General features: G+C 44.8%; 1 protein-coding gene across 1 annotated transcript; it reads right to left on the bottom strand.

Annotated features, from left to right (window-relative positions):
- Positions 1-31,483: 31,483 nt before the first annotated feature.
- On the bottom strand, positions 31,484-117,399 carry USP38 (ubiquitin specific peptidase 38). Its single transcript, XM_069744004.1, has 11 exons — positions 117,223-117,399; positions 106,180-106,887; positions 99,704-99,839; positions 93,121-93,250; positions 77,837-77,938; positions 75,313-75,471; positions 62,772-62,965; positions 53,701-53,794; positions 39,876-39,982; positions 37,987-39,319; positions 31,484-32,396 (listed from the first exon to the last, which is right to left on the bottom strand). The coding sequence occupies exons 1-11, from the start codon at positions 117,254-117,256 to the stop codon at positions 32,235-32,237; spliced, it is 3,159 nt and encodes a 1,052-aa protein (XP_069600105.1). The 5' UTR covers positions 117,257-117,399; the 3' UTR covers positions 31,484-32,234.
- Positions 117,400-144,179: the final 26,780 nt, after the last annotated feature.

The following is a 144,179-nucleotide window of genomic DNA, read 5'->3' as shown; positions in this document are numbered from 1 at the left end:
AAGTACCAATTCCTGGTTTAAAAACAACAGTATCACTGTGCTTGATTTGCGAGCTAACCAGTCTGACCTTAACCCCACAGAGAATCTATGGGGTATTGTCAAGAAGAAGATGAGAGACACTAGACCTAACAATGCAGACGAACTGAAGGCTGCTATCAAAGCAACCTGGGGGGCTTCCATAGCACCTAAGCAGTGCCTCTGACTGATCGCCTTCATGCCACGCCGCACCGATGCAGTAATTGATGCCAAAGGAGCCCCGACCAAGTATTGAGTGCATTTACTGAACATACATTTCCGCAGGCCAACATTTCAGATTTTAAAATAATTTTTTCAACCTGGTGTTATAAAGTAATCTAATTTACTGAGATAATGACTTTGGGGTTTTCATTGGCTGTAAGCCAAAATCATCAACATTAACAGAAATAAACATTTGAAACAGATCACTCTGTTTGTAATGACTCATATAATATGAGTTTCACGTTTTGTATTGAAGAACTGAAATAAATTAACTTTTTGATGATATTCTAATTCCATACAGAATAATTGACCCCATATAATGCTCCATACAGAATAATGAGCCCCATATATTGCCCCATACAGTATTATGGGCACTACATAATGCTCCATACAGAATAATAAGCCCCATATACTGTATTGCTCCATATAATATAATGAGTCCCATATAATGATCCATACAGTATAATGAGCCCCATATAATGCTCCATACAGTAAATGATGGGCCTCATATATTCCTCCACACATAATGGAGCCCATATAATACTCCATATTGAATAGGCCCCATATAATGCGTACAATATATTATGAGCACCATATAATTCTCCAGTATATGATGGGTCCCATATGTTGCTCCAAACAGAATGGGCCCCATATAATGCTCCATATATAATTGACACTATAAGATGCTCCATATGTAATTGGCCTTATAAGATGCTTCATATGTAATTGGCCCCATAATATGCTAGATATATAATTGGCCCAATATACTGTTCCATATGTAATTGGCCCCATATATTGCTCCAAGCATTAAAAAAATGAACTACTCACCTCTCTTCACTGGCCGCTGCTCTGATCTGGACTCCTCAGCGTCGCCGCCTTCCTGCTCTCTGCACTGTGACTGCATAGGCAGAGGGCGCACACTAATCATGTCAACATGCCCTCTGACCTGAATGTCAGTCAGAGGACAGAAGGTGCTGCAGCATTGGAACAAGGGGAAGTGAGTATCGCAAGAGCCGGGGCCCGGAGCTGGCGGGGGCCCACTCGCGAGTGCCGGCTCTGGCACAGGCACCGGGCCTCCAAAGTGTGCCTGTGGCCCCAACAGTGAGTGGGCCCCCTACCTCCACAGGGCCCCCACACTTGCCCATGTGTGGCGGGTGCAGACGCCGGCCCTGACAAGTATAATGCTTCTTTCATTTAAGAGACGATCACAGATGTGAAATCATCTTATTTAGCTATCTCTGACCTGCATTCCCATATGGAATGTTTGGGAGAGTTGATCCTATTGAGAGATTTCTTTTAAGCCAAAATATTCATCTCCCTGCTTTCGCAAGCTCATAGCAACATTTTCTATGCCCTCCTACAAAAGGCCTTATTCAAAATTCAAAGTTCTTTGATCTACTGGTTCCTCAGATTGTTCTGTTGCCACATCTCTGGGGGCACTGTCTCGATCCAGAAACCACCGGAGACTAGACGGAGGTGGACATGACTTGGGGATGGGTGGACTGAGAACTCCTGCAGTGTAGATTTTAAACAAGAGAGTTGTTGCTTTAAGAGGAAGTTTAGATGTTTGTGCCTGGTATATTACTGTGAGGAGGGTGGGGCTTATATAGGGGAGGTAACTCTGGCTCTCCCTCTTTCTCTCACAGGATGGACAGGAAGAAACATTACCCGCCCTCTCGCCCTGTTTATAATCTCTGTCCTTAAACTTTTTAATTATTGCTTGTATAATGATAAATGCTTTATTGTATTTTTGAATTTGTCATTGTATATCTTGTACCAGGTTCAATGGTATATTGGCTATAAAGAGTTATTATTTGCGGTAACCTAAGCCCAAGGGAAGGGCAATCTTTCAGCCATGGTTCCCTGGAGGTTTCCTCTACAGGGATTTTTTCCTCTCCAGAGCGCTGTAGGATGACTCTTTGTGAGTCGGGGGTTTGCCAAGTTTAGTTCCATTAGTGCTTTTGCAGGGACTCCTAGTTTTTAAGTTTACAAAAAATATTTAGTCATTAAAAAAAAAAAGGTGTCAAATGAGACTTGGAATTTATAACCCGTCACGGCTTTGCGGTTTAGGAGTCAGGTGGAAGTTGCAGACAAGTTAAGGTGGACTCATTTTAACTAATAGAGGATGTAAAACCTCATGGTGGTGAGCAGGCTCGACTTTGGTGGCCAGCCTCAAGGACGTTGTAATGGTAACATCAATCAGGGGCGGGCACAGTGGTTAAGCGCAGGAGTGAGGATAATAGGGTCATTGGTGCCCTGAAAGTTTACTGGCTCTGCTTGAATGGCAAGCCAGTGCGTGCCGCCCCTTTATGGCTGTCTGTCCTGGTGCTGTATGTCAGACAGCTGGGGATATCGCAGTACTTGTGAATCCCAATGTACTAGCACTCCACCTGACTCCTACTGTGATTATTTAATCCTGTGATTTGAATAAAAGCTGTGGCCATTTTGACAACCAAAATAATGTGTTTTGTGTATTTATTTTAGTACCTAGGTTTACAGTAGTTATGGTGGTTTTAAGAAGGAGTGGGGTCCATCCCATATCCAAAAGTCATTCACAAAGCTATCTGGAACAAAATCTCTGAGGAAATACCTGTGACGAAAAAGTCTCCTGTAACACCTGTTGATTTGGGATTGAATCATTTTCTTGCAGAAAGGGTATTTTAGTAGTTTGCTGGTTTTACATTCCAAAAACCCAGTTCAGTTTGTCCTCTGTGATGTGCATGGCACCCCAGAGCATGGTGGCTTGGTGGTTGGCATTGTTGTTACTTTTCAAGCCTGAGGTCCTGGGTTTGGGACCCATCAAGGACAGCATCTGCAGGGAATTTCTGTACTCTACTCTTCCTGTGGTTTAGTGGGTTTCCTCTGGGTTTTCCGGTTTCCTCACATGCTCCTGGGACATGCTGGTGGGGAGTTTGGATTGTGAGCCTCCATGGGGACAGTAATAATAATTAGTGATGAGCGAGTATACTCGTTGCTCGGGTGATCTCCGAGTATTTGTTAGTGTTCGGAGATTAAGTTTTCATCACCACAGCTGAATGATTTACAGCTATTAGCCAGCTTGATTACATGTGGGGGTTCCCTAGCAACCAGGCAACCCCCACATGTACTCAGCCTGGCTAATAGCTGTAAATCATTCAGCTGCGGTGATGAAAACGTAATCTCCGAACACTAACTAAATACTTGGAGATCCGAGCAACAAGTACACTCGCTCATCACTAATAATGTCTGCAAAGCGCTGCAGAATATTATGGCACTATATAAGAAATGCATAATAATAATAAAAGAGTTGTCTGGTAATTTTATATTGCTGGCCTATCCTCTTCACAACATCTGCCGTCCATGTACGACGCTGCGGCAGGGGCGTTCCTGCAAACCATGTACAGTGGGACAATTGTGTCAGCTAAATATTATAGCTGACACCTTGCTTGCACAGATTGTGGGGGTTTAACACCTCTGATGCATTTGTCAATAGTGACAGCAGCATGGATTGGCATAGCATAGTAAGGCAGCTTCCTCTCGATTGCGATGTGCCTATCATTTTTATGATGACCCCGAGCAGAAAGATGAGTCCAGTTTCACAGAGGTATGGTAGCCTGTAAGTTCCTGCTCAGAACAGAAACTGACATGACTACTCCCTGTGTCTAAGACGTTGATCTAATGCCCTGCAATGCAAAAGCATTGCAGAGTATTAGATCAGCAATAAGGGCAGGGAAATTTTCAATAAAGTTTTAAAATTTTTTAAAAATATTTAAAAAAAATCACTAAATAAAAAGCAAAAAAAAAAAGATACCAATAAATACATATATTAATGTAAAAACAAAAATAAGCAAAGTGGACATACTTGGTATCACCTAGTAAAGAATGACACGATGTGTAAAAGTGTCCAACTAGTTACCGGTAATCCCTTCAGTGAACACTGTAAAAAAAAAAACAAAAAAAAAAAAAAACCTATGGATTTTCATCATAACGTCAAACAAAATGTAGAACGTAAATAAAAATGGTACAGTAGAAAACGTCATTTTGTCCCTCAAAAAAAAACAAACCACCATACAGCTATATGGCAATGCAAAAACAAATCTTTTTTTTATAAAATTGTTTTTACTGTGTAAAAGCAACAATACATAAAAGCAAGTTTTTTGTTTACTTCGTCTCCCAAAATCAGAATAGAAAACGATCAAAAACTGTTACAGTATGTTTCCAGGAAAATGGTACCAATAAAAACGTCAACTCATCCAGCAAAAAACAAGCCCTTGCATGACTCTGTCTCGAGAAATATAGAAAAATTATAGCCTCAAAATATGGCGATGCAAAAAAAAACAAAACACATTTTTACTGTGTGATCGTAGCCTAACAAAAATAACAAGTTTGTATCGCTGTAATTGCACCGACCCAAAAAATAAAGTTGTGTAATCCCTTACACCGCACAAGAAACAACATAAAAATAAATAAAAACAATTCTTGCTGTTGATTTACAGTGGGTACGAAAGTATTCAGACCCTTTTAAATTATTCACTCTGTTTTATTGCAGCCATTTGGTAAATTCAAAAAAGTTCATTTTTTCACATTAAGTACACTCTGCACCCCATCTTGACTGAAAAAAACAGAAATGTAGAAATGTTTGCAAATGTAATAAAAAAAAAAACTGAAATATCACATGGTCATAAGTATTCAGACCCTTTCCTCAGACACTCATATTTAAGTCACTTGCTGTCCATTTCTTTGTGATCCTCCTGCAAATGATTCTACTCATTCATTGGAGTCCAGTTGTGTTTCATTAATCTGATAGGACTTGATTTGGAAAGACACACACCTGTCTATATAAGACCTCACAGCTCACAATGCATGTCAGACCAAATGAGAATCATGAGGTCAAAGGAACTGGCTAAGGAGCTCAGAGACAGAATTGTGGCAAGGCACAGATCTGGCCAAGGTTACAAAAGAATTTCTGCAGTACTCATGGTTCCTAAGAGCACAGTGGCCTCCATAATTTTCAAATGGAATACGTTTGGGACCACCAGAAGTCTTCCTAGACCTGGCTGTGCAGCCAAACTGAGCAATCGTGGGAGAAGAGCCTTGGTGAGAGAGGTAAAGAAGAACCCCAAGATCACTGTGGCTGAGCTCCAGAGATGCAGTAGGGAGATGGGAGAAAGTTCCACAAAGTCAACTATAACTGCAGCCCTCCACAAGTCAGGCCTCTATGGCAGAGTAGCCCGACGGAAGCCTCTCCTCAGTGCAAGACATATGAAAGCCTGCATAGAGTTTGTTAAAAAACACATGAAGACTCACAAACTATGAGAAATAAGATTCTCTGGTCTGATGAAATGAAGATAGACCTTTTTGGTGACAATTCTAAGCGGAATGTGTGGAGAAAACAAGGCACTGCTCACCACCTGCACAATACAATCCCAACAGTGAAACATGGTGGTGGCAGCATCATGCTATGGGGGTGTTTTTCAGCTGCAGGGACAGGACGACTGGTTGCCATTGAAGGAAACATGAATGCGGCCACGTACAGAGATATCCTGGATGAAAACCTCGTGCTCTGGACCTCAGACTTGGCTGAAGGCTCACCTTCCAACAAGACAATGACCGTAAGCACACAGCTTAAATAGCAAAGGAGTGGAGTGGCTTCAGAACAACTCTGTGACCATTCTGGACTGGCCCAGCCAGAGCCCTGACCTAAACCCAATTAAGCATGTCTGGAGAGACCAGAAAATGGCTGTCCACCAATGTTTGCCATCCAACCTGATGGAAATGGAGAGGATCTGCAAGGAAGAATGGCAGAGGATCCCCAAATCCAGGTGTGAAAAACTTGTTGCATCATTCCCAAGAAGACTCATGGCTGTACTAGCTCAAAAGGGTGCTTCTACTCAATACTGAGCAAAGGGTCTGAATACTTATGACCATGTGATATTTCAGTTTTTCTTTTTTAATAGATTTGCAAAAAGTACTACATTCCTGTTTTTTTCAGTCAGGATGGGGTGCAGAGTGTAAATTAATGAGAAAAAAAATGAACTTTTTTTGAATTTAACAAATGGCTGCAAAGAAACAAAAAGTGAAAATTTAAAGGGGTCTGAATACTTTCCGTACCCACTGATATATATATATACACAACTTCCGATAAATCTGGTCCAGTAGCAACTCCCAACAGATATCCCTAGCTGCAACACACTAGTCCAGGGATATGGTATTAATACCTGTAACAGAAATCACTATTCCCCACTAGTGTCTTCCTACCAAAGAGGACATTACCACTAACCAGCCTCTGAACCAGACCTATCCCCCGCCAGAGACCTGGTTACTAACACCTTACGAGGTCTGGTCCCGCCAACCAAGACTAAGACTTGTTCGATCTACTCTCTCAGGGTATGTGCACACGTTGCGGATTTGGCTGCGGATCTGCAGAGGATTTGGCCCTACGGATCCGCAGCAGTTTAGGTTAGGTTCACACTGCGCTATGATGGTCCGTTAAACGGAATACGTTACACTGCGGCATAACGCAGTGTAACGTAGTCCGTTAATGCCGCCATTGAAAGCAATGTCGGATGCATCGCTAGCGCACGCCCACAATTGGCGTGCGCTAGGTATATGCCGTCACTGAGTGACGGACCCTGAGACGCGGGCAACAGCATTTCCGGGTCCATCACTGCTAGCGCAGATAGAGCTAGCAGATGTTCCATCTGCGCTAGCGCGATGCAAACGTCGGCACTTGCGTTACAGCAGCCCATTAGCGTATGTGCTGAACGGGCTGCTGCTAACGCAGTGTGAACCTAGCCTTACCATGCGGTGTACAGTACCATGTAAACCTATGGAAAACCAAATCCGTTGTGCACATTCTGCAGAAAATTCCACGCAGAAACGCAGCGGTTTATTTTCCGCAGCATGTCAATTCTTTGTGCGGAATCCAAAATGTTTTTACACCTATTCCATTATAGGAATCCGCAGGTGTAAAAACGCAGGCAAAATCCGCAGGGAATCAGCAGGTAAAACCGCAATGGAATCCGCAACGTGTGCACATACCCTTAAACCTAACATACATAAATCCATCCCGATTGCATTGAGATGAACTCCATCTACCTCATGTTCCATTGAAAGCACTTCCAAATCCTTGTGCCTCACCACTATACCACCATTCCGTGTCATTGAACGAGCCACTGTGTGGTTGGCTTTGATCCTGGTCTTATTGATCCGCTTCAGACAATTTTGCTCAATATCTCCAGCCCATCCTAGCCAAAATGTCCAAAAATACCATAATCCATGCATAGGATGACCATAACCTTAAAAGATTAAACTTAATATCCTTGAAAACCCTTCCCCACGTCATACCACGAATTCTGAGCCATTTGATCAGTGCCACTGATATAGCCTGTCCGAGCTGCTGACTATCCAGACGAACATCGGCCTGCAATGACCCCCAGAAATATTTCAGAAAGATACATGTCTAAAAGGAAAGAAGAGGTGAGCTCAGCAATACCGAAATGGACTGGCAGAGCATAGAAGACAACAAAAGTGGCCACAGACATCGTTAATTGGTAAAGAAAAACGTCTTTGCAACGAGTCAAGTGAATGACTCAAGGAGGTTGGCTTATTTTTGTCAGTCTACATTTTGGAGACTTCTTAATGAATGTAAAACCTGAGGGTTTATCTAAAGATGCTAGAAACTAGAAAATAGAGGACAAATTAGACTACTGGAAGCATAGAAAAGCCACCCAGCTCTGGAATAAGATAGAACAGTATAAAGAAGGAAAAGAAGGGCTCATGATCTGAAGCACGTCATCTGTTAAATGTGCTGGAAGTACTTTTATTCCATTGGCATTTATGGAACTCGGTTACTGGTGTTTACGGATGATGACATCTACTGATGTGACTTGAGAGAAGAAGCAGGATGAATTCTGGAGTGCATAGAGCTATGTATTGGACTCATAGTTAATTAAATGCTACACACAATTGGAGGATGGAACTTCAAGGTACAGGGAAAACAACTTACTATATTTGTAAGGTAAATTAATAAAATATTCTTCAATGGCTGTCAGTCACCTGACCTTATAGAGGGTTTGTCCAATACGGGGCAATTCATTATGAATAGCCCCACTGTGCAAAACAAAAACAATGTACACCATATAAACAGCATTTGTGCCCTATAACACTCACATAAGGCCACATTCAAAAGGATGACGTCACATTTAGCTCTGCGAGGGCCTCTAGTGGCTGCAAAATGGTAGTACTCTAACGCATGTCAAAAAAACAGTTTTCTTCATCAAGGAATGACTCTTCTCTTAAGTCCTCCATATACAACAATCTTTTGCGCATGTGCCTTCTTAGCGAATCAGTGCAACAGAAATCCCTTCAATGCTACAAAATGTCAAATTGTCTATATATTGTTTGTAATTTGAGTAAATTAAAAAAATGTTTTATTATTACTAATGACGTCACCGCTGTGCTCTGCTTTACGGCCGGCGCTGACAGTCAGTGCAGGGAAGCTGACGGCGGGGGACGTGACAGACATTGGAATGTGAGTATGTAGTGTTTTTTTTTTTTTAACTTTTACAATGGTAACCAGGGTAAATATCGGGTAACTAAGTTCGGCCCTGCGCTTAGTAACCCGATATTTACCCTGGTTATAAGTGAACACATCGCTGGATCAGCGTCACACACGCCGATCCAGCGATGACAGCGGGGTGATCAGCGACCAAAAAAAGGTCCTGATCATTCCCCAACGACCAACGATCTCCCAGCAGGGGCCTGATCGTTGGTCGCTGTCACACATAATGAGATCGTTAGCGGGATCGTTGCTACGTCACAAAAAGCGTGACGTTGCAACGATATCGTTAACGATCTCGTTATGTGTGAAGGTACCTTTAGTAATAAAATGAAAAAAGTCAAATATAGTTTGTAAAAATGTGAAAAAATAAAAGGGAAAGTAGGGAAAACAAAGAAAAATGTTTTGCAAGTAAAAACGCTGTTTTTCTGCAAAAAGAAAGTAACAAAACAAAAAGTACACATAATTAGTATTGCCGCATTAATCTGTAAAGTGTTATATTATTTAACCCATTAAGTGAACACTGTAAAAAAAAAACTTGCCAAAAATAAAGCATTTTCTTCATACGGACACACAAAGCAAAATAAAAAGTGCTAAAAAAATAATATACCAAAAAAATTGTATCAATAAAAACATCATAACTTGCAAAAATAAGCCCTTATATAGCGCTCTCGGGGAAAAAAAAATAAAAAAAATGTGATGACGGAGAAGCAAATTGTTATTTGTAAAAAAATGATTTTAGTGTGCAAAAGAAGCAAAACAAACTATATAAATATGGTATCTCTATGATCGTACCGATCCAAACGGTAAAGTTTTCTTATCCATTTTACCGCACAGTGAATGGCATGAAAAAAAAAAAAAGAGAATAAAAACTATTTACAGAATTGCTTTTTTGTTCAATCTGCCACCCAACATAAAAACAAGGAATCAAAAGAAGTTCATTGTGGATCTGAATGATGCAATGTTGTCCTAAATGTCTAATGATGATAAATATGATCCACCTGTGTGTAATCAAGTCTCCATATAAATGCACCTGCTCTGTGATAGTCTCAGAGTTCTGTTTGAAGCACAGAGAGCATCATGAAGACCAAGGAACACAACAGGCAGGTCCGTGATACTGTTGTGGAGAATTTTAAAGCTGGATTTGGATACAAAATGATTTCCAAAACTTTAAAAATCCCAAGGGGCACTGTGTAAGTGATCATATTGAAATGGAAGGAGTATCATACCACTGCAAATCTACCAAGACCCGGCCGTCCCTCAAAACTTTCATCTCAAACAAGGAGAAGACTGATCAGAGATGCAGCCAAGAGGCCCATGATCACTCTAGATCAGAGGTCCCCAACTCCAGTCCTTAAGGCCCACCAACAGGTCATGTTTTCAGGATTTCCTTAGTCTTGCCCAGGTAATAATTGCATCACCTGTGCAATGCAAAGGAAATCCTGAAAACATGACCTGTTGGTGGGCCTTGAGGACTGGAGTTGGGGACCTCTGCTCTAGATGAACTGCAGAGATCTACAGCTGAGGTGGAACAGTCTGTCCATAGGATAACAATCAGTCGTACACTGCACGAATATGGCCTTTATGGAAGAGTGGCAAGAAGAAAGCCATTTCTAAAAGATATCCATAAAAAGTGTGGTTTAAAGTTTCCAACAAGCCACCTGGGAGACACACTAAACATGTGGAAGAAGGTGCTTTGGTCAGATGAAACCAAAATCAAACTTTTTGGCAACAATGGCAAACGATTTGTTTGGCGTAAAGGCAACACAGCTCATCACACTGAACGCACAATCCCCACTGTCAAACATGGTGGTGGCAGCATCATGGTTTGGGCCTGCTTTTCTTTAGCAGGGACAGGGAAGATGGTTAAAACTGATGGGAAGAAGTATGGAGCCAAATACAGGACCATTCTTGAAGAAAACCTGTTGGAGTCTGCAAAAGACTTGAGACTGGGGCGGAGATTTGTCTTCCAACAAGACAATGATCCCAAACATGAAGCAAATCTACAATGGAACGGTTCACAAATAAACGTATCCAGGTGTTAGAATGGCCAAGTCAAAGTCCAGATCTCAATACAATCGATAATCTGTGGAAAGAGCTGAAAACTGCTGTTCACAAACGATCTCCATCAAACCTCACTGAGCTCAAGCTGTTCGCCAAGGAAGAATGGGCAAGAATTTCACTCTCTCGATGTACAAAACTGATAGAGATATATCACAATCGACTTGCAGCTGTAATCGCAGCAAAAGGTGGCGAAATAAAGTATTAAGTTAAAGGGGCTGAACAATATTGCACGCCCCACTTTTCAGTTTTTGAATTTCCATAAAAAGTTAAAATAACCAATAAATTTCATTAAACTTCACAATTGTGTTCCACTTGTTGATACTTCACCAAAAATTTACATTTGGTATCTTTATGTTTGAAGCATGATATGTGGGAAAAGGTTGAAAAGTTCCAGGGGGCCAAATACTTTCGCAAGGCACTGTATCTTGTTGTCAAATTCAAAGTAATTGCGGATGAGGATGAATTTTATGAGTTTCACCACAGAATTAGCATCAGTCTCTGTGCTTTCCAGGAAGAATTTGCAGGTATTTAATCCATCCTGGTGTGGGATATTAGAGTACAAATATTCCACATCCATGGTGGCCAGAATCTATGAACTGTTCCAATATTTATGCACATAACTGTTTATCACTCATATAATGGTAATTCTGCTTCACGTCACCTGTCTTATCTATGGCATTTTTCTGCGCTGTGTTGTGCATAAATATGTGATTCTTCAGAATTTTTATTAGACTATGCCTAATGAAGAGACTGGAGTAGTCTCGAAAGCTTGCAATTTGTTATTATCTTTTCAGTTAGCCATTAAAAGGTATCAACCACTGAGGACTCTCAATTCTAAATATCTTGTTAAATTTCATGAAATTCAAGGTTTGATGTGAATTCAAACAAACATTTTGAGATTTAATTTGTGGTTCAAAAAAGAAACAAAACTTGCAGGTCACCATTCACACACTGCTGAAGCATTAGGGTATGTTTCCATGGGGCGTATTGGCAGCGCTTTGGACACATTCATAGACTGTGTTCTTTATCTTGCGGAGATGCAGCATATCCGCAAGATAAATTGACCTGCTGCGGTCTATAATGACACGCCGCATGTCCGGTTACGCAGAGCCGCCAGATGCTGCCCAGCACACATAGTGGAGACGGAATTTCATAAAATCCCCTCCACTATAGAGGAAACATCTGGACGCTGCGCATGGACGCTGAGGCTGTACGCAGCGTCCAATCCACAGAAAATCCTGAAGGTTTCCAAAACGTGGAAACATACCCTCAGAGAGCAGGGTGATGTCATTTTGCATTGCTGCATGACCTTTCCCATAATGCACTGCAGTTAAGACATCTTATGGATTATCCTACCTTGTATAAGAGGGGGTCAGTACCTGGGACATCAGATATTAGCAGTTACCAGTGAGTGCAGTTTGTACAGCAGAATGATTTTCTATATCCATGGTCATTGGGCAAATCTGTCTTAATCTGCAGAGTTTAAAGAGATTGTCCAGTCCAAACCGATAAGTTTGCAGTCACTGTGCTCTGCGGGGATTTGCCGGTTTCTAAGTTAAGACCGCAGGATATATAGGAGTTATACATACTCCTGGCCAGTGTGCTTAGCCTCACTCCATACACTTGTATGGAGCAAGCCTGTGCCCCGTCTAGCGATGCGACCGACCAGTGGGTGTGGCCGACTAGAGGGTGCAGTCTCGCTCATTACAAGTGTATGTAGAAGGAGGCTGCGCCCACTGGCTGGGAGTGTGTACAACTCATACAAACCCTCCGGTCCAGAGTCAGAAATCGGCAAATCCCTGCAGCGCACAGTGCATGAGCTACTGGGGGGATTCATAAGTCTGCAGCGACTGCAGACTTATCGGTTTGGACCAGACAACCACTTTAACCCTTACACCCCAAAACCTGTTTTCACCTTCCTGACCAGTCCAATTTTTTCAATTCTGACCAATGTCACTTTATGAGATAACGCTGGAACGCTTCAATGGAGCCCACCAATTCTGAAGTTGTTTTCTCGTGATATATTGTACTTCAGGTTTGCGGTAAAATTTGTTTGTTACGATTTGCATTTAGTTGTGAAAATATTGGAAATTTGGTGAAAATGTTTAAAATTTTGCAATTTTCAAACTTTTCATTTTTATGTCCTTAAACCAGAGAGTTGTCACACAAAATAGATAATTAAAAACATTTCCAACATGTCTACTTTACAACAGCAACATTTTTTAAACAATTTTGTTTTGTTAGAAAGTGAGAAGGGTTAAAAGTTTACAAGCGATTTTTCCAACAAAATTAACAAAACCATTTTTTTTAGGGACCACGTCGCATTTGAAATGACCTTGAGGGGTCTAGATGACAGAAAATACCCAAAAGTGACACCATACTAAAAACTGCTTGCCTCAAGGTACTCAAAACCACATTCAAGAAGTGTATTAACCCTTAAGGTGCACCAAAGGAACTGAAGCAATGTGGAAGGAAAAAATGAACATTTAATTTTTTTTTCTTTACCAAAAATTTTCTTTAGACTCATTTTTTTTCCTTTTCACAAGGGTAAAAGGAGAAAATGGACCCGAAAAGGGGTTTAGTCATTTCTCCTAAGTACGTGAATATCTCATATGTGGGGGAAAACCATTGGGTGCACAGCGGGGCTCGGAAGGAATGGAGCACTGTTTGACTTTTTGAGCACAAAAGTGGATGGAATCGAGAGCAGACACAATGTTGCGTGTGGAGAGCCCCTGATGTACCTAAACAGTAGAAACCCCCAAGTGACCGCATTTTGGAAACTAGACCTCTCAAGGAACTTATCTAGAGGTGTTTGATCACCTTAAACCCCCAGGTGCTACACAGAAGTTTATAACGTAGAGCTGTGAAAATAAAAAAATCTAATTTTTTTCACAAACATGATCTTCTAGCCCCATTTTTTTTATTTTCACAAATTTTCACAAGGATAACAGGAGAAAATGGTCCCTAAAAATTGCTGTGTAATTTCTCCAGAGAGCACGGATACCAGATATGTGGGAGAAAACCACTGTTTAGGCACACTGCAAGGCTCGGAAGAGAAGGAGCACCGTTTTGACTTTTTGAGAGCCCCTGATGTGCTTAAACAGTGGAAACCCCATATTTGACCCTATTTTGAAAAATAGACCCCACAAGGAATAAATCTAGATGTGTGGGGAGCACTTTGAAACCCCAGGTGCTTCACAGAAATTTATGAGCTGTGAAAATAATTAAAACAAAATTAAATAAATAAATAAATAAATCACATTTTCCACAAAAATGTTCTTTAAGCCCCAACTTTTTTTTAATTTTCCCAAGGGTAACAGGAGAAATTGGACACTCAAAAAATTGCTGTGCAATTTCGCCTGAGTATGCCGCTACCCCATATGTGGTGGAAAACTGTTTGGACGCATGGCAGGGCTCAGAAAGGAAGGAGTGAAGATTTGCAGAGCAGACTTTGATGGAATAGTCTGCTTCCAACATGTCGCGTTTGAAGAGCCCCTGATGTGCCTAAACAGTGGAAACCCTCCATAAGTGACCCCATTTTAGAAACTACACCACTCAAGGAACTTATCTAGAGGTGTCATGAGCACCTTGAACCCACAAGTGCTTCACAGAATTTTAGAACGTTGAGTCATGAAATGAAGAAATATATTTCTCCTGGAAAAATATTGCTTTAGCATCAGGTTTTTCCTTTTCATAAGGAAAACAGGAGAAAATGAAACCCAAAAATATGTTTTGGGATTTTTCCTGAGTAAACAGATACCCTGTATGTGGTGGAAAACTTCCCACGAAAGGGAAGGTGTGCAATTTTGGTAGGAAGAGATTGCGGATGCCATGTCACATTTGAAGAGGCCCTGACATTCGAAAACAGCAGAAACTCTTGCAAGTGACCCCATTTTGGAAAGTAAGCAACTTGAGGAATTTATCTAGGAGTGCATTGAGCAATTTTAACCGTCAGGAGACTCACAGAAATGTATAACATTGGGCTGATTCAATGGAAAATTACCATTTTTTCCACTAAAATGTTGCTTTAGCACTAAGTTTTTAATTTCCAAAGGGGTGTGACGTAGCGATCAATAAGCGGATAAGGGTACACTCACTTGGCAGCAATATTTGAAGATGCAGAAACAGTTTCTTCATTTAAATAAGTCTATTTCTAGTTTATTACACAACCATAAACCATGGTAGGCCATGTAAACATCACATAACCAACATACAGTCCCTTCTCTTTAGTAGAGACATCTGCTCACTTTGCAGAAACGTATCTTAACTGACACCCGTCAGTACACACAATTCCCCATGCTCTGGGTTACCTGCTTCACAGACTGGCTTTATATTGGTCCTGTCACTAATCCAGACCCTCAGTAGCTTCCTGGACTTTCAGGAAGCTCCAGACTCACACATGGCCTTTTCTTTTCCCCTTTTTCCCCATGTGGTCTGACCAGTAAGCATATAGGACCTTTCTGACATCACAGGGACACCCCTGAGAGATATGTGGTTAAGAAGCCAAACCCATCACTTTCTGGTTAATCCTTAAATCCAGACCTATTCAAATATACAGGTTTGTGGGACAATACCCAGCAAACTGTCCTAGATTTAGATAGCAGCAAACCTCTGATACATACCTGTCTCTCACAACTAGTTGGTACATGTCATGGTTCATGGGGAGAATACCTTTGTTATCCCCACCACTCACACCAATTTGTCATGAACTGGGGTTGTTTGGTTGCCTCTGGCTCTTTCTGAAGGGGATTTATCTATATTCCACTTCCCAGTTCCGGTTTCGAACTTGCAGCTCTCTGGCACCCCCCTTACCCTCAGGTCAGACAGGGTACTGCACCTAGGATAATTAGTCGCCAGAAAGGCTGCCTTACTTTGTACTGGCTAATGGGCACACTGCAGCGAGGGCGATATAACTACTCCCACTCAGGCGGGAACAATAATTATCAACGCCGCCAGTCGCTACAAAGCCTCCCAAACGCACAGGACAAATCCGCTGCCACCAGCTCCAATTTCTTAATTATTAACAGGTCCGGAGCCAACCCAAATTAGTAGCATAATTCACTTCAGAGGACATGAGTCACCACAGTGAAGGCGCAACCGTACAGGTAGGGCTGCAAACGGTGCTGTGCCCAGACTATGGCCAGGCACTCCTTATCGATGGTGGAATAGGCCACTTCCCTCGGCAGAAGCTTCAGGCTCAGGTACAACACGAGGTGCTCTTGGTTCCCCGAGTCGACCTTGCTGAGCACAGCACCGAGGCCAAACTTGCTGGCGTTGTGCTGCACCAGGAACGGTCTACTGCTGTCAACTGCTTTTAACACAGGAGAGCTGCACAAGGCTGTTTTCAATGCCTAGAAGGCTGTTATGACCTGGTGGTTAGGAGCACCCGACCTGATAGTTAAACTCATACAGGACGAGCTCTGGGATGTGGGAGCTCTGCTGACCGCAAGCCCTAATCCTATCACACACACTAAAAATAGCCGTGGAGCGCTCCTGACGCTCCCTAGGCGCCTCGTCACAGCCTCAGAGCTAGCTAGCCCTAGAGATAGAAAATAAAGCCTACCTTGCCTCAGAGAAATTCCCCAAAGGAATAGGCAGCCCCCCACATATAATGACTGTGAGAAAAGATGAAAGTCACAAACGCAGAAATGAAATAGGTTTCAGCAAAGAGAGGCCAGACTTCCTAAATAGACAGGATAGGAAAGGAATCTTTGCGGTCAGCACAAAAACCTACAAAAGACCACGCAGAGTGTGCAAAAAAGACCTCCGCACCGACTCACGGTGCGGGGGGGGGGGGGGCACTCTGCATCCCAGAGCTTCCAGCTAGCAAGACAAAATCAGGATAACCAGCTGGACAAAGAAACAATGAGCAAAAATAACAATAAGGAACTTAGCTTCTGCAGGAGAAGACAGGTCACCAGGCAGATCCAGGAGTGAACTGAACCAATGCTAAAACATTGACAGCTGGCATGGAGTAACAATCTGAGTGGAGTTAAATAGAGAAGCCAACCAAAGGATAAACCACGTCACCTGTGTAAGGAACCTCAGAAGCAGCAGCTTCACTCATAGCCACCAGAGGGAACCCATAGACAGAACTCGCCGAAGTACCATTCACGACCACAGGAGGGAGTTCGACAACAGAATTCACAACAGAAGGCCCCCTCACAGCCGACGGTGCAGTCGACTATTTGGGGTAGCTTTTTCCTGGTGAGGTCGGTCAAGGGCTTTGCCAGGCTACTATAGATCTGTACGAAGCGCTTATAGTGCCCTGCAGTGCCCAGGAAGGACATCACTTGCTTCTTGGTCATGGGGGTGGGCCACTTTCCCAGGCTCTGGCCGTATGGCGTTCCCGCCTACCCGATGCCCTAGGTAGTGGACCTCTCTCATGCCCATCTGGCACTTTCCTGGCTTGATGGTCAGACGTGCTTGGTGAATTCGCCGGAGCCCCTACTGAAGATGCTGCAGGTGTTCATCCCAGGAGGAACTGAAGATGGCAATGTCATCCAAGTACGCCACCGATTACTTCTCCAGTCCCTAAAGCAGGTGGTTCACCATCCGCTGGAAAGTGGCATGGGCATTCGTCATGCCGAAGGGCATGACCGTGGACTTGTACAGTCCGAAGGGTGTGATAAAGGTTGACTTCTCCTGCGCCTTGGGGCTCAGGGGAATCTGCCAGTGTCCTCGACTCAGATCCATTATGGTCAGATATTCTGCACCAGCTAACCACTCAAGCAGCTCCTCAATGCGCAGCATTGGGTGCGCGTCAGAGTCTGTGATGGCATTGTGCCCCCTGTAGTCCACGCAGAACCAGATGGTCTGATCCTTCTTTGGCACGAGAACTACAGGTGAGGCCCACACGCTCTTTGACCGTTGAATCACCCCCAGCTGCAACAGCTCATTGATTCCGGGCGTATAACCTCCTGCACCTTGTCAGAGATCCGATAGGGTGTTTGCCATAGTGGGACATGATGCCTGGTGTCCACCTCGTGGACCGCTAGCGCAGTCCTTCCAGGTTAGTTGGAGAACATGGCCCGGAAAGGTTCCAGCGTGGTCCGCAACTGCAACCGCTGGGGTTCAGTTAACAAGGCGCTTACATCCACGTTCTCGATGGACCCACCGGCCTTGGCTTGGGCCAGCATGTCCAGGAGGGGGTCTTCCTCCCCATCTTCGGGTAGGTTGCAGACCGGTAGGATGTAGGCTTCATGTTCGTGATGAGCCTTCATCATATTAACGTGAAAGGCCTTTCACCTACCCCGAGCATGGTCAAGTGTGACCGCGTAGGTGACAGGGTTGAGCTGTTGGTGGATGATGTATGGGCCTTCCCAGGCTGCCTGAAGTTTATCCTTTGGTATGGGGACCAGCACCCACAACTTTTGAACCACCTGGTAGGTCTGTACCCGGGCATTCTGGTCGTACCAGTGCTTCCGATCAACCTGAGCCTGCATCATGTTGTCATGCGTCAACTGCGTCAAGGTCTGCATTTTGCCACGGAAGACATGATATACTCCACTATGGACACTTCAGAAGGGTTCGGCTCCTCTTGCCAGGATTCCCTTACCAACCCAAGGGGTCCCCGGACTCGCCTGCCATACAGGAGCTCGAAGGGGGAGAACCCCGTTGAGGCCTGCAGAACCTCTCAGTAAGCGAATAGCAGGTGTGGGAGGTACCCATATTAGTAGCACACCTGTTATGAACAGGTAATTCAGAACCACAATGGACCTTGAAGTTCAGAGCACACAAAGTGACCTGACATTTACCAAAAACATAGGACGAGCTCTGAGACGTGGAAACTCTGCTGACCGCAATCCCTAATCCTATCACACCACACTAGAGGTAGCCGTGGATTGCGCCTAACGCTCCCTATGCAACTCGGCACAGCCTGAGAAACTAACTAGCCCTGAAGATAGAAAAATAAGCCTACCTTGCCTCAGAGAAATTCCCTAAAGGAAAAGGCAGCCCCCCACATATAATGACTGTGAGTAAAGATGAAATACAAACACAGAGATGAAATAGATTTAGCAAAGTGAGGCCCGACTTACTGAATAGACCGAGGATAGGAAAGATAGCTTTGCGGTCAACACAAAAACCTACAAACAACCACGCAGAGGGGCAAAAAGACCCTCCGCACCGACTAACGGTACGGAGGTGCTTCCTCTGCGTCTCAGAGCTTCCAGCAAGCAAGAAAAACCAATATAGCAAGCTGGACAGAAAATATAGCAAACAAAAGTAACACAAGCAGAACTTAGCTTATGCAGGATAGACAGGCCACAGGAACGATCCAGGAGGAAGCAAGACCAATACTAGAACATTGCTTGGAGGCCAGGATCAAAGCACCAGGTGGAGTTAAATAGAGCAGCACCTAACAACTTAACCTCATCACCTGAGGAAGGAAACTCAGAAGCTGCAGTACCACTCTCATCCACCAAAGGAAGCTCATAGACAGAACCAGCCGAAGTACCACTCACGACCACAGGAGGGAGCTTGGCCACAGAATTCACAACACACACCCTCTCCTTATCAGTCACGGAGGTGGGCGTCTTAAATTCTCCAGGCTCGCATGGGGCAGTTACCTTCCTCTGTGGCACTGGTCAGTTGCACGGCCTCACCTCCCTCACGGTTTCCATTCATCTTCACCATTTCCCTTAGCACCATCAGTTGCTCCTGTTAAGGGTTCCTCAGTCATCCCACCCTGCAGAGTGACGTGGCTGAGCCCTCCTGCACCTGTGAACACATCACCCTTAGGAAATAAATGGTTGGCATGTTTTCATCATCAGCATCATCAGTATTACCTTCGGCATTTTCAGAAAAATGATTATCAGGTACATCATTAATCGGTAAAGCATTGTCAGGTAACATGCAATTTCCCATCGCCATCATCAGCGTTCCATCGGGGAGTCAGGGATATAATATGCAACCATCCTCCCCAAATCAGTCCCCAATAAAACATCAGTGGGCAAGTTATCGGACAGCCCCACTTGCTGCACCCAGCTCTCGCCACCTCAATCTATATACACCCAGGCCATTGGCAGGGGACAGCGGATGCCCCCAATCCCGGTGACAGTCAGGGTTTTCTCCAGAATAATATCTTCAGGGGCTGCCAGTTCAGGTCTTATGAGGGCTTGTTCAGCCCTGGTGTCTTTAAGGTCTTGAGCGACATAGCCCCCCACGGTGACATGCTGCACGTTGTCATACACCCTCCCAACCCACCAAAAGAACTGCTGCATTAGGCCTTGGCTGGGGGGTTCTTCTGCTGCTCTGGACAGTGGGTGCTGATATGACCAGTCCGTTTGCAGACAAAACACTGGCGAAGGTCAGTGGTAGGTCTGGTGCTGATGGCAACAGGTACAGGGCCTCTGGTGTGTTGGCTGGCAGGGGCACTGGGATTGGCTGCAGGCTTACCTCTCCAGCTGGCGGTGACTAGCTTCCGCACTTTCAGTTTACTGTTGGCCTCATAGACGTCAGCAATCTGCGCTGTTTTATCCACGTCTTTGGGCTCTCGGTCCATCACGAACTGTCGCACCTCAGCTGGGCACAGATGTAGAAATTGGTCTTTGATCATCAGGTCTCCCAGCTGCTTAAAGGTGGTCCTTGGATCCACTGGTAAAAGTGGGTCCTGAGTCCATGCACCACATCGCTATGTCTGTCGTGTGGGCCACATTAGTGGTCCCGGAACGTTTTAAGGTAAACCTCAGGAGATAGCTGGTGCTTCTTTATTAGGGCCTGCTTGATGGCCTCATAGCCTTCATCTTGGTCTGGTGGGAGAGAAGCAAATGCCTCCAGAGCTTTGCCTTTTAGCCCTGGGGTCAGGTATCGGGCCCGTTGGTTATCCGGCAGCCGGTAGTGTTGGCAGGCTTTCTCAAAGGCCCGCAGAAAAGTGTCCAAGTCCCCGTCCTTTTCCATCACAGGAAAGTGCTCAGGCCAGGGTTTTGGGGACTGCGCGTTGCTGGACTCACTGCTCTGCGTGGTATATGGTACGGCTCTGAGTTGAGCCAGTCGAAGTTTATGGTCCCTCTGAGCTTGTGCCTCTCGCTCAGCTCTCTTCACTTCCCGCTGGGCTCTCTCCACCTCTTGCTTTTCCGTTTTCTCTTGGTATTGCTTGATCAGCTGCAGACGTCCATCACGGTTGTCAGCGGGGAGTTGTTCCAAGGCCGCCAGTAGGTGGGGGTCCAATCCACTCCGGTTACTAGTAGGGCCCGCATTCAGTGGTTGGACCTCTGCTGCAGCACCATTTTCACTGGTGCTGGCTTCTGCTTCCACTGGGCCCTAAGGCCCGGGCTTGGTCTGTTTCAAATTGCACCAGTTCCGTGACCAATTGAGCTTTAGTTTTGCCACGGGGTCCAGACCGTGGTACGTGCATAATCCAACAAGAGTAGTAGAGTAAATGTTCAGCACAGCCCAGGGTGGAGGTGCGTGAAAGTAGGTGCCCAGACCTTTAACATAACAGAATATACTCAGCACACTCCAAAATGTCTGATGCAAAAAGGGGGTGTTTAATACATAAAGTATTCACATTCACAAACGTTTCGGTCTGCAAAGACCTTCATCAGTGTGCTCTATTGTTTTAAGACAAAGGGTGTACGGTATATTGTACACCCGTATTTTTTTTTAGAGAATTTTGCATCAGGTATTGGAGTTGAACAGGGTAAGCTGCTTACAAGTTGAGGGCTGACGCTAGCCGGTCGAGCACAGGAGATGACTCAGGGAGAGCTCATTACTAGAGAGCTAAACTAGCCGATCACGCCAATAGGAGATCCAGGAGTAGAGGACGCGGTGTTCACCGCAAGTCCACGGCGTCTTTGCAGACCGAAACGTTTGTGAATGTGAATACTGTATGTATTAAACACCCCCTTTTTGCATCATTTTGGAGTGTGCTGACTATATTCTATATTACTCCAACAAGAGTGCCCTTCTTCTGCTGGGTGTAACAGCCTTCTCCTTTTGCGGCCATCATTGCCAAATAAAAGATAGGATAGAAAAACAGAGAAAGGGAGGGGGTAATTGCTATACACACAATTGTCTCAGGACTAAACACGGAGCTTGTTCTCCAAAACTTTTTTGCTTCAAGTCCTCACAAGAACTGTACAAGTTATTAGTGAGAGGAATGATTGCTCAAACCCAATCACTAATGCTCTATTATCCCACCGCGCTGCCACCAATATGTCACGGTTCACGGGGAAGAGATCTTTATCATCCCCACCACTCACATCAATTTGTCATGAACCAGGGTTGTTTGGTTGCCCCTGGTTCTTTCTGAAGGGGATTTATCTATATCCCACTTCCCAGTTCCGAACTTGCAGCTTTCTGGCACCCCCTTACCCGGTCAGATGGGTACTGCACCTAGGATAATTAGTCACCAGAAAGGCTGCCTTACTTTGTACTGGCTAATGGGCACACTGCAGCGAGGGCGATATAACTACTCCCACTCAAGAGGGAACAATAATCAACGCCGCCAGTCGCTTCAAAGCCTCCCAAACGCACAGGACAAATCCGCTGCCACCAGCTCCGATTTCTTAATTATTAACGGGTCCAGAGCCAACCCAGATTAGTAGCATAATTCACTTCATAGGACGTGACCGTACGTTATAGAACAAGGAGAGAAAAAGCTAGTAATTTTATATTTCACTCCAAAAAGGTATGCAGTGTTTACAGAAGTATAAAAATATATTATAAAGAAGCCAATATCTTATGTATAGTACAAATACAAATAAAATTGGATTAAAGTTGAAGAGAACACTTCCATTGCGTTCAGATCATTTCATCTCATGGCTGACCGTGTGCTGTGGGGGATGGGCGACACATCTAGATGCATATCACACATCTGTATCGCAGCTAGACCTCAGACCTAAGACACTGGAAGACTGATGTCCCACTTAGTTATCTCCCAGCCCCAAACCAAGGCACTCCCCCTGTGGTGACCTCACTCAGGGGCTGAATCCTCCCCTTTCTTAGAGGTATGACAAACCATTTCTGTACATAGCTCGCTGTATGAACCTCATATACGAACAACACAATGATCAGGAGGTGCACCACATCGGGGGGATTCTTTGAAGTGTTAACACGGCATAGTTACACTACCTGCTTACGGAGAAACCCACTCCTTGCACTCGTTGGGTTTAGCTCCTAGCGATTTCAGTGAGCTATAGATCTCTCGATGGACATCCGGAATAAATAATCCTCATATCTCTAGCCTGGATTGGTGCCAATATATAAACCTTAAAAGAACAATAAAGTTTCATGCAGTTTCTGTACCAGTTTTAGCCAGTGTCAGGTGGGAGGGGGATGAGGGGTTTTACACAGAGTCTGGCTTTCACAGCACCAAGCCACAAAAACTCCTAAAGGAGGGGGAAATGAGGGGTTTAGGATGACACACGTAGGCAGAAGAAAAGCTGTTTTTTCCTATCGCCACGACAGCACCCACAACGAGAGAGGGGATCCGCCCACCTTCCGGACAGGAACCTACAGGTTAAAAAGGGGTGGTCCCCCTCGCCCTCCAGTTTGGGTTCCTGTCCAGATGGCGGGAGCCTTCAGGATTTCGTCTTACCCGGGTCTGCCAAGCCTCTGTGCGGTGTCCGGGGGGAACGGCAGAGTCGGGGGCCCGGAAGTAGCGTCGGGGGAAGTCCTGTGTTCAGCTTCCCCCCTCGTCTGGCAAGGATCAGTAGCGTTCCTGGGGGAAGGCATGCCGCCCTGGGTCGTCCACACGCGCGCGATGCTGCTGGAGCAGGTCGGCGCTTATGACCCGGAAGTAAAACTTTCGACTTCCGGAGGAGACCGGGAGGAGGAGTGCGGGACTTTTAAAAGAAAGGCAGCGCTTGGTGAGTGTGTGCGGCAGCATGTCTTCTACAGGAGACGCCGAACACCGACAGCTAGGAGAGCAGCAGAGGAGCAGCAGATCTCGTAGTGGTGATGTGGTACGCGGGCAGCAGGACTCTGGCAACCCGACGTCACGTCGCACCTCACCCCGTCAGAAACCGGTACTCTATATTTTTCAGCAGTGGTGAGTGTTATATCCGAGCCGGTGGCTGATACAACTGTTTTCTGTACTATGCTTTGTTATAGGGGAAGAAGGTCTCTAAATCTAAGCATAAACAGTGTGCTTTATGCACGGAGCCACTACCTGACACCTATTTAAAGAAGTTATGTCAGACGTGTATATGCCGTACGTTAGAAGAAAAGGCCCCGCTCCGGGTATCAGATTTGAGGGAAGTAATTAGGGAAGAAATAAAATCATCCCTTAAATCTAGACGGCATGAAAAGATCAGTATGGAGATGGTGTCCGATTCTAGCGCTTCGTTACAGGAGGGCGAATGCTCGGAAAGTTCTTCACCATCCTCCTCGGATGAAGAGGGAAGGCCTTGCTTTTCCATTGACAATATGGAAACTTTAATTAAGGCAGTCCGTGCGACTATGGGGGTTGCAGAAAGTAAAGAAGCGAAAACAACCCAGAGAAGTCGTAAAGCTTTACCGGTGGTAGATTCCATTAAAGATCTGGTCAAACGGGAGTGGGACAAGCTGGATAAAGGGTTCTTACCTTCGGCCGCAAAAAGAAGGTACCCCTTTGAGGATGACGCCTTATCTCAGTGGATGAAGATTCCGAAAGTAGATGCGGCAGTGGCCTCTACTTCAAAAACAGCCTCGCTACCACTAGAGGATGTAGGACTCCTTAAGGATCCTTCAGATAGGAAGGCTGACATGCTCCTTAAGAAGCTGTGGGAGTCATCATCTGGAGCCTTTAAGCCCGCAATCGCAGGCACCTGTACTGCTAGATCAATTATGGTCTGGGTGACTCAGCTGGAGGAACAGCTTAAAGCAAAAGTACCCAGGGATAAATTGTTGAATTCCCTGTCTCAGGTCAGAGAAGGAGTGGCTTATCTAGCTGATGCTTCGATTGATTCCCTGAAATTGGCCGCAAGATCGGCGGGTCTTTCAAATGCAGCCCGATGGGCACTATGGCTAAAGACCTGGAAAGGGGGATGCTCAGGCTAAAGCCAAGTTGTGCTCCATTCCGTGTAGGGGTGAGTACCTATTCGGCCCGGTGCTGGATGACATCCTTGCAAAGGCAGAAGATAGAAAGAAGTGATTTCCTAAAACATTTAATCCCACTTTTAGGAACGCCTTCCGGAGACGCATGCCCTTCAGAAGATTCCAGTCAGACCAGCAGGGATATAATCGTGACTGGGAAACATCGGATCAAAAGAAGAAAGGTGGATACTATAAGAACCCTTCATCTTTCTCAAGACGTAGACGTAACTACAGATAGAACAGATCTACCAGTAGGGGGAAGATTGAGGTTCTTTTCAGATGAATGGAAAAAAATAACTTCTAGTGCCTGGATAATGGGGGTAGTTGAGTCAGGGTTAAAATTAGAATTTTTAAGAATCCCCCCAGATCACTTTATAACAACATCGCTGGATTCTCCGGCCCAACAACAGGCCTTAGAATTAGAGATTCAACAATTGCTTACAAAGCGAGTTATTGAAGAGGTTCCAAAACATCAGGAGAAGTCGGGTTTTTATTATCCGCTATTTTTGATTTCCAAACCTGATGGGTCCTTTAGGACTATTATAAATGTGCGTAAATTAAATAAATATCTTCAGTACCACGCTTTTAAGATGGAATCCATTAAATCAACAACTAAGCTTTTGTTTCCTAGGTGCTACATGTCGGTCTTGGATCTAAAAGATGCGTACTACCATCTTCCAGTTCACAGAAATCACCAGCAATTTCTCAGGATGGCAGTATGGGTAAACCATCAGATTAAACATTTCCAATTTCTGGCAATGCCCTTTGGCCTGTCCATGGCACCTAGAGTTTTTACAAAGGTTATTTCGGAAGTAATGGCCCATATCAGGGAAAGGGAAACCCTTGTAGTGCCTTATCTAGATGATTTTTTAATAGTCGGGAATTCAATCGCTCAGTGTTCGAATAGGGTAAATGCCATAATATCATCCCTACAGGAACTCGGATGGATAATCAACAGGGAAAAGTCAAAACTAGAACCTACAAGATGTCAAATGTTCCTAGGAGTTCTTCTAGACTCAGAAAATCAGTCATCCTTCCTACCAGAAGAAAAGAAGCAGAAGATCATTCGGAAGATCACGGCCGTAAGGAAAGTTCCAAACTTAAGTTTAAGAGACGCAATGTCTCTACTGGGATCATTGACTGCGTGTATACCGGCGGTGAGATGGGCTCAGGCTCATACTCGAATGCTTCAGTACGAAGTTATTCAAGCAGAAAGAGATCTTCGGGGTTCTCTAAGCAGAAAGTTCAGTTTATCACCCGCCACTCTTCACGATCTGAGATGGTGGCTCAATCTAGCACATTTAGCAAAGGGAGTTCTCTGGACCATCACTCCGGACAACGTAATTACAACAGATGCCAGTCCGTTCGGTTGAGGAGCCCATATGGGAGACATTCTAACCCAAGGGCGATGGTCGATCCAAGAATCCCAGAATTCCTCAAATCTAAGAGAGCTTGCTGCGGTCAATCAAGCTCTTCTTCACTTACTACTATCCCTGAAAAATTCGCATGTACAGATACAAACCGACAATATGACTGTGGTGGCCTACATCAATCATCAGGGGGGGATAAGGTCACGATCCCTTATGACCACTACAGCACAGATATTGTCCCTGGCCGAGAATCACTAGCATTCCCTGTTGGCAGTTCATATAAAAGGGGAACTCAATATAGAGGCGGACTATCTCAGTCGCCATTCCCTTCGTCAGGGGGAATGGTCTCTAAACAAACAAATATTCGATCAGATAGTCAGTCTATTGGGGTTTACCGGTAATAGATCTATTTGCTACGAGGGAGAACAGGAAGGTCAGGAAGTTTGCATCTTTACACATAGCAGACCGACCGTTCATAGTGGATTCCCTTCGTGTCCATTGGGACTTCCAGCTGGCATATGCCTTTCCCCCAATGTGTCTGATTCCGATAGTTCTCAGAAAGATCATGGAGGAAAGAGCCAGAGTGATCTTAATCGCCCCCTTCTGGCCCAGGAGACCTTGGTTCTCTCTCCTCAGGACAATGTCTGTGACCGATCCCTGGGTGTTGCCAGTGGTTCCGGAACTCCTTTCTCAAGGTCCATTTCGTCATCCAAATTTGGAGACTCTTCACTTAACGGCTTGGAACTCGAGAGGGAGCTTCTGAGGGAGAGGGGGTTCTCCAATGCTTTAATAGCTACCTTATTGAAAAGCAGGAAGGAGGTCACTACAAAGATTTACACAAAAATTTTGAAAAAATTCCTTATGTTTTATCAGCAACCATTAGGAGATAAAGCTCCTATTTCGGCTATTTTAGAATTCCTTCAGAAAGGCTGGGAATTGGGTTTAGCAGTCAACACTCTAAGAGTTCATGTTTCAGCCTTAGGGGCTCTGTATAACTGTGATATAGCTGGTAATAGATGGGTTGCTAGGTTTATTAAGGCATGTCAGCGTTCTAACCCAATCCATATTGTAAGAATACCCCCTTGCGATCTAAATTTGGTGCTTGAGGCGTTGACTGAACCTCCTTTCGAGCCATTGGATTCTATTTCGATAAAAAATTTAACCTTAAAAACAGCTCTACTTTTAGCGTTAACATCTGCCAGGAGGGTCAGTGATATACATGCGTTGTCAGTAGATCCTCCCTATCTAATAATTCTCCAGGATAAGATTGTCTTAAAACCTGATCCTGCATACTTGCCAAAAGTAGCAACTAAATTTCATAGAAGTCAGGAGATTTATTTACCATCTTTTTATGAAAATCCAGGTTCAGAAGAGTAGAAAAAATATCATACTCTAGATGTAAAGAGGGCGATATTAGAATACTTGAATAGGACACAAAGCTGGAGACAGAGTAGGGCTTTGTTTGTTTCTTTCCAGAATCGGAAAAAGGGTTCAAGTATCACGAAGAATTCTATCGCTAGATGCATTAGAGAAGCGATATGTCTTGCTTACTCTGCCAGGGGAGTAACACCACCAGAAGGCATCAGGGCGCATTCCACTCGGGCTATGGCATCATCTTGGGCGGAGAAGGCAGATGTCCCCATTGAAATGATATGTAAGGCGGCAACTTGGTCATCACCTTCCACCTTTTATAAGCACTATCACCTTGATCTATCTGCCAATTCCAGCTTACAGTTTGGCCGTTCAGTACTTAGTGCTGTGGTCCCTCCCAAATAGATAATCTTTGAAAGTCTCTCGTTGTGGGTGCTGTCGTGGCGATAGGAAAACCGGTTTTTACGTACAGGTAATAGGATTTTACAGAGTCCACGACAGCACCCATACATTCCCCCCCGTATTTAGTTACTTATTCTTGCACTCTGTTGGAAGGTGTGCCTTTAGGGATCACTCTATAGAGGTGGTGGTATTTAGTAGTGTCTAAGATAATATTGTCATGTACTGATTCATTGGCGGTATCCCTTGTACTCTGGAACACAAATTGGAGGGCGAGGGGGACCGCCCCTTTTTAACCTGTAGGTTCCTGTCCGGAAGGTGGGCGGACCCCCTCTCTCGTTGTGGGTGCTGTCGTGGACTCTGTAAAATCCTATTACCGGTACGTAAAAACCGGTTTTCCTCAGGCGAAGGGGGGCTGTCATCACCTACATGCATGTGTCCGATAAACCATGGACCTTTTATGTATATATTAAAAACATGGCATATTCATATTATTGTGACAGTATATCACATACCCTCCCCCTCTGTTCAAACCAGTGGAGATGAACACATAACTACGAGATGACTTACATCTTTGGCAGTGATGCTGTCTCGATTCTCGCTCTTTCCAGCCTTAACTGCTGTACTTCTTTGAGGTGAGCCACCCTATACGTGAGAAGAATCCGTATATTGCCAAGATTCTCCCTGTCCCCACCATGAGGAACAGAATCATACCCACTTTTTTGGGCACCTTGGCTCCGCTATTATGAATTATTACTCTCGTCACTCCAGACTTATCCACTATTTCCTGCATGAGTCGTCCTTTTGTCCCGATGACTTGTCTCAACAGAGCACTAGACACCTGGACAACATCTTCCAGTAGATTTCGAGCTTTCTTCATGAGCCCCAGCCACCTAGCAGCTTCTTCGTTCTTCCACAGGATCAACCGCTTCATGCGAACACACCAAGTGCATGTCCCTCAGGATACCCGACCCAGTGACTTCAGATGTGGACAGAACCACCAGCTGTTTAGCTTCTGGTGACAAGTACACCTTATAGCCTTCCACGGCTTTCTTAAAGTCGTCATGCACAGACTCTCTGGCACACTCTTCCCCCATGTCTTCAGGAACCTCGACAAGGCACTTAAACAAGGGAGTCTCACCCTTCTCTACTGAAAAGAGATGGGCCCCTTGCTCAGTTTTCGGAATCGGCTCTCTCCAGACTTCCACCTCTTCGAGACGGTTTATCAGAACAGACTTCTGCCGCTCCATCTTCTCCAAGGCTGCCATTGACTGGCTTTCTGCCAGGCGATCTCTGAGCTCAGACATTTCTCTCTCCAACACACCTGCTCCATCCTCTGCATTGGTTGAGCTTCTATCACTCAAAGCATCTGCTTCCGGCCTCACTTCTGTGGCTTCTTCCACTTCTGCACCCTTGGTCTTCACCTGGGTTTCAGCAATGGCAGCTTCAGCCTTCTCTTGGGTCTCAGCTCTGTCACCTTCAAAGGTTTTCGCTCCCTCCAACTCTTCACCCATGGCGCTGTTTTGTTTCCAGCCGTCCTAGAGGTGGATCCATTATTGGCCTGGTCTCCCTGTGCCTTGTGCACTCCTGTTCCACCAGCACTTTCCAGGATTTCTTAAACCAGAGAGGACACCCACACCATCTTCTTGGCTGGCTCCATCTTCCTGACTTCATCTTGTGGAACATTGGTGTTAAGGTACCGTCACACTAAGCAACGCTGCAGCGATACCGACAACGATCCGGATCGCTGCAGCGACCAACGATCCCGAGGTCCCCGGTAACCAGGGTAAACATCGGGTTACTAAGCGCAGGGTCGCGCTTAGTAACCCGATGTTTACCCTGGTTACCATCCTAAAAGTAAAAAAACAAACGCTACATACTTACCGACCGCTGTCTGTCCTCGGCGCTCTGCTTCTCTGGTCTGGCTGTGAGCGCCGGGCAGCCGGAAAGCAGAGCGGTGACGTCACCGCTCTGCTTTCCGGCCGCTGTGCTCACAGCCAGACCAGAGAAGCAGAGCGCCGAGGACAGACAGCGGTAAGTATGTAGCGGTTGTTTTTTTTACTTTAACGATGGTAACCAGGGTAAACATCGGGTTACTAAGCGCGGCCCTGCGCTTAGTAACCCGATGTTTACCCTGGTTACCAGCGAAGACATCGCTGAATCGGTGTCACACACGCTGATTCAGCGATGTCTACGGGGAGTCCAGCGACGAAATAAAGTTCTGGACTTTCTTCCCCGACCAGCGACAGCACAGCAGGGGCCTGATCGCTGCTGCCTGTCACACTGGACGATATCGCTAGCCAGGACGCTGCAACGTCACGGATCGCTAGCGATATCGTCTAGTGTGACGGTACCTTAAGACTGTGTCGGTTCCTCTGACAGCACAATACCTGTCTCAGCCCCAGCGGTTGCTACTGGCAATGACACTTCACATTCCTTTCTGATCTCCTCAGGGTCTGGAAGAGAACTCACATATGGAATAGAAGCACAACATTCTATTACTTGGGCAGCTCCTATTTGGCACTTGCTCCTTCAGCGATAGGAGGACTTGCAGTCCTTGTTGGGCCCTTCTTTAGTGTACTCCCTTTCTTTCGTAGAGTCAGTCACCCTTGGAATCTGTGTCACACCCCACAGTATGGTGAATCCCCAAGTCGCTCTCTAACTTGGTGTCAGCTCCACTCTTTTTAGCTACCATATCACTACCAGTGGTACGCTTCAGGTGAAGTCAGGTCACGAAGTTGGGCAAACGCATACCATCCTCTGGTCACCCCTACATCTGAACTGTCAATTTTGGGAGGTGTTACTGTCTTTACACAACCCCACAAGCAAAGAGCCCTTCATCCTCCTGCTGTAGAGAAGCTCCCTTCTCCCACAAGTCTGAGAACAGCTTAGAGTAATTTCTGTCCGGAGATGCTGAGGGCTGCAGTTGAAAGAAGACATGCTGGTAGTAAATGAGCAGCTAGATTGCCGAAGTGATCAATCATGAGGTGAGGTTTTTTTTGCCGTTTTTATTCTAACTCTAACCCAAATTTGGGTTACTGAACCCATCTAGATTGATACCTGGGGGCTGGCTCTATTATAATAAAATCAGGGGTACACTTTAAATTTAAGCTGCTTCTCTACAAAAATTTTGAGAGTAACCCTAATCCAAGGGTACATCAACACTAGGAATTTAATTCAAACAACATTGTGGCTGCACAATTAAAGCCTCCATATAAAAATTCTTACATGGGATAAAAGGTTCTGGCATAATTGTAGTTAAAGAAGTTGTACCAACTTTGGAAGTTATCCCTATCCATATGATCGGGATGACTTTCCAAAAGCTGGGGGCCCAACCCGTCGGAACACCACCAATCCAGAACTCGAAAGAACAAATGCACTATACACAGATGCATGCACACGGATACACACTCACATATATACTTATGTACACATTTTGAATTATTATTTTTTTGTTAGAAATAACAGCAAGACCATAAGAACATTTATGGAACCACTGTTTTACTTCAGCAATAAAGTAACTTTAAGCCGCAATTCTTCATATTAACAATATTGAATACTTATCACACGAGACAATCCAGAGGAATCTCATTTTGATTTACAGTACTGCAAGGCACATACAGAACTTTCCCTCATTTAACACAGCAGATGTACTCCCTGAAATAGAATTTTAAAAAATTCTGAAAACAATTTAGAAATACTATAAAGTTAGCATTTTGTTTTCTAGTTTAAAAAGAAAAAAAGTTTTTAAAGTTTGTAGAAGACCATGCATTTTCATAAAAAGTGACTTCATGGATCTATACACATATTCTTTCTGGTGCTTTATATTTTAGTGGAAAATACCCTGAACTGGATCAGAATGCAAACCATTATTGCTTTCGGCATAGGATGCACCATAAAGCTTTCACTATTTCAGGAAAATGTAACAAAACAATGTAGTGAAAAAGAACAAAAAAGTACCGGTTTCACAGATCGCTACACTCTTATAATTGTATTTATAGAAGAACTGTATATATATAGGCAGCATTTTTTTTTAAGGAGGAACACACTGATGCATATCCATTCAAGTTTACATAAATCTTGTAAATATAGAAGCTGCCCGTCAATTAAATGGATTGGTTTATGTTCAGTGAAATGCGATATGTCACAGTCAGAAATTGAGTTACACAGTCTCATCGGCCAGTGTGGTTTTGTCATCAGTGCATACTGGACAATATATTGACATTTAGTCTTATTCAAAAGACAAGTCTGCCAATGGTGCTGAACCCTCCTTCTCCACCGCCGCCGGTGGGACCGCAGCTCCCAGGTGGGTCATTGTCATCAAAACCATTAGGTCGAAAAGAGCAGGAAGCAGATGCTGCTTGTAGGGCTCGTGTGCGTGCATTCAGTTCTTGCTCCTAAAGAAGGTAAAAAAATACATTCTTGTTACTTGAAAGAAAACATACACATTTACCGCATTTTTCGGACTATAAGACGCACCCAGGTTTTAGAGGTGGAAAATAGGGAAAAAATAATATTTTAAGCCAAAAAAAAAAAAAAATTCTGGTAAAATACCATACTATTATATGTGGTGTTATTATATATAATAGTATGTTGGAAGCTGTGGGTAGAAGATGGTGCTGCAGGACCAGTGTGGTGTCTGTAAAGTACTATATGAAGGCGCTGGAGGGTGAGTATAAGAATGGGGGCACAGGGCTTATATTTAAAGCACCACTCCAGAACTGAAAAATAACACTGGAGTGCTGCTTTAAGATCCCATTGGGAGAACTATAACTCCCAGCATGTCCTGAAGATCCTATGGCATGCTGGGAGTTATAGTTCACCACAGGAGTGGCAGAGTGCTTTATTGTGTGTTGCAAAGACTAACCTTTTAATTGTGCCAGCCACTGTGGTGAGGTGAAAAGCTGGAGTATCCCATAACTGCACACACAGAGTCCTCCCTGCCTTTCCACAGCACAGGTCATAAGAGGAAGCTTGCAGATTCCAGTGGGGAGTCTGAAGGACCTGTGATGACATCAGAAGAGGTAGGGCTCTGTGCCATCATGTGATGCTCCAGCCCGCCCTCTTCATGACATCACAGAGGTCCTTATGCCTCATCATCCAGCACAGCCAGGCATGCGGCGATCTTCTCTCCTCTGCCACTCTGCTGCTGCCCCCTCCTCAAACGGACACACAGATCTCCCCAGCTGCTACAGGAATCTGGCGCTGGGGAAACCATGTGTGTCCCTGTTTAAGTGAAGGACTATTCATTCATTGCTCAGCTGACAGGTGGGCGGGGAAGCGGCTAATGAATATTCACTGCACTTTAATCATGGGGACCACGTGGTTTCCCCAGCACTGGATTCCCGGCAGTGGGGACATTTTTCTGCCTCCTGAAGTGGGATCACAGTGCAATCCCACTGCTGCTGCCCCTCCCCACATGCTATATTCCGACGCACCCACACTTTCCTCCCAAATTGGAGGAAAAAAAGTGCGTCTTCTGGTCGGAAAAATACGGTATATATACTACTTAGTAAAACCAATTGGTCCACATGAATTTTTGCAGCATATCATTACGGTAATTCTTGTCCTTATATATAATAGCCTCTACCCAACATTCGCCGTACATGTAAGGCACAAGTCGTAAGCGGAAGTATGGAGTGGGCCAACAGGGTGATCTTGCTCCATAAAAAAAAAAAAAAAAAATCAGGTAATGGCCGTGTTTCAGCTAGGACCTGCATCCAACAATAACAGGTGGCTGGAAGCACTGCCCTTGATTGTTAACATGCTATATGCCAGTGTCCAATTCTGAAAATGGAATCAATGACACACTGACATGGGGGCTTGTCATTCTATGTGCTCGTGACATGATCGTGGGTCGCCGATGGGTTGTAATGACAGTCGCAGGTCTGGTGAAGAACTACAATCTTGTCATTATGGAGCTGATCAAGACAACATAAGAGTTAAAATCACCACCCTTTATCAACATTAAAAATAATGATGATTAAAAAAAACAAAAAAAAAACCCTGTGGTATCACCGCATTCAGAAAAGTCTGATCTACCAAAATATAAAAATAATTAACCCAATCGGTAAACATAGGGGACAGTACATAGTAATTTTCACATCCACTCATTGTCTCTTTGTCTGTATGAGTTTAATAGATTACTAATAATTTCTTTTTTTAATAAAATTCTCAAATACTTGCTACATTAACCGATCAGTAAAAAATTAAAGAATGTCAAAATTATGTTATGATCATTGCTACAATACTACAAAAAATGTTGTAACAAGCGATAAAACATCATATCTATCCATAAATGGTATCAATTAAACCATTTTCTCGCTCCACATAAAATAAGCCATCACACAAGCTCCATCAACTGAAAAATGAAAACATTACAGGTCTCAGAAAATGGAGACACAGCCCAATTTTTTTTAAACTTTTTTCACCACTAAAATAAAAAAACCTTGAGTTTATTTTGCCGTTATCGTACAGATGAGGAGAATCATATATTACGAAGTCATTTTTACCACACAATGCATGCCATAAAACCATTTCTGAAAATCAATGTCAGAATTGTGCTTTTTTTTTTTTTTTCACAATTTCTCCACTTTTCAGCACACTATGTGGTAAAATGAATGGTGTCATTATTATTATTATACATTTTTATAGTGCCATTTATTCCATGGCGCTTTACATGTGAACGGGGCAAATATAGACAAGTACAATAAACATGAGTAAAACAAGGCACACACAAGTACAGGAGGAGAGAGGACCTTGCCCGTGAGGGTTCACAGTCTACAGGGGATGGGTGAGGATACACAGAGAGGGTAGAGCTGGTCATGCCGTGGTTCAGTAGACTGGCGATCACTGCAGGTTGTAGGCTTGTCAGAGGAGATGGGTGTTCAGGTTCCTCTTGAAGGTTTCCGTGGTAGGCGAGAGCATAATGTGTTGGAGTAGAGAGTTCCAGAGTATAGGGGAAGCACGGGAGAAGTCTTGGATGAGGTTGTGGGAGGAAGAGACGAGAGAGGAGTAGAGAAGGACATCATGAGACGATCGAAGGTTGCGTGTAGGTAGGTAACGGGAGACCATGTCACAGATGTATGGAGGAGTCAGGTTGTGAATGGCTTTGTATGTCATTGTTAGTGTTTTGAACTGTAGCCTCTGGGCAATAGGAAGCCAGTGAAGGGCCTAGCAGAGAGGAGAGGCTGGGGAGTAACGGGGAGACTGGTGGATTAGTCGGGCAGCAGAGTTTAGGATGGATTGGAGTGGTGCCAGAGTGCTAGAGGGGCGGCCAGAGAGTAGGAGGTTGCAGTAGTCGAGGCGGGAGATGATAAGGGCATGTACTAGTGTTTTTGTGGTTTCATGGTCAAGGAACGCATGGATCCGGGAAATGTTTTTGCGTTGGAATCGGCAAGAGGAGGCAACGGCTTGGATATGTGGCTTGAAAGAGAGGGTAGACTCAAGGATCACCCTGAGGCACCGAGCGTGCGGGACCGGGGAAAGTGAGCAGCCATTTGCATTGATGGATAGGTCGGGTGGAGGGGTAGAGTGAGGTGAGGGAAAGATGATGAATTATGCTTTGTCCATATTCAGTTTTAGAAAACGAGCAGAAAAGGATGAAATAGCAGACAGACATTGTGGGATTTTGGTCAGTAAGGATCTGTGTAGAAATGATATTGTAAACAGTGAGATTCTATGAGCTGTCCCAGGCTGAAGGTGTTGATGGAGAAGAGTAGGGGTCCTACAACTGAGCCTTGGGGAATACCGACAGACAGGGGGCGAGGTGAGGAGATGGTGTGGGAGAGGGAGACACTAATGTCCGGTCTGTTAGATATGATGAGATCAAGGATAGGGCCAAGTCTGTGATGCCAAGAGATGAGAGAATCTGTAACAGGAGGGAGTGGTCCACAATGTCGAAGGCAGAAGACAGGTCCAGGAGGAGGACAGTAGTGTCGCTTGCTCTTGGCGGTTAGTAGGTCATTGGTCACTTTAGTTAGAGCAGTTTCAATTGAGTGATGTGGTCGGAAGCCAGATTGTGACCAGTCAAAGAGTGAGCAGGAGAGGTGGGAGGACAGTTCAAGATGGACATGCTGTTCCAGTAGTTTTGAGGCATAAGGGAGAAGGGATATCGGGCGATAGCTGGACACAGAGGATGGTCGAGGGAGGGTTTTTTGAGGATAGGTGTGATTGATGCTTGTTTGAAGGATGAGGGGAAGACACCGTTTGTAAGTGAAAGGTTGAAGAGTTGTGTTAGGGTTGGGATGAAGACTTTTGCGAGGTTTGGGATGAGGTGGGACGGGAGCGAGTCAAGCGTGCAAGTGGTGAGATGTGATTTTGACAGAAGGATGGCCCATTCAAAAGGCCCACAAAAAATAAGCTCTCATATGTCCATGCAGACAGAAAAATACAAAAGTTACGGCTCTGGGAAGAGGAGGAAAAAATGAAAACGCAAATTGGCCACATCGTGAAGGTGTCAACTATCTGTCAAGCAGCTCAGCATATGGACAATATTCTATTTTTGTGCTATATACAGATTTTTTTTTTTTTTAACTCCTTTACCCCCCAAGGGTGGTTTGCATGTTAATGACCAGGCCAATTTTTAAAATTCTGACCACTGTCCCTTTATGAGGTTATAACTCTGGAACGCTTCAACGGATCCTTTTGATTCTGCCCATGTTTTTGCGTGACATATTGTACTTCATGACAGTGGTAAAATTTCTTTGATATGACTTGTGTTGGTGAAAAAAATGGAAATTTGGCCAAAGTTTTGAAAATTTCGCAATTTTCCAACTTTGAATTTTCATGCCCTTAAATCACACAGATATGTCATACAATATCCTTAATAAGTAATATTTCCCACATGTCTACTTTACATCAGCACAATTTTGTAACCAAAAATTTGTTAGGGAGTTATAAGGGTTAAAAGTTGACCAGCGATTTCCCATTTTTATACCATTCTTTTTTTTTTTAGGGACCACATCACATTTGAAGTCACTTTGAGGGGTCTATATGCTATAAAATACCCAAAAGTGACACCATTCTAAAAACTGCACACCTCAAGGTACAGTTTATTAACCCTTTTGGTGCTTCACAGGAATTTAAGGAATTTTTTTTAAATGAACATTTTATTTTTTTTTTTCACAAAAAAATTACTTCAGAATCAAATTTTTGTTATTTTTCCAAGGACAACAGGAGAAATTGGACACCAAAAGTTGTTGTACAATTTGTCCTGAGTATGCTGATACCCCATATGTAGGGGTAAACCCCTGTTTGGGCGCATGGCAGAGATCAGAAGGGAAGGAGCACCGTTTGACTTTTTCAACGCAAAATTGGCTGGAATTGAGATCGGATGCCATGTCGCGTTTGGTGAGCTCCTGATGTGCCTAAACAGTGGAAACCCCCCACAAAAAACACCATTTTGGAAACTAGACCCCCAAGGAACTTATTTAGATGTGTGGTGAGAACTTTGAACCCCCATAGAAGCGGTCAGAGCTGCAGCTTCTGTGCACTGACCTTAGAGACTTCCTGACATGCACTGTGCATGACAGGAAGTCTCTCAGCTCTGGAGACCTGGATGTCATCATGACATCGGGTCTCCATGGCAGCGGAGTCTGTCAGCCTCTGTGCCGACTCCAAAACACTGCGATCATGTTTGATCACAGCGTTCCGGGGGTTAAAGTGCCGGGAGCGGTCTGCACACCACCCGTATGCGCAACCGATCGGCTATGACGTACCATCCCATCCATGGTAAGATGGGCCCAGCCCACATAGACAGGATAGTATGTTGGATGTCAGAAAAGGGTTAATACACTTCACCCTTTTTCTTTCAAAAAATATTTTGCAAATGCTTCTACACATTACATAGCCCTAGTTGCAGGAGTAGGAGCATCAATGCAGACTTGGGATCTGCATCACCAGGTGACAAAAGACAGTGGGTAGTCATTAACAGATTAATGTAGTTTATCAGTTAATAAAATCCACAGCATAGTTGTTAGCCCATACCTGTAAATAGAGTTTGTTATCCTTTGTAATAGCATCCATGAGCTCCTTCTGAAGTGGGGGCTCTCCATTGACCCATAGTCCATGAGCAGAACTAGACTGAACATTCTCTAGATCACCAGAGCTGTGTTTTTTATAGATCAGCACATAGGCAGTATCCTTTGGAAATCGACTTGTAATATTTAAAACGGACTCAAAAGATGTAAAAGTCACCCTGCTGTCATTAAACAGAAACCATTCTTTTGACAGATCATTGCACGGTTTGTCATTTCCAACAACCACATTGCAAGTCTCCTTGCCTACTATCTGACTTTGATGAGAAATGGATTTCTCTGGTTGGATACATCTTGTTGAATTGGAGATATTCCTAGCGTATGAGTAATAATGACCACTTTCTGAAGAGGTGCCAGAATGGACGACAATGGAACTTAAAACGTAAGGTATAAGTTGTGTGCAGCTCATATCTTCAGTACCAGATGGTTTTAGCTTCTTGGCCAAATTTTCTCCAACATCAGGAATGTCAACATCTCTATTCCAATCCCCAGGAGAAGCCACTGAGGTAGTTCTCTCTACTGGCAGCTCAAGTACCAGTGGAATGGACACATTATCCAGAATTTTACGCCTCACATGACATTTTGGATCATATGAAAATCTTAATAAAGTTAATATGAGGTATTCTGGCTCTTCCAGGATTTGCATAGTCTTTTCAGCATTCTGGAGGGAAGAACACTTTTCGCAATGATAACGATTTTCTCCATCAAGGATCTCAGGAGCTAAGAAATAATTTAACAAGTCTGTTACAGACAATGGTTTATCTCGTCCACTGTTTCTACAAGAGTCAATAGCACACTCTACTATACTTTCACATGTAGGGGTGTTTATTGCACAAGAACTATTGGCCTGAACGTCACTCCCTGCAGATTTCGGCTTGGTGGAGTCATTGTCACATTCAGAAGATGGAAGAGTCTCAGTTTTCAATTCAGTTTCCGGTACAACATCAATTTCTATACAATCATCATCTTTTTTTACAGGTAAGCAGATCATGTTCTGTGCAGGTTTATCAGCTGCTGAAGGACAAAATGCTAAAGAAAGGTCTGAGAAGGCTTCTATTTTCTGTGAAGTACTCCTGCAGTTCAGGCAGCAAATGTTAGTTTGGAGCTTTCCTCCAAACATACTTTCTATCAGGGTCTTATCATCACTTCTCCAGCTTGTGTTCTGTAGATTGGGAATGACATCTGCCGCTGAAGGGGAGCATGGCTGCACATTACCATCAGTGATCATAGTATCTGGACTCCTGGAGGACAAAGCTTTGAGGGTTTTCTCCTCTTCATGTAATCTAACATAGACAAATTATAATTTATTAACAACATGGAAAGACAAATAAAAATTAGATGGTTAAGTGATCAATTAGATCCACCAAAATAATCTCCACACTCTATGATCTGCAAAGTACACCACCCTGATGGACGTAAGTGGCTATTTTTCTTAATCAATTGTTACCATTATCAGGGGTTTTACTTTACCATACATAAGAGAAAAAAAGACTTACTTCGCCTCCTCTCTTTCTTAAATATTAATAAAACAACTTTTATAGAAATTGTCCAATATATATTAATTATAAAAAAAAAATATGGATGGATTTAAATTCTTGTAAATTCTTGAGGCTGCTTATCTCCCACAGCCTGAAGACACTGTCAGCTGACACCTGTAATTGGCTAAGGGGCCTCCTATTACTACTACAACTTCTTGTAAAGTACATACTTGAGCAAAATCAGTTTGTGAGGCCCATTCTATGACAATGTAGGATCTGCTTTAATTACTTTTTAACAAGGAAATGGGTTATTTAGATTCAGGGCAAGAAAAATGAGTCAATTAATACAATTCTTCTATACCTGTCTAAGAGAAATCGGAGATACTCAGAACAATCTTGCTGAGATCGTGGTGTGAACCAAGGTGGTCTAGATGCCTCGAAGAAAACCTGGGGTGCATATGCTTCTCTCTATGAAAAAAAAAAACAAAAACAAACAAACAAGAACTTCAAGCAACAATATTATTATTCATTATTATTATTTATTTATATAGCACCATTAATTCCATGGTGCTGTACATGAGACAGGGTTACATACAAATTACAGATATCACTTACAGTAAGCAAACTAACAATGACAGACTGGTACAGAGGGCAGAGGACCCTGACCTTGCGGGCTTACACAGGACAATCTCCGGCATCTTCTAGGGTGATTAACCCACAATATAATGATGTTTCACAATGCATTATATGCATCATCATAGTGTATTGTCACGTCATAGTAATACGCCATAGGCAATGGAAATTACTAACGTTGACCAAGTGGAGAGCATACAGGATGAAGAAGATGAAGAGTCAGGTGAGGGTTAGGAGAGTATCATTTGTCTTTCCAGCATATATTTTATTATGCTCTGGGGTCTGGAGAAACTTGTGACTTGTGTTAAATTAATTCAATGTGAATCAAATTTCTGCACCAAATTTGAGAAAACGTACAAATTCAAATTTTGGCAGATTTGCTCATCAGTAAGTAAAAGTAAATGTACCAGATACAATATGTTTACAGATACACGCCTCATAAGATATCTGGTGGCTGTGTGTTCCTAATAATGAAAAGTAAATTCTGGTGCAAATTATAGTAAATATGTTGGGCCATATGCAGCCCTGTCTCCTTCTGCAAAGCTACTGCCGTCTTTTAAAAAAAAAAATAAAATAAAAAAAAATAAGTTCTACATTATAGATTTACTGTAGATATGCTGTGTAAACAAAATGATAAAAATCTCTAAATCATCTAAATCAACCAATAAATCTATAATAATATTTATCACCTTTAACTATGTTTTCGTTTAAGTTTGTGTATCCATTATTAACCCCTTAACGACCGCCGATACGCCTTTTAACGGCGGCAGTTAAGGGTACTTAAACCACAGCGCCGTTAATTAACGGCGCTGTGGAAAAAGTAAATAGCGGCCCCCAGAGTCCGATTTTCTCCGGGGTCTCGGCTGCTGGGGGTAGCCGAGACCCTAGAGAACATGATTCGGGGGGGGTTTTTTACCGACCCCACTTTTGCAATCGCCGGTAATTAACCGTTTACCGGCGATCGCAAAAAACAAAACAAAATGCAATTTCCCTTTTAATTTCTCTGTCCTCCGATGTGATCGCACATCAGAGGACAGAGAAAAGGGGTCCCAGATAGCCCCCCGATACTCACCTGTCTCCCCTGGTGCTCCTCTTGGCTCCGCCATCTTTTTCCGGCAAAAAAATGGCGGGCGCATGCGTAGTGCGCCCGCCGGCCGGCACCGGGAGAATCTTTGGGGTCTCGGCTGCCGGGGGTAGCCGAGACCCCAAAGAACATGATCGGGGTCGGTTTTACCGACCCCTGTTTTGCGATCGCCGGTAATTAACTGTTTACCGGCAACCGCAAAAAAAAAAAAAAGCAATGTGTACTTCTCTGTCCTCTGATGTGATTGCACATCAGAGGACAGAGAAATAGGGGGATTCGGGGACCCCATCATACTTACCGGTGTCCCTGGGTGCTCCTGCGTCCTCTCCTGCCCGCCGGCGTCTTCATGGGGAAGGAAAATGGCGGGCGCATGCGCAGTGCGCCCGCCATCTGTCGGGCCGGCAGGAGAAAGCAGTTGGGGCTAAAATTAGGGTTAGGGCTATGGTTAGGGTTGGGGCTAAATTTAGGGTTAGGGTTGGGGCTAAATTTAGGGTTAGGCTTCTTTCACACTTACGTCGGTACGGGGCCGTCGCAATGCGTCGGCCCGACATACCGACGCACGTTGTGAAAATTGTGCACAACGTGGGCAGCAGATGTAGTTTTTCAACGCATCCGCTGCCCAATCTATGTCTTGGGGAGGAGGGGGCGGAGTTACAGCCACACATGCGCGGTCAGAAATTGTGGACGCGACGTACAAAAAAAAAGTTACATTGAATGTTTTTTGTACCGACGGTCCGCCAAAACACAACTGATCTAGTGCACGACGGACGCGACGTGTGGCCATTCGTCGTGATCCGTCGGCAATAGAAGTCTATAGGCAAAAAACGCATCCTGCGGGCACATTTTCAGGACCCGTTTTTTGTCCAAAACGACCGACTGCGACGGATACCAAACGACGCAAGTGTGAAAGTAGCCTTAGGGCTAGGGTTAGGGTTGGGGCTAAAGTTAGGGCTAGGGTTGGGGCTAAAGTTAGGGTTATAAAAGGCACAGATTGGCCTCGGGGAGACCAAAACATCCAACACCGCGGAGACACCATCACGTGTTTCTCAACGCAGTGATTCCAGAACACTGCCCCCATCCCTTATGGGAAATATGCAGATGCATGTAAAGAAGCTGCGGAGACACCATCACGTGTTTCTCGACGCAAGCAGTGAATAGCCAGGCCTTTCCCCGGGAAGGAACAACCACGGGAAGGGCAGCATCCTATGAAGGAAAGCCACCTATGCCAAGCATGGTATCCATCCACAGACAGCTGTTTCGGGGTTTTTGCCCCTCATCAGTGTGGAGTAGGAATCTGGCTATTAGGAGCAGTGCCTAGTAAAAAGGCTATAAAGGCACAGATGATTGGCCTCGGGGAGACCAAAACATCCAACACCGCGGAGACACCATCACGTGTTTCTCAACGCAGTGATTCCAGAACACTGCCCCCATCCCTTATGGGAAATATGCAGATGCATGTAAAGAAGCTGCGGAGACACCATCACGTGTTTCTCCCCGAAACAGCTGTCTGTGGATGGATACCATGCTTGGCATAGGTGGCTTTCCTTCATAGGATGCTGCCCTTCCCATGGTTGTTCCTTCCCGGGGAAAGGCCTGGCTATTCAGTGCTATTAAGCAGCTTCTTTACATGCATCTAAAGTTAGGGTTAGAGTTGGGATTATGGTTAGGGTTTGGATTAGGGTTGGTATTAGGGTTAGGGTTGTGTTATGAAAGGCAATTCAGTACCACAATGGACATAGCGGTCAGAGCACATACAGTGATCTGACAATAACCCAAAATCATAGAACGAGCTCTGAGACGTGGGAACTCTGCAGACCGCAATCCCTAATCCTCTCCAAACAACACTAGAGGCAGCCGTGGATTGCGGCACAGCCCGAGAAATTAACTAGCCTGAAGATAGAAAATAAGCCTACCTTGCCTCAGAGAAATACCCCAAAGGAAAAGGCAGCCCCCCACATATAATGACTGTGAGTAAGATGAAAAGACAAACGTAGAGATGAAATAGATTCAGCAAAGTGAGGCCCGACTTTCTTAACAGAGCGAGGACAGAAAAGGTAACTTTGCGGTCTACACAAAACCCTAAAGAAAACCACGCAAAGGGGGCAAAAAGACCCTCCGTACCGAACTAACGGCACGGAGGTACACCCTTTGCGTCCCAGAGCTTCCAGCAAAAAATTAGACAAGCTGGACAGAAAAAATAGCAAACAAATAGCAAAGAAGAACTTAGCTATGCAGAGCAGCAGGCCACAGGAATGATCCAGGGAAAAGCAAGTCCAACACTGGAACATTGACAGGAAGCCAGGATCAAAGCATTAGGTGGAGTTAAGTAGAGCAGTACCTAACGACCTCACCAGATCACCTGAGGGAGGAAACTCAGAAGCCGCAGTACCACTTCCCTCCACCAACAGAAGCTCACAGAGAGAATCAGCCGAAGTACCACTTGTGACCACAGGAAGGAGCTCTGCCACAGAATTCACAACAGTACCCCCCCCTTGAGGAGGGGTCACCGAACCCTCACCAGAGCCCCCAGGCCGACCAGGATGAGCCACATGAAAGCCACGAACAAGATCGGGAGCATGGACATCAGAGGCAAAAACCCAGGAATTATCTTCCTGAGCATAACCCTTCCATTTAACCAGATACTGGAGTTTCCGTCTAGAAACACGAGAATCCAAAATCTTCTCCACAATATACTCCAATTCCCCCTCCACCAAAACCGGGGCAGGAGGATCAACAGATGGAACCATAGGTGCCACGTATCTCCGCAACAATGATCTATGGAATACGTTATGTATGGAAAAAGAATCTGGAAGGGTCAGACGAAAAAACACAGGATTAAGAACCTCAGAAATCCTATACGGACCAATGAAACGAGGTTTAAACTTAGGAGAGGAAACCTTCATAGGAATATGACGAGAAGATAACCAAACCAGATCCCCAACACGAAGTCGGGGACCCACACGGCGTCTGCGATTAGCGAAACGTTGAGCCTTCTCCTGGGACAAGGTCAAATTGTCCACTACATGAGTCCAAATCTGCCGCAACCTGTCCACCACAGTATCCACACCAGGACAGTCTGAAGACTCAACCTGTCCTGAAGAGAAACGAGGATGGAACCCAGAATTGCAGAAAAATGGCGAAACCAAGGTAGCCGAGCTGGCCCGATTATTAAGGGCGAACTCAGCCAAAGGCAAAAAGGACACCCAGTCATCCTGATCGGCAGAAACAAAGCATCTCAGATATGTTTCCAAGGTCTGATTGGTTCGTTCGGTCTGGCCATTAGTCTGAGGATGGAAAGCCGAGGAAAAAGACAAGTCAATGCCCATCCTACCACAAAAGGCTCGCCAAAACCTTGAAACAAACTGGGAACCTCTGTCAGAAACGATATTCTCTGGAATGCCATGTAAACGAACCACATGCTGGAAGAACAATGGCACCAAATCAGAGGAGGAAGGCAATTTAGACAAGGGTACCAAATGGACCATCTTAGAAAAGCGATCACAGACCACCCAAATGACTGACATCTTTTGAGAAACGGGAAGATCAGAAATAAAATCCATAGAGATATGTGTCCAAGGCCTCTTCGGGACCGGCAAGGGCAAAAGCAACCCACTGGCACGAGAACAGCAGGGCTTAGCCCGAGCACAAATCCCACAGGACTGCACAAAAGTACGCACATCCCGCGACAGAGACGGCCACCAAAAGGATCTAGCCACTAACTCTCTGGTACCAAAGAATCTAGGATGACCAGCCAACACCGAACAATGAACCTCAGAGACAACTTTATTGGTCCACTTATCAGGGACAAACAGTCTCTCCGCTGGACAACGATCAGGTTTATTAGCCTGAAATTTTTGCAGCACACGCCGCAAATCAGGGGAGATGGCAGACACAATTACTCCTTCCTTGAGGATACCCGCCGGCTCAGACAAACCCGGAGAGTCGGGCACAAAACTCCTAGACAGAGCATCCGCCTTCACATTTTTAGAGCCCGGAAGGTACGAAATCACAAAGTCAAAACGGGCAAAAAACAGCGACCAACGAGCCTGTCTAGGATTCAACCGCTTAGCAGACTCAAGATAAGTCAAGTTCTTATGATCAGTCAATACCACCACGCGATGCTTAGCTCCTTCAAGCCAATGACGCCACTCCTCGAATGCCCACTTCATGGCCAGCAACTCTCGGTTGCCCACATCATAATTTCGCTCAGCAGGCGAAAACTTCCTGGAAAAAAAAGCGCATGGTTTCATCACTGAGCAATCAGAACCTCTCTGCGACAAAACAGCCCCTGCTCCAATCTCAGAAGCATCAACCTCGACCTGGAACGGAAGAGAAACATCTGGTTGACACAACACAGGGGCAGAAGAAAAACGACGCTTCAACTCTTGAAAAGCTTCCACAGCAGCAGAAGACCAATTGACCAAATCAGCACCCTTCTTGGTCAAATCGGTCAATGGTTTGGCAATACTAGAAAAATTGCAGATGAAGCGACAATAAAAATTAGCAAAGCCCAGGAACTTTTGAAGACTTTTCAGAGATGCCGGCTGAGTCCAATCATGGATGGCTTAGACCTTAACAGGATCCATCTCGATAGTAGAAGGGGAAAAGATGAACCCCAAAAATGAAACCTTCTGCACACCAAAGAGACACTTTGATCCCTTCACAAACAAAGAATTAGCATGCAGGACCTGAAAAACTGTTCTGACCTGCTTCACATGAGACTCCCAATCATCCGAGAAGATCAAAATGTCATCCAAGTACACAATCAGGAATTTATCCAGGTACTCTCGGAAGATGTCATGCATAAAAGACTGAAACACTGATGGAGCATTGGCAAGTCCGAATGGCATCACTAGATACTCAAAATGACCCTCGGGCGTATTAAATGCAGTTTTCCATTCATCTCCTCGCCTGATTCGCACCAGATTATACGCACTATGAAGATCTATCTTGGTGAACCAACTAGCCCCCTTAATCCGAGCAAACAAATCAGATAATGGCAAGGGGTACTGAAATTTAACCGTGATCTTATTTAGAAGGCGGTAATCTATACAAGGTCTCAGCGAACCATCCTTCTTGGCTACAAAAAAGAACCCTGCTCCTAATGGTGACGATGACGGGCGAATATGCCCCTTCTCCAGGGATTCCTTCACATAACTGCGCATAGCGGCGTGCTCAGGCACGGATAAATTAAACAGTCGACCTTTTGGGAATTTACTACCAGGAATCAAATTGATAGCACAATCACAATCCCTATGCGGAGGTAGGGCATCGGACTTGGGCTCATCAAATACATCCCGGTAATCAGACAAGAACTCTGGAACCTCAGAAGGGGTGGATGACGAAATTGACAGAAATGGAACATCACCATGTACCCCCTGACAACCCCAGCTGGACACAGACATGGATTTCCAATCTAATACTGGATTATGGGCTTGTAGCCATGGCAACCCCAACACGACCACATCATGCAGATTATGCAACACCAGAAAGCGAATAACCTCCTGATGTGCAGGAGCCATGCACATGGTCAGCTGGGTCCAGTATTGAGGCTTATTCTTGGCCAAAGGCGTGGCATCAATTCCTCTCAATGGAATAGGACACTGCAAGGGCTCTAAGAGAAACCCACAACGCTTAGCATACTCCAAGTCCATCAAATTCAGGGCAGCGCCTGAATCCACAAATGCCATGACAGAATACGATGACAAAGAGCAGATCAAGGTAACAGACAGAAGAAATTTTGACTGTACCGTACCAATGGTGGCAGACCTAGCGAACCGCGTAGTGCGCTTAGGACAATCAGAGATAGCATGAGTGGAATCACCACAGTAGAAACACAGCCCATTCAGACGTCTGTGTTCTTGCCGTTCAACTCTGGTCAAAGTCCTATCGCACTGCATAGGCTCAGGTTTAAGCTCAGGTAATACCGCCAAATGGTGCACAGATTTACGCTCACGCAAGCGTCGACCGATCTGAATGGCCAAAGACAGACTCATTCAAACCAGCAGGCATAGGAAATCCCACCATGACATCCTTAAGGGCTTCAGAGAGACCCTTTCTGAACATAGCTGCCAGCGCAGATTCATTCCATTGAGTGAGCACAGACCACTTTCTAAATTTCTGACAATATACCTCTATCTCATCCTGACCCTGACAAAGAGCCAGCAAATTTTTCTCTGCCTGATCCACTGAATTAGGTTCATCGTACAGCAATCCGAGCGCCAGGAAAAACGCATCGATATTACTCAATGCAGGATCTCCTGGCGCAAGAGAAAATGCCCAGTCCTGAGGGTCGCCGCGCAAAAAAGAAATAACAATCAAAACCTGTTGAACTGGATCACCAGAGGAGCGAGGTTTCAAGGCCAGAAATAATTTACAATTATTTTTGAAACTCAGAAACTTAGTTCTATCTCCAAAAAACAAATCAGGAATAGGAATTCTTGGTTCTAACATAGATTTCTGATCAATAGTGTCTTGAATCTTTTGTACTCTTGCCGAGAGCTGATCCACAGATGAAGACAGACTTCTAATGTCCATCGCTACACCTGTGTACTGAACCACCCAAATGTCTAGGGGGAAAAAAAGGCAAAACACAGTGCAAAGAAAAAAAAATGGTCTCAGAACTTCTTTTTTCCCTCTATTGAGAATCATTAGTACTTTTGGGCTTCCTGTACTGTTCTGAAAGGCAATTCAGTACTACAATGGACATAGAATTCAGAGCACATACAGTGATCTGACAATAACCCAAAATCATAGAACGAGCTCTGAGACGTGGGAACTCTGCAGACCGCAATCCCTAATCCTCTCCAAACAACACTAGAGGCAGCCGTGGATTGCGCCTAACTCTGCCTATGCAACTCGGCAAAGCCTGAGAAACTAACTAGCCTGAAGATAGAAAATAAGCCTACCTTGCCTCAGAGAAATACCCCAAAGGAAAAGGCAGCCCCCCACATATAATGACTGTGAGTTAAGATGAAAAGACAAACGTAGAGATGAAATAGATTCAGCAAAGTGAGGCCCGACTTTCTTAACAGAGCGAGGACAGAAAAGGTAACTTTGCGGTCTACACAAAACCCTAAAGAAAACCACGCAAAGGGGGCAAAAAGACCCTCCGTACCGAACTAACGGCACGGAGGTACACCCTTTGCGTCCCAGAGCTTCTAGCAAAAAATTAGACAAGCTGGACAGAAAAAATAGCAAACAAATAGCAAAGAAGAACTTCGCTATGCAGAGCAGCAGGCCACAGGAATGATCCAGGGAAAAGCAAGTCCAACACTGGAACATTGACAGGAAGCCAGGATCAAAGCATTAGGTGGAGTTAAGTAGAGAAGCACCTAACGACCTCACCAGATCACCTGAGGGAGGAAACTCAGAAGCCGCAGTACCACTTCCCTCCACCAACAGAAGCTCACAGAGAGAATCAGCCGAAGTACCACTTGTGACCACAGGAGGGAGCTCTGCCACAGAATTCACAACAGGGTTGGCATTAGGGTTACGCTTGGGATTAGGGTTAAGGTTAGGGTTGTGATTAGGGGTGTATTGGGATTAGGGTTAGGTTTGAGGTTAGGGTTGAGATTAGGATTAGGGGTGTGTTCGATTTAGGGTTTTGATTAGGGTTATGGTTGACATTAGGGTTGTTTTGGGGTAAGGGTTGTGATTATCGTTAGGGTTGGTGATTAGGATTATGGATCGGGTTGGGATTAGGGTTAGGGGTGTGTTGGGGTTAGGGTTGGAGCTAGAATTGGGGGGTTTCCACTGTTTAGGTACATCAGGGGGTCTCCAAACACGACAGCCAATTTTGCGCTCAAAAAGTCAAATGGTGCCCCCTCCCTTCTGAGCTCTGCCGTGCGCCCAAACAGTGGGTTACCCCCACATATGGGGTACCAGCATACTCAGGACAAATTGGACAACTTTTGGGGTCCAATTTCTCTTGTTACCCTTGTGAAAATAAAAACTTGGGGGTTAAAAAATCTTTTTTGTGGAAAAAAAAAACATTTTTTATTTTCACGACTCTACATTCTAAACTTCTGTGAAGCACTTGGGCATTCAAAGTTCCCACCACACATCTAGATAAGTTCCATGGGGGGTCTAGTTTCCAAAATGGGGTCACTTGTGGGGGTTTCTACTGTTTAGGCACATCAGGGGCTTTCCAAACGCGACATGGCGTCCGATCTCAATTCCAGCCAATTCTACATTGAAAAAGTAAAACGGTACTCCTTCTCTTCCAAGCTCTGCGGTGCACCCAAACAGTGGTTTACCCCCACATATGGGGTATTGAAGTACTCAGGAGAAATTGCACAACAACTTTTGTGGTCTAATTTCTCCTGTTACCCTTGTGAAAATAAGAATTTGTGGGCGAAAAGGTCATTTTTGTAGAAAAAATGCGATTTTTTATTTTCACGGCTCTACGTTATAAACTTCTGTGAAGCTCTTGGGGGTTCAAAGTGCTCACAACACATCTAGATAAGTTCCTTAAGGGGTCTAGTTTCCAAAGTGGTGTCACTTGTGGGGGATTTCCACTGTTTAGGCACATCAGGGGCCCTCTAAACGTGACATGGCGTCCAATCTCAATTCCAGCCAATTCTGCATTGAAAAAGTCAAACGGCGCTCCTTCACTTCCAAGTTCTGCGGTGCACCCAAAAAGTGGTTTACCCCAACATATGGGGTATTGGCGTACTCAGGAGAAATTGCATAACAAAATTTATGGTTACATTTCTGTTTTTACACTTGTGAAAATAAAAAAAATGGTTCTGAATTAAAATGTTTGCAAAAAAAAGTTAAATGTTCATTTTTTCCTTCCACATTGTTTCAGTTCCTGTGAAGCACGTAAAGGGTTAATAAACTTCTTGAATGTGGTTTTGAGAACCTTGAGGGGTGTAGTTTTTAGAATGGTGTCACACTTCATTATTTTCTATCATATAGACCCCTCAAAATGACTTCAAATGTGATGTGGTCCCTAAAAAAAATGGTGTTGTAAAAATGAGAATTTGCTGGTCAACTTTTAACCCTTATAACTCCCTAACAAAAAAAAAATTTTTTTCCAAAATTGTGCTGATGTAAAGTAGACATGTGGGAAATGTTATTTATTCACTATTTTTCGCGACATATCTCTCTGATTTAAGGGTATACAAATACAATGTTTGAAAATTGCAAAATTGTAAAATTTTTCGCTATATTTCCGTTTTTTTCATAAATAATCGCAAGTAATATCGAAGAAATGTTACCACTAACATGAAGTACAATATGTCACGAAAAAACAATCTCAGAATCAGCGGGATCCGTTGAAGCGTTCCAGAGTTATAACCTCATAAAGGGACAGTGGTCAGAATTGTAAAAATTGGCTCGGTCATTAAGTACCAGATTGGCTCTGTCACTAAGGGGTTAAAGATAATACAAATGTAACTCGAGAACTTACAACAATTTCATATTCATTTTATTAAAAATGTTCTTTAATGGGAATATATCTATAATTTGTAAAGCGCTGCGGAATATGTTGGCGCTATATAAATAAAAATTATTATTATTATTATTATAATATATCACCCCCTGGGACATATATAACCTATTACTATGGGCAAACAGGTGATAGAATTGTTAAAACAACAATAAACCTTTTATGGCCATGCTATCTTAGGAATTAAGGACAAAGCATTTTTTGCCATTTCATTGTTGCATTCAAAGAAATATGGGGCCAATTCATTAGGACAGGCGTTGTGCAGACCAGTCTTAATAAAAGGCCCGTTAGAGTATGAGGTGCCATATTGATTATATGGCACATACTACATATGAATTCAGCTCCTCTCCCCCTGCATGAGATTGACCACTCATACGAGGCAGCGTCATGCAGGGGAGAAAAGAACATGTCCCCCTCTGCTGACTGATTTCTGCAGCTACTGTGAAAAGATACAGCAGAGTTGTGTGTCATTACAAACCTTTAGGATCAGAGCTTTCATGTCAGTTTGAAGCAGCTCCTTGGTGTTTTTACAGCCTCTGATTGGAGTAAAGGTACCGTCACACTTAGCGACGCTGCAGCGATACCGACAACGATCCGGATCGCTGCAGCGTCGCTGTTTGGTCGCTGGAGAGCTGTCACACAGACCGCTCTCCAGCGACCAACGATGCCGGTAACCAGGGTAAACATCGGGTAACTAAGCGCAGGGCCGCGCTTAGTAACCCGATGTTTACCCTGGTTACTATCCTAAAAGTAAAAAAAACAAACACTACATACTTCCCTACAGCCGTCTGTCCTCCAGCGCTGTGCTCTGCACTCCTCCTGTACTGTCTGTGTGAGCACAGCGGCCGGAAAGCAGAGCGGTGACGTCACCGCTCTGCTTTCCGGCTGCCCGGCGCTCACAGCCAGAGCAGAGAAGCAAAGCGCCGGGGACAGACAGCGGTAGGTAAGTATGTAGTGTTTTTTTTTTTTTACTTTAACGATGGTAACCAGGGTAAACATCGGGTTACTAAGCGCGGCCCTGCGCTTAGTTACCCGATGTTTACCCTGGTTACCAGTGAAGACATCGCTGAATCGGTGTCACACACGCCGATTCAGCGATGTCTGCGGGGAGTCCAGCGACGAAATAAAGTTCTGGACTTTCTTCCCCGACCAGCGACAGCACAGCAGGGGCCTGATCGCTGCTGCCTGTCACACTGGACGATATCGCTAGCGAGGACGCAGAAACGTCACGGATCGCTAGCGATATCGTCTAGTGTGACGGTACCTTAAGATTTCTGGGGAGATAAACGTTGAGGAGGGAGTGTTTTTTTCGCCTTGTGTTGCTGCCTGCTTACGATTGGTTTACATCATAGAGAAGACGACGTACACGCCCACAGAGACAAATCTCTGGTAATGCTTGGTTAAGAAATTATAACCTAAACTTTGCAAGCTAATAGTGACTGAGTGATTTTATTTTTGCAATCTATATCACTATTGCTGCTGTGTGGTTTTTTCATAGTTATTAGCTGGTTCTTTTAGAGTTCAACCCTCCGGCTCTTGTAACGCCAGTGCAGAGTTTTGTTTGCGTCCTGTTGCAGACAGTGATGTGAAACTGCAAACGCTGCTTTTACATAACTGGTTTCATCAGCATTCAACAAATATAGTTAAATTATTAATAGCCCTTATATGCAGCACACCTCTTTTTCCTGTCCACTCTATATGCAGCTCAGCATGCAATATATCGGTCTGTCACTTTATATACAGTCATTCTGCAGTATATCTCTCCTTTCTGTCCCCTCAACATAGAGCCTATGCTGCACAATAGCTCTCCTTTCTGTCCCCTCTACATAGCTGTTCCAGCAATACTTTCCTTTCTAAACCCTAAATATACAGCTTCATCCTGGAGTACATTGCTCCTCCAAGTTACCAACACACAGGCGCTGCCGTTTCCTGGTATGAGATCCCCTTTTCCATGACATCATCCCTCACAGTAGAAGCTCTGTTCCCCACACAGTACAACTATGCTGGCAGGATGCCAGCCGAGACCCTGCACTGTGCAGATCAAACAGGGCATCATGAACTATAGGACCATTCCTATTGAAACTGAAGGGTGCATAAAGCTGGAAAGTGCATTCTTAAGGGGGTGATATATGCAAAACAGTGCAGATTTAGGTTGTATTGGCACAAATGAATACACCCCATCAAGGGCCATTTGAATATTTATCCCATCTTTGGGGGTCATACAAATTGCTCTAAATCTGCCCACAAGTATGTCCTGACCCTGACTCTTTCATTACATGCGCCTCATCGCTCAGTAGTGAATACTGCGTATGCATGATCACAGAGCAAGAAAAAAAAAAAAAGAATTGGCCAGCAAGCCGTCAAAATACAGATGCCGGCCCAAGCACTACAATCCCCAGGAATCTGCCCGGGGACCGGATAAACCGTCATCAATAGTGATGAGCGAATATACTCATTCGAAATTTCCTGAGCACGCTTGGGTGTCCTCCGAGTATTTTTTTTAGTGCTCGGAGATTTAGTTTTTCTTGCCGCAGCTGAATGATTTACAGCTGTTAGCCAGCATAAGTACATGTGGGGGTTGCCTGGTTGCTAGGGAATCCCCACATGTACTTATGCTGGCTAACAGATGTAATTCATTCAGCTGCGGCAAGAAAAACTAAAAGTTCGAGCACTAAAAAAAAAATACTTGGAGGTCACCCGAGCATGCTCAGGGAGTCCCGAGTAACGAGTATATTCGCTCATCACTAGTCATCAAGGGCCGTGCACGGCAAGAGGGCCAGAGGTTCCTCACTCCTAACTTAAAAGTATAAAATACACTCAGTCCCAAAAAAAAAAAAAAAAAACTGCCTTGGCTGTTTCTTTTTCGTCCAGAATTCCAAAATAGCCTGTAACCTGAAAATATAAAGGGTGGGGATGAAAACCCTATCTGTGCAAGATTTATAACATGCAGTAAACCTTGTTGACTGTCAAACGCTTTGGAAAGTCTCATTTCTATTTTTTTTACTGGATAAATACCTGAGTATGAGCCAGAAATGCAAAAAGGTGCTGGAGTTTCTTCATCAATGAGTTGCAGCCATTCAAATTAAGGGATAGTACCTGCCTCCGAAAACTGAAAGAAGATCAGATGAATATATGAACAGATTCCAGGACCTCAACATTGAACACTGTCATTCTTTGTTTTCTAAGATTCTGTCACATCTAATCTACACATCTCAGGTTTCAAAATGAGCCAATTAATTACATCTAAAATGTATATTTTTATTCATAACTACAAATATTACACTCATACAAGTTACCCAGAAATCAAAATATAGAAATCACATTGACGCCGACATGAAAAACAAGGGTAGTTTTGTGTGTTTAAGTAACTCATCAAAACTTTGTCATCATTTTCAACTAAAATGTGGACAAAAGTAGCCTCCACACGTGGTGGAATGAGGGTCCGCAGACTCTCGCTATCCCCATAGGTGGGACTCTTCACCAATCACAAACTTGTGCCACAGCTTCAGCTATGCAATGCTTCGAGAGGTCATTTTGTCATTTGTGCAGGTCCACACTGGTCTTGCTTTGGTTGACTTTACCAAGGTTATATCGATGATAAGAAGATTTTAAAGGAGAGTTAAGGTACCTTCACACATAACGATATCGTTAACGATATCGTTGCTTTTTGTGACGTAGCAACGATATCGTTAAGGAAATCGTTATGTGTGACAGCGACCAACGATCAGGCCCCTGCTGGGAGATCGTTGGTCGCTGAGGAAAGTCCAGAACTTTATTTCGTCGCTGGATCTCCCGCTGACATCGCTGGATCGGCGTGTGTGACGCCGATCCAGCGTTGTCTTCTCTGGTAACTAGGGTAAACATCGGGTTACTAAGCGCAGGGCCGCGCTTAGTAACCCGATGTTTACCATGGTTACCAGCGTAAACGTTAAAAAAAAACAAAACACTACATACTTACCTTCAGCTGTCTGTCCCCGGCGCTCTGCTTCTCTGCACTCCTCCTGCATCCTGTGTCAGCGCCGGCCAGCCGGAAAGCACAGCGGTGACGTCACTGCTCTGCTTTCCGGCGCTGACAGTGCAGAGGAAAGCAGAGCGCTGGAGGACAGACAGCTGAAGGTAAGTATGTAGTGTTTGTTTTTTTTTTTACGTTTACACTGGTAACCATGGTAAACATCGGGTTACTAAGCGCGGCCCTGCGCTTAGTAACCCGATGTTTACCCTGGTTACCGGGGACCTCGGGATCGTTGGTCGCTGGAGAGCTGTCTGTGTGACAGCTCTCCAGTGACCAAACAGCGACACTGCAGCGATCGACATCGTTGTCAGTATCGCTGCAGCGTCGCTTAGTGTGAAGGTACCTTTAGTTTATGTTATAAACGAGAAAAACTAGTAAAATGGTCCTACCCGACATGAGACTTCATGGACACTAGATACAATATAGAAAAATATTTTTCTAACTATGCAATTAACTTTGGTTTTTATCTAAAATACTCTTTAGGAATGCTAATTACGAAATTAGTGAATACCGCCCTACACATTAAAAGTAACAATTTCTTCCATCATTTAAAGGAACATGCAAGACCTCATTTAAGCAGAAGGTTTTTTTTGCATTTGACAAAAACAGATCCATTTTAATCTGTGCTTTTTACAAGATTGTAATCTATTGGTCAGTGTGTGTTTTTGCCATAATAGTTGCATTCATTTTTCTCGTAGTAAAAAAAAAAAATCTCCAAGCTTATTCTACCTATTAGGGTATGTTTCCACTGGGCATATTACATCAGGATATGCTGCGGATTGGACGCTGCATACAGCCGCAGCCTCTAATCCGCAGCCCCCAGATGTTACAGCATAGTGGAGGGGATTTTATGAAATCCAGTCTCCACTACGTGCGCACTGCCCTGCGTATCCAGACATGCGGAGTCATTCTAGATCGGAGCATGTCTATTTATCTTTTGGAGACGCTCCGTCTCTATGGATAGGATGCGGGGACTCCGCATGTGTTCAACGAACACATGCGGAATCACTGCGTGTACAAAGGGGGGCGGCGCTTTGGGCGAAAAGTGCAGCCATTCCGGCACGTAGAAACATACCCTTATACACTGTGTGCAGAATTATTAGGCAAGTTGTATTTTAGAGGATTATTTTTATTATTGAACAACAACTATGTTCTCAATCAACCCAAAAGACTCAAATATCAAAGCTTAATACTTTTGGAAGTTGGAGTGAGGTTTTTTTTTTTTTTTTTTAGATTTAGCCATCTTAGCAGGATATCTGTTTGTGCAGGTAACTAGTACTGTGCCGAATTATTAGGCAACTTAACCCCTTCCCGACCCATGACGCCACGTAGGCGTCATGAAATTCGGTGCCAATCCGACCCATGACGCCTATGTGGCGTCATGGAAAGATCGCGTCCCTGCAGATCCGGTGAAAGGGTTAACTCCCATTTCACCCGATCTGCAGGGACAGGGGGAGTGGTAGTTTAGGCCAGGGGGGGGGTGGCTTCACCCCCTCGTGGATACGATCGCTCTGATTGGCTGTTGAAAGTGAAACTGCCAATCAGAGCGATTTGTAATATTTCACCTATTATAACTGGTGAAATATTACAATCCAGCCATGGCCGATGCTGCAATATCATCGGCCATGGCTGGAAATACTAATGTGCCCCCACCCCACCGATCGCCCCCCAGCCCCCCGATCTGTCCGGTACACTGCTCCGGCTCCCCTCCATCCAGTGCTCCGCTCCCCCCTGTGCTCCAATCACCCCCCCCGTGCTCCAATCACCCCCCCTGCATTCTGATCCACCCCCCCGTGCTCCGTTCCAGCCCCCCGTGCTCCGTTCCACGCCCCCCGTGCTCCGTTCCACGCCTGCCGCGCTCCGTTCCACGCCTGCCGCGCTCCGATCCCCCCCCCCCCCCCCCCCGTGGTCCTCCCCACCCCATCATACTTACCGATCCTGCCGGGGTCCCGTCCGTCTTCTCCCTGGGCGCCGCCATCTTCCAAAATGGCGGGCGCATGCGCAGTGCGCCCGCCGAATCTGCCGGCCGGCAGTTTCGTTCCAAAGTGCATTTTGATCACTGAGATAAGATTATATCTCAGTGATCAAAATAAAAAAAAAAAAAAATAAATGACCCCCCCCATTGTCACCCCCATAGGTAGGGACAATAAAAAAATAAAGACATTTTTTTTTTCCACTAATGTTAGAATAGGGTTAGGGTTAGAGTTAGGGGTAGGGTTAGGGCTAGGGTTAGGGGTAGGGTTAGGGCTAGGGCTAGGGTTAGGGTTAGGGGTAGGGTTAGGGGTAGGGTTAGGGGTAGGGGTAGGGTTTCGGTATGTGCACACGTATTCTGGTCCTCTGCGGATTTTTCCGCTGCGGATTTGATAAATCCGCAGTGCTAAACCGCTGCGGATTTACCGCGTTTTTTTCTGCGCATTTCACTGCGGTTTTACAATTGCGATTTTCTATTTGAGCAGTTGTAAAACCGCTGCGGAATCCGCACAAAGAAGTGACATGCTGCGGAATGTAAACCGCTGCGTTTCCGTGCAGTTTTTCTGCAGCATGTGTACAGCGATTTTTGTTTCCCATAGGTCTACATTGAACTGTAAACTCATGGGAAACTGCTGCGGATCTGCAGCGTTTTCCGCAGTGTGCACATACCTTTAGAATTAGGCTATGTGCACACGGTGCGGATTTGGCTGCGGATTGGCCGCTGCGGATTCGCAGCAGTATTCCATCAGGTTTACAGTACCATGTAAACATATGAAAAACCAAATCCGCTGTGCCCATGGTGCAGAAAATACCGCACGGAAACGCTGCGTTGTATTTTCCGCAGCATGCCAATTCTTTGTGCGGATTTACACCTGTTCCTCAATAGGAATCCGCAGGTGAAATCCGCACAAAAAACACTGAAAATCCGCGGAAAATCCGCAGGTAAAACGCAGTGCCTTTTACCCGCGGATTTTTCAAAAATAGTGCGGAAATATCTCACACGAATCCGCAACGTGGGCACATAGCCTTAGGGTTAGGGTTGTGATTAGGGTTATGGCTACAGTTGGGATTAGGGTTAGGGGTGTGTTGGGGTTAGTGTTGGAGGTAGAATTGAGGGGTTACCACTGTTTAGGCACATCAGGGGTGTCCAAACGCAACATGGCGCCACCATTGATTCCAGCCAATCTCGTATTCAAAAAGTCAAATGGTGCTCCCTCACTTCCGAGCCCTGACGTGTGCCCAAACAGTGGTTTACCCCCACATATGGGGTATCAGTGTACTCAGGATAAACTGCGCAACAATTACTGGGGTCCAATTTCTCCTGTTACCCTTGTGAATCTAAAAAAATGCTTGCTAAAACATCATTTTTGAGGAAAGAAAAATGATTTTTTATTTTCACAGCTCTGCGTTGTAAACGTCTGTGAAGCACTTGGGGGTTCAAAGTGCTCACCACATACCTAGATAAGTTCCTTGGGGGGTCTAGTTTCTAAAATGTGGTCACTTGTGGGGGGTTTCTACTGTTTAGGCACACCAGGGGCTCTGCAAACGCAATGTGACGCCCGCAGACCATTCCATCAAAGTCTGCATTTCAAAACGTCACTACTTCACTTCCGAGCCCCAACGTGTGCCAAAACAGTGGTTTACCCCCACATATGGGGTATCACCGTACTCAGGAGAAATTTGACCTCAATATTTGTTGTCCAGTTTCTCCGGTTACCCTTGGGAAAATTAAAAAATTCTGGGCTAAATAATTATTTTTGAGGAAAGAAAACGTATTTATTATTTTCACGGCTCTGCATTATAAACTTCTATGAAGCACTTGGGGGTTCAAAGTGCTCACCACACATCTAGATAAGTTCCTTTGGGGGTCTAGTTTCCAAAATGGGGTCACTTGTGGGGGGTTTCTACTGTTAAGCCACATCAGGGGCTCTGCAAACGCAACGTGACGCCCACAGAGCATTCCATCAAAGTCTGCATTTCAAAACGTCACTACTTCACTTCCGAGCCCCGGCATGTGCCCAAACAGTGATTTACCCCCACATATGGGGTATCAGAGTACTCAGGAGAAACTGGACAACAACTTTTGGGGTCAAATTTCTCCTGTTACCCTTGGGAAAATAAAAAATTGCAGGCTAAAAGATCATTTTTGAGAAAATAAGTTTTTTATTTTATTTTCATGGCTCTGCGTTATAAACTTCTGTGAAGCACTTGGGGGTTCAAAGTCCTCACCACACATCTAGATTAGTTCCTTTGGGGGTCTAGTTTCCAAAATGGGGTCATTTCTGGGGGATCTCCAATGTTTAGGCACACAGGGGCTCTCCAAACGTGACATGGTGTCCGCTAATGATTGGAGCTAATTTTCCATTTAAAAAGCCAAATGGCGTGCCATCCCTTCCGAGCCCTGCCGTGCGCCCAAACAGTGGTTTACCCCCACATATGGGGTATCAGCGTACTCAGGACAAACTGGACAACAATATTTGGGGTCCAATTTCTCCTATTATCCTTGGCAAAATAGGAAATTCCAGGCTAAAAAAATCATTTTTGAGGAAAGAAAAATTATTTTTTATTTTCATGGCTCTGCGTTATAAACTTCTGTGAAGCACCTGGGGGTTTAAAGTGCTCAATATGCATCTAGATAAGTTCCTTGGGGGGTCTAGTTTCCAAAATGGGGTCACTTGTGGGGGAGCTCCAATGTTTAGGCACACAGGGGCTCTCCAAACGCGACATGGTGTCCGCTAACAATTGGAGCTAATTTTCCATTCAAAAAGTCAAATGGCGCGCCTTCCCTTCCGAGCCCTGCCGAGTGCCCAAACAGTGGTTTACCCCCACATATGAGGTATCGGCGTACTCGGGAGAAATTGCCCAACAAATTTTATGATCCATTTTATCCTACTGCCCATGTGAAAATGAAAAAATTGAGGCGAAAAGAATTTTTTTGTGAAAAAAAAGTACTTTTTCATTTTTACGGATCAATTTGTGAAGCACCTGGGGGTTCAAAGTGCTCACTATGCATCTAGATAAGTTCCTTGGGGTGTCTAGTTTCCAAAATGGGGTCACTTGTGGGGGAGCTCCAATTTTTAGGTACACGGGTGCTCTCCAAACGTGACATGGTGTCCGCTAAAGAGTGGAGCCAATTTTTCATTCAAAAAGTCAAATGGCGCTCCTTCCCTTCCAAGCCCTGCCGTGCGCCCAAACAGTGGTTTACCCCCACATATGAGGTATCAGCGTACTCAGGACAAATTGGACAACAACTTTCGTGGTTCAGTTTCTCCTTTTACTATTGGGAAAATAAAAAAATTGTTGCTAAAAATAATTTTTGTGACTAAAAAGTTAAATGTTAATTTTTTCCTTCCATGTTGCTTCTGCTGCTGTGAAGCACCTGAAGGGTTAATAAACTTCTTGAATGTGGTTTTGAGTACCTTGAGGGGTGCAGTTTTTAGAATGGTGTCACTTTTGGGTATTTTCAGCCATATAGACCCCTCAAACTGACTTCAAATGTGAGGTGGTCCTTAAAAAAAATGGTTTTGTAAATTTCGTTGTAAAAATTACAAATCGCTGGTCAAATTTTAACCCTTATAACTTCCTAACAAAAAAAAATTTTGTTTCCAAAATTGTGCTGATGTAAAGTAAACATGTGGGAAATGTTATTTATTAACTATTTTGTGTCACATATCTCTCTGGTTTAACAGAATAAAAATTCAAAATGTGAAAATTGTGAAATTTTCAAAATTTTCGCCAAATTTCCGTTTTTATCACAAATAAACGCAGAATTTATTGACCTAAATTTACCACTAACATGAAGCCCAATATGTCACGAAAAAACAATCTCAGAACCGCTAGGATCCGTTGAAGCGTTCCTGAGTTATTACCTCATAAAGGGACACTGGTCAGAATTGCAAAAAACGGCAAGGTCTTTAAGGTCAAAATAGGCTGGGTCATGAAGGGGTTAATAAAAACCAAATATATTCCCATCTCACTTGTTTATTTTCACCAGGTAAACCAATATAACTGCACAAAAATTAAAAATAAATATTTCTGACATGCAAAAACAAAACCCCACAAAATGAGTGACCAATATAGCCACCTTTCTTTATGATGACACTCAGCTGCCTTCCAGCCATAGATTCTGTCAGTTGCTTGATCTGTTTACGATCAACATTGCGTGCTGCAGCCACCACAGCCTCCAGACACTGTTCCGAGAGGTGGACTGTTTTCCTTGCCTGTAGATCACACATTTTATGAGGGACCACAGGTTCTCAATGTGGTCCAGATCAGGTGAACAAGGGAGGCAAGTCATTTTTTATTCTTTGAGACCTTTACTGGCCAGCCACACTGTGGAGTAGTTGGAGGCATGTGATGGAACATTGTCCTGCATGAAAATCTTGTTTTTCTTGAACGATACCGACTTCTTCTTGTACCACTGCTTGAAGAAGTTGTCTTCCAGAAACTGGTAGTAGGTCTGGGAGTGGAGCTTCACTCGATCCTCAACCCGAAAAGGTCCCACAAGTTCATCTTTGTTGATACCAGCCCATACCAGTACCCCACCTCCACCTTGCTGGCGTCGGAGTGGAGCTCTCTGCTCTTTACTGATCCAGCCTCTGGCCCATCAAGAGTCACTCATTTCATCAGTCCATAAAACCTTTGAAAAGTCAGTCTTAAGATAAAACATCAAGACTGGGCCAAGAAATATCTTATGTTTCTTGTTCAAAGGTGGTCGTTTTTTAGTCTTCCTTACCTTGGCCATGTCCTGGAGTATCGCACACCTTGTGCTTTTGTTACTGCAGTAATGTTGCAGCTCTGAACTATGGCAAAAGTGGTGGCAAATGGCATCTTGGCAGTTTCACGCTTGATTTTCCTCAATTCAAGGGCAGTTATTTTGCGCCTTTTTTTCCCCAACACGCTTCTTGCGACCCTGTTGGCTATTTGCCCTGAAACGCTTGATTGTTCGGTTATCACGCTTCAAAAGGTTGGCAATTTCCAGACTGCTGCATCCCTCTGCAAGACATCTCACAATTGTGGACTTTTCAGAGCCCGTCAAATCTCTCTTCTGACCCATTTTGCCAAAGGAAAGAAAGTTGCCTAATAATTAAGCACATCTTATATAGGGTTTTGATGTCATTAGACAACACCCCTCCTCATTACAGAGATGCACATCACCTGATTTACTTAATTGGTATTTGGCTCTCAAGCCTGAACAGCTTGGAGTAGGACAACATGTATAAAAAGTATCATGTGATCAAAATACAACTTGCCTAATAATTCTGCAGTGTGTACAGTGAAATACAAAAAGTACTGGGATACAACTGTGCTGGGTTTTTTTTTCAGACCCATTGTCTTGAACGGACAATTTTGATTCATATAATGGATCAAAAATCAGAGATTTCTTTGATTTTATCAGCAAAAGAGAAAAAAAGAAAGGAAACCTTCACAAGGAAAAGACCTATATAGACTATATTTGTAGGTGTTCCTGTGAAAAAAGGATACAACACATACAACAAAACGGATGTCTGAATGAGGCCTAAATCAGATTAATTCATTCTTTGCTATGATGTTTCTGATCAGTTTCTTGAGGTTGCCAATGACTCTGGTGTGGACCATTGAGCCTTACAAGTTAGAGAGCTTTGAATTTACAGGAAGAAGAAAAAATAAAATAAAATTTCTGCAGAGCACTCATAGCTAGAAAATTGTGGTGCTCTGTAGTGGGGGTAGGGTGGGGGGGTGTCTCTCCAAGGAGTAGTGCAAAATACTACAGTACTCACTGGTATCACAAGCGAGTGCCATGATATTTTTCACTATTAGGAAGGAGTAATAAACATTCAAGCGAGTTCACAAACCTGCCAATGAACTACTTATGTATCGTAGTCAATAGTAACAGTGGAGGCAAAATATCAATGCACTTGCTGATTTTATGGTGCATTAATCAATGGAGCAAGGCTATATAATAAGATTATGATGACTAAAGCTATCCAGCCATTCCTGCTCCGTATCACACCATGTTGCACCTCTTTTACAAGGCAACTGTTACATGTTATTATTGCTTCTTTTTCAGCAGATATTGCTACTGGTTACATACGAATAACATCGCTAAACTCCAGGTACTTACTCTGTAGCCATAAAAAGTGCTTGTAAGACACTATTCATATAACAAGTATTCCCTAGGTTGATTAGCCCAGTTTTTCCAGTTTCTGATTTTCCTGACAGCCTGGGTAGACAAGATGCTAAAGCGTTGGATTGGGAGGTCCAGGCACTTTGGTTTAAAATAAGTTTAACTTTTTCTTCAGATGGTTTGGGCAAGTCCTACAAGAAAACAAAATGACAAAATCTGACGTCTTTGCTACATATTATTTACTAGCTGTTTCCAGCCAGCTAACGCTCGGCACGCTCATTGCTATCTAATTAACGCTGCTGGTGATTAAACTAAAGTAAATAATGACAACATTCAATAGCGCTTACGCAGGTGGTAAATTAACTTAAAATGAAGTTAATAATAATCATTAAAATTCTGAATAATACTAATACAATTTATTCACAGTGTAAAATCATAAACAAACTGGATTCAGTAAGATGTGCGTTTTTTATTCATTCCAGCATCTAAACAAATTTCATAACGAAACATAAATTAAGTTAAAATTTCTCTGTAAACAGTTATAGTCATTTTCAAAGATCTTTCCTTGACTTCTACCAGGTACAATTTGAACTGAAAGACCTTTAGGCTATGTGCACACGTAGGAAATGTGGTGCAGAATTTTCTGCACTAAATCTGCATCTCCTGGCAGAATCCGCAGGTACGTTTTTTTTTATGCGTTTTTTGTGCAGATTTTACCACTGTGGATTTCTATAATGGAGGGGTGCAGAAATGCTGCAGAACTGCACAAAAGAAGTGACATGCACTTCTTTGAAATCTGCAGCGTTTCTGCGCAGATTTTTCTGCACAGCTTTTTTTTTCACATTGATTTACATTGTACTGTAAATCACAGTGCAGTTCTGCAGCGTTTCTGCTGCAGAAAAATCTGCTGCAGTTCTGCACTAAATCTGCATCGTGTGCACATACCCTTGCAACTTGTTAAGGTACCGTCACACTAAGCGACGCTGCAGCGATACCGACAACGATGTCGATCGCTGCAGCGTCGCTGTTTGGTCGCTGGAGAGCTGTCACACAGACAGCTCTCCAGCGACCAACGATCCCGAAGTCCCTGGGTAACCAGGGTAAACATCGGGTTACTAAGCGCAGGGCCGCGCTTAGTAACCCGATGTTTACCCTGGTTACCGTTGTAAATGTAAAAAAACAAACACTACGTACTTACATTCCCGGTGTCTGGTCAGGTCCCTCGCCTTCAGCTTCCAGCACTGACTGAGCGCCGACCGTGAAGTACAGCGGTGACGACACCGCTGTGCTTTGCTTTACGGCTGGCCGACGCTCACCAGTCAGTGCGGGAAGCTGAAGGCGAGGGACCTCACCAGACACCGGGAATTTAAGTATGTAGTGTTTGTTTTTTTTACATTTACAACGGTAACCAAGGTAAACATCGGGTTACTAAGCGTGGCCCTGCGCTTAGTAACCAGATGTTTATCCTGGTTACCAGTGATGACATCGCTGAATCGGCATCACACACGCCGATTCAGCGATGTCAGCGGGAGATCCAGCGACAAAATAAAGTGCTGGACTTTCCCCAGCGACCAACGATCTCCCAGCAGGGGCCTGATCGTTGGTCGCTGTCACACAGAACGATTTAGTGAACGATATCGTTGCTACGTCACAAAAAGCAACGATATCGTTCAGTGTGACGGTACCTTTACTCTAGAGAATGCAGTGCATAATTGACCGTGTGTGAATACAGGATCAGGTAGGAGAACGACAATCTTATCGAATGTTTGTCCTTGTCATTTTGTAATGGTCATGGAATAAGCCATGGGAATTGTTTTCTTGTTAACTTAAACGGGATATCGCAATTTTCGCTAGTGTCCAATGGTATTCTTGGTAATGTGGGGGGCGAGTTTGTGTGTGGTGATGTGGTGGGGGGGGCGGGATTATGTGTGGTGATGTGGTAGGGGGCGGGATTATGTGTGGTGATGTGGTGGAGGGGCGGGATTATGTGTGGTGATGGGGCGGGATTTTATGGTGATGTGGTGGAGGGGCGGGATTGTATGTGGTGGGGGGCGGGATTATGTGTGGTGATGTAGTGGGGGGCGGGATTATGCGTGGTGATGTGGTGGGATCAGGATTATGTGTGGTGATGTGGTGGGCAGGCGGGATTGTGTGTGGTAATGTGGCGGGGGGCAGGATTGTGTGTGGTAATGTCGTGGGGGGGCGGGCGGGATTGTGTGTGGTAATGTCGTGGGGGGGCAGCATTGTGTGTGGTAATGGGGTGGGGGCGGGATTGTGTGTGGTGATGTGGTGGGGGGTGGGATCTCTTAAAGCTCATCCAGAGAATGCCAAGAGTGTGCAAAGCAGTCAAAGCAAAAGGTGGCTACTTTGAAGAACCTAGAATATAAGACATAATTTCAGTTGTTTCACACTTTTTTGTTAAGTATATAATTCCACATGTGTTCATTCATAGTTTGATGCCTTCAGTGTGAATGTACAATTTTCATACTCATGAAAATACAGAAAAATCTTTAAATGAGAAGGCGTATCCAAACTTTTGCTCTGTACTGTACATACATGTAAATATGACTGTAATCCGAGAAATCTCTTAAAATTGAAGCTGACTGCCAATAATTTCATGTGAAGCCAACAGAGAATGCTTCTTTGACGGTGGAAGATGGACCGCCTTGCCTTCCACAGACTTGTCCCCGGGTAACCAGGGTAAACATCGGGTTACTAAGTGCAGGGCCGCGCTTAGTAACCAGATATTTATCCTGGTTACCATTGTAAAAGTAAAAAAAAAAAAAAAACCAAAAACACTACATACTCGCATTCTGATGTCTGTCACGTCCGCAGCCGGCATCCACAGGGTTAAAACGGCTTTCGGCAAGAGCACTGCTAATGCACGCGCTCCGGCCAAGAGCTTCCCTGCACTGACTGTCAGCGCCGGCAGTAACAGCGTGTGCTCTGCTTTACGGCCGGCGCTGACACAGTCAGTGCAGGGAAGCTCTCGGCAGCAGCGCGTGCATTAGCAGCGCTCCTGCCGAAAGCAGTTTTAACCCTGTGGACGCCGGGGGACGTGACAGACATCAGAAAGTGAGTATGTACTGTTGTTTTTTTTAACTTTTACAATGGTAACCAGGGTAAATATCGGGTTAATAAGCGTGGCCCTGCGCTTAGTAACCCGATATTTACCCTGGTTACAAGTGAACACATCGATGGATCGGCGTCACACAGGCCGATCCAGCGATGACAGCGGGTGATCAGCGACCAAAAAAAGGTCCTGATCATTGACCAACGATCTCCCAGCAGGGGCCTGATCGTTGGTCGCTGTCACACATAACGAGATCGTTAGCGGGATCGTTGCTACGTCACCAAAAGCGTGATGTTACAACGATATCGTTAACAATATCCTTATGTGTGACTCCAGCTTTAGAGGCCACAATCAAGGAACCTGATGTGTCAGCAATTCAAAGAGTCATAAAAACAACCACAAAAAGTGCATTACCACATAAGGATTTGGAAGATTACATTAGCCCGAATACCAAGGCAGATATTCTGATGAAACATAACCAGCAGGTTCTTCTTGACGAGTAGGTCTATTAAATTCATCAACATGATACACACAATAATAATACATTAAATGCATTATCAAACAGCAACTGGATTTTACAGTTAAAAAATAAAATGCAATACAGGCTGTTTTATCTTTGTTACAGGAACAGGAAGGAACAATTGCACATATTGTTGTACAAATGAGCATTTTTTTTTAAATCAGATAATTTTTTATTAACAGTAGTATAGTTGACAAACAGACACAATTGTGTCAAAAAGGAGAATAAACATGTTTACAAAAAGTTTTTGAAACAATCCCCCAGTCCCCCCCTTACCCCATCCCTCCCTTAAAGCCTCTAGAAACAAGAATAGGACAATAGCATACATTGCTTACATAATAAAGCCACATTCTTTGGAATCAGTTCCTCTCCATCCACGGTTTCCCAAGTGTTTCAAAGGTTTTCACACTTTTCCTTTTTTCATAAATGCTCTTTTCCATGTTAATAATCATAGACTGTCTATAACATTCCTGCAGAGTCGGCGGTACCTCACTCAACCAGTGCCTGGCAATTAACTTACACGCAACATATAATAATCTAGCTATGGCCACTTTATGATGATTTGGAACTGTGATCTCTTCCACATATCCCAAAATATATATCACAGGATCTCTTTCAATTGCACAGCCATACGATTTTCCAATTGCTTCTCCCACATCCAACCAGTATGAATTCAATCTCGTACATTGCCATAACATGTGTATAATCCCTGCCCCCTCGGACTGGCACCTAGGACACTGAAGTCTGTCTCAGCCCTGCCTTATATAGTCTATCTGGAGTTCTATATACTCTGTGAAGTACATAGAATTGCAAAAGTCTACCCGGCTCACTTAATGATAATTGGGGACTATACTCCATGATATCCTCCCATTTATCCTCCTCTATCCTTCCCAGCTCTTCCTCCCATTTCTCTTTTGCTTTAATAGGGAATCTATTAAGAAAGGTATATAACAAATCCCTATAAATATCCGAGACTACCCTTTTCGTTCCTCCCATCACACAGACATAGTCTACCAGAATATCTCTATAAATTCCCATATCAACTGTTTTGCTCTGCGCAAGATAGGCATGTCTCAACTGTCCATATTGAAACCTACAGGTCTCCTGCAACCCGTAACTCTCCTGCAGTGTCTCAAAGGATAACAGTCCTTGTGCATCCTGAATCTGAGCCATATATTGAATACCCAATGCTTTCCAATTTTTGAATTCGCCCATTTTAATAAATTCAGGTAATATTTCATTGTGCCATATTGGGGAGAGATTTGTTATAAGTCCCACTTCCCTTGTCTTTTTAATTGTCTCTCATACCTTTTGAATCAATGTCAAGGTAGGATAAGCTGCTCCAAACTTCCAGAATCCCCCTGCCTCCAATCCCTGAACCAATGGGTCCCTTCCCACTAACCAGACCAAAATCCGTTGAACCGAGCCCAGTCCATTCACCTCTCTCCAACTCCTCATCTGCTTATCTGCACTGCTAAAAAATAGATCCAGGGATTTGGAAGGGCCAGTCCCCTTACACCCCCCCCCCCCCCCCCATCTTTAGGCCTCTGAAGCAATTCCAGCCTAATTCTTGGCTGTTTCTTCCCCCAAACAAGATCTCGAAATATAGGGTTAATGGTGTGAAACCACTTTCGGGGCAACCAAACGGGGGAATTATGCAATACATACAATAATTGGGGCATAACAATCATTTTAATTAAGTTTATCCTTCCCACCACTGAAAGGTATAGTTTGCACCACGCCAATATTTTCTTCCTAAACCTGTCCACCAATGGGGACAGATTCAGATCGACATAGCTCGAGAGAGGAAAAGACACTTGAACACCCAGATATCTGAACTGAGAAACCACTGTCAGCTTACTACCTTCTCCTGATATTGGGATGTCATCGCCCCCTTTATCCTCTATCAAGATATTTGACTTATCCCAACTAATTTCAAGACCCGATATATCACCAAATGTCCTGAGAATGTTCGTCGCACCCTCCAAGGCCTCTCCAGAATTTTCTAAAAATAGTAGCATGTCATCTGCATATAGGGCTATTTTCTCCTCTATCATGCCATACCGGAACCCCCTAACCGAAACCAAATTCCTAAATGTCTGTGCTAGGGGTTCCACTGCCCAACACAAAAAGCAGCTGAGACAGCGGACACCCCTGCCTACTCCCCCTATATAAACCGAAACTTCCAGACAGCTCACCATTAACTCTCACCCTAGCAGTCGGAGAAGAATACAACAGCCTCACCCACGAGACAATAGTCGGCCCGAAGCCAAAAGATCTCAGAACCTCCCAAAGATAGCACCATTCAACACTATCAAACGCTTTACGCGCATCCAGTGAGACTACAACTCTATTACCCTCTTTGTCCGACGGCAGCTGCAAGTTCAGGAATAATCTACGTAAATTTATCACTGTAGACTTATTTAGCATAAAACTAGATTGATCAGGCTGAACCAGATTCTGGACCACACTTGCCAACCGGTTAGCCACTACCTTAGCCAAAATCCTAAGATCCGCCATCATCAAAGAAATTGGCCTATACGACTCCCTCCAATCCCGGGTCCTTAACTTCCTTTAAAATGACCACTACTATCGCCTCTCTCATGGACGCCGGCAACTCTCCCTCCTGTAGAGCCTCATCAAAGACTATCTTTAATTTAGCCACTGAAATATCCAATAAATTCGTATATATCTCAACCGGGAGTCCATCAGCTCCAGGGGCCTTGTTATTAGTCATTGACATGATGGCAAGTTTAATCTCCTCCTCCGATATAGGTTCATCCAACCTCCTCCTATGATAGTCCCCTATCCTGGGAAGTTTCGCCTCACCCAGGAAGTTTACAATGTCCCCCAATGTAGCCCTCAACACAGATGAATACAGTTGCTCATAAAAACTTCTAAACTCACCCAGGATATCTACTACATCTGTCAACACAGTGCCTCCATCTATTCTTAATTTCTACACATATGATTCTTTCTGTGCCGCCGTTACCACCGAGAGCAAGTGACCCACTCTTTCTCCTTCCTCAAAAAACTGTAATTTCTGAAAAGCTCTTGTTCTCTCCGCTTTTTTCATATACAACTTATTAATCGCTTCCTGGGCTTCCCTTAGTCTACATTGAGTTACCTCAGATGGGTCTGACAACATGTCCCTTTCTGCTCTAATTTCTCAATGATCTCCCCATCATCCATCCTAGTCTTGGCTTTACATCTACAAATCTCCCTAAAAAGAAGGCCCCTCAGAAAAGCTTTCATTGCGTCCCAAACTACCCGCTTATCAGCGCTATTTTCATTAAACTGCCAGTATTCTGTGATCTCCTTCTTGATATTATCCATATTAATATGTTCAAACCACAAGGGGTGAAAATTCCACCCACCTCCATGTCCAGTCCTCCCTCCTGTCCGTTTAATTAAGAGTTCTATAGGTTTGTGGTCCGAAATAACTCTCGGGAGATATTCTATCCCACAAATCATGTGCGTCATTAAATCATCCCCCAGTGCTAGGTCAATCCTGGAAAGCGAGCCGTGAGTTGCAGAATAACAGACTACATTTTCATTCCTCACTCTCCAAAGGTCCTTCATCCCCAATTCTTTCATATAATTTCCAAACGCCGACAGTTTTTTAATGCCTTTGCTTAAACTTTTCTTATATCTGTCCCACCCTTCATCCATCACATTATTGACATCCCCAATAATTAACAGTGGTAATCCCATACCTCGTTTATACAATTCAAGTATTTCTTTAACCTTTTTCCCCAGAATATGGGGGTGGGAAGTAAACAGCCACCAGACATAATGGTTGCCCATAAATTTTGCAAAATAACAAAACATATTGCCCATCTCTATCTACATGACTCAATTTCTTCAAAAGGCGTGGACGCCCCAATCAGAACCGAACCCCCCCTAAGCATATGAAGAATACGTAGAGTGATAAGACTTCCCAATCCACCTCCTTTTTAACACTTCTACCTTTTCTGTAAAGGCCCCTTCACATTAAGCGACGCTGCAGCGATACCGACAACGATTCGGATCGCTGCAGCGTCGCTGTTTGGTCGCTGGAGAGCTGTCACACAGACCGCTCTCCAGCGACCAACGATGCCGGTAACCAGGGTAAACATCGGGTAACTAAGCGCAGGGCCGCGCTTAGTAACCCGATGTTTACCCTGGTTACCATCCTAAAAGTAAAAAAAACAAACAGTACATACTTACCTACCGCTGTCTGTCCCCGGCGCTCAGCTTCTCTGCACTCCTCCTGTACTGTCTGTGTGAGCACAGCGGCCGGAAAGCAGAGCGGTGACGTCACCGCTCTGCTTTCCGGCTGACCGACGCTCACAGCCAGTACAGGAGGAGTGCAGAGCACAGCGCCGGGGGACAGACAGCGGTAGGTAAGTATGTACTGTTTATTTTTTTACTTTTAGGATGGTAACCAGGGTAAACATCGGGCTACTAAGCACGGCCCTGCGCTTAGTTACCCGATGTTTACCCTGGTTACCAGTGAAGACATCGCTGGATCGGTGTCACACACGCCGATCCAGCGATGTCCACGGGAGATAAAGCGACGAAATAAAGTTCTGGACTTTGTTCAGCGACCAACGATCTCCCAGCAGGGGCCTGATCGTTGGTCGCTGTCACACAGAACGATTTCATTAACGATATCGTTGCTACGTCACAAAAGGCAACGATATCGTTAACAATATCGTAATGTGTGAAGGTACCTTAAGCAAATGTGCCTCCTGGAAACAAATGACATCCGGGCCCCGTTTTCTCACATATTCCATAATTGCCGTTCTTCGAGCACCCTCCGACAGTCCTCTTATATTCCAACTAACAATTTTAATTATGTCTCCTACCATAAAGCCTCACAAATACAAATTCCTGACCCCTTGAAATAGGATGCTGCTCCCAGTAAGTTATAAGTCCCAATTTCCAGCAATAGACCCCAGACCCCCCTCCCTCCCCAATAAACATTAACACAGTAACCCATATCTGATCCGCTGTTGTTTTTCACCTCTCTTACCAGAGAGTAGGTAGTCCAGCGTCTAGCTACCCTTCCCTCAGTACCTGTAAACCGCTGTAACTAGAACACCTCCCCAACCACTCCGCATATAGAACAACATTATTACAATAAGTCCCCTGAGAACCGCAACAACTATTAAACCAAAGTCAAGAGGTAACAATAAGGCAGCATCATCGTCATCTCCAGAATCTTCCTTTCACTTCTCTCCTCCTTTGTTAGCTGTGAGCTTCTGCTTATTTAAGTCCAACCACTTAGTGGCTTCTTCTGGTGTTGAAAAAAGAGTGAACCGCCCCCTGGGCTACAGCCCTTAATTTCGCCGGGTATAGAGTAGAATAAATCAATTTCAAGTTTCTCAATCTCCTTTTAACCGCTCCATAAATCATCCTCTGCTTTTAATCTGTGTAAATGGAGATCTTTTGGCCGTTAATGCACATGTCCTCAGATGTACGAGCACTTCTCAATATGGCATCTCTGTCTCTATAGTTCAGGATCCTAGCAAGGATAGTACGAGGGGGGGACCCCGGCGGGAGAGGTTTCATAGGAACGCGGTGAGCCCTTTCCACCGCAAATAACTTAGACAGGTTATCAGCGCCAATCTTGTCCTGGAGCCATTTTTCAATAAATTTTGTAGGGTAATTTCCTTCAGTCTTCTTAGGGATACCCACTAGTCTCACATTATTCCTCCGTGAGCGATTCTCCAGATCATCATTCTTATTAAACAGAGCAGCACATTTTTGCAGACACCGAGTATGGGACCTCTGCATTTTAGAGAGTTGATCCTCCAGCACACTTAATCTATCCTCCACCTCTCCCACTCTCTTATCCATTTTGGTCATGTCTTTCTTTATTGTATTAACTTCTGCTATAGTCCCATCCACTCTGAGTGAGAGTTGTTATTGCAGTTTTGCATGATCTGATCAGATCATAAATGTCTTGCAAAGTGGGTTCCCCTATTATAAGCTCCTCCACAGTCTCTTGCTCCACACCATCATTTTCCCGCCTTCCTTCCTCCCCCTCTGGCCTCCCCGTACCGTGTCATCCTCTGAGCCTTCTCCTTGCACTTTCATTTTGTCTCCAGCCTGTTCCTCCTCCTCTTCAGCTGTCTCCTTCCCTGCTCCATCCACCCAGGCATACTTTTCAAGCTTAGCAGCCACCCCTAGCCTCTTTGCATGTGAGGCATTTGCAGCGTCCGCTCTCTCAGCCGCCTCCACACTGTCGGCGCCATCTTGGGTCCGGGTCACTGGCTCCTGCCTTGGCGTCCTGCTGCCTTTTCTGGACCATATCCACAGCTCGGCACAGCTTTACATGTCGGGGCCGACCTCTGGTGACCTCCCTCAGCCGCACAACACGTTATCAGCTCCCAGTGAGATCTTATCTTCAGGATAAATGCAGGGTCACAGCGGAGGAGCTCCAGAAGCCGACCGCTCACATCAGGTGCTAGGCCACGCCCCTCGTACAAATGAGCATTGATTGACTTCATATATATGAATTAACTCTCACTGCTGTCAAAGGACCCTTGGATGCAACACTATTCTATTTGGAAAACCAAAAGATAAAAAAGGAGGCTGTTTTATGCCAATTAACAATATAGTGACAAAATGTAATCATGAAGGCATGGATGTTTGCCAGTATAAACTGGTTCAACTACATTAAAATGGAAGGATTTTTTACCAGTCTCAACTGGCAAAAACCAAACTAAACCTCTAATTGCCGACTTGATGTTTCATATAGACAAGTAAAGCTAGTTAGATGTATGTTAGTCTGAATAAAATAGGAATTAAAATATTAGTTTGACTCTCCAATAGTATGGGGGACCAGGATTAGTGATGAGCGAGTATACTCGTTGCTCGGGTGGCCTCCGAGTATTTGTGACTGCTAGCAGATTTAGTTTTTGTTGACTCAGCTGCATGATTTACAGGTGTTAGCCAGCCTGAGTACATGTGGAGGTTGCCTGGTTGTTAGAGAATCCTCACATGTAACCAAGCTAGCTAATAGCCGCAAATTATGCGGCTGCTGCAAGGAAAACTAAATCTCTGAGCAGTCACAAATACTCGGAGATCACCTGAGCGTGCTCGGGAAAACCCAAACAACGAGTACACTCGCTCATCACTAACCAGGATGTTTTATCCTTATTCTACAAACAGCTTTAAAAGTAAAACTGTAGGCAGGGGAAAAAAATAAGGACATACAAAGACATTTTTCAGTACATAGTAAGAAAAATGAGCAAGCGACTGTTACAAGGGCCATACTTTTAAGGCTACATGTCTTGGTCAAAGCATCTTCCAAACGCCAAGTCTTGTTGAGTGTTCTAGGTATTCAGGATATCATAACTTACTAAAGGTGGTCCAAGAAAGGACAACCATTATACCAGCATCGGGGTCATAGGCACCCATGGCTTATTTATGTTCAAAGGGAGCAAAAGCTAGTCAGTCTGCTTTGATCTCATGGAAGAGCTACTGTAGAACAAATTGCTCTAAAAGTTCTTTTCTATAATAGAAAGGTGTTCATCAGCCTTTATGGAGCCATATAGCTGCAGCTCTCCCCTCACTTACTGTATCGTCACCCATGAGCCCTTGCGGGCAAAGTCCACTTTCCACCTGTAGGAATCAGTGACCCGTATTAAGATAATTGTACTTGTTTTTTATGTACACCCATTTTCACATGTAAAGCACCATGGAATAAAGGGTGCTATAATAATTAGTGATGAGCTAATATACCCGTTACTTGAGATTTCTCAGGGGGTCCTCCGAGTATTTTTTTAGTGCTCGGAGATTTAGTTTTTCCTATGCTGATCGTTAAGCATGAATGAAAGCGCCTGCCATGGACATAAAACATCAAAGCTGGATCATCCAGTAATGTTATGGCCCTTTAATATTGCATTTCTTCCCCAACGTTCTGTGGTCCCATTAGAGCGCATGTCTGAAAGCGACCACAAAACAGGAATTGGTCGTATGCACTGATGTACTATAATGATGCAGAGAGAGTCTAAGTGTGCTCGGTCGTGCATTTCCAGCTATATTCACCTTTTTGAGAAGAACACCAAGAGGTAGTAGACTATGCCCTGCTGTCCACCACCAATAGGAGTATACGGCTCAGTCTGCATCATTCTAGTCAATGGCTCGGTCAGCACATATGCCAGAATCCCAATTTGCAGGTGTAGGAGGGGTGGGGAAGTGCGAAGTTGGGATTCAGACGCAAGCCCCAACAGGGCCACTGAATATAGGAAAAAACACTGAGCAGGCCCCAAGACAGTAGCTGGGTTTGAAGAACCATATATTTTTTTAATACGTTGCGCAGACAGCGTGAAACGACAGGGTGGCACCCCGGAACTAGCAGGCTGAGTCAGTGAGCTCCCTGGGTAATAGTTCTATGAAACACCTTTTCCTGTGCAGTCCATAATGTAAAAAGTCTGAGCAGTTTTGGTGATGTGAAGGGGCCAGCACAATATTATACCAATAGTTAAACATTTTGGTCGATCGTTGCATCCATCTCCCGAGGCACTACAATGTATAGCCAAGAAACTGGCTGAGCGTACTCACTTCATGATTTTAGGCTCTTAAGCATTTCTTTGTGCAAAAGTTCATGTCATTCACCTAAAATATCTATTACTGTTCGAAACGGAAAATATTTAAAAAATAATGAGGAGCAAAAGCTGCACATCGTGCTGGGCTTAGTTCCGTTCACTACCGGGATTGATTATTTCTATTACCTGTCACCATATAAAGGGCAGCCTCTCACAGCCGATAAGGCAACACACTGCTAAGCTTAATTTGAATAATTAACTGGTAAAGTGCTGTGTTTTTTACTTCTACTCATTCACTTGTAGATGAACCTTTAACCGTACTGGGACTTCAAAAACGTAACTCATCACTAAAGAAAATGGCAGAAGAGAGAATCTATTCTTCATCAATTAAATAAGAGTAATTACCTTAACAGCTTCCAAAATAGGCTCATAAAGATCTGGAAATCCAGAATAATGATAGATCATGCAGTGCATCAATTCCGAAAACTGGATAAGAAAAGTTGTACTAGACAGGAGTCCATCGCTTCTAAAGGAATGAACCAAATTAACAACATGGGGGACAATCTAAAGTAGAAAAAAAACGACAAAATAATCACTGCTAACCTATAGAAATATACATTTTACCATTATTCACGCAACTTAGTGAGCACCACGTGTCCGTGTCTGCAAAGTTTATTTAGTTCACTTGCTTATATATAGTACTGTTAACTCCACAGCACTTTACAGACTTCAGCATCACTGTCGCCATCGGGACTCGCAATCTAAATTCTGCATCAGTAGGTCTTTAGAGCTTGGGAGAAACCATGCAAACACTACTACTATCTAAATGGGAACTTCTTTTTCAATCATAGAAATTCTTTATGCACTAATAAGGCAAGAAAAAAAATGAATATAAAGGGCCATTAAAATATAATTAAATTGTGTTCCCCCTTCTAGAAGTGGGTGATCATATAATCAATGGGCCAACATGAAGAAAAGCGGTTAGCGCTTCATGTACGTTATGCACAGTGCGGTGTATACAGCAGTTAGGAATTCATGGTTGGTAATAAACCTTCTCGGCTGGCTCTGTGGGCATTCTGGTTATCCATGACATCCGTCTCCACATTCCCGAAGATGCAGGATTTCCATTCAGCTGCTGACTCTTTAATAACATCATTACAGAGTCATATGTGGATCGTAACGACTGTTCAAGTTAGTGGCCGATCCGCCAGCAGTTAAGCTAGCCATACACATTTTGGGCAGCTAAAGGCACACTAGATGCAGGAAGTCCAAACATGCGGTTATTGACAGGAAAAGCCAACCACCTAATGTGATATAGGCACCTCCTAACTCTCCGCTGATGGTAGATGTTGGGGGAGACTGAATTACAACAGCCCAAAAATTGCTTTTTATCTTCTGTTCCATGGGAATAAGTAGTTGTCAGTGGTGCCTGGAAGTGGTTTACTCTCCTATAAGGCGGAAGGTGTCCGTAGGATTAGATCACATGGAGTGTAAACGAGGGAAAGGGTGACAAAGCAGGACACTCTTTCAAAGCTTCTCATGTCCAGAGTGTTCTCTCTGTCTTTGCGTGGGTTTCTTCCTACACTCCAAAGGCATACTGATAGGGAATCTAGATTGTGAGCCCCAATGGGACAATGATGATGTCTGTAAAGTGCTATGGAAAGGAGTTACGACATATACGATAACTGAGCAAAATAAAACAAATCAGCCCCCCCACCATCCTTATGCAATACATCTTCCTACAAATTTCTCTTGTGGCTAAGAATTGTCTAAAAAAAATTACTGCATTGGATTTCTTGAACAAGAAAAAAATTATCGTATTTCAATTTGCCCCTTAGGGTATGTGCGCACGTTGCGGATTTGCCTGTGGATTTTTCAGCACTGAATCCGCATCACTGAAGAGGGTACCTTAGTTCATTGCTCTAATTTTATGGCTAAAATTTTCCCACACAGCAGTGCCGCAAGTGACAGTATGAACTGGACTGTACTCACAGCAGAGGGATACGGTGTGGAAGGATACCTTCCATCATTGTATCCTGGAGCCCCTGGAGAGCGGTCGCATCAGTTGATGTGGCAGCTCTCCACGAGAGATTGTCGTGGGACAATCATATTAACTGGATTACTGCGAAATATAGGGAGTATATTGTTGGTTTATTATTTTAATATTTTTAACAGGTGATCGATTGCTTCGGTATCAAGGTGATTGGTGAGTATGTACTCCATGTTGTATGTACTGTCTGTACTGTATATGTGTGTATGTGTTTTTTAGTTTTTTTTTTTTTTACATTCAACACATTAGCCGGATGCTGGGACTATACTGTCCCATCATTGGCTAATGTGTCAATCACTGTCACGGTAGCAGGCATAGCCGGACGGGACTGGTAGTCCCATCGGACGATGCCTGCACACACTGACACAGCCCCGCAAACCCCCGGACAGCCCCGGCAGACCCACACCCTCAGACCCCGCACGTACATACATAGCTCCGCCCACACACTTCCCTCCTCCCGATCTGCAGCGTTTCATCCACAGCTAAACCGCAGATCTTTTTTACATCTGCGGTTTTGCTGTGGATGTGTCTGACCCAATGCAAGTCAATGGGTGCAGAAACGCTGCAGATCCGCACAAAGAATGACATGCTGCGGAAAATACACAGCTGCATTTCCGCGCATTTTTTTTTCTGCAGCATGTGCACAGCGGATTTTGTTTTCTATAGGTTAACATGTTATTGTAAAATGCATGGAAAACTGCTGCAGATCCGCAGGCAAATCCGCAACGTGTGCACATCGCCTAAATCTTTGACATTAACAGCCATGATTGTTGTTTTCTCCATTCCAACTAGACTCAAGTGACACATTTTAGAACATTTCACTCATCTGGACACTTAAACCCCAAGCAAAAGTAAACAAAACGTACAAAAAGTTCTTACCATGTGAAAAGCCTCTGGAGAATGTTGAAAACTAAGCAACATGTGAGAAAGGACGGCCAATGCTCCTGGCCGCACCAGAGGAAACCAGAGTCTGTTAAACACCTAAAAAAACAAAAAATGTTGTTAACAAATCAGTAGAAGTGAAAAGATTTTACCAAAAAGTCAATTTGCACCAACATGAAAGAAACCCCTCAAAAAGGGATAAAATAAAATATAATTTTTAATGTAAATTGCTAAAACGGTACATACAACAAATACAAACACCACACTAAAGTGCACACTACACTCACCCTGAAGATAAACCCTGATCTGTGTGCCTGACTGACTGCTGAGGTTGGCACCCTATGACAACCCACACGAGAATGGCGCCCCCGTTCACAGACGGCTGACCCTACTGTCCTGTTGTGCCCTACCGATAAGTGCAAAATGATCCACTTTCACAACATGAGGACATAAAACCAGATCAAGGAAAATAAGTGAAAAACCATGCCTGATGCAGATGATGTATATCAAATTGATGATAAGTAAACCCCTCTCTCTAATCTGTAGCTCCGCTGCCTCCTGCCTATCAGCGGAGGTTGGCACCCTACTTGTCAGCGGATATGGCGCTCTCGCTGCACGACAGCCACGACAGCTAGCCCTAGGAGACCCTAATGATACAAAAGCCGCAATGAACACATCTAACGGTTGTTACCATCAAAGTGGAACAACACTGACTAAATCATACTCAATTGTTAGAATGACCCATAGATAAAATTGATATAAACATTTAAAATGGATAAGAGCATAGATGTCTACGCGTATCTATCTAACCACTTGAGGAGCCGTCTGGCGAAACGCATAGAGGTTCTTTGACATCTATGCTTGATAAGTATCCCTCTAATCCATTTTAAATGTTTATATCAATTTTAGCTATGGGTCATTCTAACAATTGAGTATGGTTTAGTCAGTGTTGTTCCACTTTGATGGTAACACCCGATGTGTTCTTTGTGGCCTTTGTATCATTAGGGTCTCCTAGGGCTAGCCGTCATGGAGCGGGAGCGCCATATCTGCTGACAAGTAGGGTGCCAGCCTCCGCTGTCAGGCAGGAGACAGCGGAGGTACAGATTAGAGAGAGGGGTTTATTTATCATAAATCAATTTGATATATATCATGTGCATCAGGCATGGTTTTTCACTTTTCCCTGATCTGATTTTATATATATAGGTGCACTGCCTGTTTTTTCTAACCTATACTATTGGGTACTGTCCTCACATGTTGTTAAAGTGGATAAGTTGGCACTTATCGGGAGGGCACAACAGGACAGTAGGGTCAGCGATCGGTGCCATTCTTGTGTGGGTTTTCATAGGGTGCCAACCTCCGCAGTCAGGCAGGCACACAGATCAGGGTTCATCTTCAGGGTGAATGTAGTGTGCACTTTAGTGTGGTGTTTGTATTTGTTATATGCCCCGTTTTAGCAATTTACATTAAAAGTTATATTTTATTTTAATACCTTTTTTGGGGGTTTCTTTCATGTTAGCGCTCATTTCAATACCCCCTATACCGAGTCTTTAAAAGTCAATTCGCAAAAAAAGCGGCTGAAGAGATGCACATATGGATAAAGAAAAGTAGCTAAGCATGGCTCAAGCATCAGCTGTGCCCCCAATTCTGTACCTAGGGGACCCAATTCAGAAGTCCGACTGTGACTTATCGTAGCTTCTACACTTACACGATCTACCATCAATGATTATTCTTATATCCTTGTGCATGGTAGAATCATTTATATATTACTCATTTATTACTATTCTACATTTCTTTTGCATAACAGAACAACATAGAAACATCATGACCCTTAGCCAATTAGCTGTACTTTACAAATGCAGTGCGCCTTTACTAGGCTTTTTTCTGTTGGGTCATAACTTTTCCCTATTGTATAATAACAGAAGTATCTTCAGACAAGGAACAATACTATGTGGTGTGAACACAGACGTCAGCAGCCCTTTGCCATCTGAGCCATTGTTTCTTTTGTTAGGGTAACTAATGTCGTCAGCACAAACTGTCTCAAAATCTAATAAAAACAAAAAACCCAATGGTGGACAATGAATCCCCATTCTGTGACATGTACTGGACAATAGTTTGCCATCATATTTCCGCACACCATAACAGCATTTACCAAGGTCATTGTGAAAAGATTAGGAAGCAGTATCACAAACTATATTCTGGTCCATATTTCCAGCAATCAGTGCACTTGAGTATCCCAGCAGATTTTTAATGTGTCTACTGTTTCAATAAACTGCGGACATATTGGGTGGCATGGCCCAGCGGTGTATGCGGTGAGACGTGCCACAGCTCCCGAGGTACTCGTTCTCAAAGAATCTTTTAGTGGCAGAGGAAAGGACCAGAGACTCACTCACCAACTACCTTGAGGCCAATAGACATTGGGGAGCTGATCTCTGGCGGTATCATGATGTGCTCTAACAAGCAGGGAAAAGATGCACAAGAGGTGCTGCCCAAAATCCAAGATGGCGCCTGCATTACTGGAGGAGGCAGGGAGACGCGATAGGAGATGTGGCAGCGCGGTTGAAGCAGTTTGCCCACAGACCTCCTTCCTTCAGTACCCCGCTCAAGAGGTCAGTGTCTGCTACATAGGGAAGAGGGAAACACCTGGTGAAGGGTCCCATTATATGGCAATCTATAGAGGAGGAGACTGAGTCCCCTGAGCTAAGGGGTAAGCCCTCAAAAGGCATAACATCTACTGCAGCTCCTAAAGGAAAAAGCTGTATCCTCAAAGAGATCTTCCATGAGGACTCACTGTCATTGCAAGATGTCCTTAATGCAGCTAATAAATTCAATTTAACCCTAACACTCTAAAGTGACAAGTTGGCAATACACAGGAATCTATTTCCATAATATGCCATGCTGCAGAAAGGGGCAGGACGCACCACAGCAGTGGACAGCAGAGTCAGTGAGCTGGATGACGCTCTCCCACCAGTCCGGAGAAATATATTGAGTCACACACAGGCACTGGCAGCTCTGATTGCCAAGGCTGATGACCTTAAAATTCAGCAGAGACACAATATCAGACTAATAGGGGTCCCTGAAAAGGCTAAGTGGAACAAGACGGATGATTAAAAAAAAAAAAACACCCACGCTTACTGAATACTTTGGTAAATATACCTTCACTTCTTTGTTTGCTGTGGAAAGAGCTCACAAGGACCACACAAGAACGGGCCCAGTAGACAGACCACGTAGGCCTTTTCTATCACCTATTCATGGTGGTCGGCGCTCATAGCAAGTGAGACTACTGAAGAAAGCAAAAAATAAAAAGTTTTATGAAAAATGGAGAAGCTACAGGTCTCGGCAAAAGGCGCCATTTTTTTTTTGTTTGTTTTTTTACACCAATGTCAGGATTTTTATTCACCACTTAAATAAAAAAGAACCTAGACATGTTTGGTGTCTATGAACTCGTAGTGACCCGGAGAATCATAATGGCAGGTCAGTTTTGGCATTTAGTGAACATGACAAAAAAAAAAAAATTATTTTTTTTCCAGTTTTCCAGTACACGATATGTAAAAACCAATGGTGTCGTTCACAAGTACAACTCGTCCTGCAAAAAACAAGCCCTCACTTTGTCATTTTGACCAAAAAAATAAAAAAAAGTTATGGCTCAGGGAAGAAAAAACTGAAAATTCCTCTGGTCACGAATGGGTTAATTCTTTAAACTTTTTTTTTACTTGCTTTAATAGTCCCCTGAGGAGTCTACAAGCTGCGATCTTCCGTTCGCTTGTGCTACACATAGCAGGGCTTTACCTCCTATGAATGCCAGCCCATGGCCATTCAAATGAGATCTGCAATGATCATGTGACAGGAGCACCGATGGGTGGGTCTTATGACTTGCTTTCGTTGCGATCAAGTTAAATGCCACATTTAACATGCTAACAGCAGAAGGTTGATAGCGATTCCATTCGCAGAGGTTAGGGGCACAAGACAGCTGATCAAATCAGCTGTCATATGCCAAGAAAGATGCAGGCTCAGAGCAGGAGTCCGCGTCCATCAAAGGGTGGAAGGGGGTAGATGACCTTTACGTCCAAGGTCGTAAAAGAGTTGAGGAAAGCAAGAGAGATGCGGGACATCAGGTTGGGGAGGACAAAAATCTTTTTCCCCAGATTTCTCAGTGGAGGTCCAGAGCAAAAGGTCCCAGCTTCTGGATATAAAGAGGAGGCTGAGGACACTGGGCCTACAATACTCGATGATCTACCCAGCCAAGCTCAGGGTGGTCCCCCTCGAGACTACATTTATTGAATCCTCAAAAGACACACTCAAATGGCTGGACAGTCACAAGCAACAAATCAGGTAGGAGGCTGGAGGGGCCCGAGACAGCCCTAATGAACATTGATGCCGAAAGTCCTTTTTCTCATTACGTGCTATTAATTCCGTCCTGTTGTAGGACTGTGTCCTCATTTCATGCCAATATGCAACATTAGTACTATTGGGGCAGGAATTTATGGTCCAAACCTGTGTTCTTTTTACTTTAGTTTCTACATTAGTAATGCGGGTTATCCATCAAGACACGAACAGAATGATATGTTTATTGTGTTTCTTCCTGAACAGGTGCATGCACCTAATGGCTAGAAGTTCGCTTGAGCCCCAACCCTTACCAGAAACGGCAGGTCTATAACATTAATAGGGGGGAGGTTGGGATGCTTCTGTGTCAACAATTGGATACTTTTTAGGGTATGTGTCCACGTTCAGGATTGCATCAGGATTTGGTCAGGATTTTCCATCAGTTGTTGTAAGCCAAAACCAGGAGTGGATGATAAATACAGAAGTTGTGCATATGTTTCTATTATACTTTTCCACTAATTGTTCCACTCCTGGTTTTGGCTTACAAATACTGATGAAAAATCCTGACCAAATCCTGATGCAATCCTGAACGTGGACACATACCCTAAGAGCCGGAAAAATGGCTAATTCACAAAGATCATCTTCTTACATGGGGGGTTCTTAAAAATGGGTACACAGATGGATTTTATTTCTTGGAATATTCATGGGTTGAACAATAATTCCAAAATATTTGCAACCCTTGAATACATAAAAAGATTCAACCCAGCAATAATAGAGTAACAGGAGACCCATCTAACAGAAGACACAGTCAATCAGATACATACATCCGGGATGGGGTATACTTTACATTCAGTTCATACTAATTACTCAAGGGAGGTTACTCTAATTGTACATATCGGTATACCATTTATGCATATTGACTCCTTCATAGTCTCTGAAGGTAGATTTGTCAAGGTTGGATGTAAAATCCAGCACTTAAGATTGTATAATTGTTGTAGTCTATAGAGCCTCCATATTCAACATCCCTGTGAATAAGATTCTTTGAGAGACTGGTGGTATGGCTGGATATACCTCTGGTGATCAAGGGGGAATTTAATAATATTTGGAATCTTCGTAAAGATATGTTTCCGGGGGTAGCGGTACTTTGTCCCCTTTAGGCCGCCTTATCTGAGAGGTGGGACTGACATTTGGAGGTAGAAGTTATCAAACTTAAAAAGGAATTTTTTTGTACTTCATCAATCCCTATCAAGAATTAATCTAGAATTATGTAATAGCCAAATGATACCACTAATATCTAAAGATGAATAGGTGATGTATGCGATATGGCATCCATAATCCATCTAGTAGGCATGGCGTCGCCCACTGGACGGCCGTGTCAACAGATGGGAGCAGCCTTGCTCAATACAAGTGTATGGAGCAAGGCCGCACCCACTAGACGGGCCCTGCCAGGGAGTATGTATAACATGTACATCACCACCGTTCCCAGCTCAGAAACTGGTGAATCCTTGCAGCGCACGGTGCATGCGCTGAGGGGGAATATTTATAAGTCTCCAGATCTCACTAGCTCTTCCAAGAAGCTTCTGGACTTTGTTGTACAAGCAAAGGCAACTAGAGGCCCGATTTCAATGATGTTCAAATCTTTGTTATGCAATATTCTCGGTAATCCCATGGTCTGGATCAGGTTTAGATGAGGAAGGGATATAGAGCCCATTTCCTTGGAAAAGTAAGAAGATATTTCCTGGAAAAGCATCTATTACTGTGAAACAGAGAAGATTCTAACTATTTCTTATTCATTGAGGATATAGAACTAATAATGACTATGTCCAAGATTGATTAAACACAGAAGTGACGCCCAAGTATTACCGTATATAAAATCTCCGTCATTTGTAGGAAAGTATTCAAATTATACTAGAATACCAAGAGGTCACCATATGTGCACGCAGAATAGTGGAACCACTAGAAGAGACTAAAAGAACCGTGCTCCAACCAGAACCAGGACTACCACAACAGGAAATGTTTAACATAAATATATTTATTTAGTAACAATAGAGAACCATTAAAATGTGCACCCCACACGCTTTCAAGCTCTTGGCAGTCCCAGAACTCCCCCATATTTATAAGTGACTCCTGACAGTATTTACATATAGCACCTTAATACAGCACCTTATTTCTGTGCACATTATGCACCTTAATTGATTTCTCCGTACATCTGACCCATTATGGTGATATGCACATTATATGCTCATTTTATTATATAGATTTTCTGGCACAAGCACTTTATGATATGTGCAATATATGGTTTTGTTTTGATACTTATTGAGTCCTTAGGGGTATACTATATAATATGGAGTGACCTGCCACATAATGATTTGATTATAAAGTACATGATTGATACGTGCACATCTACAATATTATGTATATACATATTTATACGAATTATAATGGTTGTACATTTTAATGGTTCTCTATTGTTACTAAATAAATATATATATTTTAAACATTTCCTGCTGTGGTAGTCCTGGTTCTGGTTGGAGCACGGTTCTTCTATGTCCAAGATGTAGCGAGGAAGGGGCGGACGTGGTCCATATGTTCTGGTAATACGTAACACTTGGGGCATTATGGGACAATGTGGGTAGGCTGGTTAGAGAGGTATACAACATTTGACTTCCAAATCTTGCGTTTTATGGAGTGGGAGATATTGGAGCCTCTCCTCCGCTATTGGCAATAGGGAAAATTCTCTATCACACAAAGCCTATCGCTAAACATTGGCTGTTCAACACGCCACCCTCAATAGAGGAAGTGGTTCACTGCCTAAATACTATTTTAATGGAGAAAAAAAAGTTTACATTAAGAGGGGGACCACAGCCAACTTTGGGAAGCAGTGGGGAGACTAGATTAAATGCCCAACTGAGGTATCTGAAGCTCTCGCTAGGGATGTGTTTTTTAATGTTTATTCTCGGTTAACCCTTGTACCTCCAGAGAAACAACTTCTTTGCTCCTGAACATTGAAAAATTGGTCTCTATCAAAATTTATTTATATTGGTCTGCATTTCAAACAAGGGTGGAATAAGCAAGTTGGTGTAGGGGGTTGTTGTGATTTATATCCAAGAACTGAAGCGATTGCTCTTTCCATAGGCTGTATGATATTATTGTTTGCAAATATCAATGTACTCATCTGATCAGGCATTATATAATGTTTGGTTTATACCTCAATAATATTTTGGTTTAAAAAAAAAAAAATCTGCTGACATGTTGCAGGTATGAGGAGTGATTATGATGCACCAACCACACACTAAAATTAAATGGAAGATCCACGCGGCTGATTGTTGTGACCCATCAGCTCGGAGAGCAAAGCAGGCGGTTGCTGGAATTCACATAATTTCTATGAACGCATAAGGTGTTCTGTTCTGAAAAGAGCTAACTAGAAAAGAGGGAGGAGTGCTCCGTTAAAAGGTGCTCTCCTGTTTTAGCAAAAAGTTACACTTTTTTTTCTTCTTGACCAATATGGGACAGGACTTGAAATGCCGTGCATATTAGAGAGAGTCCTAGCCACAAGACCTTCACCTATTGTTCTAAATACTTGTGCTGGAGCGCAAGCAAACAGCAGTGTATGGACCCATAGACTTTCTATTGAGTCTATTGACTGTGTGCGCTATTGGTAGGGGTTAGTGATGAGCGAGTGTACTCGTTGCTCGGGTTTTCCAGAGCACGATCGGGTGTCCTCCGAGTATTTTGTTAGTGTTCGGAGATTTAGTTTTCATCGCGGCAGCTGAATGATTTACAGCTACTGGCCAGGCTGAGTACATGTGGGGGTTGCCTGGTTGCTATGGAATCCCCACATGTAATCAAGCTAGCTAATAGCTGTAAATCATGTTGATGAAGCGATGAGAACTAAATCTCCGAGCAGTCAAACACTCGGAGGTCACCTGAGCGTTCTCAGGAAAACCCGAGCAACGAGTACACTCACTCATCAATGGTAGGGGTCTCAGGACCCAAACTTGCAACAAGTTGCAGGGTATATCAGGCACTGTCACACATTATAAAATAAAAGAATGAGTAGCTATACTTTAAAGTATACCTACCAAAAATCAGATAGTTGTTTGATCAGCTGGTGAGACTTCTATACCCACACATAGAGGGTTGTATACACCAAGACCTGCTATGTACAGTCCACTGTCAGCATGGTTAACCCCTATCTGACCTCGGACGGGATAGTACGTCCGAGGTCAGATCCCCTGCTTTGAGGCAGGGCTCCGCGGTGAGCCCGCATCAAAGCCGGGACATGTCAGCTGTTTTGAACAGCTGACATGTGCCCGCAATAGGTGCGGGCAGAATCGCGATCTGCCCGCACCTATTAACTAGTTAAATGCCGCTGTCAATCGCAGACAGTGGCATTTAACTACCGCATCCGGCCGGGCGGCCGGAAATGACGTCACATGATCGGGGGTCGGCGATGCGTCTCCATTGTAACCATAGAGGTCCTTGAGACCTCTATGGTTACTGATGACCGGTGGCTGTGAGCGCCACCCTGTGGTCGGCGCTCACAGCACACCTCCATTTCTGCTACATAGCAGCGATCAGCAGATCGCTGCTATGTAGCAGAGCCGATCGCGTTGTGCCTGCTTCTAGCCTCCCATGGAGGCTATTGAAGCATGGCAAAAGTAAAAAAAAAAAAAAGTTAAAAAAAAATGTGAAAAAAATAAAAAAAATATAAAAGTTTAAATCACCCCCCTTTCGCCCCAATCAAAATAAATCAATAAAAAACAATAGAATTATTCTTACCGTTAATTCGGTTTCTAGGAACCTTCCACGACGGCATACGGAGGTTGCCTCTTTGCCCTAATGGGGAACAGGAAATGGAGAGGTTAAAAGGCCCTCCCACCTCCCTCTCACCAGTGACTTATAACTGAAAACCATAGCACCGGTTTACCTTGAATCCCAGATTTTAATCCAGGAGTATATAGGGAGGGAACTAGCGCCGTCGTGGAAGGTTCCTAGAAACCGAATTAACGGTAAGAATAATTCTATTTTCTCTAGTCACCTTCCACGACGGCATATGGAGGAATACCAACTAATTTTGGCGCTAGGGAGGGACAACGGCCTGGAGTACTTTCCGGCCGAAGACTAAATCCTTGTTGGACATTACGTCTAGTCTGTAATGTCTGGAGAAAGTATGCAACGAAGACCACGTGGCTGCCCTGCAGATTTGCTCTGTTGATGCACCTGCTCTTTCTGCCCAAGAGACTGAGGTTGATCTAGTCGAATGAGCCTTGATTCCCACTGGAGGAGTTTTATCTTGAGCGAGATATGCTTCTGCTATCGCTTTCTTTATCCAGTTGGCAATAGTGCTTTTTGTTACTTTCTTTCCTTTATTTTGTCCTGATGGATGGACAAACAGATTCTGGTCAATTCTGTAAGAGCTGGTCTGCTCTAGGTAAAATAATACAATGCGTCTGACATCCAGAGTATGAAATTTCTCTTCTTTTGGATTTGTTGGATTCTGGCAAAAAGAAGGTAAAATGATTTCCTGAGAGCGGTGGAAATCTGATACGACCTTTGGAAGAAAGGAGGGGTCAAGGCGCAGTATTATAGAGTCATCTCGGATAGACAAGTATGGTTCTCTTATTGAGAGAGCCTGTAGTTCTCCTACCCTCCTTGCTGAGGTAATGGCCACTAGAAAAATTGTTTTATAAATCAGATTTTCCTGCGAGCAGGAGGATAATGGTTCAAAGGGTGCACCTGTAAGTCCTTGTAATACCAGATTCAAGTCCCATAATGGTACTGTAATTTGTTTTTTAGGATTCATCCTAGAGGCTGATATCATGAACCTCTTAATCCAGCGATGATTTGCCAGATCCTGGTCAAATATTGAACGGAGTGCAGAAACTTGGACTTTTAGGGTGCTCGGCCTGAGGCCTATTTCTAGGCCTTTTTGCAAAAAATCTAGAATTTGCGACAGATTCGGATTAAGGGGATCCGGTACTTCGGGAAGACAAAAGGATGAGAATTTCTTCCAGATTTTATTATATATAGCAACGGTCACCGGTTTCCTTGATTTTTGAAGTGTGGAAATCACTGCTTATGATAGTCCTTTGGCTCTCAACACCTGGGCTTCAGTAGCCATGCCGCCAGATTCCATTTGTGGACGTCTAGGAGATGTATTGGTCCTTGAGAAAGAAGGTTTTCTTCCATCGGAAACTGGAATGGCCCATCCACCTGTAAATTCATAATCAGGTTGTACCAACTCCTCTTTGGCCACAATGGGGCTACCAATATAGTTGGTGTTCGTTCTTCCCGAACCTTCTGCAAGACTTTTGCCAATATCGGAATTGGTGGAAACGCATAGGCCAGTTGAAAATTCCATTCCTGGGCCAATGCATCCACTCCTCTGGAGCCGTCTCTGGGGTTTAGGGAGAAGAAGGCTTCGACTTTCGCATTTTGCCGGGATGCAAAGAGGTCGATTTCTGGAAGACCCCATTTGTTCACCAGCATCTCGAAACTTTGGTTGTTCAAACCCCATTCTCCAGGATGTATGTCTTGACGGCTTAGATAATCCGCCTGAGTGTTGGATGAGCCTTTCAGGTGAACTGCAGTCAGGGATAACAGATGTCTTTCTGCCCAGGAACATATTCTGGCAGATATGTTCTTCAGGTTGTTGTTTTTTGAACTGCCCTGATGTCTGATGTGAGCCACCGTGGTCACATTGTCTGAATATATTCGGACATGATATCCCTTGATAAGATGACCCCCCATCAGAAGGGCTTCCTCTACAGCTTTTAGCTCTCTGTAGTTGGATGATTTCTTGCTCGTCGATTGGTCCCAGAGCCCTTGGAAAGGGGTGCGATTTATCATGGCCCCCCAGCCTCTTTTGCTGGCATCTGTTGTGACCGTAGTCAGAGGAACCTGAGTCCAACTGACTCCTTTTTGTAAATTTTTCGGAGTCATCCACCACGCCAGAGAGGCCTTGACACGGCCTGGTGTGTACAGTCTCCTGTTCAAAGAACTGGGCTGACCATTCCAATTCTGTAGGATATGTGCCTGAAGAATCCTGGAATGGGCTTGGGCCCAGGGTACCGATTGGATGCAAGCTGTCACAGATCCTAGCAGAGATATGCCTTCTCTGATTGTAGGGGATCTGGTGTCTCTGAACATCTTGACTTTTGATAGTAGAGTCAGACGATGTTCCAATGGGAGGAAGGACATTTGTCTTGCAGAGTCCAGAAGAACTCCCAGGAATTTCCTGCATTTGGAGGGTCGTAGGTGAGATTTTTCTAAATTCGGCACCCATCCCAGAGATGTCAGAATATTGAGTGTCTTTGATACATGAGACTCCAGAGATTGTTTGGTGGGAGCCACTAACAAAAGGTCGTCTAGGTATGGCACTATACAGACGCCTTGCCTCCGGATGAAGGAGACTACTTCCCCCATTACTTTGGAAAAAAACTCTTGGAGCAGAGGAGATCCCAAACGGAAGGACGTTGAACTGATAGTGCTCTATCAGACGTCCCTTCTGCACTGCAAACTTGAGGTACTGGCGATGTCTCTGATGAATGGGGATGTGAAAGTATGCATCTTTCAAATCGATAGTGGCCATGTAGGAGTGCGGGCTTATCAAGGGAATCGCATTTTTCACTGATTCCATCTTGAATTTTCGGTATTTGACATGCCGGTTGAGGCCCTTCAGATTTATAATAATATGGGACTCGCCCGATGGTTTGGGAACCAGAAATAGACGAGAATAGTGTCCCCGATCCCTCTCTGATTCCGGAACCTGGGATATCACATTTGACCTCTTTAGGGTCTTGAGACCCGACTCTAGAGTGGACTGGTCTTTCACTGAGGGAAGGGAGGTGATTTTTAGACCCCGTGGGGGAGAGGAAATGAGTTCTATTAGAAGACCCTCTTCGATGACTTTGAGGACCCAGGAGCAATTGGTGATTTTTTGCCACTGGAGTATAAATTCTGAGAGTCTCCCCCCCACCGGGTCGAAGTCACCGCTTCTCTTGTTGAGACTGCTGCTGCTGTTGCTGAGTAATAAGGATGTTTCTCCCGCCTCCCTTCGGGTAACTCCACCTCCCAGACTTGCCTTTCCCTCTCTGAGAGGTTTGGCCCTGAAAGGGACGAAAAAACTTCTTTTTGGGAGTTTTTTGCTCTGGGAGGGCTTTCTTTTCATCGGTTGCCTTCTCCAAGATGTCATCCAGGGAAGGCCCGAAGACATAATTACCTTTAAATGGTATGGCACATAATTTGGCCTTGGAGGTGATATCACCAGACCACATTTTTAACCAAAGCGCCCTCCTAGCCGAATTGGTCTGTACTAATGACCTGGCAGCAATTCTGATGGTTTCCATTGAAGAGTCTGCTAGGAAACCCATGGCTCTAAGGAGACTGGGTAGCGATTCCAACAATTCAGCTCTAGATGTACCCTGGGATATGTGGGATTCTAGTTCACCTAACCAACGAAAAAGTTCTCTAGCCACGCAGGTTGAATCAATGTTGGCTTTGAGGGCTACCGAGGAGGTTTCCCACGATTTTTTTAACAGACTTTCAATTTTTCTGTCCATCGGGTCTTTCAATTGAGACGAGTCTTCGAATGGAAGAGCCGTTCTCTTAGCCACTCTTGCCACCTGTGAATCAACTTTCGGAACATCCCATTTGGTCAGATCTCCTTCTAAGGGGAATCTATGCTTCTTCTCGGATGGAGTACTGAGACGTTTTTCAGGAAGTTCCCACTCTTGATCGATGATATCAGATATATTTGAGTGGATCGGGAACCCCACCCGTTTACCCTTGGATATACCGCCAAACATCTGGTTCTGTATGGACTGTGGCTCTGGCTCTTCCTCCAGCCCCATAGTACTGCGTACAGCAGCTACTAAATCCTCAACCCAATCTGAAGAGAAAAGATACTTCCGAACTTCAGAGGTTATAGGGGACGTAGGTTCCTCCCGTCTACCCGAGGATGAGACATAGGAGAGGTCTGATTCAGATTCAGAATCCTCCTCCTGGATTTTTCTTTTTTAGCTGGGGAGGGTGGCTGAGGGGGTGGGGGGGTAAAGGCCGCTAGGGAGGATTGCACCTCTTGTTTGACCAAGGAGCGTATTTCTTCTAGTAAAGAAGGTTGCTCTGCCCTGACAATCTTGTCAGTACAGGTCTTGCAGAGTTTTTTCTCCCAAGATGGTGGCAGCTTAGTGTTACAGATGGCACACTTCTTTTTTGTAGTAGTTTTGGGGGTAGACTTTTCTCCCTGCAATGAGAGGGGAGAGAGAGTCATGCTAATAGTAATACCCCCAAATACTATCTAAGGACCCCTTGTCCCTGTGGCACTTACTGTGGCAGGGGCAGCGCTGGGCTCTGCAAGTGCAGGGCAGGTACTGCTCTCCATGATAGGATAGTCTTACCTGCGACGTGTTCTGGCAGGTTTTATGCTCTGTGGCATGTCCCAGCCCCCAGCGATTGTAAAATTCCTCCTCCCCTCCATGGTCCAGGGTGGAGGACGCCGTCCTGCACGAGATACCGCCGGCGGAAGTGCCTCCAGTGCGCCCAGAAAAGACCGGAAGTGACGCGCGCGATCACTTCCGGGTCGCCAGCGGCATGTGGAGGAGAGGACACTGGAGAGCTCCAGGAGGACTCCGGATAGGAACGCTAGCCTGCTTTGCCCTCACGGGGGCGCGGGAAGGCTAGGACCAGGTCCGGAGGACGGGAGCAGCATAAGCGGAAGGGGGAGGTAAGAAACGACCCCATGCTGCCCGTTTGTAATTTAGGCAGAGCCTGCGTAGCAGTAGTTACCGGCCACCACTGCATACGAAGTAAACCTCTCCTGTCCCATGGGGAACAGGAAAGACACTGGTGAGAGGGAGGTGGGAGGGCCTTTTAACCTCTCCATTTCCTGTTCCCCATTAGGGCAAAGAGGCAACCTCCATATGCCGTCGTGGAAGGTGACTAGAGAAAAATCAAATCTGCACATATTTGGTATCGCCGCGCTCAGAATCGCCCGATCTATCAATTAAAAAAAAGCATTAACCTGATCGCTAAATGGCGTAGCGAAAAAAAAAATTGAAACGCCAGAATTACGTTTTTTAGGTCGCCGAGACATTGCATTAAAATGCAATAACGGGCGATCAAAAGAACGTATCTGCACCAAAATGCTATAATTAAAAACGTCATCTCGGCACGCAAAAAATAAGCCCTCAACCGACCCCAGATCACGAAAAATGGAGACGCTACGAGTATCGGAAAATGGCGCAATTTTTTTTTTTTCTAGCAAAGTTTGGAATTTTTTTTCACCACTTAGATAAAAAATAACCTAGTCATGTTAGGTGTCTATGAACTCGTACTGACCTGGAGAATCATAATGTCAAGTCAGTTTTAGCATTTAGTGAACCTAGCAAAAAAGCCAAACAAAAAACAAGTGTGGGATTGCACTTTTTTTGCAATTTCACCGCACTTGGAATTTTTTCCCCGTTTTCTAGTACACGACATGCTAAAACCAATGATGTCATTCAAAAGTACAACTCGTCCCGCAAAAAATAAGCCCTCACATGGCCAAATTCACGGAAAAATAAAAAAGTTATGGCTCTGGGAAGGAGGGGAGTGAAAAACGAACACGGAAAAATGAAAAATCCCAAGGTCATGAAGGGGTTATTAAAGGTGTTGTCTATTATGCAGACAACCTTTTTTTAAAAAAAAAAATAATATATTCCCTTTAGCAAAAAAAATATATATTCATATTCACCTCCTGCGCCGGGTCTCCTGAGGCTCGCATGACATTGCTATGCCACGTGAGCACTGCAGCCAATCAGCTGTTAATGGGCTGCTTTGCTTAGATTTTCCTTGGACATACAAAAAAAAGTTTGAGAACTTGCAGCCCATTAGCAACTTCTGATTGTAGTACTGGACAACTCCTTTAATATTTAAAAAATAAGAATTATGAAATGACATAGTTGAAGTCGTTTACATACCAATTCAATTTTGAGCAATGTGACATCGATGAGAATAGTAAACTTCTGGACGGCAGCCAGGCCCTTCAATAGAGCAATCACCCAGGTCTCCACATGTTGTGCTAGAGGCCAGGAAAGCCAGTCAATCATCCTGGAAGAGAGAGGACAGCAAGTTCTAAGCACTGATCTCTCACCACCAGAGATTCAAGAACGTTAATCAGAGGATTTGTCTAATGATAGATGTAGTAATCAGCCGGCTGAGGAAGGAAAAGCGCTTCTGTAGCACTCAGGCAATGCTGCTGTACATGATGTGAGAAGAGTCAAAACCCTCAAGTGACTTCCAACCGGAGGACAGAAGTTATCCCTGAAAATGAAACAACATGGCAACGAACCAATACTAAAAATATTATTGACAAATGAATACTAAGTAATGATCACATCCAGATAACAGCAGAGCCCATCCCCGCCTGTCCTGAAAGTTAGCTACATGCTGAAGAATTGACAGAAAAAAAAAGGATAAGAGCGTTATATATTTATTATCTATCGTGAGTAAGGTGTGCGACACTGGACAGGCCCTTTAAGAGTTATCCTCTGTGTGAAAGATTGCAGTTTTGTGGCTTGCCAACCTGAATATTGTTGCAACTCCCTCATACATGGCTCATGTTTATGTGATATGTTTACTGTGGTAAAATGGTAACATCAGGCATTTCGTCACCATAATGAAACAATGTATCAATGTTCACTGTAGCAGTTCTGAGATGAGTGCAGGCTGCAGGCATTCCTTCCCAGTGCCTTTTTCCTATGATCGGTAAAGGAGGAGCTCCACTACTTAGCATGTATATAAAGTACAGCACAAATTCATCTCATCCTTACATCAGGAACACAACAGACATTTACAGGACATTTCATAACTTTCCCAAATTCATATAAAAAATATTTAGCACATACTGCATTGTACTACTGTAGCCCATTTATTATATATTTTAGGAGTTGGAGTTGGTCCATTTTATATCGACTCCACCAAAATGGACACCGGCTCCACAGCCCTGCTTTAAACCCTGCGCTCTTCCTGCACAATTCCAGTGTTGGCACATCCTCAGTGCTGAGTGTAAAATGAGATGGACTAGCTACTCAAATAGGCAGTCAGCCAGTCCCCTTCACACAGCACTTTCCAGTACAGACAGAATTGGAAGTTACTGGGACTGCTATTACTGATGTACTTAAGCATTTTAGCAAATTTATAGTAGCAATGGATCTGAACAAAGCCACACAGAAATTTTTCACTACAATTTAAATCATGTCTGATTCACATGAGAATATCTCATTTGTGACCTTGCACAAACATCTACTTGTGGTCAATGCTCAGATTTCTGTGGCAGAAAATCTGACATAAAATTGAGAAAGGGATCAATAATTCTTTAAGGACCAGGCAATCTTTAATTTTTTGGGGGGTTTCGCTTTCTCCTCACCTTCTTTCACAAACCAAATGTCACGGATTTACCATGTCAGAAGGCCAAAAGACCGCATCGTCTGATTTTACGAAATCCTGCACTGAATAGAAACACTTCCCATTCAGATTTAAACAGTGCTGGTTTCTGTTACCAGTGCAGGGGTTAAACTGTTCAGTTTAGAGTCTGCTTGGATGATCTCAGCTGTGCGTTACTGGCCACTCCGCTTTGCTATATATACTGGCCTCTGGCAATCTGGATAGCCATCATTAAATCTTGTACTGCCTGGGAGGAGTCTGTTGTTGGAAGAGGCATTTGGAATTTTGTTCAGTGACTGTTGCTTCGACTTTTTGGCTGTTTGAAAATTTTCTTCCTTTCTCATTTGTCGTTTTCTCCCCCGTGTTCTCTGTTGGCTGTGAGTGCATATTTGAATGATTGATATTTTACTTTATCCCTGTATGTCTTTCCTTGTTCATCTGGTTTCTGTACAGTACAGACCAAAAGTTTGGACACACCTTCTCATTTAAAGATTTTTCTGTATTTTCATGACTATGAAAATTGTACATTCACACTGAAGGCATCAAAACTATGAATTAACACATGTGGAATTACATACTTAAAAAAGTATGAAACAACTGAAATTTTGTTATATTCTAGGTTCTTCAAAGAAGCCACCTTTTGCTTTGATGACTGCTTTGCCCACTCTTGGCATTCACTTGGTGAGCTTCAAGAGGTAGCTACCGGAAATGGTTTTCACTTCACAGGTGTGCCCTGTCAGGTTTAATAAGTGGGATTTCTTGCCTTATAAATGGGGTTGGGACCATCAGTTGTGTTGTGCAGAAGTCTGGTGGATACACAGGTGATAGTCCTATTGAATAGACTGTTAGAATTTGTATTATGGCAAGAAAAAAAGCAGCTAAGTAAAGAAAAACGAGTGGCCATCATTACTTTAAGAAATGAAGGTCAGTCAGTCCGAAAAATTGGGAAAACTTTGAAAGTGTCCCCAAGTGCAGTTGCAAAAACCATCAAGCGCTACAAAGAAACTGGCTCACATCAGGACCGCCCAAGGAAAGGAAGAACAAGAGTCACCTCTGCTTCTGAGGATATGTTTATCCGAGTCACCAGCCTCAGAAATAGCAGGTTAACAGCAGCTCAGATTAGAGACCAGCTCAATGCCACACAGAGTTCTAGCAGTAGACACATCTCTACAACAACTGTTAAGAGGAGACTTTGTTAAGCAGGCCTTCGTGGTAAAAAAGCTGCTAGGAAACCACTGCTAAGGACAGGCAACAAGCAGAAGAGACTTGTTTGGGCTAAAGAACATAAGGAATGTACATTAGACCAGTGGAAATCTGTGCTTTGGTCTGATGAGTCCAAATTAGAGATCTTTGGTTCCAACCACCGTGTCTTTGTGCGACGCAGAAAAGGTGAACGGATGGCACCTACATGTTTGGTTCCCACCGTGAAGCATGGAGGAGGTGGTATGATGGTGTGGGGGTGCTTTGCTGGTGACACTGTTGGGGATTTATTCAAAATTGAAGGCATACTGAACCAGCATGTCTACCACAGCATCTTAAAGCGGCATGCTATTCCATCCGGTTTGCGTTTAGTTGCACCATCATTTATTTTTATTTTTCAACAGGACAATTACCCCAAACACACCTCCAGGCTGTGTAAGGGCTATTTGACCAAGAAGGAGAGAGTGATGGGGTGCTACACCAGATGACCTGGCCTCCACAGTCACCAGACCTGAGCCCAATCGAGATGGTTTGGGGTGAGCTGGACCGCAGAGTGAAGGCAGAAGGGCCAACAAGTGCTAAGCATCTCTGGGAACTCCTTCAAGATTGTTGAAAGACCATTTTTGGTGACTACCTCTTGAAGCTCATCAAGAGAATGCCAAGAGTGTGCAAAGCAGTCATCAAAGCAAAAGGTGGCTACTTTGAAGAACCTAGAATATAAGACATGTTTTCAGTTGTTTCACACTATTTTGTTAAGTATATAATTCCACATGTGTTAATTCATAGTTCTGATTAGGGTTGAGCGAAACGGATCGTTCATTTTCAAAAGTCACCGACTTTTGGCAAAGTCGGGTTTCATGAAACCCGACCCCTGTGTGGGGTCGGCCATGCGGTATACGCCTTTCGTGCCGAAGTCGCGTTTCGTATGACGCGCTTGGCGCCATTTTTTCAGCCAATGAAGGAGCGTGGGCAGAGTGATGACATAGGTCTTAGGGGCGTGGATGCCTATCGTCATCTTGTGCGCTGTAGCGATTTGGAGAGAGAGAGAGAGAGAGAGAGAGAGAGAGAGAGAGAGAGAGAGAGAGAGAGAGAGAGAGTGAGAGTGAGAGTGAGAGTGAGAGAGTGAGAGAGAGAGAGAGAGAGAGAGAGAGAGAGAGAGAGAGAGAGAGAGAGAGAGAGAGAGAGAGAGAGAGAGAGAGAGAGAGAGAGAGAGAGAGAGAGAGAGAAAAAAAAAAAAAAAAAAAAAAAAAAAAAAAAAAAAAAAAAATTCCTATTGACTTTGCATTGGGTTTCGTGTTTCGGTCGATCCCCGACTTTTCGCCATAATCGGCCGATTTCACTCGACTTTAGAGATAGTCGGGTTTCGCGAAACCTGACTCGACCCTAACAAAGTAAAAGTCGCTCAACCCTAGTTCTGATGCCTTCAGTGTGAATGTACAATGTTCATAGTCATGAAAATACAGAAAAATCTTTAAATGAGAAGGTGTGTCCAAACTTTTGGTCTGTACTGTATATTCCTACACTATTACTCCCCACTTGCCTGGGTGGGGGAGGGGAATGGATAAAGGGCTGATTCTGGAGCTCATCAAGGTGTCTTTTTCATCAGAAGTAATCCAGGGAGCAGGGACAGCTAGGCAGCCCCTAGCTAGGGACAAGGAAGGAACCCTGGCCCCACATAATGTGACAACAGACTTGTAAACTTTTCATTTTTCCCCCATCAACAGATGTGTGAGCGCTAGTTTTTTGTGGGACAAGTTGTAGTTTTAAATGGCACCTGTTATTTTACCATATAATGTACAGAAACATGGTAAAAAAGTTACAAGTGTGATGGAGTGGTGAGAAATTTGCAAATCCACCATTATTTCTGTTGAAAAGCAATGAGTGACTTTCATTTGTTCATTTTCATAGATCTTTTATTTATTATTACATTTGTCAGATTCAAGCTATTTCTGTGACCATTGTGGGTTTTTCTGTCATGAAACGAGGGGTACTAACAATTTTGACCACGTGTGTATATAGTGAAAATCTTTCTCCCATGGAGCTCAGCCTGTGGCAGAGCTTTACAGGAGGACCGATATAACAGCGACAAGAGTCTTCATCTAACCTGTCATAGCAACCCATCTGTCCTCTCACGAACACATAAAATGGGGGCGGCGCAAGTTCAGTTTAAGTGCTACTGTCAGAGACTGACAAGAGCATTTAAATAGTCAGCAGCAGCAGCGACTGGAATTCTGCGCCAGTTTTAAGGAAAGATACTTGCTATATCAAATAGCTGGTATCGGCCACGTATGGAACAAACACTGCTCTTAAGCCCTCTGCATATGTAAGGCCCACTTTCCAGGGCACAATTACAATATCCTTTTATGGAACGGAGTTAAAGGGAACCTGTCACCCCGAAAATCGCGGGTGAGGTAAGCCCACCGGCATCAGGGGCTTATCTGCAGCATTCTGTAATGCTGTAGATAAGCCCCCGATGTTACCTGAAAGAGGAGAAAAAGACGTTATATTATACTCACCCAGGGGCGGTCCCGCTGCTGGTCAGGTCGGATGGGCGTCTCCGGTCCGCTGCGGCGCCTCCCATCTTCATTACAAGACATCCTCTTCTGATCTTCAGCCACGGCTCCGGCGCAGGCGTACTTTGTCTGCCCTGTTGAGGGCATACAAAGTACTGCAGTGCGCAGGCGCCGGGCCTCTGACCTTTCCGGCGCCTGCGCACTGCAGTACTTTGTCTGCCCTCAACAGGGCAAAGCAAAGTACGCCTGCGCCGGAGCTGAAGATCAGAAGAGGACGTCTTGGAATGAAGATGGGAGGCGCCGCAGTGGACCGGAGACGCCCATCCGACCTGACCAGCAGCGGGACCGCCCCTGGGTGAGTATAATATAACATCTTTTTCTCCTCTTTCAGGTAACATCGGGGGCTTATCTACAGCATTACAGAATGCTGTAGATAAGCCCCTGATGCCGGTGGGCTTACCTCACCCGCGATTTTCGGGGTGACAGGTTCCCTTTAAAGAAGATTTGTTGCCAGATATTACGAAATAAACAGTATACATCATGGAAAAGCTCACCCAGCCCTGATGAGGATGGTGGACTTACTTTGAAAATCCATTCAAGAATTACTACTATTCAATTCTTTCTGAATATTCAGCATTTTATGAGCAACTATACACGGCCAGATTTTTTGAATCAATGAACCTGACACTGAAAACATTAGAGGGGCCTGGCCATGCTACTGACAGATTGGCTTTAAAGTCAATAGCTCTATGATTAGAATTTGCCAAATATATTTTCAGGAACAGGGGTCTCAGAGCACTGGCAAAAAGCCCTAAGGCAATTTTCTTCTGGAAATCACATTTATCAATCTCTTATCAGGAAATATTTTAGCATTGTGGAAAGTTTATGTAAACTACATTTGCATAGTTTTCCGTAACGATAATCCACTTGATAAGACCAGTTGAGTGATATTGTGGTTAAGTTGCTGTTAATATGAAATATTTTGCCCCTATTGAACCATAACCTTAAGGCTGTGTGCACACGTTGCGGTTTTTTCGCGGTTTTTCCCGATAAAAACGATATAAAACTGCAAAAAAAAACGCATACAATAAGCATCCCATCATTTAGAATGAATTCCGCATGTTTTGTGCTGAAAAAAACGCATTGCGGCAAAAAACGCAGCATGTTCATTAATTTTCCGTTTTTTTTTGCGGATTTCCCACTCCAAAATGCATTGGGAAGTGTCCGGAAAAAAATGCGGCAAAAACACGTCAAAACTGCGGCAAAATCGCATGCGGTTTTCTTGCGGATTTCTTGCAGAAAATGTCCGGAATTCTCAGGAATTTTCTGCAAGAAATCCTGAACGTGTGCACATAGCCTAAATGTAGTGCTGTCCCTCCTAACAGTGATTACTAATGTGCTGTACCTGCACAGAGCCTGGGTCATGCTTGCATCCTTTACATTAGGATCCGTGGTCAAACTTCTGATGAGGACAGTGATCATCTGTAAAGGAATATGCTGTACCAGGCTGGCCAAGGCAACAGACGGTTCAAAGGAAGCATCTGAAATAAGACATCCCCAAATGGAAACACATTAAGCAACAGTGTGAATACAGCAAACAAAGTGGTACAGTCAGGATGGACCCAAAAAACATGGGTAAGACAAGTGTCCACAGAAACTGCAGAACCTTAACAGGTAACATAACTAAAGCACAAATGTACAGGCACAAACAAGAAGACATGTCACTATGTCATAACTAGCCATTTTATGCTCTTATTTTATTTCCGCTGCTACCCTGAATATTCCATTTTTTAATGGGGTCTGTCAGTAAAATCAACCCTCCTAAGCCATATATATGGGCAATATTGAAGAAGAAAAAAAAAAAAAAAAGTGCGGCACCCACCAGTTTGAATTGATGTGAAAAGTCCTTTAGTCCATTCCTTATGGGTTAAAACATTATGTGCAGGTGTGCATTTTATATGTTGACTTGTGCCAGTATTTTTTTTTCTTTGAACATTGCGTATACATGGGCATGCAGGTCATAAAACAGGTGAATAAAATGACATCTTGATATCTGATGTCTTATTCCAGAGAAATTCAATTTTCTTTTATGTAAGGCTTCTTTTACACTTGCAGCGATTTTTGCAGCCCGTTGTTGCGGGCTTTTTTTGCGGGCCGTATTGCCGTGATTTTCACGGTCTGCCGCAAAAACAGGCCGCAAAAATCTTGTGGATCGCAGTTTTCCTGGTTTTAAATATAAGGGAAAAGTAATGAAAAAAAAAGGCGTTCTGCAAATACGGTAATCACGGCACACCGCAATAACAAGCTTCCGTTGTTTTTGCGGCCCCATTGATTTTCAATGGGGGCAGTGTCCGTAAGCCATGAAAAATATCGAGCAGGCTAGATATATTTTTCACGACTGTAAATATGGCCCTCACGGCCATATGGCGTACGGCGCGCCGTCAAATTTATGCAACCCCATAGAAATCTATTGGGGCCGCAAAAAACAGCAAGTGTAAAAGAAGCCCAAATAAGATGTTCAGCACTATGGGCCGACATTGATTTTTCTGAGAATCTGAATCCAGAGTTTAATTTAAATGAAAGGGGGAGTTACCAGAGTGAGACATGTAATAACTGACACTTTGCTTTCATAATCATACACTCCACCGCAGTGAGACCAGAGCTAACACTGTACAGCAGAAGTGACGTTTGTCTCATTACAAATATTTGCAGCAGCACTTGTCCTCTCCTAATGCTTCAGTTTCCATCTTCGCAGTCAGTGTGGGGAAGGGCAGTAGAGCAGAGCGGGCAGCAATGTGAGAAAACAACTGCAAAAGTGCTTGCTATGTTTGTAATGACAAGGATCAACTCTGCTGTACTCTCTGGTTTATCTGGACTTTGCAAAGGCACTTGATACTGTACCACATAACAGTTTTATACTGAAACTCCATGAGCAGGGACTGTGGGAAACTATATGCAGATAGGTAAGGAATTGGCTAAATGACAGGAAACAAAGAGTAGTCATAAATGGTACATTCTCTAAATGGGATATAGTCAGCAGTGGGTACCGATTCTTTTTAACCTCTTTATTAATGAGCTTGTGGATAGGATTGAGAGTAAAGGGTCAGTCTTTGCTGAAGAAACCAAACTATGTAGGATTCTAAAATCTGACCTTGACAGTACAATTTTGCAAAATGATCTGGATAAGATAAGCAAACACTTGGCAAATGAGGTTTAATGTAGATAAATGTAAAGTACTGCACCTTGGACGGAATAATCCTATTGCTGCATATACATTAAATGGGAGTACACTCGGTGCAGCACCCCAGGGTCCTGTTCGTTGCAGTAATATCATTCTTCTCTAGGGGGGAGTGATGTTACGTTTGGAGGCAATAAAGGAGATCTCTTTACCAGGTACCACAAACATACAACACATTTCATACTCCAGTCCACCAGGGGGAGCTATGCTCCTATTTATTAGGGCACTTCACAATTAGGTAAAACTGGTGGCCTGGAGAAGAAGTTAGGCAGTTGCTGGCTGAGCTTTGGCTCAGGTAGTTGGTCCCTGACAGGGGTGGGAGCCTGCAGAGGCCTAGACGGAAGGTCAAGGAGCTGCGCCTGCCCCACGTAAGGCAGTTCCTAAGAAAGGATACGAACAGAGAACTGTATTGTAGAGAGTGAGAAAGAAGTCATAGCAAAAGGAGTGGAAACCAGAAGGAGTTCTGCCCTGCACAGGCTGCCTCCTTCTGAGGTGCAAGATCCGGTAACCGGAACACCGAGGGAGCAACAGCCCTTTATGCCTTGCTCCAGAGAACAGCAGGACAGCTAATTGCACGTTACTGATCCGCCCCATACCCAGGAGGCAAGGTGGCACCCTCGAGAGGCCGGGGCGTGCTAGAGTCCCTGTAAAAAGCCTCAGGTCACTGGTCATAGGGGTTTGTCCTATCCATCTGGGGGACAGAGAGAGAGACATAACATCTACAACAGTTGTGAGGACCTTATGAGAGGCTCAGCAGTAAGGTACTACAACACCCAGGCGCTAGAGGAAGGCTACTGATTTCCACCTGGATAAGGGGACTCTGGATTTGCCTCCAAACTGGCCGGACTGCCTGCCCTGTGATCTGGTGCTCTGGACTGTGGATGCTGAAGCCTTCAGTAAAAGGTACAGAGACTGCAACCTTGTGTCCTCGTTCTTCACTGCGCCTTTCACCATCCACCATCTTACACACTGGGAAGCCCTGGGGACACACTTCACCTGTGGGAAGGTTTACTATCTAGCTGCCATAACATCACCCCAGCAGACCCCTAAGCAGCGTCGGTCACCCTGACCGAATACCACAGGTGGCGTCACGAACATTTCCCCTTTAAAGATTGGAAAAGTTGGGCTTGTTTAGCTTAAAAAAAAAAAAAAAAAAAAAGACTCCTCAGAGGAGATATCATTTACATGTAAGGCTAGTTTCACACTAGAGTTTTGGAGGAGCTGCGGACTTCCTTCGTGAAGCTCCGCCTACTTCTGCATGCGGCCTGCATACATATCTTTAAAGTTAGGTACGCAGGTCGTGCGGCTGTATGCGGATGCTTCCGCATGCGTCGTTTTGATGATGTGGAGAAAAAAAAGAAATTGCTACCAACTGCGTCCTACGCTGGTCGCCGCATCGTCAAAATGACGCATGCGGAAGCATCCGCATACAGCTGCACGACCTGCGTACCTAATGTTAAAGATAGATACGTAGGCTGCATGCAGAAGTAGGTGGAGCTAGCGGCTGAGGTGCAGCCGAGGGCGGAGTTTCACGGAGGAAGTCCGCAGCTCCTCAAAACGCTAATGTGAAACCGGCCTAAAAATATATGTGTGGTCAGTACAAAGGACTGGCACATAACTTATTCCTTCAAAGGACTATACTAACGGGGAACTTATTATGAGTGGAAGAAAGGCGATTCCTACAGCTAAACAGCAAAGGTTGCTTTACTGCCTTATAGCTAGAGCAGTCAGACTGTGGAATGCCGACCACAGGAGGTAGTAATGGCAGGCACTATAACAGCTTTTAAAAAAGGGCTGGATGATTTCCTCAATACACATAACATTGTGGGTTACAGTTAATTTAGTGACAAAATGAACAATTGGTGGAAAAAGGTTGAACTTGGTGTACCTAGGTCTTTTTCAACCTATGTAACCATGCACCTATGTACTGTGTTGGTTATAATCAGACACAGCTCTGTAGCAAAACTGACAGCACAATGAGAGGACAAGGGCTGCTGTAAATGTTTGTAATGATACAAAGTTTACATCTGCTGTACTGTGAGCTGTGATCTCACCTCAGAGAGGTTTGTGGTTAGGAGAACAAAATGTCAGTCATTACATGTCTCTCTGGTAACTCCCCCTTTCATTTAAAATAAGCTCTGGAAGCAGAATCTCCGATAGATCAGTGTCTGGCCCAGAGATCTTAGCTAATTTACATATCTATATAAAAAAGTAGATTTCTCTTAAAATATCGGATAGCAGACATCAAGGTATCATTCTATTCAGCTTCATTTGACTAATATGCCCATGTAGATGGCTTAGGAGGGTTGATACCACTGACAGATCTCCTTTAATACGCTATACAGTTCCTGAGATATGGATCTTTCTATTTTCAGTTCATTTTTTATTCTCTTTTCCAAGGAGGTGATCCAGAGCAGCCTAAAGACACCCCCCCACGCCCAGAGAATCCTGTGAGCCATAATCACTTGTAAAGAACATAAAAATGAACTTTAAAGGTACCGTCACATTTAGCGACGCTGCAGCGATCCAGACAACGATCCCGATTGCTGCAGCGTCGCTGTGTGGTCGCTGAAGAGCTGTCACACAGACAGCTCTCCAGCGACCAACGACGCCGGTCCCCTGGTAACCAGGGTAAACATCGGGTTACTAAGCGCAGGGCCGCGCTTAGTAACCCGATGTTTACCCTGGTTACCAGCGTAAACGTAAAAAAAAAAAAAAAACACTGCATACTTACCTTCCGCTGTCTGTCCCCCGGCGCTCTGCTTCCTGCACTGACTGTGAGCGCCGGCCGGAAAGCACAGCGGTGACGGCCGGCGCTCACAGTGCAGAGAAGCAGAGCGCCGGAGGACAGACAGCGGAAGGTAAGTATGTAGTGTTTGTTTTTTTTACGTTTACGCTGGTAACCAGGGTAAACATCGGGTTACTAAGCGCGGCCCTGCGCTTAGTAACCCAATGTTTACCCTGGTTACCAGTGAAGACATCGCTGAATCGGCGTCACACACGCCGATTCAGCGATGTCTGCAGGGAGTCCAGCGACGAAATAAAGTTCTGGACTTTCTGCACCGACCAACGATGGCACAGCAGGATCCAGATCGCTGCCTGTCAAACTGAACGATATCACTAGCCAGGACGCTGCAACGTCACGGATCGCTAGCGATATCGTTCAGTATGAAGGCACCTTAAATAAAAAGGTCCATTTCTCTTTAACTGTGTGATAAATTTAAAAAAAAAAAAAAAAAACGAAGGAAACTGGTCGTCAGTTTTATCGTAACAACTAAAACCATGACTTTCTTCAGCGCCTGTGCTGCATTCCATAAATGTTTTCATAACATCCCCCCAACCCCCCCCCCCCCGACTCCCCTGTACATCCCCCTAAAACCTTTGTAAGTTCTCCCTTGCTGTATGGAAATCGGGTCAGTCCATCCGCTGGATATGGTTTCGGGCCACTCCCTCTGACTGCTGCTCGCCCTTCCTTCTTTAAATTGACTTGGATGACACCTCACGTCGTCCACATAGCCGGGTGAAACCTTGCGCCTGCGCACAGAAATAGCGGCTCGCGCCTGCGCACTATGCTTTATCCTACTGGGCAGAGCCGAAATCGTAAGTGTGCATGCAATAGGGCAAATTAGGTCATAGTTTTAGTTGTTATGTGACAAAACTGGCGACAGCTTCTTTTTAAAACCGAACACTCAGGGGAGTAGTGGGAATAAAATAAGAGTAAAAATTGCCCACTTTTACCCTGGTACCAAATCCTCTTTTGATTTAAAAATAATTTGTCATCAGGTTATTGCTACCTCATCTGAGAGCAACATAATATAGGGGCAGAGACCCTGATTCTAGGGATGTGCCACTTAGGGTATGTGCACACGTTGCGGAGTCTTTGCGGATCCACCAGTTCTTTAATACTGTGCTCTGTATAGCCGGTGTACACTGTGCATAAGCAGAAAGCTGCCAATCAGTGCTGAGGGTGGGGCGATACAGAGCTCATGAATATGGGGGACTACCGGAAGATTTATAAGTCCTCTAGTGATAGTCTCCTACAGGAGGTTTTATCAAAACTAGACTTAGCAGCCAAGGAAGTAACATAAATCCGGGTCTCTGTCTGTACATGATGCTGCTCTCAGATAAGGTGGCAAACACATATTGACAGAATCTCTTTAAGAGGACTGGACAGATGATTGGAGTGGGTCTGCTTCATACGGGGAACAGCATCATGAGGCTGCAAGCTATAGACAGGGATCCTGAAGGAGAAGTCTTCCCTCTATGATGTCAAGTTTTACATGGTTTTATTCATTTATTGCATTTTTCTGTATTTTGTAGTGTAGCTTCATGCCACAAAACTACCCGTAGGTGTAAATATAAGAGCTGGTAGCCAAGAATAAGTTGAAGGCTTAAGTGTACCTACACTCATTCTCTTGCATGGTGAGACCTTCTGACGTTGTATACGAACTGGCCAGAACAGTAGTTGGGGCACCTGTACCGTGCCAGGAAGTATCGCCCAGGGTGTATATGCAATGTACCACACCAACAGATCTGACTGCTTGATAGCATAAAAGTGTAAGCAGGTCACATGCGCATCATCACAGATTTTGCTAACTGGCCAAAAAGGTCTACAGATCAGATCTTCACATATCTTGACTCACCTGTAGAAGAAATAATGGCAAACACTTCTTGTAGGGAAGGCAGTAAAGTGCATGGCTCAGCCTTCCAGATATTCTGCAGCAAGCTACTAACTTTGGTGACTTGAGAAACATATTCCCTTAATTCCTTCTCCAGTGTTGAAATACATTGAAAATGTCCAATGGTCCTAACTAGCTGCTGGCAGAAGGATATGGACATTTTACCTTTTGGGACACATTGTACAAAGTCACTTAGAAGCTCACTTAACCTAGCACACAATAATGGCTCTGGTCTTTCACAAACAATCCTCAGAACTTCAACTTGGAGGACAGCAAAGATGTCCAGAACTGAAGGACAACTCATGATCAACTTGAGTGCACTGTGAATGTAGTCAATAATGCCTACATCCTTACGATCTAAGGACCCATAACCTTCTTGTAAGAGTGTTAGGACAAAATTTCTATTGAAAAAGTTCTCAAATTCTGCACGGTGATATCTTGCATATGCTTCCAAAACCTGGTGCCCGACTTGCTTCTGAAAACAGTCCTCACCCTCCAATACCAATCGGGTGGTCAAGGTGAACATAGCTTTGCATTGCTCCTCATTGATTGAGTTCTCAGCAGATTCAACAACCTTTTTGACAATAACTTTCTTCAGGTTTAAAGGATGAGAAGAGGTCACTAAACCTTCCAAAATCTTGTCCATTTTGACACAAAAACGAAGACTTGCATCTAAAAAGAAAAACAACATTTAGCTGTGTCATACAGTCACTTCAATTTGGAGAGACAAGTGGGACAGGTGGTGATAGCAGGCATTGGTGGTAAGTGGAAGTGAGCTGAGCAGGCCTAACCCTTAACCCTTTAAAGATATGACAAAGGGACATAATCCCTACTTGGGTGTGAAGTGACAGTCATATGGTTTTGATCCATGTACTAAGTTCTAGCAATGTTGTGACACAATATAATCAGGAGCTTACAACAGCTGGGGAGACATGTGACTCCAGAGGCACTGGTTGGGAGGACAGTGATGCATAGCTTAACCCCATAGCAATGGCTGTCGTACATGTACACGGCCATTAGCTATCTCTACATGGAGCAGGCTCAGGTGCCGAGAATGCTCCATGCAACAGATAAGTCGGGTCGTACACACATCCGGCTCCAGAGAATAACCAATTTGATCAGGCCTTGAAGACTGGTGTTCATGTATCCCCCCTCCATCTCGTCACTTGATTACGGGGTGTAGATAGGTGGCAATCGAACTTTTGTGCACATGAAATTGCAAGTTAAAGTCCTAATAGGAAAAAAAACAGCAGAAAAATAATTAAAGAACATTTGTAAAAAAAAAAAAAAAAAAATTATGTACCGTATATATATATATATCTACTATATAATTGTCTAAGGGTCACTTTTGTCTGTCTGTCTTTCTGTCACGGTTATTCATTCGCTGAATGGTCTCACCAGCTGCCTGTCATGGCTGCTGCGACCAATCAGCGAAGGGCACAGTCCGATTAGTCCCTCCCCTACTCTCACTGCCCGGCGCCCGCTCCATAATCCCCTCCACTCACCGCTCACACAGGGTTAATGGCAGCGGTAACGGCCCACGGTGTAACGCACTCCGTTACCGCTGCTATTAACCCTGTGTGTCCCCAACTATTTACTATTGATGCTGCCTATGCAGCATCAATAGTAAAAATATGTCATGTTAAAAATAATAAACAAAAAACCTGAAGACCTGCTATACTCACATCCGCCGCCTTTCCCGCTCCTCGCGACCGCTCCATTGCAAGCGGCAGCTTCCGGTCCCAGGGCTGGTGTGCGACAAGGACCTGCCGTGACGTCACGGTCATGTGACCGTGACGTCATCATAGGTCCTGCTCACACCCGCCCTGGGACCGGAAGTTGCCGCTTGCAATGGAGCGGTCCCGGGAGCGTCGCGAGGAGCGGAAAAGGTGGCGGATGGTGAGTATAGCAGGCCTTCGGAAGGTGAGTATATGTTTATATTTTTTTTTTAAGTCTCTATACTACGTGGCTCTGTGCTGGGCAATATACTACGGGGCTCTGCTATATACTATGCGGCTGGGCAATATACTACGTGGACATGCATATTCTGGAATACCCAATGCGTTAGAATCGGGCCACCATCTATATATCTATATATATATCTATATATATTTGTCTAAGGGTCACTTCCGTCTTTCTGTCTGTCCCGGATATTCATTGGGTCGCAGCCTCTGTCATAGAATCCAAGTCGCTGATTGGTTGTGGGCATTTTGCCATGACCAATCAGTGACGGGCACAGTCCGGCTGCAACATGGCCGCTCCTTCCTCCCTGCAGTCAGTGGCCGCTCCATACTCCCCTCCAGTCAGCGCTCACAAAGGGTTAATGACAGCACTAATGTACCGCGTTATGCCACGGTGTAACACACTCCATTAACGCTTGCTATTAACCCTGTGTGACCTACTATTTTACTATTGAAGCTGCCTATGCAGCCTCAATAGTAAAAAGATCTAATGTTAAAAATAATTAAAAAATCATCATATACTCACATTCCGGTGCCTTTCCCGCTCCTCGCGACGCTCCAGTAACCGCTCCATGCAAGCGGCAGGTTCCGGTGGCAAGGATGGTATGCGACAAGGACCTACCATGACGTCACGGTCATGTGACCGCAATGTCATCACAGGTGCTGCGCCCATACCAACCCTGGGACCGGAAGCTGCCACGTGCACCGCACACAGGGCCAGGACTTCAACGGAGGGTGAGTATATGTTTATTTTTTATTTAAAGTCTGTATACTCCGTGGCTGGGCAATATACTACGTGGACATGCATATTCTAGAATTCCCGATGCGTTAGAATTGGGGATGGATAGATAGCACAGCCCACGCAGTATATAGCAGCCACGTAGTATATAACACTGCCCATGCAGTATATAACAGTGACCACTTACTATATAACACAGCCCACATATTATATAACACTGCCTATGTAGTATATAGCAGCCACACGGTATCTAACACAGCCCACGTAGTATATAGCAGTGTGGGCACCATATCCCTGTTAAAAAAATAATTAAAATAAAAAATAGTTATATACTCACCCCCTGGGATCCACCGAAGCGCCGGCGATACGCGCTCGGCTGCTGCCATCTTCCATTCCCAGGATGCATTGCAAAATTACCCAGATGACTTAGCGGTCTCGCGAGACCGCTAAGTCTTCTGGGTAATTTCGCAATGCATCGCCGGGAATGGAAGATGGCGGCAGGCGCAAGCGGCTCGGCAGACTACGGAGGGTGAGAATAGCAGGTTTTTTGTTTTTTTTATTATTTTTAACATTACATTTTTTTACTATTGGTTCTGCATAGGCAGCATCAATAGTAAAAAGTTGGGGACACACTGGGTTAATAGCAGCGGTTACAGAGTGCGATACCCGCGGCATAACGCGGTCTGTTACCGCCGGCATTAACCCTGTGTGAGCGGTGATGGGAGGGGAGTATGTGGGCGCCGGGCACTGACTGCGGGGAGTAAGGAGCGGCCATTTTCTTCCGGACTGTGCCCGTCGCTGATTGGTCGTGGCTGTTTTGCCACGACCCATCAGCGACTTGGATTTCCATGACAGACAGAGGCCGCGACCAATGAATATCCGTGACAGACAGAAAGACGGAAGTGACCCTTAGACACATATATATTATACATACACACACACATACATATATATATATATATACACATACATACATACATACACACACATAGGCCAAAAGTTTGGACACACCTCTCATATAAAGATTTTTCTGTATTTTCATGACTATGAAAATTGTACATTCACACTGAAGGCATCGAAACTATTAATTAACACACACGGAATTATATACTCAAAGGGTGAAACAACTGAACATAGGTCTTATATTCTAGGTTCTTCAAAGTAGCCACCTCTTGCTTTGATGACTGCTTTGCACACTCTTGACATTCTCTTGATGAGCTTCAAGAGGTAGTCACCAGGAATGGTCTTCCAACAATCTTGAAGGAGTTCCCAGAGATGCTTAGCACTTGTTGGCCCTTTTGCCTTCACTCTGCGGTCCAGCTTACCCCAAACCACCTTTATTTCTGCATTGATTACTAATACAATTCAGTTTTACTATTACCCAAATATCATTTATAGATAAACACAATATAACTAATAACACCCAAAGAGATGTACAAAGTTTGTCTTTCTGCAAACTCCGTAAGTGCAGGATAAAAACAAAAATTGAATTTTGAAGTTACCAAGTCTCAGTCCTGAAAGCTGTGAGAGGCTGTGGCAGAACCTGCGGGAGACACCCCAGGCATATTCATGGCCTGAAACACATTTGCAGAGAGGAATGATACAAATTGCCTCTTCATTGCGCAACTCTTATTTACAACTTCAAAATACAATTGGCAGAGGCAATTATTACTAAAGGGCATCTACAGGTTAATGACCCGACATGTGAAATAGTAGCAGGTCACATCTCAGGTTTAGTATAGGAATAAATGTTAGCACAGCCAAACTTGGAGGTGCCACACAGTAGGTTCCCAAATCTTATAGCCAAGTATCAAATACGGGCACACTCAGGGATTTTTGCTGCAAAAATAAAAACTTAATACATACAGTAGCCACTAGTTACAAAGGTTTCGGTTGTGATAGACTTTCATCAGTGTACTAGGGTTACTTTTTAGATGCTAGTGTGAGTAGAACACAAACAGTAGCCAAAGATCAGCTAAAGGGTGTAGCCCAGAGCGTAGGTGGTCAGTGACCTGCAATCAGGTATACTGTGACCCAAACTAGGTATGTGCCGAGTATCATATGTCGCTGTATCCACCGCAAGACAAGGAGGATACACAAGATGAGATATATGAGGTACTAACCTATAGGAGTTGATAAGGTTATATTTTATATACAGTTGTGGCCAAAAGTATTGACACACCTGCAATTCTGTCAGATAATACTCAGTTTCTTCCTGAAAATGATTGCAATCACTAATTATTTGGTATTATCTTCATTTAATATGTCTTAAATGAAAAAAACACAAAAGAGAATGAAGCAAAACATTGATCATTTCACACAAAACTCCCAAAATGGGCCAGACAAAAATATTGGCACCCTCAGCCTAATACTTGGTTGCACAACCTTTAGCCAAAATAACTGCGACCAACCGCTTCCGGTAACCATCAATGAGTTTCTTACAATGCTCTGCTGGAATTTTAGACCATTCTTCTTTGGCAAACTGCTCCAGGTCCCTGATATTTGAAGGGTGCCTTCTCCAAACTGCCATTTTTAGATCTCTCCATAGGTGTTCTATGGGATTCAGGTCTGGACTCATTGCTAGCCATCTTGGAAGTCTCCAGTGGTTTCTCTCAAACCATTTTCAAGTGCTTTTTGAAGTGTTTTGGGTCATTGTCATGCTGGAAGACTCATGACCTCCGAGGGAGACCCAGCTTTCTCACACTGGGCCCTACATTATGCTGCAAAATTTGTTGGTATTCTTCAGACTTCATAATGCCATGCACACGGTCAAGCAGTCCAGTGCCAGAGGCAGCAAAGCAACCCCAAAACATCAGGGAACCTTCACCATCTTTGACTATAGGGACCATGTTCTTTTCTTTGAATGCCTCTTTTTTTCTCCTGTAAACTCTATGTTGATGCCTTTGCCCAAACAGCTCTACTTTTGTCTCATCTGACCAGTGAACATTCTTCCAAAACGTTTTAAGCTTTTTCAGGTAAGTTTTGACAAACTCCAGCCTGGCATTTTTATGTCTTGGGGTAAGAAGTGGGGTCTTCCTGGGTCTCCTACCATACAGTCCCTTTTCATTCAGATGCCGACGGATAGTACGGGTTGACACTGTTGTACCCTCGGACTGCAGGGCAGCTTGAACTTGTTTGGATGTTAGTTGAGGTTCTTTATCCAACATCCGCACAATCTTGCGTTGAAATCTCTTGTCAATTTTTCTTTTCCGTCCACATCTAGGGAGGTTAGCCACAGTGCCATGGGCTTTAAACTTCTTGATGACACTATGCACGGTAGACACAGGAACATTCAGGTCTTTGGAGATGGACTTGTAGCCTTGGGATTGCTCATGCTTCCTCACAATTTGGTTTCTCAAGTCCTCAGACAGTTCTTTGGTCTTCTTTCTTTTCTCCATGCTCAATGTGGTCCACACAAGGACACAGGACAGAGGTTGAGTCAACTTTAATCCATGTCAACTGACTGCAAGTGTGATTTAGTTATTGCCAACACCTGTTAGGTGCCACAGGTAAGTTACAGGTGCTGTTAATTACACAAATTAGAGAAGCGTCACATGATTTTTCGAACAGTGCCAATACTGTCCACCCCCTTTTTTATGTTTGGTGTGGAATTATATGCAATTTGGCTTTAGGACAATCATTTTTGTGTTTTTTCATTTAAGACAAATTAAATGAAGATAATAATACCAAAGAATTTGTGATTGCAATCATTTTCAGGAAGAAACTGAGTATTACCTGACAGAATTGCAGGGGTGTCAATACTTTTGGCCACAACTAAACCTGGCCGTCAGAATTCTTGGATGTTTTTTAATTTTCCGCATCTCCCTAAAAAATGCAATAACAAGTGATCAAATCATCATATGTACCCGAGAATGGTATCCCAGAATGGTATGAAAAAACAAACAAAAAAAACGTCAGCTCACAGAGGTACATCAACGATAAAACAAAAGGGTCACGGGTCTCAAATAGTGGTGATACAAACCTTTGCTTTATAAAACATGAACAGAAAAAAAAAAAAAAAAAAAAGGAAAGCAATGGTGTTTTAAAACACTTAATAGGCTTGGACTGGCCCACTGGAGAGCTGGAGGATACTTCGGTGGGCCCAGGCACTGACACCTGCTGGCATACTGACCTGCAACTGCCTAGGGCCCCCACTGCTCCAGGTGCCCCCAGCCAGTGGCTATGGGGCCCCTGAGTCAAGGGGGCCGCCCTGTGCCAGCCTAGTAGCAGCTGGAGACAGGCTCCTGTCCCCGCTGCTAAAGCAAAATGAATATTCACGCTTCCCCACGCCTCTATGGCGTAAATACCATTTCTCTTTAATAGAGGGCAGCGTTAGCCGCAACTAACACTGCCCGCATGTAAAGCCCCACCACACACACGCAGGCACACAGCGCAGCACATCTCGGTGTCCTGCTTCCTGTCTGAGACAGCCCAGCTGGGTGACATTATCATCCAGTGCGCTGTCTTAGTAGAAAGCTACCGGCGAGGAAGAGGCTGCCGGGAAGAGCTGCTGCTGCAGGGAGGCGAGCTGTGCGTCTGTGTGCCTGCGTGTGTGTGTGTGTGTGTGTGTGTGTGTTGGTGGTGAAGGACAATGATATTTGTGGGGGGAGGCAATGATACAGCTGATGGGCAATGATGAAAGTGATGGGCAACGATGGTGGTGGGAGGCAATGATCGAGGTGACGGGCAACGATGGTGGTGGGAGGCAATGATGGAGGTGATGGGCAACGATGGTGGTGGGAGGCAATGATGGAGGTGATGGGCAACGATGGTGGTGGGAGGCAATGATGGAGGTGATGGGCAACGATGGTGGTGGGAGGCAATGATGGAGGTGATGGGCAACGATGGTGGTGGGAGGCAATGATGGAGGTGATGGGCAACAATGGTGGGGGGAGGCAATGATGCAGCTGATGGGCAACAATGGTGGGGGAGGCAATGATGCAGCTGATGGGCAACGATGGTAGGGGGAGGCAATGATGCAGCTGATGGGCAATGATGGTGAGGGGAGGCAATGATGGAGGTGATAGGCAATGATGGTGGGGGGAGGCAATGATGGAGGTGATAGGCAATGATGGTGGGGGAGGCAATAATAGAGGTGATGAAATGGACAATGATAGTGGTGGGAGAGGAGGCGATGATGGAGGTGGTGGAATAGGCAGTGATGGGTGGTGGGGGAGAAGGCAATGATGGAGGTGGTGATGAGGGCAATGATGGGGGTGGAGAGAGGCTGCCTTATACTTTATGAGGGGGCTACAGTATATTCTGTGGGGGACTACATTTTATTCTGGGGAGCTACATCATACTATATGAGGGGGCTACAGTATACTCTATGGGGGCTGCATTATTCTCTCGGGACTGCATTATATTCTGGTGGGCTATAATATACTATATGAGGGGGGCAGCATTATGCCCTATGAGGGGGCTATAGTATACTCTATGGGGGCAGCATTATATTCTGTGGTGGGCTGCATTATACTATAGGAGGGGGGCTGCATTATACCCTGTGAGCGTGCTACATTATATTCTATGGTGGGGACTGCGTTATAATTGAGGGGGTTGTATTATGTTATATGAGAGGGGGCTGCATTATGTTATATGAGAGGGGGCTGCATTATGTTATATGAGGGGGGCTACATTATATTCTATGAGGGAAACTACATTATATTTTATGAGGGGGCTACCCCTCTATGATTCTACCCCAACCCCTGCTACATAATTAAGACGTGTACTACCTTATATTATACCCTGATATTAGCGTATTTTACCACACAATTGGTCATCTTGTATTTATTTCTATGTAGATACATAGTGGTCCTCAAGAATGATTTTCTCGGGTGGGCCCAAGGTGCTCCAGTCCGACGCTGACACTGAAAGTACTTTTTTTTTTTTGCACTGTACAGTATAATGTATAGTAAAAATTAACAGAAACATGTAAAACTGTAACTAATCCCCCATAAAAAAAGAAAACCCTCACGGATATGTCAATGGAAAAATAAAAAGTTATGGTTCTTGTAAGATGAAGAGGGGGAAAGGGACAAAATGCTCAAAAACAGACGGGAAGAAAAACAAACAAAAGAAATTGCCTACTCATGAAGGGGTTCATTTCTGGGGTGCACTAACTTTCTCTGTGCACTGTAGATATTAGAGATGCATTTACACTGAAAGATTATCGTGTGTTGTCAGTTTAGTTTGAGTTTTTCTATTGCTAACAATCACGTCACACTTTACTAGAGGTAAATGCAGAAATCTAGGAAATCCCAAAGGGTGCACTTACTTTTTCTGGCAAGTGTACCAATATAGGGTTAGCTCGTGCTCTTGCACCATACTGTCACATAGTAAGTATTGCACAATGAATGTGACGCTACAGCAGTGACAAGATGAAATACACAACCGCATGGGCACTGGGCCACAAAATGGAAATAGAACATGAAGGTTTGTGCTGTGTGAGCCATGGCCGCCATACACAGATCAGACCTCCACCCCCGAGCGAGAAACAATCCTTTATAGGTAGAGGATATACAACACGTTCTATCAGGGCAGAGCCACTTCACTCATACACACAGGCTGGGGGCCATTGCTTATACAGCACAAGCACATTCTGCAGCACTGTAAGCAGGCCAGTCACTGGCATCATGGGCAGGTGAGGGTAAGCAGGCCAGTCACTGGCATCATGGGCAGGTGAGGGTAAGCAGGCCAGTCACTGGCATCATGGGCAGGTGAGGGTAAGCAGGCCAGTCACTGGCATCATGGGCAGGTGCAGGTAAGCAGGCCAGTCACTGGCATCATGGGCAGGTGCAGGTAAGCAGGCCAGTCACTGGCATCATGGGCAGGTGCAGGTAAGCAGGCCAGTCACTGGCATCATGGGCAGGTGCAGGTAAGCAGGCCAGTCACTGGCATCATGGGCAGGTGCAGGTAAGCAGGCCAGTCACTGGCATCATGGGCAGGTGCAGGTAAGCAGGCCAGTCACTGGCATCATGGGCAGGTGCAGGTAAGCAGGCCAGTCACTGGCATCATGGGCAGGTGCAGGTAAGCAGGCCAGTCACTGGCATCATGGGCAGGTGCAGGTAAGCAGGCCAGTCACTGGCATCATGGGCAGGTGCAGGTAAGCAGGCCAGTCACTGGCATCATGGGCAGGTGCAGGTAAGCAGGCCAGTCACTGGCATCATGGGCAGGTGCAGGTAAGCAGGCCAGTCACTGGCATCATGGGCAGGTGCAGGTAAGCAGGCCAGTCACTGGCATCATGGGCAGGTGCAGGTAAGCAGGCCAGTCACTGGCATCATGGGCAGGTGCAGGTAAGCAGACCAGTCTCTGGCATCATGGGCAGGTGAGGGTAAGTAATGTAAGTCCGCAAGGACAGGGTCCTCTCCCCTCTGTACCAGTCTGTCATCGGAAATTTGTGTACTGTAAACGATATCTATAACCCCGTATGTAACCCTTTCTCATGTACAACACCATGGAATTAATGGTGCTATATAAATAAATAACAATAGTCTCTGGCATCATGGGCAGGTACAGGTAAGCAGGCTAGTTACTGGCATCATGGGCAGGTACAGGTAAGCAGGCCAGTCACTGGCATCATGGGCAGGTACAGGTAAGCAAGCCGACTCCTGGGAACCAAAGCTTCCATTAAAGATGGTGGTACACCTTCAGTGACAGAGCTACACCGCTGACCCCGTACACGTGGACACTCAGTTAAGCTGAGCATGAATGTGTTTCCAATAGAGAATGAGCCGCTGGTGACTCCTCCGGAGAACAAAGCAAATCCAACACCCGTTTTACACCCAAATCTCCCCCGGAGAGGTGACGGCTGACCCCCGGAGAGGTGACGGCTGACCCCCGGAGAGGTGACGGCTGACCCCCGGAGAGGTGACGGCTGACCCCCAGAGATACTTGGCCCCTTCTTGTTGAAATCAGCAGGAGATATTTCTCTAAAGTGCACGAGGGCATTAAAGGGGGGGGGGGGGGGGAGTCCAGTCCACTATAAAAACACAGTGGTCCTTACATGCACAATGTCACATGACCGCTGCCGCCTGATGGGAGAGTGAAGGCTGCAGCGGTCACATCATGGTGTTTGTATAAGGGGACGTGCGCGGGCACAGGGCTGACAGTGGAGGACAGATTTGTTTAGGTAGCACCTTAGGGACGGTCAGATAGGGCTGTCTTATTAGTGGACTATCCCTTTAAGGCGGTAGTTTAGGAGCCTATGTTCCCTGATAAGTAGCAGGAAGGCCCCGAGCTGCTGAGAGCAGTGCCCCCCACACTGGGCTCTGAGGTGCTGTGACCCCTTCCGGCTGCCTTGGCACTCACCTGTCACTGGCGCGGCACAGCAGGGCCTCAGCATCAGTCGGCGCCGGCGTACACAGCGGAGCGCAAGCCGTGCAGCTCCAATAACGGTCACAAGTAATCGCCACTAGTCACTGCTCCTACACACGGCGCCGCCATATTGTGCGGTAGGCTCATACCGGGGAAGGACCTGCTGACGTCACATGGTCAGGTGACATCCTGGAGTCATGTGACTGTGAAGCAGGCGGTGTAGCTGCAGAGCCGGAGCCAGTGAGCCAGCACTAGTACTAGGAGGCCTGTGTGCAGGGAGTGATGCGGCGTCAGTCCGGGAGCTGAAGGCAGAACTAGCTGCTGCTGGATAGCGATGCACGGGGGAAACACAGGATGTACTGGAAATAGGAAAACCTCCCAGGTGTGACGACAAATAAAAAACTAACCAAGCCGTAATTGGGCAGATTTTTTTTCTTATTTACAACATTCATTTTACAATAAAATTGCCGCCAACATCATTCTCCAGGTCACTATCATTACGGAGAAACCAAACATCAGGCAAAGTTTATGTTTTATGTGGTGAAAAAAAGAAATTTATAATAATAATAAAAATATCACAGCAGGTGCCTCGCTCCCATCATGCACAGCAGGTGCCTCGCTCCCATCATGCACAGCAGGTGCCTCGCTCCCATCATGCACAGCAGGTGTCTCGCTCCCATCCTTCACAGCAGGTGCCTCGCTCCCATCATGCACAGCAGGTGCCTCGCTCCCATCCTTCACAGCAGGTGCCTCGCTCCCATCATGCACAGCAGGTGCCTCGCTCCCATCCTTCAAAGCAGGTGCCTCACTCCCATCCTTTACAGCAGGTGCCTCTCTCCCATCCTTCACAGCAGGTGCCTCTCTCCCATCCTTCACAGCAGGTGCCTCTCTCCCATCCTTCACAGCAGGTGCCTCTCTCCCATCCTTCACAGCAGGTGCCTCTCTCCCATCCTTCACAGCAGGTGCCTCTCTCCCATCCTTCACAGCAGGTGCCTCGCTCCCATCCTTCACAGCAGGTGCCTCTCTCCCATCCTTCACAGCAGGTGCCTCACTCCCATCCTTCACAGCAGGTGCCTCGCTCCCATCCTTCACAGCAGGTGCCTCTCTCCCATCCTTCACAGCAGGTGCCTCGCTCCCATCCTTCACAGCAGGTGCCTCTCTCCCATCCTTCACAGCAGGTGCCTCGCTCCCATCCTTCACAGCAGGTGCCTTGCTCCTATCATTCACAGCAGGGTGCCTAGCTCCTATTGTTCACAGCAGGGTGCCTCTCTACCATCTTTCACAGCAGGGTGCCTCGGTCCCATCCTTCACAGCAGGTGCCTCGCTCCCATCCTTCAAAGCATGGTGCCTCACTCCCATCCTTCACAGCAGGTGCCTCGCTCCCATCCTTCACAGCAGGTGCCTTGCTCCTATCATTCACAGCAGGGTGCCTAGCTCCTATTGTTCACAGCAGGGTGCCTCTCTACCATCTTTCACAGCAGGGTGCCTCGGTCCCATCCTTCACAGCAGGTGCCTCTCTCCCATCCTTCACAGCAGGTGCCTCGCTCCCATCCTTCACAGCAGGTGCCTTGCTCCTATCATTCACAGCAGGGTGCCTAGCTCCTATTGTTCACAGCAGGGTGCCTCTCTACCATCTTTCACAGCAGGGTGCCTCGGTCCCATCCTTCACAGCAGGTGCCTCGCTCCCATCCTTCAAAGCATGGTGCCTCACTCCCATCCTTCACAGCAGGTGCCTCGCTCCCATCCTTCACAGCAGGTGCCTTGCTCCTATCATTCACAGCAGGGTGCCTAGCTCCTATTGTTCACAGCAGGGTGCCTCTCTACCATCTTTCACAGCAGGGTGCCTCGCTCCCATCCTTCACAGCAGGTGCCTCGCTCCCATCCTTCACAGCAGGTGCCTCGCTTCCATCGTTCACAGCAGGGTGCCCCGCTCCCATCATTCACAGCGGGGTGCCTCGTTCCTATCGTTCAGAGCAGGATGCCTCACCCCCATCATTCACAGCAAGGTGCCTCGCTCCTATCGTTCACACGGTGCCTCGCTCCCATCAGTCACAGCAGGGTGCCTCGCTTCCATCATTCCCAGCAAGATGCTTCGCTCCCATCATTTACAGCAGGTGCCTCGCTCCTATCCTTCACAGCAGGTGCCTCGCTCCCATACTTCACAGCAGGTGCCTCGCTCCCATCATGCACAGCAGGTGCCTCGCTCTGATCATGCGCAGCAGGGTGCCTTGCTCCCATCAAGCACAGCAGGTGCCTCGCTCCCATCGTTCACAGCAGGGTGCCTCACTCCCATCCTTCACAGCAAGTGCCTCGGTCCCATCCTTCACAGCAGGTGCCTCGCTCCCATCCTTCAAAGCAGGGTGCCTCACTCCCATCCTTTACAGCAGGTGCCTTGCTCCTATCGTTCACAGCAGGGTGCCTCACTCCCATCCTTCACAGCAGGTGCCTCGCTCCCATCCTTCAAAGCAGGGTGCCTCACTCCCATCCTTCACAGCAGGTGCCTCGCTCCTATCATTCACAGCAGGGTGCCTAGCTCCTATTGTTCACAGCAGGGTAACATAGTAACATAGTAACATAGTTAGTAAGGCCGAAAAAAGACATTTGTCCATCCAGTTCAGCCTATATTCCATCATAATAAATCCCCAGATCTACGTCCTTCTACAGAACCTAATTGTATGATACAATATTGTTCTGCTCCAGGAAGACATCCAGGCCTCTCTTGAACCCCTCGACTGAGTTCGCCATCACCACCTCCTCAGGCAAGCAATTCCAGATTCTCACTGCCCTAACAGTAAAGAATCCTCTTCTATGTTGGTGGAAAAACCTTCTCTCCTCCAGACGCAAAGAATGCCCCCTTGTGCCCGTCACCTTCCTTGGTATAAACAGATCCTCAGCGAGATATTTGTATTGTCCCCTTATATACTTATACATGGTTATTAGATCGCCCCTCAGTCGTCTTTTTTCTAGACTAAATAATCCTAATTTCGCTAATCTATCTGGGTATTGTAGTTCTCCCATCCCCTTTATTAATTTTGTTGCCCTCCTTTGTACTCTCTCTAGTGCCTCTCTACCATCTTTCACAGCAGGATGCCTCGCTCCCATCCTTCACAGCAGGTGCCTCGCTCCCATCCTTCACAGCAGGTGCCTCGCTCCCATCGTTCACAGCAGGTGCCTTGCTCCTATCATTCACAGCAGGTGCCTCGCTCCCATCCTTCACAGCAGGTGCCTCGCTTCCATCCTTCACAGCAGGGTGCCACGCTCCCATCGTTCACAGCAGGTGCCTCGCTCCCACCATGCACAGCAGGTGACTCGCTCCCATCGCTCACAGCAGGGTGCCTCGCTCCCATCGCTCACAGCAGGGTGCCTCGCTCCCATTATGCACAGCAGGGTGCCTCGCTCCCATCATGCACAGCAGGTGCCTCGCTCCCATCGTTCACAGCAGGTGCCTCACTCCCATCGTTAACAGCAGTGTGCCTTGCTCCCATCGTTCACAGCAGGTGCCTCACTCCCATCGTTAACAGCAGTGTGCCTGGCTCCCATCGTTCACAGCAGGTGCCTCGCTCCCATCGTTCACAGCAGGTGCCTCGCTCCCATCGTTCACAGCAGGTGCCTCACTCCCATCCTTCACAGCAGGTGCCTCGCTCCCATCATGCACAGCAGGTGCCTCGCTCCCATCCTTCACAGCAGGTGCCTCGCTCCCATCATGCACAGCAGGTGCCTCACTCCCATCATGCACAGCAGGTGCCTCACTCCTATCCTTCACAGCAGGGTGCCTCACTCCCATCCTTCACAGCAGGTGCCTCGCTCCCATCGTTCACAGCAGGTGCCTCGCTCCCATCTTGCACAGCAGGTGCCTCGCTCCCATCCTTCACAGCAGGTGCCTCGCTCCCATCGTTCACAGCAGGGTGCCTCACTCCCATCCTTCACAGCAAGTGCCTCGGTCCCATCCTTCACAGCAGGTGCCTCGCTCCCATCCTTCAAAGCAGGGTGCCTCACTCCCATCCTTTACAGCAGGTGCCTTGCTCCTATCGTTCACAGCAGGGTGCCTCACTCCCATCCTTCACAGCAGGTGCCTCGGTCCCATCCTTCACAGCAGGTGCCTCGCTCCCATCCTTCAAAGCAGGGTGCCTCACTCCCATCCTTCACAGCAGGTGCCTCGCTCCCATCCTTCACAGCAGGTGCCTTGCTCCTATCATTCACAGCAGGGTGCCTAGCTCCTATTGTTCACAGCAGGGTGCCTCTCTACCATCTTTCACAGCAGGGTGCCTCGCTCCCATCCTTCACAGCAGGTGCCTCGCTCCCATCCTTCACAGCAGGTGCCGCGCTTCCATCGTTCACAGCAGGGTGCCCCGCTCCCATCATTCACAGCGGGGTGCCTCGTTCCTATCGTTCACAGGAGGTGCCTCGCTCCCATTATTTACAGCAGGGTGTCTCGCTCCCATCGTTCACAGCAAGGTGCCTCGCTCCCATCGTTCACAGCAGGGTGCCTCGCTCCCATCGTTCACAGCAGGGTGCCTCGCTCCCATTGTTCACAGCAGGGTGCCTCGCTCCCATCGTTCACAGCAGGGTGCCTCACTCCCATCGTTCACAGCAGGATGCCTCACCCCCATCGTTCACAGCAAGGTGCCTCACTCCCATCGTTCACACGGTGCCTCGCTCCCATCAGTCACAGCAGGGTGCCTCGCTTCCATCATTCCCAGCAAGATGCCTCGCTCCCATCATTTACAGCAGGTGCCTCGCTCCTATCCTTCACAGCAGGTGCCTCGCTCCCATACTTCACAGCAGGTGCCTCGCTCCCATCATGCACAGCAGGTGCCTCGCTCTGATCATGCGCAGCAGGGTGCCTTGCTCCCATCAAGCACAGCAGGTGCCTCGCTCCCATCGTTCACAGCAGGGTGCCTCACTCCCATCCTTCACAGCAAGTGCCTCGGTCCCATCCTTCACAGCAGGTGCCTCGCTCCCATCCTTCAAAGCAGGGTGCCTCACTCCCATCCTTTACAGCAGGTGCCTTGCTCCTATCGTTCACAGCAGGGTGCCTCACTCCCATCCTTCACAGCAGGTGCCTCGGTCCCATCCTTCACAGCAGGTGCCTCGCTCCCATCCTTCAAAGCAGGGTGCCTCACTCCCATCCTTCACAGCAGGTGCCTCGCTCCTATCATTCACAGCAGGGTGCCTAGCTCCTATTGTTCACAGCAGGGTAACATAGTAACATAGTAACATAGTTAGTAAGGCCGAAAAAAGACATTTGTCCATCCAGTTCAGCCTATATTCCATCATAATAAATCCCCAGATCTACGTCCTTCTACAGAACCTAATTGTATGATACAATATTGTTCTGCTCCAGGAAGACATCCAGGCCTCTCTTGAACCCCTCGACTGAGTTCGCCATCACCACCTCCTCAGGCAAGCAATTCCAGATTCTCACTGCCCTAACAGTAAAGAATCCTCTTCTATGTTGGTGGAAAAACCTTCTCTCCTCCAGACGCAAAGAATGCCCCCTTGTGCCCGTCACCTTCCTTGGTATAAACAGATCCTCAGCGAGATATTTGTATTGTCCCCTTATATACTTATACATGGTTATTAGATCGCCCCTCAGTCGTCTTTTTTCTAGACTAAATAATCCTAATTTCGCTAATCTATCTGGGTATTGTAGTTCTCCCATCCCCTTTATTAATTTTGTTGCCCTCCTTTGTACTCTCTCTAGTGCCTCTCTACCATCTTTCACAGCAGGATGCCTCGCTCCCATCCTTCACAGCAGGTGCCTCGCTCCCATCCTTCACAGCAGGTGCCTCGCTCCCATCGTTCACAGCAGGTGCCTTGCTCCTATCATTCACAGCAGGTGCCTCGCTCCCATCCTTCACAGCAGGTGCCTCGCTTCCATCCTTCACAGCAGGGTGCCACGCTCCCATCGTTCACAGCAGGTGCCTCGCTCCCACCATGCACAGCAGGTGACTCGCTCCCATCGCTCACAGCAGGGTGCCTCGCTCCCATCGCTCACAGCAGGGTGCCTCGCTCCCATTATGCACAGCAGGGTGCCTCGCTCCCATCATGCACAGCAGGTGCCTCGCTCCCATCGTTCACAGCAGGTGCCTCACTCCCATCGTTAACAGCAGTGTGCCTTGCTCCCATCGTTCACAGCAGGTGCCTCACTCCCATCGTTAACAGCAGTGTGCCTGGCTCCCATCGTTCACAGCAGGTGCCTCGCTCCCATCGTTCACAGCAGGTGCCTCGCTCCCATCGTTCACAGCAGGTGCCTCACTCCCATCCTTCACAGCAGGTGCCTCGCTCCCATCATGCACAGCAGGTGCCTCGCTCCCATCCTTCACAGCAGGTGCCTCGCTCCCATCATGCACAGCAGGTGCCTCACTCCCATCATGCACAGCAGGTGCCTCACTCCTATCCTTCACAGCAGGGTGCCTCACTCCCATCCTTCACAGCAGGTGCCTCGCTCCCATCGTTCACAGCAGGTGCCTCGCTCCCATCTTGCACAGCAGGTGCCTCGCTCCCATCCTTCACAGCAGGTGCCTCGCTCCCATCGTTCACAGCAGGGTGCCTCACTCCCATCCTTCACAGCAAGTGCCTCGGTCCCATCCTTCACAGCAGGTGCCTCGCTCCCATCCTTCAAAGCAGGGTGCCTCACTCCCATCCTTTACAGCAGGTGCCTTGCTCCTATCGTTCATAGCAGGGTGCCTCACTCCCATCCTTCACAGCAGGTGCCTCGGTCCCATCCTTCACAGCAGGTGCCTCGCTCCCATCCTTCAAAGCAGGGTGCCTCACTCCCATCCTTCACAGCAGGTGCCTCGCTCCCATCCTTCACAGCAGGTGCCTTGCTCCTATCATTCACAGCAGGGTGCCTAGCTCCTATTGTTCACAGCAGGGTGCCTCTCTACCATCTTTCACAGCAGGGTGCCTCGCTCCCATCCTTCACAGCAGGTGCCTCGCTCCCATCCTTCACAGCAGGTGCCGCGCTTCCATCGTTCACAGCAGGGTGCCCCGCTCCCATCATTCACAGCGGGGTGCCTCGTTCCTATCGTTCACAGGAGGTGCCTCGCTCCCATTATTTACAGCAGGGTGTCTCGCTCCCATCGTTCACAGCAAGGTGCCTCGCTCCCATCGTTCACAGCAGGGTGCCTCGCTCCCATCGTTCACAGCAGGGTGCCTCGCTCCCATTGTTCACAGCAGGGTGCCTCGCTCCCATCGTTCACAGCAGGGTGCCTCACTCCCATCGTTCACAGCAGGATGCCTCACCCCCATCGTTCACAGCAAGGTGCCTCACTCCCATCGTTCACACGGTGCCTCGCTCCCATCAGTCACAGCAGGGTGCCTCGCTTTCATCATTCCCAGCAAGATGCCTCGCTCCCATCATTTACAGCAGGGGCCTCGCTCCCATAATTCTCAGCAGGGTGCCTCGCTCCCATCGTTCACAGCAGGGTACCTCGCTCCCATTGTTCACAGCAGGGTGCCATCACTAATAAATTCCTTGAGTGTTGTAATTTCCAAAATGGGGTCACATTGGGAGGGTTTTTGCTGTTTTAGCACCTCAGGAGCTCTTCATATGTGACATGGCATCTGCAATCTGTTTTGACCAGAATTGCCTGCCAAAAGTTAAATAGCGCTCCTTCACTTCCGAGGCTTGCTGTTGGGCGCCCCTGGGGTCCTGCACCTCATCCAGAGGTGTGGTATCCCACTCTCAGGTAGGAAGGGAGCACTATCCAGGACTCTAAGGCCGGCCTCACACTAGCATGTTTTACGGACGTAAGAGAGGTGCTGAAAATACAGATTGCATACGGTACAATGCTTCTCTATGCCCCAGCTCCTATCAGCCGTATTTTACTGATCCGTATTATACGGTCTTCTACGGCCGTAGAAAATCGCAGCATGCTGCGTTTGTCACCGTATTGCGCAAAAAATATGCCAATGAAAGTCTATGGGGGCCCGAACAATACGGATTACACACGGACCATGCATGTGTCTTGCGAGAAATGCGCACCGGTGTTCTATAGAAAAGCAGTAAAATCACACTGACAGGTTAGAATAGAATAGATAGAATGTCTACACATATAATAGGGGTATATATATATATATATATATATATGTCAGTGAGACACATACGGTATATGTATATATATTAATATTTCATACAGCGCTAGGTAGCTTAAAAGCCGGTAATTCAATTGCCGCTTTTCCTATCTCCTTCCCAAACCTGACATGATTTGAGACATGGTTTACATACAGTAAACCATGTCATATCCCTTTTTTTTGCATATTCCACACTACTAATGTTAGTAGTGTGTATGTGCAAAATTTGGGCTGTCTAGCTATTAAATTAAAGGGTTAAATCGCGGAAAAAATTGGTGTAGGGCTCCTGCGCAATTTTCTCCGCCAGAGTTGTAAAGCCAGTGACTGAGGCAGATATTAATAGCCTGGAGAGGGTCCATGGTTATTGGCCCCCTCGGCTAAAAACATCTGCCCCCAACCACCCCAGAAAAGGCACATCTGGAAGATGCGCCTATTCTGGCACTTGGCCACTCTCTTCCCATTCCCGTATAGCGGTGGGATATGGGGTAATGAAGGGTTAATGTCACCTTGCTTTTGTAAGGTGACATTAAGCCAGATTAATAATGGAGAGGCGTCAATTATGACACCTATCCATTATTAATCCAATAGTATGAAATGGTTAAAAAAAACACACACACACACACATTATTCCAAAGTATTTTAATGAAATAAATACACAGGTTGTTGTAATATTTTACGTGGGAAAATATTCAGAAACGTTCCCAGGCTCGAGTTCATATGAGGACATCCTGCAGAGGGCGCATCACTGCAACTGAAGGTAAATACAGGTCATTGACCTACATTCCATTCCTTCGCTGGGGTTTTACAGACAGAAGCACAGCTGCATTAGCAGAGCTTCTGCTTGTAAAAATAGTTAACCCCTTCAGATGGATTTACATCGTGGGACGTTACAAAACAACGGAAGGTATGGGATATTGTTTTTTTTTTATTTTAACTTTTTTACAGGACGAGGGTCTTCAGGTGGATTACCAGAATAATAAAATATTACAAAAACCTGTGTATTTATTTCATTAAAATACTTTGGAATAATGTGTGTGTGTGTGTGTGTGTGTGTGTGTGTTTTTAAACCATTCCCTACTATTGGATTAATAATGGATAGGTGTCATAATTGACACCTCTCCATTATTAATCTGGCTTAATGTCACCTTACAATAGCAAGGTGACATTAACCCTTCATTATTGCAAAATTTAAATCAATAAATATTTTTAGAGTAGGCGTTCTTGAAAATCATAAATTACTCAAAAAAAAACCAAAATTTTATTAAATATATTTTTTAAAAGGCCACCAACCTGTGGCTATACCAAACACCACCAAAAAAAAAACACTGTGAAAAAAAGCTAGTGAGGACAACTAGGAATACCCTAATAATCATCTACGTTGTGGTCTGCCTGGCGGCGGGGGTTGGCACCCTAGGGGATAACGTTATGGCGCCCCCGCTCCACGTCGGCTCGCCCTAGGGTCCCTAGAAGGCCCTCAAAATACTTTGGGCCCCTCTACCCACACAATCGTGTACTAAAGGACCCCTACGGACTATACATAGACCAACCTACGTCTAGGGAATCCTATACCCCCCAGCGTGATTTAAAAACAGAATAGAACATATGTGGACAAAGGCATATGGCAGAAAATATTTTACAATTCAGCCCGCTACTTGGTACTTGTATAATTGCGTGGCTTTCTAAAAAGATCAAGATAATCTGTAGGGGCTACTTGTTTTTAATGAGATAACAGCCACTCCCATACATGTCGGCAGATACCAAGCTTGGTTATTAATAATTCATTAGATAATATCAAAAGACCCAGCGTATGGAGTTGATTATTGGCTTATCAATCTCTGATTAAATCCCCTTTGGGATGTATATCATCATCAGCACCCCTGGTTATACCAGATCAAATAATACACTCCATTTCATACCCTTAGAGTCACAAACAGCGTAACCGTCAAGTTCCATAAGGAATATCATACAATACTATGACGTCGCATTAGGTACTCATCGTGGGGTTAGAATGCCATCCGCCTTGTCCCTGTGTAGCCTCAACGCGTTTCGCCCCTCTGGCTCATCAGGAGGCTCGATCCCATGTGTCTAGATGGTTGATAATTCTAAGGAACACTGATGTATTTACCTCATTTTTAAACCGGACCGCCAGAGCGTCCTGCGCGTGTACTTCCTGTTTCGGGACCGGAAGTTACGTCACGTATGCTGACTCCCATACGGCAACAGGGATATCTGAGTGCGCTTGCTCGGTATGGAACGCTGAAAATATCCCTGCGTTCCACCGGGAACAAGCGGCGTCTGCCCACCAATGCTCAAGGGGTGTTATTTAGACACCCTCTATCTACGTATTTCCTGTTCTCAGACCAGATTCTGGAACGCACGGGATATTCTCCTTCTGTCCCCGATGTCTAGTGCGCCTGCTCGCGGTGGAGCGCTATATTCCTCTCTGCGTTCCACCTCGTATTAATTGCGCATGCCCATACCATATACCATAAATTGGTTGGAGGATCGTTAACATGGTGACATTTGCCTACACATTAACTGCATGCCCTCCGATATTAAGAGCTGGGGATCTACGTGATATCCCTCTTACTTATTTTAACACTTTATTCTCCCTATTGCGCTCAATTCTTATGGCGCCAAATTCAAGAGGTACTTCTAGTACACGCCATCATATATTTCTCGGACCATGCCGTCACCTGATTCAGCATCTTATCACGGTCAATCGGAGAACACACCAAAGGTTTATAGATGAACCTGGTAGATCTAATAGACCTTTAGCCCGTACGGGGTCATAAGTTATATGTATAAAATATATTATATAGGACAGCTCATATTGCGGCCACAGGTCAATGAGGATTTTTATCATTTCAGATTTGTGCATACTTATCTATGCGTCCCCCTATAAATAGAGGGCCAGTATCAGTTGAGAGCAGGTCCAGGTCCCTATGATTAGGTACCTATATATATATATATATCTCAATTCAATTCTGATGGACACATTTCAAGGGCCAAGGAACTACAGAAAGCAAGTGAATGACTGTTGTTCGTTTAGTCCCTTTGGGGACATAGTATCCATTCTAAACGTCCATTCACATTCCCTCTGCAGAATCACCTTATCCAGATCTCCCCCTCTGGGGTTAGGTTTAACTATTTCAATGATGGCAAATTTTATGTTCAACGGATCATCGGTGTGTTGTAGTCTCATGTGTCGTGCCAGGGACGTATCCCTCCCATTTCTGATGTCTCCTAGGTGTTCCCCTACCCTCCTGCGAAATTCCCTTTTAGTTTTTCCGATGTAGTCCTTGGGGCAGGGGCATGTGGCCATATAGACTACACCTACGGATTTACAGTTCGAGAAATCACGCTGATAGAAGGTTTTATGTGTTGAAGAACTCGTGAAAGATTTATTAGGTCTCATCCACCTACACATCTGGCACCCCCCGCACCGATAGAAGCCACACGGTTTCCTCCCCAACCAAGAGCCCTCAGCGGTTGGCCTTATGTAGTAGCTATGGACTAAACTGTCCTTTAGGGATTTTCCCTTCCTAAAGGTGATGTCAGGGTGTGTCTTTAAGATATCCCTGAGGTCTGGGTCCATCATGAGTATATCCCAGTGTTTATTGATGGCCTCTCTTACCCTTTAATGTTGATGGTCATATGTGCCTATGATCCTAATGACCTCCTCGTTATTCCCTCGGGTTTCTTGTTTGTGTAGGAGCTGTTGTCTGTCCGTATTGGCCGCAAATTGATATGCTGTATTTATCACATGTGACGGATAGTTTTTTTCCTTAAATCTAAACCTCATGTCGGCGGCCTGGCTGTGAAAAGTACCAGTTTCAGAGCAATTCCGCCTCAGCCTCAAGAACTGGCCCTTTGGAATTCCTCTTTTTAAGGGGGCGGGATGATGGCTATTCCAGTTCAAGAGGCTGTTGGTGCTTGTCGGTTTCCGGTAGATATTGGTCATAGGGGGACGCATAGATAAGTATGCACAAATCTGAAATGATAAAAATCCTCATTGACCTGTGGCCGCAATATGAGCTGTCCTATATAATATATTTTATACATATAACTTATGACCCCGTACGGGCTAAAGGTCTATTAGATCTACCAGGTTCATCTATAAACCTTTGGTGTGTTCTCCGATTGACCGTGATAAGATGCTGAATCAGGTGACGGCATGGTCCGAGAAATATATGATGGCGTGTACTAGAAGTACCTCTTGAATTTGGCGCCATAAGAATTGAGCGCAATAGGGAGAATAAAGTGTTAAAATAAGTAAGAGGGATATCACGTAGATCCCCAGCTCTTAATATCGGAGGGCATGCAGTTAATGTGTAGGCAAATGTCACCATGTTAACGATCCTCCAACCAATTTATGGTATATGGTATGGGCATGCGCAATTAATACGAGGTGGAACGCAGAGAGGAATATAGCGCTCCACCGCGAGCAGGCGCACTAGACATCGGGGACAGAAGGAGAATATCCCGTGCGTTCCAGAATCTGGTCTGAGAACAGGAAATACGTAGATAGAGGGTGTCTAAATAACACCCCTTGAGCATTGGTGGGCAGACGCCGCTTGTTCCCGGTGGAACGCAGGGATATTTTCAGCGTTCCATACCGAGCAAGCGCACTCAGATATCCCTGTTGCCGTATGGGAGTCAGCATACGTGACGTAACTTCCGGTCCCGAAACAGGAAGTACACGCGCAGGACGCTCTGGCGGTCCGGTTTAAAAATGAGGTAAATACATCAGTGTTCCTTAGAATTATCAACCATCTAGACACATGGGATCGAGCCTCCTGATGAGCCAGAGGGGCGAAACGCGTTGAGGCTACACAGGGACAAGGCGGATGGCATTCTAACCCCACGATGAGTACCTAATGCGACGTCATTGTATTGTATGATATTCCTTATGGAACTTGACGGTTACGCTGTTTGTGACTCTAAGGGTATGAAATGGAGTGTATTATTTGATCTGGTATAACCAGGGGTGCTGATGATGATATACATCCCAAAGGGGATTTAATCAGAGATTGATAAGCCAATAATCAACTCCATACGCTGGGTCTTTTGATATTATCTAATGAATTATTAATAACCAAGCTTGGTATCTGCCGACATGTATGGGAGTGGCTGTTATCTCATTAAAAACAAGTAGCCCCTACAGATTATCTTGATCTTTTTAGAAAGCCACGCAATTATACAAGTACCAAGTAGCGGGCTGAATTGTAAAATATTTTCTGCCATATGCCTTTGTCCACATATGTTCTATTCTGTTTTTAAATCACGCTGGGGGGTATAGGATTCCCTAGACGTAGGTTGGTCTATGTATAGTCCGTAGGGGTCCTTTAGTACACGATTGTGTGGGTAGAGGGGCCCAAAGTATTTTGAGGGCCTTCTAGGGACCCTAGGGCGAGCCGACGTGGAGCGGGGGCGCCATAACGTTATCCCCTAGGGTGCCAACCCCCGCCGCCAGGCAGAAAACAACGTAGATGATTATTAGGGTATTCCTAGTTGTCCTCACTAGCTTTTTTTCACAGTGTTTTTTTTGGTGGTGTTTGGTATAGCCACAGGTTGGTGGCCTTTTAAAAAATATATTTAATAAAATTTTGGTTTTTTTTGAGTAATTTATGATTTTCATTAACCCTTCATTACCCCATATCCCACCGCTACACGGGAATGGGAAGAGAGTGGCCAAGTGCCAGAATAGGCGCATCTTCCAGATGTGCCTTTTCTGGGATGACTGGGGGCAGATGTTTTTTGCCAGGAGGGGGGGCAATAACCATGGACCCTCTCCAGGCTATTAATATCTGCCCTCAGTCACTGGCTTTACCATTCTGGCGGAGAAAATTGCGCGGGAGCCCTACACCAATTTTTTCCGCGAATTAACCCTTTAATTCAATAGCTACAGAGCCCACATTTTGCACATACACACTACCAACATTAGTAGTGTGGAATATGCAAAAAAAAAGGGGGATATGAGATGGTTTACTGTATGTAAACCATGTCTCATATCATGTCGGGTTTAGGAAGGAGATAGCAAAAGCCGGCAATTGAATTACCGACTTTTAAGCTATCTAGCGCTGGATGAAATATTAATATATATATGTGTCTTACTGACACATATATATATATATATATATATACATATATACAGTGGGGCAAAAAAGTATTTAGTCAGTCAGCAATAGTGCAAGTTCCACCACTTAAAAAGATGAGAGGCGTCTGTAATTTACATCATAGGTAGACCTCAACTATGGGAGACAAACTGAGAAAAAAAATCCAAAAAATCACATTGTCTGTTTTTTTAACATTTTATTTGCATATTATGGTGGAAAATAAGTATTTGGTCAGAAACAAAGTTTAATCTCAATACTTTGTAATATATCCTTTGTTGGCAATGACAGAGGTCAAACGTTTTCTGTAAGTCTTCACAAGGTTGACACACACTGTTGTTGGTATGTTGGCCCATTCCTCCATGCAGATCTCCTCTAGAGCAGTGATGTTTTTGGCTTTTCGCTTGGCAACACGGACTTTCAACTCCCTCCAAAGGTTTTCTATAGGGTTGAGATCTGGAGACTGGCTAGGCCACTCCAGGACCTTGAAATGCTTCTTACGAAGCCACTCCTTCGTTGCCCTGGCGGTGTGCTTTGGATCATTGTCATGTTGAAAGACCCAGCCACGTTTCATCTTCAATGCCCTTGCTGATGGAAGGAGGTTTGCACTCAAAATCTCACGATACATGGCCCCATTCATTCTTTCATGTACCCGGATCAGTCGTCCTGGCCCCTTTGCAGAGAAACAGCCCCAAAGCATGATGTTTCCACCACCATGCTTTACAGTAGGTATGGTGTTTGATGGATGCAACTCAGTATTCTTTTTCCTCCAAACACGACAAGTTGTGTTTCTACCAAACAGTTCCAGTTTGGTTTCATCAGACCATAGGACATTCTCCCAAAACTCCTCTGGATCATCCAAATGCTCTCTAGCAAACTTCAGACGGGCCCGGACATGTACTGGCTTAAGCAGTGGGACACGTCTGGCACTGCAGGATCTGAGTCCATGGTGGCGTAGTGTGTTACTTATGGTAGGCCTTGTTACATTGGTCCCAGCTCTCTGCAGTTCATTCACTAGGTCCCCCCGCGTGGTTCTGGGATTTTTGCTCACCGTTCTTGTGATCATTCTGACCCCACGGGGTGGGATTTTGCGTGGAGCCCCAGATCGAGGGAGATTATCAGTGGTCTTGTATGTCTTCCATTTTCTAATTATTGCTCCCACTGTTGATTTCTTCACTCCAAGCTGGTTGGCTATTGCAGATTCAGTCTTCCCAGCCTGGTGCAGGGCTACAATTTTGTTTCTGGTGTCCTTTGACAGCTCTTTGGTCTTCACCATAGTGGAGTTTGGAGTCAGACTGTTTGAGGGTGTGCACAGGTGTCTTTTTATACTGATAACAAGTTTAAACAGGTGCCATTACTACAGGTAATGAGTGGAGGAAAGAGGAGACTCTTAAAGAAGAAGTTACAGGTCTGCGAGAGCCAGAAATCTTGATTGTTTGTTTCTGACCAAATACTTATTTTCCACCATAATATGCAAATAAATTGTTAAAAAAACAGACAATGTGATTTTCTGGATTTTTTTTTCTCAGTTTGTCTCCCATAGTTGAGGTCTACCTATGATGTAAATTACAGACGCCTCTCATCTTTTTAAGTGGTGGAACTTGCACTATTGCTGATTGACTAATTACGTTTTTGCCCCACTGTATATATATATATATATATATATATATAGACAGTATATATGTTTTTATGATTTTCTGAGCACATGGATCCATTGTATGTCCGTATGTCAATTTTGCAAGCCTGCGAGAAAATCTCACAGCACGGATGCCATACGGATTACATACAGAGGATGCCATGCGCAAAATACGCTGACACACCCTGCCTACAGAGTACTTATGGATAACCATTTTTTGACTTTTCTGGCATATTACGGCCGTAAAATATGGACCGTATTTTTATACGCTGAGTGTGACGCCGGCCTTAGGGTCAGCCCATGGTGAGAGGACTCAAGTGGGCTTAGGAATTTGTTTCCTGTTTGTTAGAGAAGTATAACAGTGGTGGGTGTGAACCCACTGTGCCATGAGCCGGGCTTACCCTGGAGGGGCATAATTAAGTGTCTAACGGGTCTTCACTGGGGCCTCTGATGGTATGCGGCCAGTAGACACCAGGTACCACTCCAGGGCAGTCTCCGGGACTGCATCAGCTGACCGGAAGGGTCAGAGGCCTGCATTTGTATTCAGCCCCCTGAGTCAATACTTTGTAGGACCACCTTTAGTTGCAATTACTGCTGCAAGTCTTTTGGGGTATGTCTCTACTAGCGTTGCACATCTAGAGGATGAAATTTTGCCCATTCTTCTTTGCAAACTAGCTCTAGCTCAGTGAGATTGGATGGAGAGCGTCTGTGAACAGCAATTTTCAAGTCTTTCCACAGATTCTCAATGGGATTTAGGTCTGGGCTGTGACTGGACCATTCAAACACACTAATTTACTTTGATCTAAACCATTCCATTACAGCTCTGGCAGTATGTTTAGGATCGTTGTCCTGCTGGAAGTTGAACCTGTGCCCCAGTCACAGCGTCTAGCCAGTTTTCCCCCAGGATTAACCTGTTCTTAGATTCATCTTCCCATCAACTCTGACCAGCTTCTCTGTCATTGCTGAATAGCATCCCCACAGCATGATGCTGCCACCACCATGTTTCACAGTAATGATGTTGTTTTCATGGTGATGTGTATTGTTAGGTTTCCGCCATACATAGCATTTTGCATTTAGCCCAAAAAGTTCTACTTTGGTCTTCTCTGACCAGAACACCTTCCATATTCTAACTGTGTTCCCTAGTTCCCTATATGGCTTTTTGCAAACTGGCTTGTTTTAAAAAATTGCTTTCTTGCCACTCTACAATAAAGGTCAGATTTGTGGTGTATATTACTAATAGTTGTCCTGTGGACAGATTCTCCAACCTGAGATGTGGATCTCTGCAGCTCCTCCAGAGTGAACATTGGGCTCTTGGCTGCTTCTCTATTTAGTTGTCTTCTTGCTTGGGATGTCAGTTTAGGTGGACATCCATGTCTTGGGGTAGGTTTGCTTTTTGCATTTTTGGATGATGGATTGAACAGTGCTTTGTGATATGTTCAGAGCTTGGGCTATTTTTTATAGCCTAATCCTGCTTTAATCTTCTCCACAACTTTATCTCTGACCCGTCTAGAGTCTTTCTTGGTTTTCATGTTGCTGTTTGATTCCTACTGTTCTCAACCAAAGCTCTGAGGCCTTCACAGAACAGCTGTATTTATACTGAGAATAAATTACACACAAATGGACTCAATTTACTAATTATGTGACTTTTGGAGGTAATTAATCACTCATGATTTTATTCAGCGGTATCAGATTACAGGGTGTTGAAAGCAAATGCACATCACAATTTTCAGATTTATATACTTAAAATAATTATAAATTTTTTATGATTTTCTTTACACTTCACAAATAGTTGCTATATAATAAATAATAATAATTTTTATTTATATAGCGCCAACATATTCCGCAGCGCTTTACAAATTATAGAGGGGACTTGTACAGACAATAGACATTACAGCATAACAGAAATACAGTTCAAAACAGATACCAGGAGGAATGAGGGCCCTGCTCGCAAGCTTACAAACTATGAGGAAAAGGGGAGACACGAGAGGTGGATGGTAACAATTGCTATAGTTATTCGGACCGGCCATAGTGTAAGGCCATGTTCACACAGTGCGTTTTTTTCTGCGGAACCGCAGCGTTTTTGCCGCTGCGGTTCCGCAGCTGTTTTCCATGCAGGGTACAGTACACTGTACCCTATGGAAAACAGGAACCACTGTGCACATGATGCGGGAATCGGGAAAAAAAGCCGCGCTGAATAGCCGCGGTAAAAAAGAAGTACCATGTCACTTCTTTTTTCGGAGCCGCAGCGGTTCTGCACCCATAGACCTCCATTGTGAGGTCAAACCCGCAGTAAAACCCGAAGATCAAAAATATATCTGCGGGTTTTATTGCGGTTTGTGGTGCCGAACCGCTGCAGCAGGAAGTGCGGGGAAGCGGGCGGAAGTGCATGGGCGGAGTGTGGCTGCCCCGATCCCACCCCCCCATGCTCCGATGCTCCCCCCGTACTCCAATGCCCCCCCCGTGCTCCGATGCCCCCCCGTGCCCTAATCTCCCCCCCTTATACTTACCCGGCCTCCCGGTGTCCATCCGGCCGTCTTCTCCCTGGGCGCCGCCATCTTGCAAAATGGCGGGCGCATGCGCAGTGCGCCCGCCGAATCTGCCGGCCGGCAGATTCGTTCCAAAGTGCATTTTGATCACTGAGATATAACCTATCTCAGTGATCAAAATAAAAAAATAGTAAATGACACCCCCCCCTTTATCACCCCCATAGGTAGGGACAATAAAAAAATTAAGAATTTTTTTTTTTTCCACTAAGGTTAGAATAGGGTTAGGGTTAGGGGTAGGGTTAGGGGTAGGGGTAGGGTTAGGGGTAGGGATAGGGGTAGGGTTAGGGGTAGGGTTAGGGTTAGGGGTAGGGGTAGGGTTAGGGGTAGGGTTAGGGGTAGGGTTAGGGGTAGGGTTAGGGGTAGGGTTAGGGGTAGGGTTAGGGGTAGGGTTAGGGTTAGGGGTAGGGTTAGGGTTAGGGTATTTTCAGCCATTTTAACCCTAAAAAAACTTCCTAGAAAACACACAGACTCTGCATAGAAAACTGCATAAAAAAAAGGATCAAAAAACGCATCAAAAAACGCACCAAAAAAGCACAAAAAAAGGACCAAAAAAAGGACCTGCGTTTTCTGCCAAGAGCTGCGGTTTCAGTCCTGAAAAAAAAATGATGGAAATCAGGAACGTGTGAACATACCCTAAGGCTCGGGTGTTCATGTAAAGCTGCATGAACCAGTTAACTGCCTAAGTATGTAGCAGTACAGACACAGAGGGCTATTAACTGCATAAAGTGAATGAGAACATTCATTTTTTTTTTTTTTTAAATAGGCCACACAGGGATCGTTACGTTAATGCATTGAGGCGGTAGGCCAGTCTGAACAAATGAGTTTTTAGGGCACACTTAAAACTGTGGGGATTGGGGATTAATCGCATTAACCTAGGTAGTGCATTCCAACGAATCGGCGCTATATTGTGTTGATATATCACATAAAATCCCAGTAAAATAAATTTAAACTTGTTGGTGTAAGGCTGGAGTCACACACGGCGTAAGACAATACGGTCCGTATATTACGGCCGTAATACGCTGAAAAGTCCCCAAAATAGTGGTCCGTAGCTCCTCCGTAGGCAGGGTGTATCAGCGTATTTTGCACATGGCATCCTCCATATGTAATCCGTATGGCATCCGTACTGCGTGTTTTTCTCTCAGGCTTGCAAAACCAACATACGGCTATACAAGGGATCCATGAGTTAAAAAAAATATATATAAAGGGATAAATGGCGGAAAAAATTGGAAGGTAAGGATATTGTTGGTTTATTATTTTTTTTTGTTACAGAACGAGGGTCTTCAGTGACTGGATTGGGCGTTGAATAAAATATTACAACAACCTTTGTGTTTATTTCATTAAAATAATTTTTAATAATGTGTTTGTGTATTTTTTAACCCTTTACTACAATTGGATTAATAATGGATAGGTGTCATAATTGACGCCTCTCCATTATTAATTTGGCTTAATGTTACCTTACAATAGCAAGGTGGCATTAACCCTTCATTACCCCATATCCCACCGCTACACGGGAATGGGAAGAGAGTGGCCAAGTGCCAGAATAGGCGCATCTTCCAGATGTGCCTTTTCTGGGGTGGCTGGAGGCAGGTGTTTTTAGCCGGGGGGGGGCCAATAACCGTGGACCCTCTCCAGGCTATTAATATCTGCCCTCAGTCACTGGCTTTACTTCTCTGGCGGAGAAAATTGCGCGGGAGCCCACGCCAATTTTTTCCGCCATTTAACCCTTTAATTTAGTAGATAGAACGGCCACATTTTGCATATACACACTACTAACATTAGTAGTGTGGAATATGCAAAAAAAATAGGGAAAAGACATGGTTTACTGTATGTAAACCATGTCTCATATCATGTCGGGTTTAGGAAGGAGATAGCAAAAGCTGGCAATTGAATTACCGGCTTTAAAGCTATCTAGCGCTGTATGAAGTAATAATATATATACATATACTGTATGTGTCTCACTGACATATATATATATATATATATATATATATATATACCTATTCTATGTGTACACATTTATTCTACCTATTCTATTGTAAGCTGTCAGTGTGATTTTACTGGACACCGCACTGAATTGCCGGCTTTTCTCTCTAACACCGCTGCGTATTTCTCGCAAGTCACACTGCTGGTCCGTGTGTAATCCGTATTTTTAGGGCTTCCATAGACTTTCATTGGCGTATTTTTTGCGCAGTACGGTGACAAACGCAGCATGCTGCCATTTTCTACGGCCGTAGAAGCCAGTATAATACGGATCAGTAAAATACGGCAGATAGGAGCAGGGGCATAGAGAATAATTGCGCCGTTTGTTTTGCGAGTTTTACGGACGTATTTTCTGCACTCATACATCCGTAAAACTCGCTAGTGTGACTCCAGCCTAACGTGAAAAAATGTGTAAATAAATGTAAAATGTGTATATAGGGTGTGTGAGGCAGTGACCGATGTCACAGGTAGGGGTCACTCTGTGTTCTCCCCAGGATGTGCATGGATGTGTATGAAGTCCATAGGAGTGCATGGCAGTCATGGGCATAGCGGTGGCTGCAATGCAAACTGGAAATAATAAAAGTGTTAGTCTTGGACATGCTAGTGTCCAAGGCAGATGTAGGGAAAACCTACTCTGGGGTATTGTGTTTTGAAACTGACTGCAGGATGTTAGTGGTGCAGTCCGTTTTATTCCCAGCCCAGGTTTTCCATGTGGCTGAAGGCCACAGGTTTCTATGTTTAAAGTCCTGTAGTATAGGGTAGGGGTGTGTGTCAGGTAAAGCCTGTGTCAGGGTCATTGTGAGTCTGGTGTTCGGCAAGAGTGAAGAGCAGAGGCCCTGCAGAGCACTGTCACTGTGAGTGACGTGACACAGGCAAGCGGAGCTGAACAGCCAAGGCAGCTGAAAGTTCTGGCACCCGCAGCGTACACAGCGGTGCTGCCGTCCACGGTAACTGGTCTCTGAGGTGGACATCCTATGCCCAGAGGTGAACCAAAGGTGGATGTCCTGTGCCCAAAGGAGGACTGACGCGTTTAACGGCTGCAAACAGGTGGATATGGTTCCCGGCTGCGATCTCGAGGATATCAAGGACTGTGTACGGCTGTGTGAGTAAAAAGACATTAACACAACGGTCCGGTCAACCGCGGTAACTAGTCTTGGATGTGGACAGGTCTTGTGCCTAGAGGTGAGTCGGAGGTAGCCTGTCCTGTGCCCGAAGGAGGACTGGCATATGTAGTGGTGGCAAACTAAATGAGTAAAGCTGTGAGTAAAGAGACAGTAACATGGTAGGGTAGTCGCCAACGGTAACTGGTCAGAGGAAGACTGGTGTGTTTAGGGACTACAATATAAAGTTTATCGTGTACTGTGCAAACTGACGGAGATGGTGTCTTATGAAAAGCTGTGAGTAAGAGACTTTAATACAGTGCTGCAGTCTCCCACGGTTACTGGACAAAGGGAGTCCAGCGTGTTTAGGGACTGCAATCTTAAGACGTGTAGTATGTAGTACTATGAAATGGACACTAATATTATATGCACTTGTGTGAATTGGACTTTGCTGTAAAGTAACAAATTAAAGAGACTTTTGCTTTGAATTTTGTGGGTCTCTGCCTCATCACTGTTCAAGTGTGCTACCGCTGCACTACATATGGCTGGAGAATGCGGGCCAGTGTAAATTGAGGCATACTCCAAAAAATGCTGCATGTCGCTGAGCAAGCCGGTTGGAAAAATGGAGGAGCTTTTGAAACAGGTGGTCCTCATTCAGTAGCAGCAGGAGCTGCAGTTACGGTGGCAGCAGCAAAAGGCGCTGCAGGTGCAGGGTAAGCAGCAGAGAATGTGTGTGCTGATTTTGCAGCAGGTTGTGTCGGGCATAGAACATGAAGATGTTGAGATACCTGCCATAGGGGTTGCCAAACTAGGGATAGAGTGTAATCCTGATGGGTTCCCCCTATAGGTACTGGCAGGAGAGACTGAAAATGTTGTTTCGGGCCGTGATGTCACAGGGTCATGTGGATGCCCTGTCTCGCGCCCATATGAGGTGACAAGTGATCAACTCCACAGGTATGAATGGGAAGGGGATATGTGAGGCAGTGACCAATTTCACAGGTAAGGGTCACTCTGTGTTCTCCCCAGGATGTGCATGGAGGTGTATGAAGTCCATAGGAGTGCAAGGCAGTCACGGGCGCAGTAGTGGCTGTAATGCAGACTGGAAATAATAAAATAAATAAACCGAAAGACGCGGCTTTACGTATATGAGCTCTGCCTTATAAGATAAATGAAAAACCAAAGGAAAATGGACACTAGAGCTAGGTAAAAAATGCTATAAATTTTTATTATAAATTATTAAAAACAAATTAAACTACTTTTGCTAAAGATAGACACAATAAAAGGTGAGTGACGGCATCCTAGTACCACGTACAGGAAAGAGGTATTGCAGGGATAATACTTAAAATAGCCTCTTAGCGATTAGAGTTAAATATACATGATACTTTATTATCTTATCAAATGTCTCAATACTAATTGTATGTTAAACCTCTTATTTAACAGTAAAATATATGTATATAGATAAATATGGCCAAGGCTCAAAATAGCATATTACATCACTTCAACAAAATTAATCGAATAAAGTGCAAAGTGCCTCAATATAACCACAGAAGCTAGTGCAATAGGTAAGTTCCTTACTGGGAGAAATAGAGATAATATGTACTGAAGTGGCAATACCAAGCATATAGGAGAAATCCCACCTCTCTATGAAAGATCAGGCTTTTAGAAAATGTGAAGTGAAGTGCAGAAAAATAGTATTAAATATGGTATAATGAACCAACCTGCACCTGGACGTGGAAAGAGAGTCCCCTATTTATTATAATTCCAGTTATAATTGCAAATAATTGCATATCTATATAGTAAGTGTTAGTCTTGGACATGCTAGTGTCCAAGGCAGATGTAGGGAAAACCTGCCCTGGGAGATTGTGTTTTGAAACTGACTGCAGGATGTTAGTGGTTTCACTGCCGGCCCAGGTTTTCCATGTGGCTGAAAGCCACAGGTTTCTATTATTATTATTTATTTATATAGTACATAGTACATAGATACATAGCTAATAAGGCCGAAAAAAGACATTTGTCCATCCAGTTCAGCCTATATTCCATCATAATAAATCCCCAGATCTACGTCCTTCTACAGAACCTAATAATTGTATGATACAATATTGTTCTGCTCCAGGAAGACATCCAGGCCTCTCTTGAACCCCTCGACTGAGTTCGCCATCACCACCTCCTCAGGCAAGCAATTCCAGATTCTCACCGCCCTAACAGTAAAGAATCCTCTTCTATGTTGGTGGAAAAACCTTCTCTCCTCCAGACGCAAAGAATGCCCCCTTGTGCCCGTCACCTTCCTTGGTATAAACAGATCCTCAGCGAGATATTTGTATTGTCCCCTTATATACTTATACATGGTTATTAGATCGCCCCTCAGTCGTCTTTTTTCTAGACTAAATAATCCTAATTTCGCTAATCTATCTGGGTATTGTAGTTCTCCCATCCCCTTTATTAATTTTGTTGCCCTCCTTTGTACTTTCTCTAGTTCCATTATATCCTTCCTGAGCACCGGTGCCCAAAACTGGACACAGTACTCCATGTGCGGTCTAACTAGGGATTTGTACAGAGGCAGTATAATGCTCTTATATAGCACCATTAATTCCATGGTGTTGTACATGAGAAAGGGTTTACATACAGAGTTATAGATATCGTTTACTGTAAACAAGTTTACAATGACAGACTGGTACAGAGGGGAGAGGACCCTGTCCTTGCGGACTTACATTCTATGGGACATAGAATAACAATAACATTTTCTATGTTAAAAGCCCTGTAGTATAGGGTAGAGGTGTGTGTCAGGTCAAGCCTGTGTCTGGTCAAGCCTGTGTCAGGGTCAGTGTGAGGTGGATGTCCAGTGCCTGAAGGAGGACTGGCATGTTTAATGGCTGTAAACAGGTGAATATGGTTCCCGACTGCGATTCGGAGGATATCAAGGACTGTATACGGCTGTGTGAATGAAATGACATTAACACGGCGGTGCGGTAACTGGTCTTGGATGTGGACAGGTCTTGTGCCCGGAGGTAGCCTGTCCTGTGCCTGAAGGAGAACTGACGTGTGTAGTGATGGCAAACTAAATGAGTAAAGCTGTGAGTAAAGAGACAGTAATACGGTGGTGTAGTCGCCCACGGTAATTGGTGTGTTTAGGGAATACAATATAAAGTTTATCGTGTACGGCGCTGCAGTCGCCCACAGTCACTGGACAAAGGGAGTCCAGCGTGTTTGGGGACTGCAATCTAAAGCTGTGTATTATGTAGTGCTATGAAATGGACACTAATATTATATGCACTTGTGTGAATTGGACTTTATGCTGTGAAGTAACACATTAAAGAGACCTTTGCTTTGAATTTTGGGGGTCACTGCCTCATCACTGCGCAAGTGTGCCACTGCTGCACTACAGGTATGAATATTTTTTGAGGCACTACATTAAATTAAATTAATTAATTAAAATTAATATTCTTGAAGAAAATTACAATATTGTGGGGATAACGGAGACATGACTGGACAAGAGCTATGACTGGGATGTTAATTTACAGAATTGTAGTCTATTCAGGATTGACCGTACAAATAAGCTAGGGGGGAGGACTTTGCTTATATGTAAAATTGTCCATAAAGTCCATCCTGTACAATAATATATGTGAGAACAATGAAAATCTATAGTCTCCGTGTGTGGAGATAAGGGGAGGGAGAAAGAACAATAAAATACCGATAGGGGTTTGTTATAAGTCTCCTAATATAATGGAAGCAGACAAAATATCCTCATAAAGCAAAAAGATGAGGCAGCAAATCAGGGACAAGTCGTTATTATAGGGGACTTCCACTACCTTGATATAAATTAAAGAGCAGAAACTTGGAGGTACAGCAAAAGGAACAGGTTTACACCATTCAAAACTGGTTCAGGAACCAACAGAAGTAGAGGCACTTCTAAACCTACTTTGATAGACCAGACAGAATATATCACAGCACAGTAGAAAGATATCCCAGGACTAGGGGCTCCTTCCCTATCTCTAACACTAGGGGTTCCCTAGCTACCCTGTTATCTGGATTTCTTCTGATGGTGAAGATGCCAGGGCCACATGCCTTGCTGAGCTCCTGAAACAGCCATATAGCTGTCCCATCCCCCACCCAGTGAAGTGGGGAGTTGTGTATATGAATACACAAAACCAGACAAACGAGGGAAAACATACAGGGATAAATTAAAATACCAATCTTACTACTATGCACTCACAAACAACAGAGTAGAACACCAGGAAGTAAAGGGAGGATAAAACAAATAGGAGAGAATGAGTGTAAGCACAAAGACAAATCACCACCAACAGTCTCCTGAAAAACACTCCTCTCTGTTGTGGTAAACCCATGACTGAATATCAAAGGTTAGGTGTCTTTTATGTAACTCTACAAAAAATGAACATAAAATATTAGCAAATGAGTTAATCATATTTATTTAGTTAATATAACAACACAAATACAATTGGACATGATTGAAAATCATTAAAAACAGTCAAAGCAGTGGTGAGAGCAAATATTATTAAAGGATTAAAGAATAATATATAGAAACAAAATTAATTGGCTAAAGTGTAGTTAGATTGTACAGAGAATGAATCATTACCACCAGGAGGTGGCAGTAGAGCACTATGCAATAATATCCCAAAGACTAAAGTGCAACCATATAACTCAATGAACCAAAATAAATTAGCCACCAAACTGAGACATGACACAGTGCAATAGCCGGACCACTGTTCTACCTCTGTGACAGGCTTACTCAATTAGATTTCTCTTAGTTTTTAGTGACTGTGAAAAATGTGTATTCTTTTATAATATGTTTCGTTTTCTAATTTTCATTGGTCAAGAGATGATCTTAATGCTATAAACTGGGGCAATGTCCTCAATAGTAAAAGCGCACAAAGCAAATGGGACACTTTCCTGACAATGCTTAAATATATACCCATGGGAATAAACAAATAGGGGAAAATCATGATGGCTATAATGTTGCAAGGGGCGGAATAAATGACAAAAATAAAGTACTGAAGAACTGGAGATGGAGACAAGAAGACTCAATGCTAAAGACAGTAAGAATAATCCAAAAATAAACTTCACCTACTTAAACAGTAGGAGACTCAAAAATGATAGCGTTGGCACAATCAAAAATAATCCGAGTGAATTGGTGTTAGAGGATGAGGGAAAGGCCAAAATATTAAACACCTCCTTCCAGCAGGACAAGGGAAGCTAATGACGAGTAAAATAAAATATACATATTCATCGACACACATAAATATTAAAAAGAGAAACAAATGCAGAGTACGATGGGTCACTCGGAAAAATGATAAAGATTTTTCCTAGGTAAAGTGCTAAAAAAATGCTATGTAAAAATGACCAAAAATAAATAACCCAGGTAGAGGTAAAAAGTGAATCACAGTTGTTTGGTCATTTAAAATGCAATGTACGAACTAAATGCAATGCAGGGATTAGTAACGCTACATAATCTAATATATTCACATAATATAACAAATTA

The sequence above is a fragment of the Ranitomeya imitator genome, chromosome 1 (genome assembly GCF_032444005.1).
Source record: "Ranitomeya imitator isolate aRanImi1 chromosome 1, aRanImi1.pri, whole genome shotgun sequence".
Lineage (NCBI taxonomy): Eukaryota > Metazoa > Chordata > Amphibia > Anura > Dendrobatidae > Ranitomeya > Ranitomeya imitator.
This window is presented reverse-complemented; position numbering and strand designations above follow the sequence as displayed.

What these genes read in the sequence shown, in the direction of transcription:
- USP38 (XM_069744004.1), bottom strand. Translation starts at nt 117,256, where the DNA reads ATGCTGAGGCCCTGCTGTGCCGCGCCAGTGACAG. An exon ending in CTATTTTGGAAGCTGTTAAG is followed by an intron (nt 62,966 to 75,312) that starts GTAATTACTCTT and finishes GTTTTCTTGTAG; the next exon opens with GACTTGCCCAAACCATCTGA. An exon ending in ATAACAAACTCTATTTACAG is followed by an intron (nt 32,397 to 37,986) that starts GTATGGGCTAAC and finishes TACCTTCTTTAG; the next exon opens with GAGCAAGAACTGAATGCACG.